Raw genomic sequence first — 141,523 nt, 5'->3', positions numbered from 1 at the left:
GGACAAAGGTCACCCGGGGCCTGGCGTTCATCGGGTCAGCAAATTTTTATTGAGCACCTACTATTTGCGAGGTACATTGGAGCCTCATGCAAGCCCACTTGGCACTGTGCCTGACGCACGGTGGCAGGCAGTTGGTGCGTTATTCCTGTGATGCTGCGGCCCGTGGTGGCTGCCCAATACACATGAGCGGTTCCCACCTCTCTGCACTGTTGAAGGATCCGTATGTAGCAGCTGCTCAGCCATATAGTGCAGAAGATAAGCACTCAAATTCAGGAGCTGTATGATGTCATGTCCTATGTCCTCCTCTTGCTCGAACTCTTGTGACTCTGGGAAAGTCCCTTAATCGCCTCGTGCCTCAGTTTCCTCATCTGTAAAATGGAAATAGTATGCTTACTTTCATAGGGTTACTATGAAGACAAAATGACATTGCTACGTAAAAGTGTCTTGTATACGTACTAAGCACCAAATTAATGGTAACTTTATTATTATTATTATTATAACATTTACTCCTATGCCTAATACCTAGTATGCACTCATAAAATAATCACTGTTATGATTATAATTGGCAGGGGTGGGAGGATGTGTGAGTCCATTCATTCATCTATATAAACCTATCCATCCAGTAAACTTTCTTCCATTAGTCAATTAGACCAGCCTTCCGTCTACCCATCTACCCATCCCCTCATTCATCCATCCATTCATCTACCTAACCTTCCAACCAGCCACCATCCATACATCCATCCAACATATTGAACATCCATCTATCAACCCAAGATCTATCCATTCAGCTGTCTATCCAACCAAACATCTATCCATCTACTCATCTATCTATCCAGCCATATATTCATTGCTCTACCCATCCTCCATCCATCCTTCCGTTCATCCTGCTTATCAGACCATCCATTCTTTCACCCATCCACCCATCCATCCAGCCATCCATTCATCCTATAAATATTTGCTGGTCATTAGGTTTTTTAAAAAAATTTTTAATGGTTATTTATTTTTGAGAGAGAGAGAGAGAGAGAGAGAGAGAGGGAGAGAGAGTGTGTGTGGGGGGGGGGAGGGGCAGCGAGAGAGGGAGACACAGATTTGGAAGTAGGCTCCAGGCTCCAAGCTGTCAGCACAGAGTCAGACACAGGGCTCAAACTCACAAACCGCAAGATCATGACCTGGTCCGGAGTCAGAAGCTTAACCAATTGATCCACCCAGGTGCCCCTATTTGCTGGTCATTATTGAAGGGCCCGTCTGGGCCCCAGCCCTGGGGATACTGAAGTTGAATAGGTGGCCATGGTGGGTCTGGCCCCCTTCCTGATTCTCATCTTGATTGCCCACACCCACAGGCATCGGCTATGCCTCCATCGTGATCGTGTCCCTCCTGAATATATACTACGTCATCATCCTGGCCTGGGCCACATACTATCTGTTCCAGTCCTTCCAGTCGGAGCTGCCCTGGGCACACTGTAACCACAGCTGGAACACGCCGCAGTGCATGGAAGACACTATGCGCAAGAACAAGAGCCTGTGGGCCACCCTCAACACCAACAACTTCACCTCGCCCGTCACCGAGTTCTGGGAGTAAGGCCAGCCTCACCGAAGGCAGGAGGGAGGAGGGCACGGGTTGGGGGCTGGACGACAGGCTACTCCCTCATCTTCTCCCCAGGGATGTGGCAGTCACTGTCTTGGGATGGATGGTGGGGGAAGGAGGGTGCAGATTTGGAGATCAATCCATGCCTTTGGTCTCAGACAGGCTTGGAACCGAATCCCAGTTCTGCCATTTTACTGGCTGTTTGACCTTCGGCAAGTCACTGCCCCTTTCTGAGCCTCAGTTTCTTTAACTGTCAAATGAGGGGAATGAATCATTCCTACACCCGTATGCAGGTATATGTACTTCTGTTGTCTGAAAATGATGTAGTTTTCTTAATGCATTTTCGGAAAAAATGTATAGTTAGCACATCAAACCTGTTATTGCGTAGAGAAAAATGCACGTATGAAGCTGAAGTAGTTACTCAAGCGGAAAGGTGAATAGATAGAGCAAGAAAATATGTATTGGCTAGCTTTTGCTGTGTAACAATCACCCCCAAACTTGGTAGCTTTAAACAACCACCATTTATTTGGCTCATGGTTCTGCTCATTGGCAGTTTGGGCTGAGCTTGGCTGGGCAGTTCTTCTGGTCTTTGCTGGGCTCCTTCATGGGTAGGTCAGCTGCAGGATCTCAGGATAGCTCTTCTGGGGATTAGCTGGCTATTGGCTGGGGTGCCAGGGGCAATGGGTCCATATGGGTCCATCATGCAGCCAGCTAGCCTGAGCCTGGGCCTGTTTACAGGAGGCTCAGTGTTTCCAAAACAACGAATGGGAAAGCCCCAGCACAGGACCTCTTTTCAAGCCTCTGCTCCATTTTCATTAATGTCCCATTGGCCAAAGAAAGCCACAGGCTAACCCAGATTCAAGAGGTAGGAGCTAGGCCCTTGTCTCTTCAGGAGAGGAGTGGAGAGCTGTGGGCGTTTTTATGGTTTACCACAATGTAGTCAGCACCTACAGGAATATAGACAGCGGACAGACAGCAGAAAGGCAGAATGTGGAAACCTGAAGTTTGGGCACCTCTTTGCTGATGTCCGAGGGAGTCCTGTGAACCCAGTGTTTGGAGGCCAATCAAAAATGGACTTGTGCGTCATTTTCCACTAAACTTGGGGTTTGGCACCTGGGTATGATCCTGATGGTCCTGAAAATGACTGAGATAAGTCCTCACCTGGAGGGTGAGAGCCAGGGGCAGGAGACATCAGTAAGGAAGGGGGTGGTCCCTCCTCGTCATGAGATGTTACTCCTCTTTGTGTGCAGCTTTGGGGTTTCCAAGGGTCTTCCCCGCCCTTAGAAGCTGGCCCAGGAACAGGCCCACAGAAGAGGGGGTTGCCTGCTGACCAGTCCCAGCCATGCGTTAGGGCTGGGGCCCGGAAATCATAGGCAAGATAGGGTCAGGTGGCCCACTCTCAGGTGGTCCATTCTCTGTCGTGACATGCGAGCCTTCGGTCTGTGCTCACAAGGCCCTAGGCCTGCTTGGACAAGGGCTCTCTGTGTGTACATATTTTCCACTTGTAGACAGAGAGGGCATTGCAAGCATATTCGTCACCCACTCCACGCCACCCCCACCAGACAGCTGAGTTTATAGACAAAGAAATGCAGGCACCATGAACTTCTCACTTGAGTGGGGCCCGAAACCACAGCCTTGTGTGCTCTCGGCTGTTCCTGGCACAGCCTGACCACACGCGGCCTGCCCCACCCAGGAAACTGGTGCCCAACCAGCCACTTGGATACCTGCTGGGACCTCATTGCCTCGGGCACGGATTGGCTGCCTGGGTTCGAACCCTCGATCTGCCGGTCCTAGCTTGGACAGGTGCTTTTTCCTCTCTGGGCCCCAGTGTTCTCCCCTGTGCTTGGGGAGATCATAGCACTGCCCTTCCAGGGATGTAGGGCTGCCCTTAACTGAGTGAGACTGTGCACAGCTCTGAGTCTCACTCAGAGACACAGACTGTGAGACTGTGCAGCTTCTCAGAGTGAGACTGAGCTCTGAGAAGCTGCTTGAGAAATGTGGGCCATTTTAATTTATTGAGTGCCCTTGTAGTGGATAAAACTGCCCTCTAGGGGCATTTGAAACTCAAGTGATCCGCCCTTCAGAGGGACTAAGAATGGCCCCTTCTCAAATTCCCGTATGCACCCCCCCTCCCCCCAAATTGCAAAGGGACTGTCCTCCTTCCCCCTCTCTGCTAGCGTAGACGTGAGGGCTCTTGGGAAGGACTCATAAGAGCAATGAGGTCCTCAGGGTGTCTGGTTTTTCCCATGCCTTCTCACGTGCCCGTCCCCCACACCCGGCCCTCCTGTGGGTTCTAAGGCTCCTGCCTTCCAGAATCCCCATCCTGAGTGCCCAAGCTGCCCTTCCTGGCCTGGAAGCCACGGAGACAGGATTTATCTTCAGAAATGTCCGGAGCCCGCAGGCGGCTTCCGAAGGCCCACGTGATGCGGATGGACTTGCTCAGCCCACAGAGCGCCGGCCACCTGCCCGGTGCTCACCTTCCACTCCAGCCTTTGGGTCTCAGCAGAGCTTTGTGAGCCCACCTGAATGTCTCCAAGTGGCTTACCCTCTTTTGGAACCCTGGGGAGGACTGGGGTCCACAGAACAGGAGCCTGGAATGCAGGCTTAGTCGAGAAGACCTGGCCAGCCACCTGCACGAGCAGAGGCTGGGGCCAGTGAGTGGGGCCGGGGGCTTCAGTGCAGTGTAGCCCTGGGCCAGGTGCTAAGGGTGAGAAGGGCCCGGCTCCCAGCCTTCTAGAGCCTCCCTTCTCCTGCACATGGCAGAGGGGGGAGGAAAGAGAACTAACGGCTCCAGTGAGCACTATGCCGGGGACTTGCCCCTCTCACTGCATTTCATCTTTGGAGAGGTGCTTCAAGGAGGGAAGTCGTAGGATTCATCCCAAACTCCTGCCCACCTCAAAGCTCCCATCCAGTTCGCAGGTGCTCTTGGCTCTCCCTTTCAAGTATATCCAGAGTCTGACCCCTCTCCCCACTTGCACTCCCCCCCCCCACCCTGCATGGGAGTCCCATCATCACTCTCCCAGACCCCAGCGCTGGACTCTCCTCTCCCTGCCTTACCCTTGTGTCTCTGCAGTCAACTGTGAATCCAAATGTGGCATTTCTCAGCCCAGAACCCTCTCCTGGCTTTTGCGATACTATGATCTCACTCAGCCCGGGGGGATTAAGTGAGAATGTTTCAACACAGTGAGTGCCCACCGAGTGCCGATTCTTCTCACTGATTGCTTGTCTGCATCCACTTGGCTTTGTAGCCCAGAGCAGCAAGGCAGCCACCCCTCTCTGGCCTAGTTTCCTCAACTGCAAGTGGAAAGGCCATATGAGCTGGGCTTTGAGGTGTGAATAGGAGCTCCCTAGGCTGGAAAGGAGAGAGAAAAGACGTTCTGGGTGGAAGGAACAGCCCATGAAGAGGCTTGCCATTCTGAACACACACAAGTGTTTGGGAGTAGTAAAGTCACCAGTTTGGCTGGAGTGTAGGACGCATGGGGCCAGGAGAAGGTTTGAGGCTCTGAATGTTAGCCCGGTAAGTTTGAGCTTTGTTCTCTAGGAGGGGGAGCCATAGAAGGTATACGAGAAGGGGAGCGACATGAGTGAATATGTTTTGGACACTGCTCAAGGAACACAGTAGTGGGAGAGAGACTAGGGCATATATGAAGCACCAACTATAGACAGGGCCTCACAGGGGTCAGGCATCAGTGGGTCTGGGTTCCCTTTGGGGTGACACATAGCTTCTGTGATTTCCCCTGAAAATAGCCACCAGCCCTACAGTGACCAGCTCTGCGGCTTCCATTAGGAGAGGCTTGCTGGGACATTATGGAGGTATCCATGACTGGTACCAGCTGACTCTCAAAAGGCTGGTCTCCATGTCCCTCGAGCCAAAGCCCGGCCCCAGCCATCGTTTCCCTCCACGTCTCTCACCTGCAGCAGACGCGTAGGTCTTCGAGGTGACCTTGCCTTCAGCAAACGATGCCTGATGAGAGCTGCCTAGGAATCAAGATAAGAAGGCACTGTGAAAGCTGAGACTTCCTTATGGGCCCTGGACAGGGAAGGAACTTGCCGAACATCGCTGCCAGCTGCCCCTCCCCCTCCAGTTTTACTAGAGGAGGTCGTCGGGAGCAGGGAGGCTGACTCTGGCCACCACGCATCCCAGCTGCAGCACCCCAGGGCAGAGACCTCACCTCTCTAAACCTTGGAGATAGCATGGTTTCAACACCTTCACAGTCTGGCTCTATTTAAAGAGCTAAGACAAGGGATATGCTAAGGACAGGGCCTCCAGTCACGGCTCCTCGGGGATGACACTGAGGACCAGAGAGGTTAAGTGATGCAGGGAGCTAGACAGGCAGCAGAGCTCCCAGACCTCACCTCTGCCACCAGACGCCACCTGCAGCGTCTGTGTCCCCACGAGCCGCAAGCCCATGGTCACAGGTAAAATTGTGCCGTATGTGTTTGCGTGACCCACTCTCAGGTTGCGTGGGGTCTTCTCTTGGCCTGGACCCCCCACGCCCACCCTGTCTGCAACGCCAAAGCACCACTGTCAGCAGGAGCTGGTGAGATGTGCCCTTGCAGACCCCTGTGACAGCCACCTGGGCCCCTGGGACATTCATTTCACACTGGCTGTGAATTATAATTGGACTCTGAGTTGCTCTGTGATGGAAAACAGAGCTTCTGCCCCCGCTTAACCTCATCCTGCGTGTCTCTGCTCTGGGGTCTTCTTCTGTCTGCCCCAAGGGTCCTGCTTCACCCCAGCCCTGGAAGCCAGGCGGGGCCAGATCTGGCCTAATGCCCTCCATCAGGCCGGAGCCATGCCTTCCTCCCTGGTTCCTCCCGAGCCCCCTGGGAGCTCAGCACGTATCATTAGGCTTTATTAGAATCAAAGAAATGAGTCATATTTGCAAACAAGCCGTGCTCAGCCAATCTTCCCCTGCAGCTGTCGGAAGGAGGAGGCGGTGGAGAGAGCCTTGTGTGGCCCCATGCTCGGGGAGGACGGGCTCTTTTATAATTGTTGCCTCCGCCAGTCTCCAGGGAAGAGCCATGGCCAATAAATGGCTGGCCGGCAGTCAAAAGGAAACGATTTGGCCCACTCGGAGGACGTATTTACATCTCTGAGTGCCGGCTGGACGGCAGCGGGGCGGCCGACTCAAAACAGACGTCCAGGCGATTCTTTTTTGGATCCCACCCTGGAATGAATCATTACTATTCTTGGACAAGAATGCAGCTCACCTCTGGGCCTCCTCCCTCTGTATGAGAGATGCAGGGAAGCCTGGGATGCTGGGGCTCTCGCGAAGGGCAGCGTAGGACCTGGTACACAGGGGGCTGGTCCCAGGGCAGCATCAGAAAAAGGGAACCAGGCCCAGGGTTGATTTTTAGCTGGGTAATTTCAGGTGAATTCCTGAACCTCTCTGAGCCTCAGTTTCCCCATCAACCAAATGGGTACGATTAATTTACTCAGTTAATGTCTGTTGGACACCCACTATGTGCCAGGCACTGCTCTGGGTCCAGCAGTGATCAGACACAGGCCCTGCCTCCATGGACGTGTCATTGCAGTAAGACAGCCAGACATTACACAGATAACACAAATATGATTGTAGTATAAAAGTGATGATCCATGATGAAAAATAAAGCCGGGGCGGGAGAAGGAGAGTGACCAGGGATGCTATTTTCATACGATGGACAGGAGAGGCTGCCCCAGTGAAGTAACATTTGAACAGAAACCTGAAGCAGGGAGGGCGTTGGCATGTCTTGTAACACGTGACTGGGAAAACAACCAGTTCAAAGGTCCTGAGGCAGGAATGTGCTCAATCTATTCAGAGAACACAGTGGCTGAAGGGGCCGTACTGAGGTTCGAGATGGGGCTACCATACATAAGCTTGTCCCGGACACGTCCCATTTACACCTGTGGTCCCACTGTCATTATTAATAGGTCTGAACGATAAGAGTATTTGGTCACCTTATTCAGGGAGGCAAAAAAGAGATAGGGGCAGCTTGGGAGGGCCTTGTTAGCCAGGTAGGTAGGAGCCAAGGGAGGATATGGAACAGAGGAGGGGTGTGACCTGACTTGGGTATGGACACATTCTTTCTTGATGAGAACAGACTTGGGGGCAGGGTGACAGTGGAGGCAGGAAGGCAAGTGGGAAGCCTGCTGAAATAGCTCTGGGGAGCAGTGGGGGCCCAGACAGGAGTGGTGGCAGTGCTGGGGACATGGCTAGATTTGGGGTAATGTGCAGTTTCCTGGGGTGGTTAGCAGGCACCGTCGAGGGGCAGTGCACCACAGCCGTGCCTCTGGGGTACAGCACTCTACAGTTTCCTGAGCCCTCCCATGCAGCACAGGCGGAAGGCCCAACAGATCCCTATCTGTTGCTTTGTGGCTGAGGCCACAGGAGTCCCACGGGGGGGGGGGGGGGGCTTGGGGAGGGTCCTTCACACTTGGGTCCCTTCAAAGAGGGGTTCGAACGGATGCACACACTCTCTGGCCTCCACGGCTACCCAAAGATATCTTTGGAAAGGATGTCGGTCACTTTGGCCCTGGGCCCACGTTGGGCTCTGTTTTGACAACCCCTGACGGATGAGACACACTCATTCCATTCCTAGAACGTCTGCATGGCCCATTACAAACATTTTCAAGAATTTTAAATAATTTTTATAAAGGTGCTATTAAAAACATGGAATCCTTCTTCTAACAACATCAGACATTCACCGAGAAAAACATTCAGACTGAAAACAGCCAAATAGAAAAAATGGTATTCAGTGCCAAGTGAGCGCCCCTCCCCCATGTCCCCACCGCCAGGTCCCCCTCCCCACAGGCAGCGACTGCAACCGCGTCTTGTGTGTCCTACCAGAAATAGTCTGTGCGTAGTCAAGCACAAATGTACATCCACCCCCTTCCCTTTTGAACACAATAGGGAGCATGCCACAGTGCTGTCCACCTTGCTTTGTTCACTTGTTTTATGTTCCTTATCTGCATCCAGGGAGCTTTCCCATTGTCTTAGGGGCCGTGGCGCATCCCACTGTGTGTCTTCCCTGCCCCTGCGGAGCCCCTGTTGAGGGCCATTTGGGTGGCGTCCAGGCGTCGGCCCTGCAGACGCTGCTGCGATGAATAGCTTGGGGTGGACCCCGTCGGTGGCCACACGTGCAAGAGTAATTACAGGAGAGAGTCTTAGGAACGGAGTATTGCCGGATCCAAGAGCACGTGCCTTCAACAGTGTCGCTGCAGGTGTCACCAGCTCCTTTAAGGAATTCGCTGCCAGCAGCGGAGACTCAGTTTCCTTGTTTGTTGTGGCTTCTGTAGCTGCTCAGCTAGCTGCCCAGAGCAAGCCTCCCGTCTGTCACGGGCACCAGGGGTTTACCCGGCACAGGAGGGGGAGAAGGTCGAAAGGGCGTCCATGAACCGGCTGGCCGTGGTGTGGTCAGATTCTGAGCTCTGGGGTTTCAGGCTCCTCGGTCGCCTTGCCCTTAGGAGAGCAGAAAAGGCCGGGCACCTCCTCAGCGTTAGCTGAGCACCTACTGTGTACCTGCCTGTGAGATCCTTGTCCTTGGGATGTTTGGAGCCTGGCAGGCAAGACAGACTTTTCACCTGTGGGTGACACTCTGTGCAGCCACATATAGAAGCCGCAAGACCGACAGGGACTCTGGTGGTCTGTGGGGCAGCAGGGAAGGCTTCTCTGGAAGCCCAAGGGCCGCGTGGCTGGCAATGCAGAGGGTGTGCAAAGGTGTGGAGGTGGAAAAGCACTCTCCCTGTGACGCTGCCCATTCACAAGGAAGCCTTGGGCCGCTGCCCAGCATGCCCCGGGCCTTCATTGAAGGCGCTGAGCTCTGGAGCCTGCGGGAAGGGCTTTTTATTCTCAGGCAGCTGCAGCCGCCAGATCCACGTGCTTGGCAGGGCCCCAGCCGGGATGCGTCTGGCAGACGGCCTGCCTCACGGGGATGCCCCCTGGCCTGAGGCTTCAGGTGACCCTGGCCCATAGCAGGGACTGGACAGATTCTTTTTAAAGTTTAGGCTCTATTCTCTCTTTGCCAGAGGAGCAGCATGGGGGAGTCCACAGAGTGCGGGCTTTTGGAGTCAGACAGGCTTGAGTACAGGGTGGTAACACTGTCGCCTGCTGGCTGTGTGTCTGTGGGCAATTGGGTCTTCCGTGCCTTGGTGTTCCCCATCTGTAAAATGGGGCCAGTGACCTTAGTCCTTGAATCAGATGAGATGAATTGAAAACGCCTTGTGGATGGTATGAGCACACCATTGTGGGTGACAGAGGGGAGGCCATTTGATGTCAGGGTTCTCATCAAGAAAAGGGTAGGAAAGCTGCCCCCCTTTAAGGTGCGTTAATGGTAATACTGCATGGATTGGTCCAGAGTGCCATGTGAACTTGCCAGCTGCCTCAGCTGAGTCCCTGGTTCGTTCACTCAACAGGTATTTATCGAGGCTGTACTATGTGCCACATGCTCTTGTAGGTGCTGGGACCATGGCAGTGACCCAAAGAAAGGCCTCGGTCGAATGCCAATTGAGAGGGGCATCTTGGATTTATTCAAGGTCCTCATGTTGACTCTGGAAAAAAGAAGGAAAAGCAATGACACATCTGGCCCAGTAGGCATTCTGAGACCCAGAGCCCTGACCACAGGGAACTTCCCACAGGCTGGCTGAGAGCTAGGGAATGGTCTGGAATGCTTTGCCAGGCAGCAGCATGGGGGCAGGAACTGTTACCTGCGTTTTACAGAAGAGAGCCTAGGGCACAAAGCACACTCCCTCTCTGCCCCTCTTGCTTGAGTGTGGCCTTGAAACCAGGAGCGAACTTTGGTTAGAACAGGAGCGAACCAGATTTTTCCCAGGGGAGCACGAGCTCCCTGGCTCCCATGGTCAGCAGCCCGGGGATTCAGCGGACAGGGACCCTGGAGGAGTGGCGGGTAGGGCTGACGTCCCTGGGCTCGGTGTGCCTGCCCTTGGTCACTGCTGCAGTATCAGGGCTCTGGGACAATGGGGACAGTTTCTTGGCATTACGATGTGTGGCTTCTGGCCATCAGCACCCCGTGCTGCCCCACCCTGACTTCAGACGGCATCTGCCCCGCAGAGATGTGTCTGTGAGTAGGTGTTTCTATGCATCTTCCACAGGTCAGTAAGTCTCTTGGACTCCCAAGGACCCAGCCTCTGCTGTGTGATGCCGGGCAGGGAGGGTGGGTGCTCTGAGCTGATTAGCCTTCAGACTGTCTACCTGTCCCCACCCCCCGAACCCCAAGACCTTCACAACCCTGCTGGGGGTTGGGAGGAGACCAGCATCGCTTAGGTACCAGGACCTATTCTGGGCGTCTCAAGGCCAGGACAGAAACAGGTTTACCCAGTGCTGGTTGCACCCAGACCCTGTAGTTAGTACTTCATGTGGGTTTTCTTTTATTTTTTTTTTATTTTTTTTTTTAACGTTTATTTATTTTTGAGACAGAGAGAGACAGAGCATGAATGGGGGAGGGTCAGAGAGAGGGAGACACAGAATCGGAAACAGGCTCCAGGCTCTGAGCCATCAGCCCAGAGCCCAACACGGGGCTCGAACCCACGGACCACGAGATCGTGACCTGAGCTGAAGTTTGCCGCTCAACCGACCAAACCACCCAGGTGCCCCGTGTGGGTTTTCTTTTAACACCAATCTCTATAAAGTGCTGTGCAGCCGCATGTAGAAGCCTCGTGAGGCTTACATTTTAGTGGAGATCTGGATAAGGAACAGGGGTGAATAGAATAAGAGGGATGGGACAGAGTGTTGGGGGAGGGTAGTCATTCCCATTTCACAAATGAGGAGACTCAGGTCCAGGAGTTTGGGTAACCAGCCCAGTGATTACACTGTAGAGCCAAGTTTGAACCCAGTGTTTGGCCCTTGGTGGGCACTGAAGCAGGGTCTACTAAGAATCGATCCACAGGAATTAGTACCCATTTTACAGATGAGGAAACTGAGGCTTGGAGGTTTACTTAACTTTCCTGAGGCCAGACTGGGTTGAACCCGGGTTCGCCTGACGTAGGAGTCCGAATCTATCTCCTTGTTGACTTCTCCACAGCCCTGTGGCCTGGGTGGGAGCTGCTTCAAAGACCCATGGCGATTCCAGGGCTTGGAGAGGCGAGAGGCCTTGTGGAAACATGGCGCCTGAGTCGGGGTTTCAACCCCAGCCTGTTGGCGCCTCGGCCTCAGCTCTCGCTGCCCCAGGGCCGGCCCGACTGACTTGCGGCTTTGTTTGCTCGAAGGCGCAATGTGCTGAGCTTGTCCTCTGGAATCGACGACCCCGGCTCCTTGAAGTGGGACCTTGCTCTCTGCCTTCTCCTCGTCTGGCTGGTCTGTTTCTTCTGCATCTGGAAGGGCGTCAAGTCCACGGGAAAAGTGAGTGGTGTTTCTGTCTCTCCCCTGCCTCAGCCCAGAGAATCTTCCGCCTACCCCCCTCCCAGGACCTCCCGCTTGGACGCAGAGCCCAGACCAAAGTGCTGGTGTGTGCGACAGAGCAGTCCCCTAAAAGAAAATAAGGCCCTGCTTTGTGGTATTTGCCCACTTCGTGGTGGAAATACTCCCACCATGTCTGACTTCAAGTTACCAAGGGCTTCACAACGAGCTGACACAATTCCTGAAAATCGGGCAGTGGGCTCTGTGGTGCCTGTACAAGCTCCCATAATCACTGGCTCCCACGGCCAAGCGTAGCTGTTAGCAGATATCCGACGTTAGCTTTGTAACTGTGAAGTTAGCTGCAAGCAAGGTGAGCTGGCAGCTTGATTGTCGATTCTCAGCCAGTCCCTAACAGCACGGACCCTGTCTCTGCAAAATGCGCCCTGATGGGCAGCATCTCCCGCAAACTTGCTGGCAATGCAGACCCATGGGCCCCCCCACCCCACACCTGCAGACCCATGGGCCCCCCCCCCACACCTGCAGAATCAGAACCCACATTTGAACAGCATCCCCGGATAATCCAAATGCTCACTGAGGGTTTGAAAAGCACTGACCGGGAGTTTTGCTGCTAAGTCCGATGCCCTGAATCATCTTACCAGTGACATTTCAGCTGGAAACTGAATTGTTAGTTATTAAGGAAAGCTTTCGCTAATAAGATTAAGTCATGTGCTCATAACCAAGATGTTAGTTGTTAACCAGAATGTTAGCCATCACTGAAATATTCGCCACTGATTTAATATGTTACACGATGACTAGACTGTTAGCTATTAACAGAGGTAGTAGCTGATCATTAAAATGTTAGCTTATAACTGAGGTTTTAGGTATGGGCTGGTGTATTGGCAATCATGAAAATGTCAGCCTATGATTAAAATGTTACCTGTTAAAATTAGAGCTAAACCATTACCTGATTAACCAAAACACTGGCCGGCATCATGGTCATTGCCATCTCAGGTCAGTGCAGAGGGCTCTGTCACGATCAGAGGTGTGAGCCCGTGCCTCGGCCAGGCTCTAGGCCATAGTGAAGGTGTTGGCTCATCTGCCTTTACATGTCCCCCATCTATCATTTCCCTCCTATCAGTTGCATCTCAATGGGAGAAAATCTCTTTAAGGTCTAAAAGCCCCCAAAGGTCAAGCGAGTATGTTAAGGTGGCATTTGAGGTACAGCAGTGGGCATTGGGTGGTAAAGTTGTCTGGAGAAGGGGCCTTTGCTGCACCGGAATTTAAATGAAAGACCCTGTTGTCTCTGGATGAAGAGCCCCCGAAGTGAAATCACGGGTCTGGATGGATCCCAGCATCTCCTTCAGGGCAAGATCCGGGCGCCCAGGATGGCAGAGGCAGAATGGGAAGGATTCTGGAGTGGGGGCCTGCCCAGCCCACACACCCTCTGCCTGTTTCTGTGCTCGGAGCCATCCTGCTTTCCTAAAACCCCGTCCAGAAAGGAAGCAGGCCAGGCTTCAGAAATGTCCACACGCAGCACCCCTGGCCAGCATTGCCCCACCGGGACAGGCAGGAAGAGGGCCCCTCGAGCAATCCACACAATGCCTCAGGGTGCGCGTTCACCCGTGACACCCCACCCCCTCCTCCGTCTTGTGTGCAAGCTGCTTCCTCACCGCCTTTCTTCAAACGTGAGGGAACTAAGCTGGGAGAGGTTAGGCGGCTTGTTCAAAGGTACTCCCTCACCTTGAAGCCCCAGTTTCCTCATCTACAGAACGGGAGGAAGCGAGGGTTCAAACAAGAAGTGTTACATAGCCAGCACGATGCTTGTCTCAGACGGTACAGTAAATACCAACCCTGTTTTCACTGGGCCTCCGTTTCCCCACATGGAGATGAGTTTTTCTCAGGAAGTTTCTATGGAGCAGTGTTCTTGAGCAGTGCTGGACACATGATCGTTTCCTTATGCATCTGTCCATTTTGTGCCTCTACTATTCGTCAGGTCCTATTGTAGGAATGGGGCCGGGGGACACGCAGGGGTCAGCAAGACAGACATCTCTGTGCTCCAGGAGCTGACACATTTGCTGGTTGTGACAAGGTGAATGTGTGAAATATATAGGAGTCAGGTGGTGACTAGAGTATGGTGGTTAAAGGACAGTGTGGTGAAGGAGAATAGGAAGTGTTGGGGTATACTTTTAAATAGGGTGGCCAGGCAGGCTCACCAAGAAGGTGACTTTGGGGCACAGGTCTGAAGGAAGTGAGAGGTAAGCCATGTGGATATCTGGAGGAAAAAAAATTCTAAAGAGAGAGAACAGCGAGTGCAAAGGCCCTGAGGTATATCTGATCCAGACCTATGGGGAGCCCCCAGTCTGATGGAGGAAGCTGATGTTTCGCAGGAACAGCGGGCAAGACAATAGAATCAAAGCGAAAAGCAGAGGGTACCAGGCTGCAACTGTGGCCAGTTGAAGACGTGACTTGACAGAGGTCCCCTACCCTTCCCCACCCCTGGAGACAACCTCCTCCTCACACAGCTCCAGGCCCCTGAGGGGCGGGCATGGCTCCCAGAACAATAGCAGGGCCTGGGCCAGCCCAAAGAAGCCAAGACAAACACAGTAAGGCTCTGTGGACTTCCTTGAGCTCTACAGCCTGCCTGCCTGCCCGCCCGCCGCCAGCCGCCAGCCATGGCTTTCAGCCCTGGCCACAGACCAGGTTCATGGCCGCTGTGGGGGCTGGGCCCATGGGCAGCAGGGCAGGCCTCATCCTGGCATGGCCCTGCTTCAGTGGCTGACACTGGTCCGCTAGGAAGAGGGTGGACGGACGGAGGGCCTGGGCAGCTCAGGACCCAAATTCAAGTCACTTTGCCTCTCTGAGCCTCAGTTCCCTTTTTTGTAAACTGTCGTCATTCCAAGGATCTGAGCCGTGGCCCAGGTATGTTGGGGCTTAATTCATTCAACAAACAGTGATAATGGCAGCAAATGCTGTGTAACACACATCACCAGGCACTGTTCTCAGTGCTGTTTATTAGCTCATTTAACCATCCTAATGTTCTGAGGTGTCTGGGACAAGCTGGGATTTGAACCCAGACAGCCCAGCTGCCAAGCTCGGCGCCCTGCATTCTTCCACCCCCTAACCATCACCTGCTGCCTGCCCTAACCTGTGCTAGCCTGATGGTGCAGTGGGGCATGAGGCAGGCATGTCCCTGCTCACAGAGCCTCAGGTCCAAGAAGGTGACGCAAGTCTAGACCCTCACACAGGAAGTACGGCGCCATGAACCCGAAGGGGAACACATTCGCGGGCAGACAGGAGCACAGACATGGTCTGAGGCCGCACCCTTCCATCGCCAGCTCTTCCGTCTGGCTCTTAGAAACAAAGGGGTGGCAGTCAGAGTCAGATGTGGTTTGGGATCTCAGTTTCGGTCCCACAGGCTGCGTGACTTTGGGCACGTCCTTCCGCTTATGTGAAATGAGTTCGTGATGCTGCCCTCACACACACAGGGGTGCTGTGAAAGCCTTCAGGGCCTGCCTAGGTGCTGGGCACAGACTCATGGCCCCACCTCTCGGACCTCCATCTCTGGGCTGAGGGACCCCAGCTCCCCAGGCCTTTCCCCCCAAGGGAAGTTCAGGGCAGTGTGAGACTAGCCTGTCTCCCTCCTGCCTTGCAGACCACCTTCTCTCCACCGTCCCTAGGGGAGTGAGGAAGAGTTGTCCTCTCAAGTTTCCAGGGCAGTTGGGCCACAGGGCTTTTGGATCAAGGGCTCAGAGGAACCATGAGCTTGCCAGCAAGAGTGGAAAAATACCACGTCCCGTGGCAAGGCCTGCTGGGCCACCACTAGAGGCCCACTGGCGGCGGCTGGCACCAGCCTCTCCCGTGAGGATCCCGGGGGAGTCACGGAAAAGTTGAGAGAATGGGCCTCAGGGGCTTGTCCTCAGAGCAGCGAGTTCTGCAAAACAAGGGTGGCTTTCCAAAAAGGCAGATGAAGTGGGGTGACTAGGTGGGGCTGTGATCAGGTGGGGCTGTCCTGGTCTGGACTGGGGGAGGGACAGGGATAACACGCACACACACCAAAGACACGGGACTCTGAGGTCAGCTGGCCTAGATCAAGTCCCACCTCTGCCACCTACCAGTTCTGTGACCCCAGGCACCTGACATCAACCTCTCTGGGCCAGTCTTCTCATCTAGAAAATGCAGGTGATACACGTACCGACCCCTTTAGGATTAAATGAGTAACACACATAAAGCTTAGTAGAGTGCCTGGCACACAGTAAGTGCTACTTAAGTGCTTGTTAAACAAATGTAATATGTGAAAACAAGGGAAGCCACCCCCATCCCTGGGTGGTTTCCTGTGTCCCTGACACAAAGCCCTCTGGCCAGAGCCTGGTTGCCCAGCCTGGTGGGGCCCAGCTGGCTTTGAAGTGGCCGCCCTCTGGGGACAGCGTGCTGTCAGCAGCTGTTGTTCACCAGGCCCAGGGTGTGGCCCACAGCAGGGCCCAGAGTTGGGAACTGGTTGGGGGCCTGTCTGCAGGAAGGGAGGAGCAGCCTGGAGGGGGGCATGCTGGGTTTCTTTCTTTCACCCCTTCTGTGGCTTCCTGGCCTGCCTTCGCCCTCTGCATCTGCCTTCTGGTCCTTGGAAAATTGGAAGGGTTTTCTGCTGGGAAAACTGAGGCCCTGATGGAGCAAAGGCATCCCGGGAAGGAGCTGCAGAGACAGGTGTAGGGCCCGCCCTTCACCTGGGGTCACCAGGATCACTGCCGAGGTTCCCTGAGGGTGGCAGGCGAGGTCAGCTCCCTTAATCCTCCCCATACAGATGGAAGCTGAGGCCAAACCACCCAGCTGGGAGGTGGCAGAGATGGGACGCAAACCCCAGCCTGGGTGACCCACACCACTCTACCCTTCCCCTTGGGGTGGCAGGGCTGGAGGGAACTTCAGAGCTCATCTGGCCTGAGCCTCCCACTTCGGCGAGCTTCAGCTTGTGGGGAAATGAAGCCCAGAGAGGGACAGTAGCTTGCTCAAGGTCTGACAGCAAGCCAGTCACTGAGCTTGAAGTTCAACCTGTGCCCTTGGGGAGTCCAGCCTTCCTCGGGTCTTTGGAAGGATTGAATAAACTGCCAGACTTGGAAGGACTTTTTTTTTTTTTTTTTGAGAGAGAGAGAGAGAGAGAGAGAGATGGCAAGTGTGAGCAGGGGAGGGGCAGAGGGAGAGGGAGAGAGAGAGAGAGAGAGAGAGAGAGAAAGAATCTTAAGCAGACTCCATGCTCAGCATGATGCCCGACTCAGGGCTCGATCTCACAACTGTGAGATCGTGACCCGAGCCGAAAACAGAAGAGTGGGACACTTAACCGACTGAGCCACCCAGGCGCCCCACAGAAGGGCTTTTTATTGCTCTGCCTCTTAAGTGCGGTGTGACCTGTGTGGGCAAGCAGTGGACTTGCCCAGGTCATCTACAGAGCACAGGACCTGCACCCAGGGCCCGTGGAGATTAACCACCTTGCTCTGAGCAAAGGCTTCAGTTCCTCACCTTCAAGATGAACACGGGGCACCTGGGTGGCTCAGCTGGTTGAGCATCCCAACTTCGGCTCAGGTCATGATCTCACAGCTCATGGGTTGGAACCCTGCATTGGACTCTGTCCTGACAGCTCAGAGCCTGGAACCTGCTTCGGATTCTGTGTCTCCCCCTCTCTCTCTGTGCCCCTCCCCTGCTCACTCTGTCTGTCTGTCTGTCTGTCTCTCTCTCTCTCTCAAAAATAAAATAAACATTAAAAAAAAAAGACGAAGATAGTACTGAAACCTACCTCAAAGGGCTAGGGTAGGGCAGGACCAACTAAGTATAGAAGTTACTGCACTTGGAATAGTACCAGGCTTACAGTAAGCGTTCAATAAATGCTGGTTGGCAGTACTGGCTGAGGGCAGCCGAGCCAGGCGGGTCCTGAGAGCTTTTTTCTTGCCCTTTTCCAGAGGCCCTTTCTAGTTATTTCTACTCAAAGGGATGTCGGCTATCCAAGAACTGTGCTCCAGTGAGGGTTCCTGTGCCAGATCGGTGGGGTTCAGGGTCTGTCACCCTCCATTGGCCTCTGTTACCCACCTGGGCACTTCTGGCTGCAGCAACCTAGCACCGCCCCCGCCCCCCAGCACCACAGACACATTCAGCCTGCTCTCTGGGTGTCTGTTTCCTCACCTGTAAAATGGGTGCATTGGCTACATAGTCGTTCCTTTCTGAGGTCCCGAGGGAGTCGGGCTCTGCGACCTAGTCTTAGCATGTGGTCAACATGACCTTTCTGTATGTGCTCCATCGGCAATGTGAAATACCTCTTGCCTTTGCTCAGAGCAAGGTGGTTAATCTCCACGGGCCCTGGGTGCAGGTCCTGTGCTCTTTAGATGACCTGGGCAAGTCTTCAAGCCCTGTTGAGCCTCGGTTCCTCCTCTGTCAGCACGGTGGCCAGCACAGCAGTTTAGGGGGGGTGTAGTGAGCACGAAGTGGGCTCGGGCCTGGGGAGTCCTCATTCAGCCAGTGTCCTGCTGGAAGTACCAGGAGTTCGCTGTCTGTTCAGAGCCGTGCACTTCTGAGCCCCTCCCAGGCATAAACCCTGCCTGGAAACTTCTCGGGTTGAAGGAAAAGATTGGGAAATCCATCTAAGAGGACTGAGGCCGCAGGGTGTTTGAAGACCAGTGCTCTCAGGACAGGGGAGGATATGGAGGGCAGGCCCTTGGCAATGGCACGGCACAGCCTCGGTCGTCTCTGGTCCCCACCTCCAATTGGCCTTAGGTTGCCTGGGATGTGCTGTGTGATCCAGGGAAGGCCGTGGGCCTCCCACGGCCCCAAGGGAGTGGAGGCTCTTCCCCATCTCCTGGCCAAGGGGCTTTAGACACTTCATCTCCTCCTAGAAGTTCTCGTGTCCTTCCTACAAAATCAGAGTCAACAACAGGCCCCATTTCTTGAGCACCGAAGTGCCAGGCACTCACCTCAGCTTTTGACAGAGGTCTTTTATTACTTTTGTCTCCATTTACACATGAGGGAACAGTCCCAGAAAGGTTAAGCAACATGCCCAAGGCCACCCAGCAAGAGAGGGGACAGAGCTGGGATTTGAGCCCACACTTAACTGATCCCGAACCGTAAGAGTCGTACTAAAAGTTGTAATGTTAGCTAATACGTACTGAGTGTCACATGCCAACCACTGGGGTCAGCCTTTTACACATACACTTGATAGTTCACACTCTTACTTTCCATTTTCCTTCTTTACTCACTAGAGTGTCTGTTCGTGAGGGCAGGGATTTGTTTTCTGCCTTGTCCACCGCTCTATTTCCAGGGCCTAGATATTCAGTAAATATTCATAGGATTGCTTTCATTGAATCTCAGTAAATCTGTGAGGTGAGTACTTGTGTGATACCCAGGTTACAGGTGAGGCAACTGAGGCCCCGAGAGGTTAAACGATATGTGTAAGGTCACACAGCAAGTGAAGCAGCAGGCTCAGCTCCAGACCCTCGGCTCCGGAGGGAATGCTGGAATTTGACAGCAGCAGGTGAGGCCACGGGCTCCCCTGAATCCCTCTCGTCCCTCACAGGTTGTCTACTTCACGGCCACCTTCCCCTTCGCCATGCTCCTGGTGCTGCTGGTCCGTGGACTGACACTGCCCGGTGCAGGCGCAGGCATCAAGTTTTATCTGTACCCCGACATCAGCCGCCTGGAGGACCCACAGGTACACCAGGAGGCAGCCTGTCCTCCCTCCCACCCGGGGCCAGGCAGGGCAGGGTGAGGGGGAAGCGAAGCTGGCGGCCCAGTTTCCACGGTTCTTGGGCACACGCATCTGGTCGGGCCGTCTGGCTCCGGTACTTTTCCGCTGGGCTGTGGCGGTTTGTTCACCATGCACATGGGCCCTTCCCGCTGTGGGCGTATCTTTTCATGTCGAGGCCTCCTGAGGCCAGCCAGTTATAGTCTTCTTCCGGCCCTGTGCCAGGTAAGGGGGGCTGGTCTCAGGAGCCAGCCTCCTCCTCGCCCCTGGCCTTTGCCCGCAGTGGCCGAGAGGGCTGCCTCGTGGGGATGGGAGAGTCGGCTCAGGAGTGCCGCTTCTGGCTTCCTTGGCCGTGGTCGGAATTCAGAGTTGGCGATGAGCTCTTGGAATGTCAGGGGGCAGATACTGAACGTCTGGCTCCTGGCAGTCAGCCATGTGACCACGGGAGGTTGGAGAACACCCTACAATGTTTTACTGGCCCATTTGAGGACCTTTTGTCCCCGGGATCCTCAACCTTCAAGTTGCCTTTAAGGTCCTGTGCTGCTCTGGGTCTCCTCCCCACTGCCCTCTCGCCCTCTCCTAGGTGAGAGGGGGCTTGGCCAACATCAGAGGACAGCTGGGAAGGCAGTTTTGTGGCCATCGGGAGCTCCTCAAGGAAAGTTCTGGAGAGCAGCTTTGCCTGCATAATCCGTTCGGGAATCCCCCCCGTTCCAACTCGGGGGTCCCCAGACAATAGCAGTTACGGTAACGATAGCGGCCTTGACTTCACGGTCTTACCCTGTGCCTGCACTGGGCTGAATCTATTTTCCGAAAATAGGCATGATAGTGCTGTGCGTCAGGGCAGTGGAGCCCATGGTACAGATGTGAAAACTGAGGCTCCAGGCGGGAGTCCTATTGCCCACAATCATTTCATAGTTGGAATTCAGATCTGTCTGCTTCAAAAGTCCATCCTCCTAATCCTGACGCTCAGTGACTGGGGGTTTCTTGGACTTCTGGGCTTCCTTGCAGCTCAGTATTGCCTTCAAAGACGCCTTGGATTCCAGCACAAATGCTCTCGTTGCACTCAAGAGTCTGCACATTTTGAGGTGCCCAGGGCCCGCACTGCCCCCTCCAGGAAGCTGGTCCTAACGGCCCCTTCTCTCTCTCCTTACCACTCCCACCCCAACCCCCATAGGTATGGATCGATGCCGGGACACAAATATTCTTCTCCTACGCCATCTGCCTGGGGGCCATGACCTCTCTGGGGAGCTACAACAAGTACAAGTACAACTCGTACAGGCAAGTGTCGCGCCAGCGGGCCTGGTAAACCTTAGAAATGATGATGTTTAAAGAAAAAAAGAGAAGAAGTAGGGAGCGTGGCTTCCTTGTGTTGTGAATTAACTTGCTCCCTGACATATGTGTAACTTAGGGACTGTATGCTGCTGGGATGCCTGAACAGTGGTACCAGTTTTGTGTCTGGCTTCGCAATTTTTTCCATCCTGGGCTTCATGGCACAAGAGCAAGGGGTGGACATTGCTGATGTGGCTGAGTCAGGTATGGTGGTATTGGTGGCAGTGGTGGTGGGCACTGCCACCTAGTGTGTAAGCCAAGTACTGCAGGCATGAAGCCAGACCCCAGGGGGCTTTGGGGGGGGACGAGCCTGGTTTCCGAAACGGACCCCCCCCACCAAGATGTCCCCCACGTATCAAAGAGTACAAAAGCTAAATTTTAAGCACTTTGCAATTTGGCCCAAGGGGCTAGCAGAAACATGGGGGTTGGTTAAGTTGGGGGAATACTTAGCTACTCTTGTGTGGTCTTCCCTCCCTCTCCTTCCCCAGCAAACTCCTGGTTTCAGCAACAGAAACCACTTTCCTAACTCAGGCCCAAGCCAGCCACCAGTCGGCATTCCATCACCACCTTCTCAGCTTTGGTTTCTGTATTTTGCACTTTGCTCCCAGCGCGCTCCCTCTAGCAAACCCATTCATTCATTCCACCGATGCTGTTGATTTATGGAGTCTGCCCTGTGTCAGCCACCACCGTAGGCAGTGGGGTGGGAGAGAGACGGTGGGCATGGCGGTCGCCCGCTGGGACCGTGACAGACCCAGTTTGGGGGTAGTTTATGGGGACACTGTCACCCCCTGGAGGCATGGGGCCCTGTTGGTGGGGTGCTCCTTCCGGAAGTAGAGGAAAGTCTTAGAATCATGAACTCTGCAAAGCCTGGGATCCTAGGCTGGGATCCTGGAGCTCCAGGAAGGTGGTTCTGGAACCTGAAAATGACAAAGCCTTCAGTTGCTAGAATCCTAGAGCCTCAGAACCACAGTATTCTAGGACTTGCTGCCGGAAGTGCTAAGTCCTGGAACTGCAGCCATAGAACTGCAGTGGCTTGGATATGGGAACAGGAACCACAGGCTCCCGAGTTCCCCAAGGGCTATCTTTGTGGCTTCTCTACCTCCCTCCTGTCCTGCCCATTCACCGGGTGGGTGCTCATCAGCTGCCTGGAAGGTTTGGTAACTTTGTACATGTCCTCTGCTGCACCCGACCTCTCGATTTCTCACGACCTCTCTGGGCCCACATGGAGAGAGGCGAGGGTCCTGGCTGAGGCCCCTCTCGGGTCCAGAGGACAGCCTAGTGTCCTAACTCCAGGGACCACCACAGACCAGAGTCAGGCATAGCTAGAGCCCTTGCCATGGCATTGCCCTGGCCCTTGTTGAAAACAGGGTAGCGTCCTGGCTTCTCAGCCACAGAACCCTACCGTTGGGGGTCAGGAGTACCTCAGCATTGTGCATTTAGACGTCTGTTCTGCAGATGAGGAGACCAGTGGCTTGAGAGCAAGGGCCTTGCTCGGGCTGATCAGGATCCGAGTTGGGGTCTCCTGGACAGGGCGCCCGCCACCTCCTGGACAGGCCCCTCTGCCACGAGGACGTCCTCTGCCTCCTGCCTTCCCACTCACCCTGGACACACGTGATAATTCTGGTCTTCCCTGTGTGAGAATGCATCTGAGCTCCTCTGACTTTCTCTGACCTCAGAGCCCATGGGCCCTGCTCTCATCCTTGCTTGGCAAAGACGTTCTCTGCCCCCTCTCCACCGCCCGCCCCGCAGTGTCGCAGGACAAGTGTGGCAAGCCCACGAATCTCTCCGCTGGCCCCCAGTCCCAGGTCGGACCATCAGACATAGCTTTCCTTCCCCAAGGGCCCCAAGAAGCAGGCCAGGGACTGAGGACACAGAAAGTTAATTCCAGAAAGATCCACACCCACTTGGGAGTTTGGCAGGTCCAGTGATGAGGGGGAGACCATTTGCAGCTTCTTTGCAGCGGCTTTTTTCAGTTGAGGGCTTGCAAAGCAGTTGTGATTGCCAGGAGCATGGAGTGAATTGGTGGTGGGATATATATATATATATATATATATATATATATATATATCTCGATATCTAAAATAGATCTTTCTCTGTGGACAACTAGGTACTTTTATATGTGTATATATCATCACCCTAAGTTGTTTTCTTCCTCCTGTCCACTTCAAAGACCTTGTTGTTTATTCCCCACGGTGATGTCTGAACAGCTGACAGATACCTCAAGGGTGATTATTTCTCTAATAAGCTTTTAACAAGCACCATATTGAGCGAAGTGCATTTGAACAAGATAATTATTTGGCCGAACGGAGTATACACGGCACGTGCAGCGGCGCGTTCTCTGCTCGCGGAGGGGCATGCATTGGTGCTCGGAGCGGCTGCGTGACTTCACATGGACTTCTCTCTCTATAGTTCCCCGTGCGCTTTTAGAGAAAGATGCTCAGACCCTCTCCCAGAGGCTGGCTTGAGAAAGGCAAAACTGAAATACAGAAACGAGCGTGTTGAGAACCTCCCCCAGGCCCCAGCGGGCGGCGGGAGGTGGGCGGCGGGTGGGGGTTGGGGGGCCCCATTTTACATCTGTCTCGCAGTCGGCTGGACTTGAATCCACACGCAGTGACGCTTACCAGTCGGGCCAGAGCTGACGTGTAGGGGGACCAGGGGGGCCCCAGCGAGGTGCACATGGGGCTTCCGTTGCAGCTTGGACTTTGGGGTTTTGGTAGGACCGCCCCTTCTACCACTTCTCGTGGGATTTGCTACCATCGACGCCTGAGGATACCCGAGTAGACTCTGGACAGTAGAAGGACTCGCCCTTGCCTGCCACATTTGTGGTTAACGCCCTACTGTGCGGTTTCTGGCTCCAATTTATTTTAAAGGTTTTTTGGGTTGGGTTTTTTTTTTTTTTTTTTGGTGGTTTTTTTTGTTGTTGTTGTGTTTTGTTTTGTTTTTTTCTCATTCTTAAGCTAGTCATTTGGTTTCTGATATCTGCTCTAAATATCCTGGCCTCTAGCCCTTTTTGTTTTCACATTTCTTGACCTTTTTTATTTATTTATTTATTTATTTATTTATTTATTTTATTTTTATTATTATTTTTTTTTAAGTTGTGGATCTTACTTTATTTTTTCAGCCCGGGCCCTTTCAGGCCTCCTTTCTTTTGCTGCTTGCTGCCGCCTCTTAGAACCACAGGTCTTAACCCCTGGCTTCTCCCCCCAGACGCGCCGGAGGCAGGAGGAGACATTTCTCTATGTCTCTGGAATGTTTCCAGGCAGAAAGATGCCCCCTGAGCTGGCGGGGCTCCCGTCTCCCACACCGGGCCTCCAGATTCTGTCCGAGTCCCCTCCTCAGAAACCAGAAGCCCTTTTCTAGGGAAGTGGGCTCAGCATCTGAGAATCTGAGCCCGAGAAGTCTCCTTGGGAGTCATTTCCTGGATCCTGCCCCTCCCTTCTCAGGTGGGGAAGCAGGTCCCTGCAGGGGTGCGTGGTGACATAAAGAGAAGGTGGAGTGAGACCTGAATGGAAGTCTCAGGTCTCCGGAGCCTGGGGTCTTGCCCCGCGCACACCTCCCTTTAGCTTTGGGCCTTGCCTCTGACATTGCTCAGTGGGGTGCACAGACGCACCCCTGAAGCGAGGTTTGCCCTGCAGGGCATGGTTCTGTATTCTTTCACAATGTTTTAGTCATTAACTCAGAAGTAGAAACCTTTTCTTTGCCAACGGGGGCTTCGGTAGTCCGATAACCAGATCTTTCCCTCTTTGCTTCCTTCCAGCAAACGTTGGCCTGGTTACTCTGGTTTGGGGAGCCCTCCTTTTCCAAGCCGGCAGACTGGGTCCCAGGCTCGGTCCCATCCCCCGCCCCCAAATGGCCAGGTCTGCCGGATTCTGGTGTGTGAGGCCACTTGTACTGCTGCATAGGAGACAGATGCTAAAACGGGGCCCCACCTGAGCCCCAGTGCACCCCATCCGAAAGGGAGGCAGGCCTGGGCTCTTCCCCCAGGCACAGATTCAGACCCGGCTCCTCCCTGCATTTGGGGTTTGGGACACCGCCTCAGTCCCGAGTGTCTTTGTGTGAGCTCCAGTGCCCCCGGTGGCCGGGTCACTGATGTGCCTCCCCCTCTGCCCCTCCCCATTTTCTCTTCCCTTTAGGTCCTGGCCTGGCCTTCATTGCCTACCCAAAAGCTGTGACAATGATGCCGCTGCCCACGTTTTGGTCCATTCTCTTTTTTATTATGCTTCTCTTGCTTGGACTGGATAGCCAGGTATGTCCAGATCGAGGGGATGCCATACAGAGGGAGTGCCCGGGGGAGTGTGGTTCTGGGAAGGTGCCCTTCACCGTGCCGTGTGTGACACGTTCCCTCCCTTCCCGCCCTCACATCAGACTTGCACCAGCTTCAGCCAGCAAGGGTTCCTCCAAGACCCCAGGGGTAGAAAAGGCCTCAGGGCAACAGGAGGAGGACGTCTGCCCCAAAGCTCGGGTCTTTGGCCCCAGCAAGGGGAAATGGATACCTGAGGCGTGTGGTTAAAATGAAACTAAAGACAGGAAATAGAAGGTCAAGGCCAAGTGGTGATGATGATGTGTTCCGTGGAGGGTCCACACGGGGGCCCAGGACATGGCAGGCAGTTCAGGGAAGGGGCGACAGTGCCTGCCCAAGCTGTCACTGATTGTCCTAAGTGCAGCCAGAGAAGCCCAAACCACACATGGTGTTCTGTGATTCCTGGCGCATGTGAGTAGCGTCCCACAGAGTGAAACCATGATCCTCCAGCGCTGGGGAGCCTCGCTCAGGCCCACCCTGTCCTCTGGCCAGCCCAGCTTCTGCCCTCCCAAGGCACGACTCCATCTATACCAACACTGTTTTCCTGCACTTCTGAACCCCTGTGTCCCGCCCCTCCAGGGCTCAGACCTCCATGGGGTGTGTCAGTGAGAGCCAACCAGGGGCTGAGACTGGCTTCGGAGTAACAGTTCCAAGCCCCCATGCTGTGTGGCATTGGGCACATTCCCTCCCCTCGCTGAGACTCCGTTTTCTCATCTGGTAAATGGGTGTGATTTTACCCACATTGCCTTGTATGAAGTACCAGGCACAGTGCCTGATACAGAGCAGCATGTGGTGCTTGGAAAACAGAGTTCCCTTGGGGATATGTGTATTTTCCTTGGGGTAGTCTCAAAATGACAGTTGAGAGGGCAGGCGTGATCCAGGAGTGGAGAGTTAGGATGCGCAGGGTGGGCTGGTGGTATGCTCAGACCAGAGCCCTGTACATGGTGCCACCACCCCGGGGCCATCATCTGAGGTCCATCGCTGAAAGGCAGACACTTTGCTGCCTTCTGTGTGGTCTGGGTATCTGGCTGCCTCATGGGAAATCTTAGGTCCAGAGACCTGCTGCCAGTTCAGGAGAGGGCTTCACCACCCACCCCATGGGCAGCAGCCTCAAAGTCGCTGCCCAGGGTGAGTCCCTGTGGACTCAGAACCAGATAGGAGGAACGTCTTAGAAGGTCAGGCAGAGGAGAGGAGGCAGTCTGCCAGCAAGGTCAAGAACAGAGTGAAGGATTTGGCAGGAAGGGGACCAGGATTAGCAGAGAAGACAGAGTGGAAACATTTGGGAGACTGAAAACAAAATACTTGTGTAGTTGTTGGAGTCCATTAATCATCCCTCGTTAATGAGTTTGGCCTTCGGAGGCCCCAAGCAAATGGCTTTTATAACTTCTTCCAAAGCTCTAAGTGAAAGCAAAAAACAAAAACAGAGAGTGGTTAATAAATGACAAAGCGTGACGTCTCCATGGGCCCAAAATGGGCCTCTTGGGCCAAGGAAGCTGCTTCCGGAGGGAGTGGAGGTGGTTTATATTAAGTTTTCTCCCTGGGAGGCAGGTGGGGCCTGGCTGGCGAGGCACACGTCTGAGCCAGGCCTCATGGCGGCCAACGGGCTCAGGGAATCTTGGTGAGCTCTCCAAGCCAGCCTCAGAGGGAGCTGGCACCCTTTCCACTCAGAACCTGGAACTCAGGGCTCAGAGCCCTTCAAATGACCTGCCTAATTGATATCCCACGAAGGGCATGAGTAGGATTTGAACCCAGGGAGCTAGGACATAATGTCTCAGGGGTCTGATGGCCTAGGTTGGAATCCCTCCTTTGCATCTAGTTGCCAAATGTGAGCTCGCAGATGGGGGGGGGGGGAAGGTTTTGCAGATGCTGGTGACCGTCTCACGCCCCACCAGCACCGTGATATAGTCAGAGCGCTGTCCTGCGAGGTGTTTCTGTGGGCAAGTCTTCATGTCGGGCTTTTTATGTACGTGTGTGGCAAAATACACAACATGAAATGGACCATCTGAACCACTTTTAAGCATGCAGTTCAGCGGTATGAAGTACATTCATGTTGTTGTGCGACCATCGCCGCCACCCGCCCCCGGAACCTTTGTGTCTTCCTAAAACGAAGCTCTGTCCCCATTAAATACAACTCCCCATTCCGGGGCCCTTTCCCTGTCCTGTTTTTATATATATATGTAAACTCTTTAATCTGTAGCGTCTCTACAGCTGGGTACAACTGTTGCCCTGTGGAGCCAAGAAAACTGAGGCTGAGCAAGAACAAGGGATCGGCCGAGGCCACGCACAGCTGGTTTCAGGAATGGGCTTGGTTCTGGGGCTACCCATTCCCTGACCTGCTAGTTCATCCCTCCTGGCCTTATCTTGGAGTTCCCCCCAAATAGCTTCCTCTCATGGAAGTGCAGAGATCCATAGCCAACCTCAGGCAGAGGCCTCTCACTGATGGAGTGTGCCCATCAAGGAAATGCCCCCCGCCTACCCCCCCCCACCCCAGGATGTCTGGCATCTGCAGGGAGCGCTCTTTGACTTAGGGACCACTGCGTATTTCTTGGTGAGATGGGGTGGGGGTGGCATGCACGTGGAGGCAGATGCTTGCACGAGATAACAAGCAGCACCGGTGGAGGAGAGAGCTGGCCCCCATCTCCCTGGAGCTCACTCATCCCCTGACGTGGGTTTGCAGCAATCACCCAATTACCACCTTACTCTTGTGATTTCACATCTTTGTCCCCCTCCCTGCCGAGCAGGCAAGACCTTCCCATTTTACAGGGGAGACAGACGGACATTTGGAGAAATCAGGGTCACATAGCTGTTAAGTGAGGGAGGTCTGAAGAGGCCGGTGGAGCAGGGCTGAGGGCTGGGGCTGGCGTTCTCCAGAAATGGAAGGGAGCTTGGAAATGAGGGGCGTGTGCTGGTGTTGACCCTGCCCCACAGTGACACTGGACCTTCCTGCCTTTAATTTCCCCATCTCAAAAAGGAAAGAACCTTTGTCTTTAACTCCTTTTGAAGCTTAATGTTTGGGCCGCAGGTTTGCTGTAATTCAGTGGTAATTTAGGTTGAAAACTCTGTGGCTGACACATCAGTCCGAGGTCAAAACATCAGCCCCTCCTCTTTGGGCCCCTTTCAAGAGCCTCTCGCTCCTCTTTTCCCTGAATTCCTGGCAACAAAGGATCATTTCTCCAGCCCCTCTCAGCCATGAAAGGGATTCGCTCCCGGTTTGTATCCCTTGATCCTCCTATGATGCATCCCAAAGGAATAAGTGGTGGGATCTCTCTCGTAGGAATGCTGGGGAAACATCCTTCCCAAATGCCTCTCTCGGATGAAAGAACAGAAGGGTCAAGGCTTTAGCTTTTCGACTTTTAAAGGAATCAGACAGACCGGCCTTGGAGGGTATGTTGGCTGGCAAAGCATTTTGGCAGTAGTCACCCAAATGTAAACTGCTTCTATGTGCCCTTCGGTCCTGAAGCTTCATTTCTAGATTGTGCTCCGGATGCTTCTGCCCCAAAGATAGAGGTAGAGGAGGAGTCTTTGCCCGGACCAGTAGCCGCAGAAGGGTGGAACCCGTCCATCGGGCACTGGTTACATCCATGACAATAAGTGTCCATAGGACAGCTTCCTGCTGCATTTTAACAGAGGCAGCTCTCCATGTAATGATCTGGCTCCGTCTCCAAGTTATATGTTAGAAAGATTTAGAAAGATTGAGAATCATCCTAGCACATTACCCAAGGAAGGGCCTCTTCAATGGGTTTCCTTACCTTTGGGAGCCCAGGGACGGGTTCCTGGGGTCACAGTTAGCATGTGGCTCACACACGTGGGCGCTTAGGTGTGCAGGATTTCCTCGTGGATCCACGTTCCCCACAGAGCTAAAGCCATTGTGTGAATCTGATGGGGAAATGGGGGTCCAGACTTGCCCTGAGTTACCCATTCATTCTTCATGTGTCCACTGAGCAACCACATGTCCCTAGCCCACCTGGGCACTCCAGGCCCAGAGACGAGGGGGCACTGCCCTTGGTGTCAGAAAGGACCAAGACCAAGATGGGGGGAGGTGTTTGTGCCAATACATATGTGCCAGCAAGTGTGAGAAGGTGAGGGTCAGCATGAGCTTCAGAGAAGTGGTCATTCTTGAGTGAAGTCTTAAATGACAAGGGAAAGGCATTCTGAACCAAAGACACAGACATGTGGGATATTTGGAGGACTGTGAGTGGCCCACCGTGGCAAGACCGGCTGGCGGGGCTCCCCAGGTAGAGTTCAGGAGACCACGTTCACACATTTGGTCTTGACCCCGCAGGCTACTCCGTGAGTGCCAGGAGTCTCCTCTCTGAGCGGAGGGGAGGCGCTGGGCATCTGGGACTCAACCACTCTCTTCTCCTCCGCAGTTTGTTGAAGTCGAAGGACAGATCACGTCCTTGGTCGATCTTTACCCATCCTTCCTAAGGAAGGGTTTCCGTCGGGAAATCTTCATCGCCTTCATATGTAGCATCAGCTACTTGCTGGGGCTGGCGATGGTGACGGAGGTAGGTGGCTTTCTCACCTGGCCCGAGGGACCTCCTCTTGCAGGGCTCTTGGTGACCTACACATGCTTCAAAGACCAGTCCAAGGCTGTACTGCCCCTCCTCCCACTGGTGGAGGCAGTGGCTAGGCTGCAGCACCGAGATGGGTTGTCTCCCGGCCCCACCCAGTTCAGGGATCCCACCCTGCCCAAGGGACCTGGCCTACATTTCGGGCAGCAGGAGACAGCTCAGGACCCAGCAGTTGACCCAGACTTCCCAACCCTTTCTCCTGTTACCATGGCAACACCTTGGCCACCCCCTGCCCTCCGTCTCTCCCTCGTCCCAGGATGCCTGGGAGAGAGGTGCTTCAGCCGAAATCCATTTTAATGGCAGCTCTTTTCACCCACGACTGTGCCACAGCCCTTCTCAGGCCCGGAGGGGAGGTGGAGACATTCAAAAAGATAAATGCAGACCTCCTGGTAGATACCACCGGCGGTGCTGGGCCTGTGCAGTCGGCAGGGAGTGTGCACTGTTCAGAGGGTGGGCGGGGCCCTGAGGAGGCTCCATCCAGAAGGAAAAAAAGATGCAGGAACAGTACAGTGTCTAAGGCAGAGGTGGGCCAGCTGTCTAAGAAGAGGCAGCAGAAAAGAAAGATTCTTGCGCTAACATAAACACGGAAGCCTGGCATAGGCCTGGGGCCTGCTGTCCTATGCTCCCCTCCCCACCTACCACCCCTCATTCTCCAGCAAATCACTGCATTTGCTCCCAAACTCCGTTCAGGTTTCACATCACCACTTTTTCCTACTGGAAATGCAAATGACTGTTTCTCTAGAAATGTCTTTAAGAAACACACACACACGCACACACACACACACGCACACACACGCATGCACCAAAGGCAGATCACAGCTCCACACTGAGCAGTTGGCTTTCACTGAAGTATCCTCTGTTGGCCCCGGTTAGTTTTCAGCACCTGCTTCCGGAAACCCATCATTTTTGCTGAGGAAAACATCTTTTGCTTTCATTTTCCTGTGTGTATTTGTGTGTGTTTTAAGATTTTATTTAGTTAAGTAATCTCTGCACCTAGCGTGGAGCTCGATCTCAAAACCCCAAGATCAAGAGTCGCACGCTCCACTGACTGAGCCAGCTGGGCGCCCCTGTGTGTCTGTGTTTTTTAATTAAATTTGTCAAACATGAAGTTGAGCATCTTTCTACACATGTATCTAGTCATCATAGTCTGTGCCCATTTTCCTCTTGGGTTTTCTATTTCTTATTGATCTGTCAAAGCTCTTTATATATTAAGGGAATTAGATACCAAATAACAAGTCAACCTTCTCTGGTTTTTTTCTTCATAGGGTGGCATGTATGTGTTTCAACTCTTTGACTACTATGCAGCTAGCGGTGTATGCCTTTTGTGGGTTGCATTCTTTGAATGTTTTGTTATTGCCTGGATATATGGTGAGTACAGACTTTGGCATATACTCTCTCAAGTCTCTTCTTTGGGTCTCTGTATTTAGAAGCTTCCAAAACAGAATTCTAAGGGGAATTCACTCTGAGTTGAACACAAAGGCTTTCCCTACTTGGCATTTCCCCTCAAGGCTTCCCCTTTTGTACAGAAATAATATCGTTGTGGCCACATGACATATTCTCCCCATGCTAAAGGTGCAGGGTGTGACTGTATGTTTTGAGAAACACAGAATTTGTCTGTTCAGGGGGTAAATCTATGATTTACTGCTCTGGGACCCGGACATGGTCTATTTTAATCCTCTTGAGACCTTGGATTGGCCACACCAGGATTTGGGGGCTGCCTAAGTTTGCCTCAAAAATATACGATGCCCAGTTACATTTGAGTTTCACATAATTTCAGATGAACATCTGCCACTCTTGGATCTATGTGGTGTTGAGCAGCAGGGACCTTGAGCAGACCCCCGAGTCCCCCTCGTGGCCCTTGAGCCCCTGCTGTGCAATTCCCAGGGAAGATGCTGGCATTGGACACAGTGTCACTCTCTGTCTCCCTCTGTCTCTCCTAGGCAGCGATAACCTTTATGACGGTATTGAGGACATGATTGGCTACCGGCCTGGACCCTGGATGAAGTACAGCTGGGCCGTGGTCACTCCAGTTCTCTGTGTTGTGAGTTCTGCCCTGCCTGGCTTGTGGGTGCTAGCCTTTTGTCCATGGGGCTTGACCTTATCACCTCCTGAACCATTTTTTGCTCAGCACCTGCCAAGCACTGGCCTGTAACAAGCCCAGTGACACCTCTGCCTGGGAGAGGTGAGGCAGTAGGCTGCTCCCAAAAGTTCCTTGAGATGAGTTTTGAAGAATAAGTAAGAGCTTGTCGGGAAGAGAAAATAGAAAGGGCATTCCTGGCAGAGGAACCAGCCTGGGCCGTGCAAAGGCAAGGCGTTGCGGAAGAGGAAGGTGTGTCGGGGCATGTCAAGAAATTCAGGGGGTCCACAACAAAGCACATAACCTTTCCCCAAGCCCTTCTGGAGCTTGTGAGCTCAGTTTGGGTCACTGATCCAATTGAGGGGCCTTTAGGGTGTCAAATGGAGAGAGGTCATAGACGCTGGAAGTGTGGTGTTTCCATGGCAGGGTGGGAGTTGTGTCCAGAAAGGGGAAATCCCAGCAAAGAGATGCTCTGGACTCTCCCAAGAACAAGGAAGCTTCGTACCCACCCAGGACCCAAGGGCAGTGATGTGCCACATTCCTCTCCCCCCGCCCCCCCACCCCCGCGCCAGGTTTCCCTTGCCCGCCATCTTGGAATGCAGGTTAGAGTATGCCCAGACACTCCATTTCAATCTTTTCCCCAGAGGTTCTGGCAGAAGGGAAGTCCTCTTCTTCCCTGTCATTATTTGAAACCACTTGTGAGCTTTGGAGCTAATTGCAGGGGAAGACATCTGCTAGGCCATTCTTGGCTCGTGCCATGAGGCGCACAAATGGCAGAAATGTTCCTTGCGTTTAGGAACCAGGTGCTGAGGGATGAACAGGCCCTCCCCTCAGTGACCCTGCTCTCAGGGCCAGAATAAATCAACACGGCCGTGAACTCGCAGTGTGCACCTCCCTTCTCTTGGGGCCCTGGTTTCCCCCGTTTGTAATGGCAAGGAGGCTCTGCAGTGAGAGGTGAGTGACAGGCAACAACCTTAGGTTTGCTGTCATTTAGTATGGCTGTGGCCTTCTCATCTGAGGTGCATGTTTTCCCCACAAAATGCAATAAGCTGTAGCAACCAGCAGCCACAACAACTGGCAAGTTTATCGTGGGAGATGAATTTAGTTGGGTTCAGAGCCCGTGTTCTTGTCCTCACTCGACAGTGGTTTGTGAGCACCTCCTGTCACCACTCTGTCCCTCCCTGAGATGAGGGAGGGGTAGATCAGAGGTAGGCTGTATCCCCAGGCAGTGGGATGAGGTCACCCTAGTGGAAAGAGGAATGTGAAGGGGCAGGTACTAAGCTTCCTCGTGCTGGGAGAGCCCAGAGTAGCGCTCTCCTGGGCCCCATCCCAACCTAAGCTACACCCCACCCTTAGGGATGGAAGCAACAACAGGGCCAGGCAAACGGTAGTTGCCCCCGGGAAAGTATCTGTAGCCTAATGCTCTCCCTTCCCCTGCCACCAATTCTGATTTATGTGGATTTGTCTTCCCGTCAAACCCCAGTTATTAGATAATGAAGATTTAAGTCCTTTTTACGTTGTGGATCCATCCAAGGCAATCCTGGGTCATATGTGAGATGCTATAATTTTGACCAGAAACAAGCCCTGGGCCCTCCCAACCAGCCTTATGTGCTCTTCTCAGGGAAATGTGGACTTTGCACAGGCTTTGGGGCTCAGAGCTCACCGCACCCCACTGTTCATGGATACTGATGGTCACTGGCCACTGGCTTGGGCTTGGGGCTGGACACACCCCCACAGGGCAAGACCCAGGTCTACACCCTGTCCTGGGGGTCAGGGATGGAGATGGGTGAGTGGGGGAAGGGAGGAAAGGCTTTCACCCAGGCAGCTAACATTTATTATGCACCTGCTGTGTACATCTGGAGCTGCACCAGGTGTTAGAGAAACAGGGGAGCAAAAGAGACGTCCTGCTTGCCCTCGCCGATTCAGTTAGGTCGGGGGAGCATGTGTGAAGAAGCAATTATAACCGTATGCTTTCTGGGAAGGAAAGGTATGGTCACCTGACAGAGTCCGGGCAGGGCCTGGACACGTAAGACGAAGACAGGACCATTCGAGCTAAATGAGGATGGAGGGTAAGGGCTCGAGTCAAGAGAACAGCCTGTTCTAAGGCCCCAGGGCATGCAGCTTAAGGAGCTGGAAGGATCTCAGGACAGCTGGAGTGCGGACATGGAGAGGGGGTGGCAGGCTGGTGAGGGGTGAAGGGGCACAGCTCTTGGCTAACGTTGCTGGCCGGACTGAGGGACTTGGACTGGATCCTGAAGGCACTGGGGGACCATGGAAGGGTGTTGAGCAGGGAAGCGACGTGGTCAGGTTTGCCCCAGAGGAGGTCCTCAGGCAGCCGAGTGAGGAAGGGCATAAGGCCCCTTGAGTGGGCCCTGCCCTGCTCCTAGAGCCCCCTGCTCCTGATGCCAGGGCCCCCCTGACTGCCCCATCTCTCTCCACAGGGATGTTTTATCTTCTCTCTCGTCAAGTACGTACCCCTGACTTACAACAAAGTCTACGTGTACCCCACCTGGGCCATCGGGCTGGGCTGGAGCCTGGCCCTGTCCTCCATGATGTGTGTCCCCTTGGTCATGGTCATCCGCCTCTGCCAGACGGAAGGGCCGTTCCTTGTGGTGAGCACGTGGGGCCAAGGCTGGATATGGGGGTGCGGGAGGGTGAGAAGGGAGAGGGTGAAAGCCAGCCACTGGCTGTCGGCTGTTCCATTTGCTGTGTGACCTTGGGCACGTTGCTTGCCCTCTCTGGGTCCTAAACCCGTTGCCTGCCCCCTGGAGGGGTTGAGGTTGTCAGCAGGCATGTGGGGAAACAGGAACAAAAACAGTTCACATGGACGAAGGCTCTGGTGACATTCAGAGCAGAACTGTGGCAGGGCGAGGAATTTGCCAAGCAGAGAATGAGAAGTGGAAGGGTGTGACGCTTGGTATGTTCACAGGGAAGGACAAGTGATAGCGTTTGGGCAGCAATGACATGTTCTGAGGGGGGCAGGTGAGTGATGAAGCTTGAGAGGTGACAGTAGCTTTGCATGTCAGGCTAAGAGGTAGGGCTTTATCCTGGGAGCAGTGGGGACCATGGTGCTGAAGCAATAAGACAGGAGACAAGGAGCTGGGAAGGAAGCCTGAGCTCTACCCAGAGGCCTTCTCTTACCCTGGAGCCATGTTCTGGATAAGCCCGGCCCATGCTGGTGTCCCCTTCCCCAGATCTGTGGCCCCATCTGCTGCCTGAGACAGGCCCTCAGTCCTCCAAGCTTCTGTGCCTGCCAGTCTCCCACCCCGAGGTCCCCTCCTTACCACCAGCCCCTCAGAAATTTCTCTAACAATACTGCAGATTCCAGGCTGTGGCAAAAACTGGGGCTCTTTCCAAGAAATCCTTTTCTTAGAATCTCTCTTAACCTTTGGGCTTGGGCCAGCTCCAAGACTACACTGTTTTGTTCTGGACTCTTTTTATTGTTATTCTCTTAAAAATCTGGAGCCAGGATGTCCTGGGGCCCTGGCTCCCCCTTGGGCTGGGCCGGTTTCCTTGTGGGCAGAGGAATGGCCTGGAGGTGGTGTTGGTGGGGGGAGAGGGGTGGCTGGGCAGAAGGCACCAGCCTTCCCTAGACAGAGGAAGCAGGCCAGGGTGTGCCCGGGAGGAAAACATGAAGCCACGAAGCCGGGGTCTGTCTGAGCTGGGATAGCCCTTGGGCCCTTGAGGTGTTCCTGCAGCATCAGACCCATTGTAATTTCTCAGAGGACACAGGGAAGGACCCCAGCACTCAGCCAGAATGCTGATAGGACCTGTCATTTGTGAAAATCCTGAAATAGGGGGTCTGGGGACAGATCTGTGATCGCTACGGTCCTGAGCCCTCCACATGTCCCTCCCTGCCCAACCCCCCCCCCCCCCCCGCCGTTACCTCTTGCAAACCCAGCCCCTCCCTGGGAATATCCAGAATGTCCCTACTGCCCAGAAACTAATGGGTTAATTGGGGCAGAGCAGACAGTCTTGGATGTTTGTTCCAATTGGTCTCTGCCCACAGCAGCCACATATTTCAACCCTGGGGGACACCTTACACTAACTTGTGTCCCTTCAAAGCCTAATTTTAAAATATTGTTCCATCCCAAGTTCAGAGGTTTGATGAGAATGGGTTTTGGTGGGGTGGGGGGGGCAGGGAGGGAAGGAGTGTGTGGAGGGGGGGAGGAGGAGGGTGTGGGTGAGGCCTCCTCCCAAACTTGCACCTCATGGTTGCCTCCAAGCCAGGTGGATAGCCAAAGCGCTGTCCTCTGAAGGCATTTGAGCCACCATCCATCTGTTTGTCACGTGCCCCTCGACCTCCCGTCTGCGCTCCCAGCCATGAGCTTCTCCCTGAGCCACATTTGTAAACTGAGAGCTCCGTCCCGGGGTGACTCCCCTTCTGTCCGCACCTCCCATATACGTGGAGTCCCGGGTGGCTGTCTGGCATTGCCTGCCTCTCGTCCCACCTTCTGGGCTCACAGCTGTATAGAGAGGCAGCATGACGGCAGGGAGCCGAGCCTGCTCTCCTGCTGGCCCTCCGTCCCTTACCCTTTCCCTGGGGCCTCCAGGCTGGTTCCCCCAGAACCAGGCGGGGAACCTGGGCAAGGGAAGGACTCACTCGGGGCCAGGAGGGACCTGGAGAAGGCGATCGAAAGTTGCAGCAGGCAGCCATGTGCTCAGCTCTGGCCTGTTGTTACTAGTTGCCAAATCTTGCAAGGTTTTAAGAGCAGATGGAAATTAAATTTGGATTTTTCAAGTGAAATATGGTAGCTCTTGGGGCACCTGAGTGGCTCAGTCAGTTAAGCGTCCGACTTCATCTCAGGTCATGATCTCGCGGTTTGTGAGTTCAATCCCTGCGTTGGGCTCTGTGCTGACAGCTCGGAGCCTGGAGCCTGCTTCCAATTCTGTGTCTACCTCTCTCTGCCCCTCCCCAGCTGGCACTCTGTCTCTGTTTCTCTCAAAAATAAATAAATGTTTAAAAACATTTTTTTAAAAAAGAAATGAGATATGGTAGCTTTTAATAAGCAGCTTAAAAATTGTAATATACTTAAGTTGAATGTAAATGTCTAAAGAGAGGATTTTTTATTCACAGCTGCTTCCTATTTAAGTCTTTGAGTAGACCCTTGGCACGCGAAAGCTGGGGGTCAGGAAACCTGAGTTCCAGTCCCAAATCCGCTGTGGGTCTTCTGGGTGTCCTGGGAAGGCTCTTTCCCTCGCTGATTCTATGATCAGGCAACCAGCCAGAAGGATGAAACTCGTCCTGTCCCAAAGTGATGGGACAACTCTCATGAAGTCCAATCTCAGGTCCCTCTCTGAGGACCTCAGACACGAGCAGTGTCTCTGAGCCCCCAGCAGGGAGAACTAGATACCTGCAGGAGAATGGGAGGGCTATGCAAGAAGGCAGGAAATGCAGTTTACAGGTGGCTGAGGAGTTGGGGGTTTCTCCTTGGGGAAGGTAGGAAGCCAGGGGAGGCTCATAACCGTCTTCCTACCTCGGGCTTACAAATTGCAGAAACTCAGCTGCTTTGCAAGTCAGAGAAATCTGGGGATGGGGATTACAAGGAGGCAGATTTCAGCCTCGTAGGAGAAAGAAGTCGGAGCCAGGCGGTATGAGTCCCCCTGTCCCTGAGGTGTGCAGGCAGGGGTTGGCCAAGGAAACTACTGACAGGAATTCTGCCCTCATTCAGGGCCCAGAGGGACCTTAGAAGAAGCACCTTAGTTCAGCTCCTTCATTTGCTAGTGGATGAAATGGGAGGTCCAGAGACGGGGGTAGTTTGCCAAAGGCCAAACAGCGCACTGGCCGGGCTCGGAGGGGATAGACGACTGTGGTGAAGAGGGGAACTAGGACGCCTGACTTTCCTCTCTGCTCCCATCCTCTTCCTTCTCCAGAGACTCAAATACCTGCTGACCCCGAGGGAACCCAACCGCTGGGCTGTGGAGCGCGAGGGAGCTATGCCCTACAGCTCCCGCCTGGCCGTGAACGGCGCTCTCATGAAACCAACCCACATCATAGTAGAGACCATGATGTGAGCTCTCGGGCGCTCGGGCGGACGGGCTGCTTCCCTGCTGTTTACTAACATTAGATTCTCATAGGACCAGGTTTACAGAGCTTTCTATTTGCACTAGGATTGTTTTTTTTAATTGTCACAGAAAATGTTACTCTGTGTGCGTGCGTGTGTGTGTGTGTGTGTGTGTGTGTGGTATCGTGTGTATGTGTTTTTTGTTTTGATTTGGGGATATTTTATACAAAAAAGAAAACCCACCGGCGGATGTCCGGGGCGAGGCAGAGTTTTCATATTGAATTAGATGTATTTTATGGGAACTTGGTAAATTTTTCTTTGTATTTTTTTTTTTTACATATAACTATATATACATTTAGAGATTGTCATACACTTTTACCACTTGAATCGATCTTGCCAGCAACAGATCTCGTTTTCAAAAGCAATTCTTCGGTGCTTGTATAGCTGGCAGAAAGTTCTGCCCCCAAAAACACAGGGTGGAATTTTCCTGGACGGGAGACCCATTTTAAAGGTGTAGTACCTTCTCAGCCTGGTTCAGATAGAAGCATACAGCAGAGGGGAGGCCCCACCAGCCGGCCTGACCCAGAGGGGCTAGAGAAAGGAGGGCCACAAGGAGAGGTTTCATTGCACTTGTCTTAGCCAAGAAGAGAGATGCCAAATAGTGAATCAGCGCCTCCAGTCAAGGGACTGACTTACAGCTGACAGGTGAGGCCTTACAGCCAAAGTCTGATTCTCTAGAAACCGTTGCACCAAGAGCAAAATCCCGCCTGTTATTTTGAGATGGAGGGTGGATAGTCAGAAGGACTGTCAGATCGATTGTTAGGACCGTTCATCGGAGCGGGGGCAGTAAGAGCTCCCAAGAGGGTGCTGGGGAGGATGGAACCCTGACATTCAGGAGGCCTCGGGAGACTGCAGTCCCACGACTTCCCAGCTAGAGTTCGGGGCCGGCGTTGCAGGAGCCGCCAGCGGTCTCAGGGCTCCGACCCTCACATGGATGGGTCTGTTGCGTTTTAATGGGGTTCTATCAGGTTCTGGCCGGCCCCCCGCTGACCTCTCTCGCAGCTGCGTGTAGGAGAGAAGCATGATGTATTTGGTGAGGGACGAGAGGTGAGCCAGTGGACCAAAGGGTGTGGGCCCAGGCATTGAGAGGCCTGGTGTCAGGGAGGGGTGCTTTTCTTTCCTCAGCAATCCACGCTCAGCTCTGTCCTCGTCTCCCAGGGGCTGGGAAACTCCCGACACGCTCCCGGCTCAGGGCTGCCCCCGTGGGAGTGCCAGGAGTGCTTTTGGAGCCTCCCTGGATCTTTGACTTGGGCGAAGTGCTCCCAAACCCTCCTCCCTGTTCAGGCACAAGAGCAGCCCTTGGTGGTGACTCGGGAGATGGTGAAACTCTTCACAACTCCTGCGGTAGCTGGTGTTAGATACACACTATGTGGGGACCGAGGAGAGGAGGTGAGAGGGCATTTTCTAGAAGGGTGGGATTGTTCAGGGGGCTGGCACCCCAGAACTGGCTTACCCAAGAGCCTGTCTTCTCTGAACCAAGAGAGAAGGTACTCCACCTTTAAAATCCCGAGACGGACACGTCTCCGCCCCAGCCCCCATTTGGACCTAAACTGTGCCATTTAAACTGTCACTTCCAAGTTCAGAGTCTAAATACGACACGTTGTCACGCACAAATTACAGTGACGGCCTCATGGGGCGTGGAGAGTGGTCCAGCTCGGGTTTTCAGAGCAGGGGCTCTCTGAATCCTGGAACCCTCTCCCCAGATTCGGGAGGGGAGGAGCCTCTGGGGTCTGAGGGGCAGAGGCAGTTCTGAACCTCTTCTCTTTGTCAAGCATCCACATTTCACTGTTTCCAAAGCATATACTCTGCCAAACAATACCCAGTCCTATTCCAAACTGTTAACAATTCTGTGTTCCTGTTTCTCTATGTATTTATGGTTGCCGCTGTGTCTGATTTGATTTTGTTGGGTTTTTTTTCCTAATTTTACCGAGTAGCAATGTGACCTGTTTTCCTTTGTCTCATGGAACTTAGTGAACTAACCACTGTCAACGATTGGGGACAGGTGACACGTGGGGTCGAGGGGGGCCTGGCGTGCAGTGGCTGCCTGGGCATTTTGTGGCCATTTCAGGCTACAATGTCTCCCCTCTGGTGAAAGGCTACAGTATTTTGGGTTGGTAGGCAAATTGCAACATTCTGGAAATGGCCTGGGAAAGGCCTCTCCTCTTACAAAATTCGCAGACCAAATTCTAGACCAAAGACACATGCAGACCAAGTCCCCAGGCCCCGCCTGGAAGGAAGGTCAGCCACTTTTCCCAAGCCCGCTCCTCAACAATCGTCCAGTGCACCTGTCTCCAATTGGACCCTCTTGTCTACTCCCCTCGCCCTTGTGTTTCCGCAGAACTTGGCTCTGTGAGTACAAGGTGTGATGGTGCGTGACTTTTCTATGTCTCCTCATAAAGGAAACCTGTCATTGGAGCTCATGACTCTGGTCCTCCTGTCTCTGGAGAACAGGCAGCCCGCCCACTCTCTGCCTTGGGATGGGTTAGAATTTCCAGTGCCCGCAGATAGCCCAGCAGGCCAGCTCTGGAAGGGAAGCGAGGGAGGTGGTTAAAGAACTTGTTTTAGGATGCAGAAATGGGTAAGGGCCTCAGGATAAATCTCACCCAGGGAGATGCTTCGCCGGGCCTGGCATGGGCCGTGTCAGTCCCCGCGGTGGGCAGTCTTGCGTGGTCAGTGCCTCCCCGGTCAGCGCCCTTATAAAATGGGGGAAATGAGACCTGCTGTGAGGAAGAAGCTGGGCACGGCAAGCAGGGACTGGAGCCGGGCTGTCTGGAGTCCGTCTGGCTGCAGGTTCCCCAAGGGGTGTGTGATGAGTGGCGCATGTAGCTCCCCAGTGTTCTCCCTGAAGACCAAAGACGAGCCTTTATGAAAAAGGAAGCGCTCTGTCCCCCCAGCGTTCAGGGACGAGGAGAGCAGCACCCCCCGTCCTCTCACCATCCTCGGGCCAACTGGACCTCAAGCTGTGGCTCCGTGGGACCGACGACTGCCCTTCCTCTGGTAGGAGAGGTGGCACCCATTCACCCTGGCCCTGCACCCAACAGCCCTCTGTGAGCTAGGAGCTGACCTCCCTATGGCACGTGAGGAAACTGAGGCCCAGTGAAGCCGGTTGGTGTGCAAGAGGCAGAATCCCTTAGGCAGGATTTAGCCTGAGGCCGCGAGGGACATTCCCAGGCAGAGAAGTGAGTGGCCTTGGATGATTTCTGGGTGACACGGCCCCCTCTCTGTACCTGTGCTCCCTCATTCTTACCCCAGATCCCAGCGCACCCCTAGAGAAGGTGGCAAAGTCCAAGGGGAGTGAGCCACCCTCAGCCTAGCACAGGGTGATCTTGTGTCACCCGGTGCCACTGCACAGTGGTCCGGGGCCCAGCCAGCATCTCCCCAGCACTGCCCCTCTGGACGGGGAAATGCTCTGGGCAGCCAGGGCTAAAGGCAGACACTGCCTCCCTTCCCCTCCAGCCTCAGACACTGGCCAGGAAGGGACCCAAGAGAAACCCTGAGGTGGCTAGAGGTCCCATCCAGCCCTGAGCCCCAATGTCAGGCAGCCCCAGGCTGGGCTGTCCACGTGAATGCTATAAATAGCCCGGTGCAAAAATCCAACAGGCACAAACCAAACAACATCCCAGATATCAAAACGCAGAGAGGGGTGTGGGCAACCTGGAAGCCAGAGAACAGCATTTCCCTCGCCCCCAACGCCCTGTTAATGCCTGGCCCTCAGACTGCTGTTTTAATCGGAAGCTATGTTTCATTGTTCTCTTGGTGGGTGTCACTACAGACGTGTTCTGACAGTTCCCTGAGGAATCTTGTTATATATTTGGCTTCCAATTGAGATGTTGGCTCCATTTCTTTCTCCCCCCCCCCACCCTTATTTTTTACCCACTTAATTTTCGAATCCCTAGCAACTGTGACTCTGTATTTAGCACAAGAGAAAGCTGAGAACGTGGGTCTTGCCTCCTTCCAGAAATATGTCTGGCTCATCAGGACTTTTTTTTAAAACTTCAAAATATTTTTAAGATATTTTAAACTTTTGTAAAAAAAAAAAAATCAACCAACGAGAGACTCTTCTGAGGAGGAATTTGTATTTGAATAAGATCCTTGGTGTGTAATTCAGTCTTGCAGTATACAAGCTTTTGTGTATAAATGTTTTATGATATGAATCCCTGTATTTTGCAGGGCTTTTCTTTTCCTCTTTTGCTTTTTAGATAAATATGTATATCGATATTTTAAATTCATCTTTGCTTTTTTTTAGAGGAGTTTGTAATCACCTTATAACATGAAAATAAACATTTCCTTTTTAAAATCCAACACGTGTTGGTTCTGTGTTTTTCTTTTTTAATTTTTCTTTTGAGAGTGTGCACATGTGCAAGCAAGTTGGGAGGGGGGCAGGAGCAGAGAGAGAGAGAGAGAATCCCAAGCAGGTTCCACACTCAGCGCAGAGCCTGACTCGGGGCTCAATCCCAGGACCCGAGGATCATGACCTGAGCCAAAGTCAAGAGTCAGACACTTAACTAACTGAGCTTCCCAGGTGCCCTTGGTTCTGTTTTGATGAGGCTGTTTTTCCTCATGTTTGACAAGCACCTTAACAGTTTACAAAGGGCTTTCAGTTCTGCCCTAGGATGCTCATCAAAGGTGGGTATTGTAGGGGCCCGAGGGTGGCTCAGTCGGTTAAGCGTCTGACTTCAGCTCAGGTCATGATCTCGAGGTTTGGGAGTTCGAGCCCCGTGTCAGGCTCTGTGCTGACAGCTCAGTGTCAGATTCTGTGTCTCCCTCTCTCTCTCTGCTCCTCTCCTGCTTGTGTTCTCTCTACCAAAAATAAACATTAAAAAAAAAAAAAAAAAGGTGGGGGGGGTGGTAATTGTCTATGGAGACACTGAGGGAGAGGCTCACAGAGGGGTACACTTAACTCGGGGGCACAGAGCGAGTCTTTGAAAGAATTGTCCTGGGTCTGCTCCGGGCTGGTTCCCCTGATGCTGGGGACTGAAGCCCACCTGGCATGCATCCCACCCCGCATGGCTGGGACACCACACATCAGTCTCCTGAGCCTCAGTTTCCCCACCTGGAATAAACTGCTGCCCCTTTCAAGGCTTCGGGCTGATTAGAGGTCATGCACAGGAGTAGTTACTGGCACCCAAACGGGCTTTCTGACCACCAGGCCTGAGTGGGGGAGGCTGCAGGGAGGAGCATAAGCCCTAGAGGGATGCAAATAGAAATCACACCACAGACTCTGGGGCCTCAGAAGGCAGAACACTCAGGACCTCAGAAAGTATTTGGTACAGGAAGTATTTGGTCCTCTGCGTTGGGAATCGTGTGCTCAACTCACTGTTATAGGTGGGGAAACTGAGGCCAGAAGAGGGGTTCAGCTTTGCTGGGATCATAGTGCAGGTCAATATTTTGGACAGATCAGTGTGTGGGCAAATTTAGGGAAGCCTCCTGGGTCCTTTTCTCCAATTCGCCAGACCAAACATCTCTCAATAACTCATTTTTTAAAAGTGTATTTTGAGAGAGCAAGTATGTATGAGCGGGGGAGGGGCAGACAGAGAGAGAACACCCCAGTGCGGGGCTCAATCCCATGGAGCTTGAGATCATGACCAGAGCCAAAACCAAGAGCCACTCAGCTAAACTGACCCACCCAGGTGCCCCTCAGTAATATAAACTCATTATTTATAGATGATGTTAGAATAAAATGCCACTCCCCCAGCTTTTTCTGGTTGTTGGCCTTTCTTTTTTGATATATATATTTTTTATTTTTGAGACAGAGACAGACAGAACGTGAGTGGGGGAGGGGCACAGAGAGGGGGAGACACAGAATCTGAAGTAGATTCCAGGCTCTGAGCTGTCAGCACAGAACCCGGTGTGGGCTCAGACCCACAAACTGTGAGATTTTGACCTGAGCCTAAGTCAGACGCCTCACCAACTGAGCCACCCAGGCGTCCCTTGTTGGCCTTTCTGATGGCCTCTGTCCACCTCCCTCCTCCCTGTGTGTTTTGGCCATAACTTGTATTCAAATCCTTGTATTCCATCCCTTACTATTTGTGTGACTTAGGGCAAGTTACTTAACCTCTCTGTACATTTCCTCACCTATGACACTGGGCTAACAGAACCACCTCTGAAGGCTGTAGGAGAATCCAGAGAATTCTTGAAAAGCACACAGAAGTGCCTGCACGAAGCCAGTCTGTAGCACAGGGGTACCTCTCTAGGTCTGGCGCTGTCCACACCCTCTTCCCTGTTTCAGAAGGGCCCAGAGTCTATCGCCTGGCACTAGGGAGAGCAGAGGTACCCTGTGCCCAATCTGGCCTTTGGCTTCCCTGGCCCAGCCACACTAACACATCTCCAAAGATGGGGGGCTCACTCCCTCATGCATAGCTGATGGGAAGAAGCTCTTCATCTGCCCCCACAGAGCTGTGGACCCCTAGTGAGGCCTGGCCGTGCCCTCTGGGCCCATCCTGCCCTGGATGCCCAGTGAAGACTCAGGACATCAGTGAGATCCCACCCAGGATAAAGTGGCTCCATGCAGCAGACCCACCACTTACGTGCCTCGGCGGCTTCCTCCTGCAGATAGGATAAAATCCAGTCCAGACCCAAGCCCTCACCATTGGGCCCTGCACCCTCCAACCTGGTCTCCCCACTCTGCTTTTGGGCCTCCTTTCTCTTCCTTGACCCACCAAGCTCATTCCCACCTCAGAGCCTTCGCACTTGCGCCCCCTGCCTGGGACACTGTGCTTCCCGGTCTCCACAGGGTTGGCTCCTGTCTTGAAGGTCTCCGCACAAATACCTCTTCAGAAAAGTCCTTCCCTGACCCCGGAGCTAAAGCTCTCACCCTCCACTGTGTCCCCATGACTGTTTTGTTTTTTCATTCTGAAATAATTCTTTACAATGTACTCCCTTGTTCATTGTCTGTTTTCCACTAGAATTATAAGCCCCATGCAGACAGGACCTCCTCCGCCTTGTTCATGTTGTTTTTCCAGGGGTGAAAACAATGCATAGTCCAAGCAGACTTTTTTTTTTTTTAACGTTTATTTATTTTTGAGACAGAGAAAGATAGAGCATGAACGGGGGAGGGTCAGAGAGAGAGGGAGACACAGAATCCGATACAGGCTCCAGGCTCTGAGCTGTCAGCACAGAGCCCGACGCGGAGCTCGAACTCACGGACCGTGAGATCATGACCTGAGCTGAAGTCGGACATCCAACCGACTGAGCCACCCAGGCGCCCCCCAAGCAGACTTTTTGGATGGATGAATGAATGAATGAAACAGGTTAAGATGTCCTAAGATCCAAACAGAAGCTACTGCCAGCCTATGATCAAAAAAAATAAATAAAAAACAAAAAAAGAAAGAAAAAGGCAGACACTCCAGTCCAGTTGCATTTAAATAACTTTATTTAAAAAATCATCCCAATGGCACCCCACCCCCAGCTCCCATGTCATTGCAATCCCTGGCAGAACGGATTTACGCGTGGGCCCCAAAGAGACCCCAATGGCCTTTGCAATGCAGCCCTTGGCATGTGCTTCCCGAGAGCTCTAAGAAAACCCCATGTAGAAAAATACTTTACAAGGAATATGCTCTAATCTCAGCCAGAGAAAAATACAGCTTTTGAGGGTGGGAGGGACATGTCACAGGAGCTGTACCCAAAATGCATAGGCAGGCAGGATGCTCACCGGGGACGGGTGTCGGGAAATGTCAAGTCTGGGATCTATGATCCCCATGAGAAGCCAGAAGAAATATTGCATATGAGAAGGCCGGCCATGGCCAGGGGCCACCTGCCGGGCCCGGTTGCATACGTCTGGGGGAAATGGCAGAGGCCTCCAGCCCGAGAAAACAGGGGAGCACTGGATGGGTCAGAACGCATCTTCCTTCACCTGCAGCCAGATGCAGCTTTCCCAAGCTGACAGGCCCTGGGAGTATGTCCTGTCTAGCCCTGTCACTTGACAGAGGCCCAGAGAGGCTGGGCAACTTGCCTAAGTTCACACAGCTGTGGCTGCCAGTGGCCATGTCTCTGCTGTGTCACCCCCCACACCCCCAAGCTGAGGGCTCTTGGCTTTTCCTCAGTGCCCCTGTGATGGGTGGGCAGTGCCCTTTCACCCTGGGGCGGATGTTCACACAGGAATCCAAGATAGCAGAGGCATTGGACAGTCCAGCCGTGGCATGAAGGGCTCTCCAGGGAAGACAGGAAAGGGCAGGCTCTGGGAAACTGGAGGGAGGAGAGGGAAAGCAGGCCCCCAGGGAGAGTGTGGGTGGGGTGCCCAGTGGGCCTGGTTCTGGCCATGACAGGGAGGCCCGTACCTGCTCAGAGACTGTCCACCCCTTGATTGTCCAGAGAGGGCCAGACCAGACCCGGAGGGGGTCACGGAGCAACCAAGCAGCAACCCAGGGTGAAAAGAACAGGCCTCTCGACTCCCCATCTTGTCCCTTGAGTGGAAGAGTGTTTCTGGGGGGCCTCCCTTGGAGGGAAGCATGGAGGATGCAGATGGGAATGGGTGCCCCGTTTTCCTGAGACCCCCATTAAAAGCAAAGCAAATCCCCAGACCTGACTGAATCCTCCCTGCCCGCCTCCATCCCTGGGGCCCCAGCCCAGACCACCAGGTGAAGGCCGCCCGTGCCCTTCTCAAAACCAAAAGGGTTTCTGGGTCTGTGGAAAATGAGGACAATGATTTTAAGGGATGCTGGTGCTTCCAGATTTCAAGTGGGAATAAATTTCCTTGAATGACCACCTTGGACACTGTCGCCTTTGGGCATGAGAGAAGACGGCCCATCTCTCTCCTGCCTGCCTCTCTATCTCTGTGCCTCCCTCTCCCTGTCTCTCCTCCTTCACTAATTTAGATATTGAAGAGGAGCTGTGTCATCTAACATGGCATATACTTCCATGGTTTTCCCATCTCCACTGAAATGGCAGATGAATGGAAACCCCTGGGTCGTCTGTTCCAAATGACTCCCTCCCGCAGTGTGGGACCTGGCCTGAGAGGGGTGTATTCATATGGATCTGTGCCTGTGCACCCTACAAAAGCAGCAGGAGGGGCTGAGAGCCCAAAGCCACAGTGAGCTTGCCCAAAGGGCCCAGCACTGTGGTCTCAAATCACAGAGGCTTCAGACCAGAGATGCCGAAGTAAGAAAACCACTCGCTTTCAGAGTCTGCGGGCTGACGCTTCCTGGGCTTCAGCCATCCCAGCTCAGAGTCTCTCCAGTGGGGATGCCAGTGAGACCCAAACACCAGAATGCTGGAGAAGAGAAGGGGCTAGGCTCCCACCCTGAGTGGCATCTTTCTTGGTGGGAGGCGGTCCAGAAAACAAGAAACACCCTAAATGCTCTCCCCCTGTTGGGAAACTAACTACCTGAGCATGTGTGGACCCACTGCCCGGATGCTTCATACCTCAGTCCATGACTGCACTGGGGGTATCCAGCTCCCACTTGCTCACCTCTTGGGATGGGGAGCTCACTCCTCCCTGGCAGCTCCATAGCTCTGCTAGGAGAAAGCACTCCCTACACGGAGCTGGGCTCCCCAGCCCCTCTTCTCCCAGCTGAGCAGCCTGTCTCAGCCCCTACTGAGTGGGGCTCCTCCGGGCATCTTGGAGCCCCAACGTGGAGAAAGACCTGGACGTCACTCCAGCTGGCACAGGGACATCACTGCCTGGGACTCCAGGCACCACAGAACCGGAGAATAGACACAGAGTCCGGTCCCCGGCTCAGAGCCTGCCAGACAGACAGATGGATAAGTGAGCGGCCACTTCTCCAGCCCAGCTACAGGTCTGGGGGTCAGGGTCTACTCGGGCAGCCCCTGGGGTGTCCAGACCGCACGCTGACTTCAGAGCATCCGGGGGCTGCTGGGGCCTGGTGCTCGCGGGGCTCGGCTGCTCTGCGCCAGAGGGTTGCGGCTGATGACCAGTGCCAGGACATCGCCTGCCTCGGCCAAGAGTGGCACCGCCAGGCAGCAGTCGAAGTCCCGCGTGCGAACGTGGTTGACCTGCACGGTATACAGCCAAGGGGACAGAACGGCATTAGCTGAGCCTGTTCTAAAGTAGGTGGGAATCGTGGGACTTCCTGAAGCATGGGCCCTGCCCCAGCCCAGGTACAGGGTAAATCTAGAACACTCCTAGAGAGGAAGTCCTCCTTCATTTAGTTCTCTTTCAATCTTTCTGGTTAGGTTTTATCAGAGAAACCCCAAAGGGGGTGCCAGTACCTCCTTCCCACTCCACGAACACCCACCTCTCTCCCTTTTTTTTTTTAACATAAAAGAGCAGACCACACACCCAGCTTCCTGCCTAGAATTTTGTGACATTGCTTTGTTTCTGTTTTATTTTTATTTTAGATTGATCTTTTATGTCAAGCAAAGGGGTGCTGGGTTTTCATTCCTAATTGACACGAAAAGCTTCCTTTCAAAATAAATTTCAGTTGAACTGAAAGGAAACATATTTAGTAAATGTAGCACTGATATAGCAGAAATCACATCATGGGAACAAAGGTAGCTGGGGCCTGGGAAAGGCGGTGCAGGGTGGCTGCGCCAGGCCTGTCCCAGAGCTTTCGATCTGCTCACCCACATTTCCCAGGCTCCCTTGCAGTTAGCAAGGTCACATCACTAGTTCCGGAAGGCCAATAGGCTGTGAAGGGGAGGAGCAGGTGTTCTGGGTGAAGGCAGGAAAAAACCCATGTGTGATGTTCCAGTCGCTTTTCCTAAGTCACGTCATCTAAGGTATTTACAAGAGGGTACAGCCCCATCAGCCTGGGTGGATTAAGCCTATGCCAGCCCACTGTGGACAGGTATACGTTCATGTACGTTAAGCTACTGAGATTCGGGGTTGTTACTGCAACACAACTGAACCTAACCTGACTAGAGGCCTGGTCCTGTCATTCCCTTTGCTCTATGAGAAAGCTGGGGCTCAGAGAGGGGAGGCGACCTTCCTGAGGCCTTTCAGCCAGGGTAGAAACAGGGTTCCTTCTCCACCATGAGGCAAGAAAAGGCCACGCTATCCATGGTGTCCCCGGCCCAGCATTACCTGAAGGACCCTGTCGAAGGGCCGGAGGCCCCCACGTTGGGCTGGCCCATCAGGGCGCACAGTGTGGACATAGACGCCCTTCTCCAGGAGGCCATCGGAGACGCTAAAACCGAAGTCATTCCGCAAAGGGTCCTTGTGCAGTGTCACCTGGGAGCGGAAGGAGGAGGAGGTCCCTGGAGCTTTGACCTTTGTCCCCCGCCCCCCACAGCAGCCCTTGGTGCGGGACACACACTTAGCCTGCCGCCTAGCTGTGCTCCCCACACTTCACTGCGTTTGTCCCACAGCGCCCCCTTGCGTTCTGCATGGCAGCACATCCTCCAGTTCCCAGCACCAGTCACAAAGGGGAAGTTAGATATAGGGCACCTTCTCAGTTCTTTTTCAATCCTCTCCCTTCCACCCAGAAGAAAGTCTCCGTGGGGTACCAACGGGTTTTCACCCTTCTAACACTTGCTCCTCTCCCAATTTACCAAGAGGCTCTGAGCCTTCTGAGGACTACCAGCTGAGAGGTTTCTTCTCTGTTTTTCTATATAGTAACCTACAGATGGCAAGGGAGGCTGGCTTCTCCTTTAAGGAAGTGATATATATAGATACACACATACAACTACATATACATGTATTCTATATAAATGCCTTTAGATCTTACACACACACTAACTTAAGTGGGAAAAAAGTGAGTCTACTTAAAGAAATGTATTAATAGCAGCCTGGTGTGTATCATTGGGGTTGGGGGTGTGTATCACCCAAATGATGAGAATTTTGGAAAACTCAGTCTAATACCAAATCGTGTTTGGTGGTGGAGAATGAAGCCCAGAGAGGGGTGCAGCCCCTCGGGAGCCCCTGGTGAGTCCTCGCGGCCCCGGGACACCCATCCAGGCTTCCCGTGCCCAGCCCCGGTGCCCACCTTGTGCATCTCTAAGGGTGTCGGCACAAGCAGCTCCTGTGTCTCTTCAGGGGACGCTCGTACCTCCTGGCTCCTCCGCCAGGGCCGGTGGCCAGGCCTGCCCTCAAGGGCCACGCTCTGCACCGTGCCCGTCATGATGGATGCCTGAGGACACACAGAGCTTCATTCAGATGCTTGTTGGCTCGCCGTCTGCAGTCAGCATCTATGGACACCTGCTATGTGCCAGCCTTCAAGGTCACAACAGTGAACAGCATAGTCATGGTCCCTGGCCTCCTGTGGCTCTCAGTCTGAGAGTGTGCAGGGGTGAGGTGGGGGAGGTCCTCGATCACACCAGCAATTAGCATACTAATTGTTGGCACTGAATGGCACTTACTCTGTGCCGAGCTCAAGTCTAAGGACTATTCCCACAAAATTCATTTTGCTCTCTACAATCCTATGAAACAAGCAAATACCATTCTACCATTCCTTTGGTCCATTTTATAGGTGAGGAAACAGAGGCTAAGAGAAATTAAGATCTGAACTCGGAGTCTGGCTTCAAAATCAAAGGTTTTAACCACTCTGCTACCCTGCTATTGGTAAAAATAAGTAAGATAAAATCACTCACAAAACCTAAAAGAGTTTACCGCCTCAAGATTCTCACTGAAAGATCTTAAAGGATGAACTGAGACGGGAAACATGGAATGCGAGAAACAATGGTGAGCAAAGAAATTACCAGTAACAGTAAATGAGTATTGACTAAAATCCCACAAAACTAATTTTGAGCAATTTTATAAACAAGTGGGGAGAGGAGTTGGTAGGGAAATGGAAGCATTCTGCAGGGCCTGTCTCATTCAGGAGGAGGACAAAGGCACTGATTAGACTTTGTTAAAAAAAAAAAAAGAAAAAAAATAAGGAAAGTGAAGATGGTAAAAAAATTCAAGGCAAAGTCCACCGGGCCTGGTCTTTTCAAAAAGTCAGCAACATGGTCTATCCATGGGACGGAATATTATGTGGCCATAAAAAGCATGAAGTATTGATACGTTCTACAACATTAAGCTAAATGAAAAAAGGCCACATAGTGCATGACTACATTTATAAGAACAGGCAAATCAGACTGCGGTTGAGAGATGTGGGACTCCTTTTTGGGATGTTAGAAATGTTCTGGTCATGTATGCACAACATTGTGAATACACTACAAAAGCCCTTGAATTACTAGTGATTATCCTTAATTCATTCTTTTTACTTCTAATATTTAATTTACATTTGAACGGTTTGTAAATTTTTTTTTTTTAATTTTTAATGTTTCTTTATTTTTGAGAGAGAGAGAGAGAGTGTGTGAGCAGGGGAGGGGCAGAGAAAGGAAGACACAGAATCCGAAACAGGCTCCAGGCTCTGAGCTGTGAGCACAGAGCCCGACGCAGGCGCAAACTCACAAACCACCAGATTATGACCTGAGCTGAAGTTGGACGCTTAACCAGCTGAGCCACCCAGGGGCTCCATAACATTATGTAAATCTTATGTTATGTGAATTTTATCTTGATAAACAAAAATTTTATGTCAGCATCGTTAAAAAGGCACTGGACTAAAATTAAGAGAGACTGAAAAGGCATAAAAACCAAGTGCCAAGCATGGATTAGGGACTAGTTTAGCCAGACCAGACCTAAAGGGAAATTTGGGGTCAACTGTGAAAACCTATGACCTTGCTATTAGAAGAGATGAAAATATATTAGAAGATTATTTCCATATACGGAAAAACAGAGTAGCTGACTGAAAAAGCATATAAAAGAGCATGTACATCATGGTTTTGTTATCCTAAAAATGCATACACACTCACTTAAGCAGTAACAGTGGTAATCTATGTGTGATGAGGCTGTTTTGTTCTTATGTTTTACTCTGCTTATTTCATTTTTTATTTTACTTTGTTTATCTAATTTTGCACCATCCACATGTGTGGCTTCTGTAATAATAAAAAAAATTAAATGTAAAAATTCAATATTAAAAGTAAAACAGGGGGATGCCTGGGTGGCTCAGTCGGTTAAGTGTCTGACTTTGGCTCAGGTCATGATCTCATGGTTCGTGGGTTCAAGTCCCGTGTCGGGCTCTGTGCTGACAGCTCAGCGCCTGGAGCCTGCTTCGGATTTTGTGCCTCCTTCTCTCTCTGCCCCTCCCCACTCACGCTCTGTCTCTCTCTCTCTCAAAAATCAATAAACGTTAAAAAAAAATAAAAATAAATAAAAAGTAAAACAGGGGCACCTAGGTGGCTCAGTAGGTTGAGCATCCGACTCTTGATCTTGTCATGATCCCAGGGTCATGGGATCAAGTCCCTCATCAGGATCTATGCTGAGCATGGAACCTGCTTAAGAGTCTCTCTCTCTCTCTCTCTCTCTCTCTCTCTCTCTCTGTCTCTCTCTCTCTCCCCCCTTCCTCTGCCCATCTCCCCTGCTCACACTTTCTCTCTAAAATAAAAAAAAAAAGGTAAAACGAATTAAGGATAATCACTAAAAGAATAAAAATTATAAAAAATATCCTTTTTCATGATGGAAAGAGTGCAGGAATAGGAGATTTATCAATACAAGAAAAGTTAAGATAGTAGATCAGAAGTATTGAGAAAGTGGGATACATAGAAAGTATAAATTCTTTGCTAGAAATAACTTTATATTAGTAATCACAAAAAGAATAAATGAACTAAACTTGCCTTAAAAGAAGACCCTTGGCTTGGGGGGACAATCAGCTATATATAGCATACAACAGATACACTTAAAATGAGAAATGTACAACTTAGTAACACAGTAAGTTTGAAAATAAAGAAATTGGAAAAAAGACAGGAAACATTACTAAAATAAAGCTGGTGGAGCCATATTATTATGGGAAAAATGGAATTTAAAGTGGAAAGCAGATAGGGATAGAGATACTGATTAATAACAAAAAGAAAAATTCACCAAGAAGTTATAGTCATCATGCGCTTAATGACAGACAAATTTTGACATAGACAAAAATTGACAGAATGTCAAGAATTTGCCAAATCTCTACTCACAATGGGATTTTATCATACTATTAACAACAACAAAAAACCACACAAAGATAAATAAAGCATATAACATTTCATCAGGATGCAGATTTGAACAAGTTTATGAACAATCTTGATCTGCAGAGAACCCTACACCCAAAAAAGGGAATTCACATTGTTTTGCAGGCATACACGAAACATTTACTAGAACTGATACTAGAAAGAAACCTCTCCACTTCTGTATATGTTAAGGGTCTAACTAAAATTGTACTAGACATTTTTTAAATATTTGGAACTGAATGATCAATTAAAGCACTACAAATCAAAACTTGTGGGATGCAGCCAAAGCAGTACTTATGGGTAAAATCATAGCTTAAGATGCACCACAGTAGAAAACAAGGGAAACTGAAAATTAAGGACCTAAGAAACCAGGAAAAGTATCATTACTGAAACACAAAGAAGTTAAACACAGAAATGAGTAAGATAGGAAACAATGAAACACAAGACAGAATTAGCAAAGCCAAAAACTAGTTCTCTGAGGAGCATAGTAAATAGCAAGGCTGGTGGAGAAAAAAAAAAGACCCTAGTCAACAATATTAGGGGCAAAAGCACAGGTAAAGCAGAGGTTTACATTATCGCTCTCAGAGTATGAAGGAGCTTCTGAAATGACCCAGCTGGATCTTTCCTAGACCTTCTGCACAGCCTGTTCTGTTGTGGGCAATGTTGACCTCACACAAAGCTGTAGTCACTTCTCAGCCCCCTGACCCCGATCCCCTGTGCTGTCACTGATGTTGACATCCACATGCTTCCACAGGGCATGCCCAAAACCGTGTCCACATACTGCACATGCACACACAGACACCAAAACTGTCCCTGTGCATATCCAACTGTGCACACTCAGACACACCTGCTCTGAAATGCCCACACGCATGCTCCCAATGCACACATGATACCAGACAGGTTCACATGTGCATACGCCTCAAACCGCCACACCACAGTGTTCTCAGTCACACTTGTGTATGTGTCCGCACATGTGGGCAGACACCTTTACATGGCAGGTGCTGGGTGAGTGCATGACACACATGACACGCAGGCAGGATCCCATCAACACGCTTGTCTCCTATGGCATGCCTGTCAGTGTGTCCATGCACAGGTGCCCCCAGGAAGGTCTGCGGGGTGGGTTGGCCCTACCTCCAGTTCCCTCAGCAGCTCTGACTGACCACACGACTCCAGGTCTTCAAGGGCTTCCCCGAACATGCGCCAGAAGCCCTCCTCACGGGCAGGGCCAGGGGCTGGGCTGTAACGTAGGAACCAGAGAGCGTCAACTCCTGGTGGACAGATGGGCAGGCAGGCGGGCTGGGGCCTGAGGAGTCTTCGGGGCCCCAGGGCCCGGCGTTGGGCTCAAGGGGCCAGAGGGTGGGCGGGCGGGCGGGCGGGCAGGCAGGCGGGCGTCCTCGGTGGCAGTGCTGGGGCCCCGGGGCAGTGGTTGGTGACACGGAATGGGGGGAAGACGCAGTTAGGGGCGACCAGGACTGTCGGTGGCCAGTTAGAACAGGGGCAGATGAGACGGGGTGGAGAGCGGTGACACAGGACGCCTGGGAAGAGAGACAGACGGACGGACAGACAGACAGATAGACAGAGAGGAGATCCATGGTGTAGCCCCAGAGGACGGCCCCTGGCCCCACCCAGACACATGGCATCATAGCACAGTGACAGGGACAGAGCTGGAGCCAGCAAGGACACAGATGGATGGAGATGGCGTGTCTGTGCTGGGGAAGGGTCCAGGCCACCCCACAGCTTCTGTCACAGGGTGTAGGAGCCCATCATCACTCTAAAATTGAGGCACGATAGAATAATACCAAGTCACACTTGCACGCTTCATAGTTCACAAAGCCACTTGCCGCCTACAAAGTCCTGGCCGCTTATAAAGTATGATTTGCAAAGCACTTTCTTATAAAGGCCCTCCAGCTTTTATCTCCTAGGGAGACTCAGGGAGGCTGATGCATGATAGTTGCCTCCTGCCCTTCCCATTTTAAAGATGAGAAGACTGAGGCTGAAGGACATTCTCTCCATTCAAATCATTTCTACAAATGTTTTGAGCCAGGGCTCCATCCACAGGGTTCGCGGCTACGGAGGTAAAGAAGGTGTCGCCCCTGTTCTTAAGGAGCTGGCGGTTCCTTCACAAAGTGTGCAGGAGTGCCTCCTGGGTGCCAGGCACTTAGCAGAAGGGACCACAGCCAGGGAACGCATCAGGTGGACACAAGGCGGCCAGTGCCATGAGGAGGCTCACATGCCTTCTGCCTGAAAAAGTCAGGGAAGCTTCCCGGAGGCAGGACCTGGGTTTTGAAGGCACAGTAGGCCTTGGTCAGGAGAGAGTAGGCAGAAGGAAGTGCCTGATTGAAAGCCCAGATGCGGGAGGGGTGGCTAGGGCTCAGTGAGGAACAGCCACAGGGCCTGTTCTCCGCAGGGGCCTCCTCCAGGGGTGACAACGTGCCCTTCAAAGCCAACACTACAAAACCCATCGCGTCCACAGCTCAGGGCTGGCACCTGTGACCCGAAGGCCCTTGTAGGGGGGCCATCAAGGAATCTGGGCTAAGTCAGGAGGGTTGAGTTCAAGTTCTGAGTCTGTTGCCTTTCTTCTGAGAATGCGAGATTAGCAGACTTCGGAAAGGCAAACACCTTCCACACATTTGCCACGGCAGCACCCTCTGCCCAGCACAGCCTCATTGCCATCTCAGCCAGGCCGAGGCAGCTCTGACGGACGTTTCCTCCTCTCTCCTGGGAAGAGACCCTCCTCGGGAGCCAGACAAGACTCCTCCGCTGCCCCCCTATGGTGGCACAGGGACCCTCACCCATCCTAGCCAGGAGACCGTGACTGCCTCCTCCCTCATGGCGTTGCCACCACAGACCTAGTTGGTGGCTCCCAGTCCTCCTCCTCCTCCTCCTCCTCCTCCTCCTCCTCGGGGAAGCTCTCGTCTGTGGGGGCTGGGGTGTAGCTTGTCCTCCGGGGCTCCGTGGGTGGGGGGCTGCTTCTCAGCCGGCTGGGCCGCCACTCCTGGGGGGTCACACTCCGAGCCGCCGCCTGTGGAGTGTAGGAGCCTGGCAGGTGGAGAGGGGGGTGTCTGAGAGGGTACAGCTCACCCTCCTTTCTGCCCCTTTTCCAGCTGTGCTGGGTGACCCTGGATAGGTCTTTCCCCTGTCTGGACCTGCATGACTACTCAGAGTCCCCTGAGGGCCCGGCCGCCACCCAGAACCCTCTGAATCACCCAGCAGAAGAGTTAATGCCCAGGGCTCCAGGACCCTGTCCCGCCTCCATCAAGCTTCGCCCAGCTGCCCCTGCACGGGAAGGAGTTTCACTATTTTGACCATTCCTCTCTGCCTGCCTTTGGGAGCTCTGAGGACCCCGCCCCGGGAGTAAGCTAAGAGATACTGATCAAGTACTTGAGATGGGGAAGCTGAGACCCCAGGGAAGGCAGATATACAGACAGTGAGGACAGGGGCTGGGAGCCACCTGAGGGCACTTAGAAGCTTCGCTCCACTAGTTCTCTGAGCTTGGCCTTGGGGAGCCCCTGTGGCTCTGTGTTGCAGAGGCCAGAAGGCCAGCTGCTGCAGTCAAATGCCCCCAACCCCCAAAGCTACCTATGGGTCTCAACACGCATGGGCAGGGGAGCTCGTGTCCTAAGAGGGTGGCCTGGAGGTGTCCACTTTAAGGCTGGATCTTGCGGGATGAGGTGGGAAGGGGTTTTTTGCCCAGGACTCCACGGATGCAATAAACATTGATTGGGCACCTGCTGTGTGCAGGGCACTGGGCTGGGAATGACAAAGACAGAAGTATGGCCAGCTTGGTCCCTAACCTAAGGTTGGGAACTCTGAATAGCCAGCTGAGGTGCTATGGATGCTAATCAAAAGATGTGTGAAGGCCTGGGGTCCATGCTCTGAGCAGTGAGGGGCCCTGGGAATGGCTGATGTGGCCCAGGCGGGTCTGCCTCCAGGAAGCGTCCCTGAAGGAGCTGGGAGAGGAGGAGGAAGGATTAAGCAGAGGGAGCAGCCCCTACAAAGGCCTGGCAGCTGGGGCGGCCCAGAGAGAGCATGTTGCTTATAGGCGATGAAGTGTTACCTGGGCCCCCAAACCCCCCCTCTGTGGCCGAGCTGTCCCAGGACTCCACGGCGCTGTCCACGCTAGGCACGGCAGGGGAGAACCGGGCTGCCAGCAAGCCTCCTTTGAGCGCCTCTGGAGTGTCCTCATCTGCATCGCTGGCCTCGCTGAGGCTGCCCGACTTGCGGTGTGGGAGGGGGCCTGGGATGGAAAGGGGGTGTCACTGCCACTGACCTCTGACCTCAGAGACAGAGATGCTCAGTGAGCCTCAGTTTCCCCACTTCAGTCTGGTTTGGGAACTCACAGGCACTAAGCACTCCCCCCGAGCCTGCTGCTGGGCCCCCTGATATGAGGGAGGTGGTGCACCAATGGGCAAACCCATTTCACAGACAGGAAAACGGAGGCTGAGTTCTCTGAGCTGGGCCTCGGGGAGCCCCTGTGGCGTTGTGTGTGCACAACATGCCCAAGGTCACAGGGTGAGCAACAGTGGGGCACGGGTCAGAAGGAAGACCCTGAAGGCTCCTTCCACGGCAGGCGGTGGCCTCGCTTGCCAAGGTACAGGGTACAAATCGGGGGAAACTGAGGAAAGGACAGGTACGGCCCGAAGGCATAACGAGCAGCTGTGAGAGGCAGGAGGCAATGAAGACAGTGGGTGGTTCAGGCCCAGACTCTGCCTCATACAAGCTGTGACCCTTCTGAGTCTAGTCTCCTCAGCTGTCCCAGGTGCCTTCCCGCCTCTGTGGGGTTTGGTGGGGATTCCACGAGGCTGGGCACAGAGGGGTTCCCACAAGGGCTGAGGGCCCCCAGGTGGTGGGGTGAGGCTCACGGTCTAGCTGCTTCTTGATCTTCAGTGTGACAGTCTCACCAGCCACCTGCAGGAGGTGGATGGCCTCACTCAGAGGCCGGCCCTTGAGGCTGACGCTGTTGATGGCCAGGATGCGATCCCCAACGTGGATAGCGCCAGTCCTGGGGAGGGGGCACAGGACAGAGAACGAGACACAGTCGAGGCTTCAGAGTGGGGGTCTGCCCTCAGGGAACTCAGGAACCCCAAGGCACAAGCCCGACGGACCTCAATCAAACCCAGCTGCAACAGAAGGCAAGTGTGATCTCTGGTGGTATGAACGGAGGTACAAAGTCTAGAATTTGGGAGGGGAGGGATCCTGCCTGACTGTAGGGGCAGGTTCTGGAAGCAGGGTCAAGCATGAGTTCTGAGCACAGTCTGAATCGCGCAGAGCAGCTGTCAACTACTACGTGATCTGGAGCCCGTAAATGAGAGTGATAAACTTACTTTACCTAATTCTAACTGAAAGATGGATGGATGGAAGGGATTCATGCTTCTCTCCATGGACAGCCTTTCCCTTTCCCTGGGCCTCAGCTTCCTCACCTAGAGAATGAGCACAGGGTGCCCAGGCGACCTCACAAGGGGATGCAAGGGGCTGGCAAGGCAAGGCAGCAGCATTGATCCGGTCCAGTGGGTTTCTGCCTGGACACCATTAGAATTACCTGAGGAGCTTTTCTAAACATGCACACGTCTGGCCCCCACGCCCGGCCAATTAAATGGTATCCCTGGGAATCGGGCTGGGGAAGGGGATCCTGAGGAACAGCCAGCACTGAGAGCAGGGAGAGCAGCTGCAGGTGGGCACCGCCCACCAAGCTCCCCAGGAGTCCAGGGGACTGAGTAAGTCAGGGCGGTGGCAGGCTGAGTGAGGGAGGGAGGTCTGTCCAGTTCGGCAGCCGCCTGTGGCTACTGGGCCCCATAGCGTGGCTGCCACAAACTGAGACGCCTTGACTTAGGCAAACTACGCACCAGATTCTGAAGACACAATTAAAAAAACAGTGTAAACTATCTCACTAATCATTTTTATATTGATTACGTGTTGAAATAAATACATACATAAGATTCATTTTATTTCTCTTTATTTTTCTAATATGGCTACCGGGAAGTTGATAATTAAATGTGTGGCTCGCATTACACTGCAGCTAGACAGCACTAAGCTAGATCAGCCCGGTGAGGGCACGGGGGACTGTCGTGCTCCCAGCGTCCAGAATGAGCCGCCACATAGTAGGTACCCAGTAAACGTGGGAGTAGATGAACATACTTGAGGTGGGAACCATCCACACTGGCCCCTGGAGTGGGCCAGCAGGGGGCGCTCCGGGAGCAAGGACACCAACAGGGAGCCACGGACCACACTCCTCAGGCCCCTCCGTCCCACTGCAGCACCCCGTCACCACGTGGCCCTTCCTGCTTTGTGTCCTCCCCCAGGGGCCCAGCCTGCCCCCTCCAGGCCTGCCCAGTCTCTCCCTTTACAGCCAGTTCCTCTCAGTGTCTGGAGAAAGCTGCATCTCGCCCAGACTGGGACCACCTCCCTGTGACCCCCATGGGGCCCTGTTCTACCTCTGGGCCCCAGATTCACCTGCTCCTCCCAGTCTGGCCAGCTTGGGGCACCCTCTTTCTCACACCTTCCCCAAAGGAGAGGACAGCAGGGGGGCCCATAATGCCTGCAGAAAAGCCCCATGCTGTGCCAGGATTGAAGGCACACAGCAGGTGCTCCAAAAAGGCTCACAATGCTGACTTTCCAGAAATCTCCAGGAATCTCCACGTTGGGAGAGAGAGGAGAGTTGGCATACATTTATCTGGCACTTACTGAAGCTGGAGAGGTCAGCCAGGGAGGGGCTGGTCTACCTCTGTGGAACTGAGGCTCAGAGAGGGAAGGGACAGTCCTGATGTCACCCAGAATGTCAACGTTGGAACCAAGGTCAGAATCCACTTCAGCTGTTCTCAAAGCACAACCCCTGCCCCATGAGGGTCCCTGGGCCCACCCCATGCATCCCCCCGCCCCAGAACCCTGGCTCACCTCTCAGCCAGACCACGCTTGGTGAGGCCTGAGATGACAATGGGGTCAAAAGGCTCCTCTGTGCCCGAAATGGTGATACCCAGGGGACCCCCGTAACGTTTCAGTTCCACTGTGTAGCTAATGGCACCTGTGGTCTCCTGTTCATCTGCAAAGGTGGCACCTATCAGGGTGGGGTGCAGTGGGGCAGGATCCAGGAGATGGACGCCCCCAGCCCCCAACACCTTGGTGTCCTTACTCCCACTCGCACTCACTCATTTGTTAATTCACCCACTCACTCCTGCCATGACTTTGGATGGCACAACCCGGGGACCCTGATGCCATCTTCTGCCTCCAGAAATGTTTTCTGGCACCCAAATACCATGAACCCAGCACTCTAAAATATAGATTTCATGCATGACACAAAATAATGATAATGAGAAGAAGAAACCAGATTTCCAGCTTTCTTTAAAAAAGAAAACTTAGAAGTTTTGCCCACAAGACAGCATCCTTCCCAGAGTAGGAGTTGCCTCTCTGAATAAGGGATTGGCTCTCCAGGGACCACAAGCCTCACCCCTCCTTACTGCCTCCCCAACCTGTATACATTTTTCTTACCTTCTGTCCAGTTCACTCACTTCTGTCACCTGTCTGGCCTCAGAGGTGTCACAGCTTTTACTTCTTCACTCACACACTGCCCTTGCAGGGTGCAGTCATTGAGGCATCCCTGCCCCGCCCACTCATCTGCTCCCTGCTGCCCCCTGGAGGTCCCCTCTGCTAGGCTTTGTGCTGGGTGCAGAGGATCCAGGCAGCCCCAGGGATGGTGAAACATCTGTGCTGGGGCTCCTCCCTGCATCTGTTCATTCAAGGAACCTGCACCAGCAGCCTGCCTCCCTCCCTCCTTGGCCAGAGGGAACCTCAAATTGCAAGCTGGGGACCCATCATCCGGGGGTGGACCGAGAGGCGGCAGGGCCGGGCAGGGGCCATACCGGAGTTGTCCTCGTCCTTCCGGATCTTCAGCTTCACCAGGTCCTCGCACTGCCGCAGGATTTGCACAGCGTCCTCCATGGGGCAGTTGTCCAGGCGGATATTGTCGATGGCCAGAAGCTTGTCTCCTGGCTCAAGGGTGCCGGTCCTGCATGAGCAGGGGTCGGGGACAGAAAGAGGCTGGCACACGCTACTCCCCCTGGATTACTCCCCCTGCCCTGTGCCCAGGGCCAGCCCTACCTGTGTGCCACGCTGCCCTTCTTGATGTCAGAGATGATGAGGGGCTCTCCTCGCTTCCTGCTGGTCGCTGGGGGGGGAGGGGGGAGAAGCATGAATCTGACCTTTGACCACCTCAGCCTCAGGGAGTTTGGAGGGGTCAGGAGTTAGAGCATGTCCTGCTCTCAGTGCTTCCTGTCTGGGTGACCGTGAGCAAATCAGCCCCCTTTCTGCCTCAGTTTCCCCTCTGTAAAATGGGGGGGGGGGATGTCACAGAACTCATGGAGATGTCATGAGATCAAACTAGACAAAGCAAAACCTAACACGGATCCCGGCACATAACAGGTGCTCAATCCACATCAGCGCTTTTCCCTTCTGCTCAGCCCATCCCCCAGCAAACTGCGAACTCCTTCAGGGGCTGTGTCAGGGACTCCCTCCCACCTGGCACAGGGCCAGGACCCAGGAACTGGGTGACCCTTCCACAATTGAGTTTTCCCTTCTCCCATCTGCAGGGAGTGCTAGCTGAATGGCCCACAGGGGGCTCCCTCTCTGGAAACTGCCTCTGACCAAGAGAACAGCCTCACCCAAGGTTATGCAACTCCTGGGTACAGCCTGGTCCAACAGAGGTGCAAAGGCCTGGCTCCCAGCCTCATTCAGGACAACTTCCAAAGCCTTCCTGGCCCTCGGGCTCTCCGTGGGATTGGCTGAGCCACCTGCTGTGGTCGCATCACAACCCAGCTCCTCCAACTGCCCGGCCCCACATCCTTCACCTCGCACAGGTGGTGATTCCAAGAGCCCTTCTCAGCAAACCCCCGGAACATAACTCTGTCTAAGAAGCTCTTTCTGGGGAAACGTGACCTAAGACAATGGGTGTTGCATGAATAGCTAAGTTTTCTTGCGGAAAGAATCCATCTGGGCGAATGGGTTTTCCCATTAGTGACCAGATGGTAGGAGCCTCTTCTAGCCCATGTGGCATCTTTGCAGATGAGACAAGGGCACCTCTTCCAACTGATGTAATAAAATTGTAAGTCTACCTCAAATGGGCATCCTTGTGTCATGTACAACTTGTGCAACTGTATCTGGCAGCCCTACCCAGAGGTTCCTGGGCTGGAAGCAGCTTCTCCCCTCCCAGAGTGCTTAAACTTCCACCTCCATTGACTGTGGAGTCTGGGGAAGGAAGGAGCTGCAGTCACCCTCTGTCAAGCCCAGGGTGGGGACTGAGGATCATTTCACACAAGGACTGCAATCCTGGTCTTCTGTTCTCTGGGGTTCCCTGAATCTCCCTGGGGAACGAGGTCCAAGCATCTGTTGCCTGACCTGGGGTCAGCCTACCAGTGTGTGTGCTGCCCTGGCCAGAGTGGACACCCACCAGGAGGTCACCTCAGCAGGGCAGTGGGGGTGGCAATGCTACAGCCAGCCGGGGGGTGTCTCCACCCCTTATCCCAACGTCTTTCCCTTCAGGATCCCCAGGGCACAGTTGAATCTCGACTATGTATGTGCAAGGGAGAGGGAGAGGGAACAAAACAAAGATCCCCACCCTCCTGGGGCTACCAGTCCGGCGGGGGACACAGATAATCAACAACATTTTCAAGCACAGCTGGCCTTTGAACTATGTGGGGGTTAGGGGTGCTGTCTCCCCATTCAGTTGAGTATTAACTTTTGACTCCCCCAAAACTTAACTACTAATAGCCTACGGTTGAATGGACACCTTACAAATAACACAATTGATTAACATGTACTTTGTATGTTATATGTATCACATACTGTGTTCTTAAAATAAAGTATGCTAGAAAAAAGAAAATGTTAAGAAAATCTTAAGGAAGAGAAAATACATTTACAGGACTTACTGTATTTATCGGAAAAAATCCACGTTTAAGTGGACCTGCACAGTTCAAACCCATGTTGTTCAAGGGCCAACTGTACATAGTTTGTCAACTGATAAAGCATGCTGTGGAGAAAAAGAAAGAATGGAAGGGGCCATGTGGAGGGTAGGGCAAGTGTAAATCGGGGTGGTAGAAAAGGACTTCCAAAGGTGCCATTTGAGCAAATGGTGGGGAAGAGGGCAGAGGGAACGGCCAGTGCAAAGGCCCTGAGGCTGGAAGGAACAGTATGTTCAAGGATCAACCAGGAGGCCAGCAGTGGCTGGTGGCGCATGATGGAGGGATGGCAGGAGATGAAGTCAGAGATCACTAGGACCAGATCACAAAGGCCTCATCAGCCATGAGGACTTCAGCTTTTACTCAGAGTAGGATGAAGCCATGGGAGGGTTCTGAAGGTCCCTATGCTTGTGCCTTCTACTCTTCTGTTTTCATCCTCCCACTACTGGGAATGTGAAGGTAAAAAACAACAACAAAAAACAAATAAAAAACCAATCTGGCCCACGTGTTTGGTGCCTAACAAGCCACTTAATCCCACTGGGAGAGCCAGATGGCCAGGAAACTCCCATCGTGCAGAATGGGAAACTGATGCTCCCAGCGGCTAGGGTGTCGCCCAAGGACACAGAGCTGAGCGTTGCAGGCAGAGGGAACCCAAGCCAGCCCTCCCACCACCTGGAGCACCCCCCTCTTCTAGGCTGGAGGTGTGTGCTTTCCCCCAGCAGGAGGCTCACTCGGCGTGGGGACTGGATGGCGGGCAGAGACTCACAGCCAATGGTGATGCCCAGCTCCACTCCACGCCTCTTGGGCAGCTTCACGTGGAAGGTACCGCTGCTCGGGATGACGGACTCTGCAGGCAAACACACGTGGACTCATGTGAGGCCTGAGGGAGAAGACTCAGGGAGTCCCAGTAGGCCAGCTGGGAGAGACTGCAAAAAGTCACCATCCCAACCCCATCCTGCGTCTTCCACCTGACAGATGAGAGAACTGAGGCATGGTGAGCTGGCATTTGCCCAAGACAACCCATCTGGTCAGAGCAGATTTGGGGCTGGTGCCCAGGCCCCATGACGGCCAGCCAACCCAGTTCAGACCCAGTAACAATCTACCAAACACCTACTACGTGCCGGGCCTTAGCTGGGTGTTTCCACACGATTTATCTCATCTAACCCAACAATATCCATTGTAGTAGGACTCTATTCACCAGTTCAAGTTGGGGAAGCTGAGGATGGGTGGTGGGAGGGAGTGTCCAAAGTCACAGAATGTCGAAATCACAAGACCAGAACGTCTAACTGAGCTTTTGTGTGGGGTTCTTTGCCTAAGCCCTGCAGAGGGGCAGGGAATGTTTTCAGCCCCCCTCTGCCCTCCCTCGGTCCTGTTTCGGCACAAAACTCCCTCATCAACGCTCCCACTGGTGTGCAGAATTCCTGCCTCCCCGGCCAGTGCCTTCCTGGTGCTGGTGCTCAGGCACACGCTGCAAACGCTCAGGCAGAAGGGTCGCTGCGCGGGGGGGTGGGGTGGGGGTGGAGGAGCACGTGCACCGGGCGAGAGCACAGGACAGGAGGGAGCACAGGGTCCCCAAGGGCGAGGGGGGAGGTAGGGACACTCACTCACCTGCCACATCAAACTCGACCTCCAGTGCGACCCTGTGGGCCAGTGCTGCGTCCCGCAGCAGCTGGTTAGCTTCCTCCATCGTCCCGTCCTCAGTGGCAATACCATTGATGGACAGGACCCGGTCTCCCACCTGCAGCAGCCCACACCTGAATCCCAGGCAGCCCCACGGAGAGAAGAAGTTCCATTACCAGCACGGCTACCCTCGGGGGACAGGAATGCCATGCAGGGGCAGGCTCAGGGTATGACTCCCAGCTTGGCCCTATACCAGCTGTACATCCTCAGGCCATTCAGCACGTGACTCTGGCTAAGGGAGTGAACTTGCTGGGCCTCGGCTTCTCTGTCTGCCCAAGGGGGGTGATGCGTGCCTTAGGAGATATGTATATACAGGACTCTGGCTTCAGGCAGACAGGGGTTCCAGTCCTGGGGCACTCACAAGCTGCGTGACCCTGGGCAATGCATCAGCTTCTCTGCACCTCAGTTTCCTCATCTGTAAAGTGGGGCTGATGACGGAGTTGATGGGATGGCGGAACGAGATACACTTGTGAAGCCAGGCTTGGCATGTGACTCAGTTTCCCTGGCTGTCTGTGAGCCCTGAGTTGGAGAGTGGCAGGCCCAGCAGGGCAGGGGAAGTTGGCTCACCTCTCTGCTGGGCTGTCGGGCTCGATGAAGCGCACGAGTGGAGGGGAAGAAAGGGTCTCGGTGGCAAAGATGCCACCCTGGAGCTGGAGGCCGAAGCCACTGAGGGGGTCTCCGCAAAGTATGACCTCCGTGGTCTCCGTGTGCACGATCTGTCCCCCTGGCCCCACAGTGCTGGAGGCCAGTGACACTGCAGGACAGGTGGGCATGGCTGTCAGGTGGGCAGTCCCAGAGAGCCCTTTGGGCCAGAACCAACCCATGCCTAGGCTCAAGAACCTGGAGTCAGACGGGCAAGTGAGTGGCCCAGGGAGTCACAGCCTGTTCTGGGCAGTGCTCTCCTCATCTGCACAGTGGGGGATTCCCACCCAGCAGGGCCGTGACAAGGATTAAGGGAGACAGCTCCTGGGATTGCCATGTTGTAAAACAGAGGACTGTGATGTGTGATGTGATGTTGTAAAATCCTCTGTAAAACAGAGGATTGTGATGTTACATTGGGTTAGTGTTGTTCTAATGCTAGTATAATACCATAATACGTAGTATGCTATTTTTGGTAACAGCTTTATTGAGATACAATTCACCTAACATAGCATTCACCAATTTAAAGTGTACAACTTAGTGTGTTATAGTATATTAACAACGTAGTACAACCATCAGCACAATCAAATGTAGAATCCTTTCATCATCTCAGAAAGAAACCCCATTCCTTTTAGCTAGTGTTCCAGATCCTTCCATCTCTCCTGGTCCTAAGCAACCTCTAATCTATTTTCTTCTCTATGGGTTTGCCTATTCTGGACATTCCCTGTAAATGCAATCCTATAATATGTGGTCTTTTGTGTCTGGCTTCTGTCACTAAGCGTAATATTTTCAAGGTTCTCCTTTATAAGGCTAAATAACATCCCACAGTATGAATATGCCACATTTTCTTTAACCATTCATCTCTCTCTCTCTCTCGCTCTCTCTCTCTCTCTCTTTTGAGAGACAGAGTGTGCATGAGAGCAGGACAGGGGCACAGGGAGAGGGAGAGAGAATCCTAAGCAGGCTCCATGCTCAGCGAGAAGTCCGATGCGGGGCTTGATCCCACAACCCCAGGATCACGACCTGAGCCGAAACCAAAAGTTGGATGCTCAACCAACTGACCCACCCAGGCGCCCTTATCCATTCAGCTCTTGATGGACATCTGGGTTGTTTCCACCTTTTGGCTAAAATGAATAATGTTGCTACGAGTATTCATGTATAAGTTTTTGGGTAGACATGACATATATTTTCATTTCTCTTGGGCATATATCAATGTGGAATTGCTGGGTCATATGAAAATTTTATATCTGTTTGATATATTATGTTACTTAATATATATTGTTTTATATTCCAGATATAAAAATATCTGTATTATTAATAGGGACACTGGATACCATTTATTAAATATAATTTATTATATTTAATTCTATTATGAATTCTATTATACTATTATGCCTTTATTACTATTTTGTTATACTTTATATTACATGTTACAATCTGTGTAATATATTGTATTGTTGCATATGTTGTATTGCTATAATTTTCATAGTTCCATCCCTAATAATAAGAATGGTGCCTGGTATATAGGAGGTGTTCAAAACGTTTAACTAATTAACTAATGGTTATCATCAATAATAATAATAATAATAATAATACTTTACTAGTCATCCATCTTAGGAAAGGGACAGGTAAAGGGGTCCCAAGAGCCCTTAGCCTCCACATGCCCCTGCCTATGAACAGCATTTCTGAATCTTTTTACCTACACACCTCCAGCTTTGGTGGTTGACAAAGGAGGTTGGTAAAGACGTATTTTAATCTCTCATCTGACTCTGAAATGTTTCCATTTTCACCTTGGCTTCCAGGAAGCTCATAACTGTATTTAGCTCCTTTCCAGGAGATTTGTGTTCCTCTTCTCCCTCACCTGGTTCAATTACAAACAGCCCAGTTAACCTTTCATCCTTCCTGGAGGCCTCTACAACTCACAGAGCAGAAGGCTGGATAAACTCTCTACATCAACAAAGGAAGGACTTTTCCCAGGAAAGACTTCAAAATTCTTGGCATTCTCGTGACTTTTGCTATTTCCACACGTCTCTTGCATTATCATTCACTACTATTTGTCTTTACATTCACTCACTTTTTAAAATACTTATACCTTCATTTCAAAAGGGAACTACATATACAGTGATTGCAAATAGAAATGCCTATAAACAAAAGGTAAGTAGAAATCTATACGTGTGTGTATATATGTGTGTATGTCTACACGTATATGTGTATGTATACATACAGACTGAATGTGAAAATTACCACATGCTGGATGGCTAGCCTCAGGCCTGCATGTCTTTGTCTTAGGGGAAATTAAAAAATGTCAGAGAATTGGTAAAGACGTAGCTGCACCACGCTCACACTTTCTCCTTGAATGGATCAGAACGAGTCCAGAACGAAAGAAAATGAAATGGAGTTCCTGCAAGACCTTTGTGCAAATCTGAAAGAGGAAAGCTCTTCAGATTCAGGTATCCTCTCCTCAAGAGAGGTGAGGTGCCTCTTTGATGGTGAGGTCCTATCACCTGCTGGGAATTTTCCATAATAAATGTACAAAGTAACTGGAACTCATCAGGTGCATCCTTGTACACTGCACAACCTACCCAACCATCCAAGGCAGTCTGGCATACCACTCATGCTATTTAATGACCCCACAAACATAGAACTGGGGCCCTGCCCCAAATGCCCCCATTCTTCGGCAAATCTCTCAGGATCAGGCATACACGTAGCTCAAAGCGGAGGGAAGAGCCCATGGCTTACTTACATGAGCTCTTGTGCTCCCTTCTTCGCTGCCTCCTCCGCCCCATTGTGGTCCGGGGGCTCATGGGGTGGGATCCACGGGGAAGGGTGCTGGGGTTGGTGCAGGGAAAGGCATGATTCATGGTCGGCGAGGAAAAGGGAGTCGAGGACAAGGCTGGGGAGATGAGAGCACAGCCCCGTGAATCCCAGAAGGGCCTGCCACCTTGCCACACAGTGGGTGCTAGGCAGCCACCCCAGCACAAGGCGACATGGGGACGCACTCCCCCTTTCACCTCAACCACTGGCTGTGTGACCTCAGGTAAGTCTCTCCCACTCTGGGCCTCAAAGACTGCAGGGTTTTCACAGACCTGGTGAAACCCAGCTGCCAGGCTCATGTCGCCACTAATGTGCTGGGTAATACCGGGCAGACCCCCTAACTTCTCTGCATCTTGGTTTCCTCCCCTATGAAACATGCACAAGCCATGGTGAGATGGGCACATTACATCGGCTCTGGTCCTGGCCGGCAGGTGTGGCCCAGGTGGGCGTCCTGCAGTGGCCGGGCCGCGGGCTGTGGCAGGAGAGCACGCAGGGGTCCCAGCGATGTGGCTGTTCGCTCCTCTGCACCTTCACTGTGACCCAAGGAAGAGGAGACAGAGGTGCAGGTGTTAGGAACTGAGCGAGTCTGGACTCACCACGCCCCCCTGGAGGCCAGGCTCCCATCTGCAAGATGAAGCGAGAAGAGCAGGACCAGACAGCCCCAGTTTCCCCAGAGCCAAGCCAGGCATTCATTCGGATGCCGCTCATGTGTCCCGAACCCCCCCACTACGTGCCAGGCACTGTGCTCAGCTCTCAGCCAGGCGGCAGCAAGGATGGGAGGGAAAGCAGGCCCAGCCTGAGAACTGGCCCATCAGCTTTGGGCAGTGCAGCTGGCAGACCCCACTGGGCCCCTGCGCCTTTAGGATCTACTGCAGTGCTGTGGCCTGGGCAGCCCTGGCCACGGGCTGAGCACATGGGGGCACTAGGGCCTGGCTGTTTCCACCCCATGCTGGGCTCTCGAGGCAACCTATGCTCCAGGGCCGAGGAGTTGGCCGAGGTCTGCTCACACCTGCAATGCAGTCTGAAGCTGCTCTGGCTTCCTGCCCCCTGCCCTCCAAACTTCTGCAGGCTTTACCCCCAGATGAATTCTTTGCACTCTCCTCCATCTGCTTCCCACGGGACTCCAGCGGTCCTGCCTCCCCCACCTGCCCCACCAGATCTTCTAAACCGGCTGCCATGCAACACCTCCTCCCAGACTGCCCCAGGTCCCGCCTTGGCTCTTCCTTCTGCTGTGGGGCTTTTGGGGGGGGCCAGCCTGATGCAACGTGTCCATGGACGGATGAGTGAGAACCCAGCTATCTCAGCCCAGTGACTCCACCCCCTGTGCAGCACCTCCATCCCACACAGGGAGGGCACGGCACACAAGCCAACTCAGGAGCCAGCTGCCAGGTCCTTGAGACAGGCCACTTGGCCCCTCTGTGCCTCACTGTCATTATCTGTATAATGGGGCTAAGATAGTGGCTGCCTCCCAGGATAACGGGGAGGATGTGAACGAGCTACCACATAGGACATGCTTAGAGCAGTGTCTGGCACCTAGCGGAGGCCCACAAGGGCCAGGAGGGCTGTCGGCAGCCGTGTGCCCTCATGAGGCACCTCAGGAGTGCCTCTCTGAGCCTCAGCTGCCTCAACCTCCTCTGGAAAGTGGAATAACAGCAATACTGACCTCACAGACTCGTCCCGAAGATGAAAGGAGGCGACCCATGGGAAGCCCCAGCCCACAGCAGGTGCTCCACATGTGACTCCAGCTCAAGCCCCAAAGCCTTCTGTGTCAGGCCCTGGCTGGGGCTTGATGGGGCCTTTTCAGACCCTGGCAGAGACCACAAAGATGGACCCTCCCCAACGCCTGTCTCCCCGCATTTTATTTGGGGGGTTTCTTTCTCTCCCAGATGATCAATCGGGCGTGCCAGGCTGGGATTCACACCCCTGGGCTGTGCTCTATCCTCTACCTCGGTTAACTTCTCCCAAGCCTGTGCATGTGGGGTCCTCACTCCCATTTACGGACGAGGCGATGGAGGCTGAGAGATGCAGAGGCTGTTCAGCTGGGGCAGCGCTGGCATTTGAACCCAAAGCCCAAGGTCTGGAATGTTAGAGGCACTTCCCTGCCCCAAGTTCAGCTCTGCCCTCTGGTCTCTTAGACCACCTGCTTCTTCTGCTCTTGGACTGCCTCGCACCCAGCTGTCTGCTCTGGTCTGGGAGCCCCCAACTCCTCAAAAGGCGGGGCTCTCGGTCCTCCTGACTGACTGGCTGCCCCCTCTGGTCCTGCTGAGGACCGTAAGCTGAGCCCCAGATCTAAGCTCTGAGTAGCACAGAGCACAGAAGGACTGTCCCCAACCTTGGTCTAGCCGTTGTATTTCTATTAATACAAAGAGTGACAGAAACAGCCTTGGGACACCCACCCCAGCAGACTGTCAACACTCAAACATTCAAGTTGTTTCTCTGCCCCACCGGCCCAGCCTCGGCTGCTACACTTGACAGTCTGAGCTTCCCCATGGGAGCGGACATTTGTTCCAGTAAATTTCAGCCTGCCCAGGGCTACAGTCCTAGGCCTCTGGGACCCTGTGCAATCCTCCCCATCTGCCCTCAGATTTGGAGGCTGAGACCCTCCAAGGGGACCCACCTGCCTCTGACGGTTTCAGGGGCCGCCGACTTTGGGGTGCTGGCAGGATCTCTAGCCGCACTTTCTCTGACACGTTGGCCAGGAGCTTGGTGGCCTCCAGAAGCGAGCAGTGTGCTGTGCTGGTGCCGTCGATGGACAGGATGTGGTCTCCAGCATGTAGGGCCCCACTCCTGGCCCGGCGGGAGAATGAAAGGGGAGGCTGGTCTGGCCAGAGAGAGCTCAAGGTGGCCTCTCCCCCGTCCATCCCTGGCCACTACGGGGACAGCACCCAGTGTGCCTCACCTGTCCACCACACTGGCCGGCTTGATGCGGTCGATAGTGATGACTGACTTGTTCCGGTGGGAGCCGGTGGTGAGCGAGATCCCCAGGGCGGACCCAGGCGTCTTGGTTATCTCCACTATCAAGGGCCCCGAAGCATTGGCCACTGTGTCTGGCACATGGAAGGAGACAAGAGTTCGAAATGCAAACATTGAACGCTTGCCTCCCCAGCCTCAGTCGGCTATCTCAATTTAACCCCCACTGCTGGGGAGGGATTACTGTACCCATTTTACAGACGGGTAAACTGAGATGTATGGACGTAAAGGCCTTGTCCAAGTTCACACAAACACTCAGCAGCAGAGGAGGGTCAGGAACTCAGCTCTGAGGGGCTCTGACCCCACAGCTCTGCTAGACAACACTAAGGTGCTCCCACTTATGGAGAGCCTGCCATTTGTCTACAACCTTTTCCCATCTCAGGAAATGGCACCCCCATTAACCCACCCAGTGGTTTAAATACGAAACCTAGCTCCTTGTGCTCTCGACGCTCCTGCCCAACCCCCGCCACTGTGTCCAAACGTCAGCAAATCAAACCAAATCGACTTTCATCATATTTCCTGAATAAAACCTATCTATGCTTCTCAGGCAACCAGCCTGGTCCAGCCACCATCACCTTTCTCTCCCCTAGCCTTTCCCATCTCTCCCTGATGTTTTGTTTTTTTTTTTTTTAGAATGCCACTTATTGCTATCTGACACCTTCCATACTTGATTTATTCTGTTTACTGTCCACCTCTCCCCACTAGAAGGTGAGCTCCCTGAGAACAGAGGCCTCGTCTGTATTGCTCTCACCTGGATCTCCAGTACCTCAAACAATGCCTGACACATAGTGTTTATTGCCCAGAGAGGCTCAGAGAGGCTAGGTGCTGGTCCAAGGTCACAGAGCCTTTGCAGTGGTGAGGATTTGGGTCTGCTACCCCCGGCCCCAAGCCCTGGGCCTCTTTCTGCCCCAACCCTAGTCCTCAGACCCCCAACTCACCTGGGATGGCCACATCATACTCCACCTGGAAGAGCGCCTCGTGGCTGCACTGTTGCAGCGTGGCCATGGCAGTGGCATGGCTGGCCCCGTGCAGCGGGATCCCATCAACGCTGAGCAGCCTGTCGCCCACCTTCAAGGAACCTTCCCTGCAGGGAAGGGCCTGGTCAGCCAGCCCGGCCTCAATGAGCACTGTGCACAGCCCTCCCGAGAGGGTGCTGGGAAAGGTTGGGGCACGGGGGACAGAGAGGGGCCGGCAGTGGGTGAAGGAGAAAGGGACGGAATGATGAGTGAGGGAACGTAGGAGGGAGTCCATGGGTAAGCGGCTGAATAAATGAAGCAGGCAGGTAAGGATAGCTGGGACCAGCGACCAGCTCTGACAGCTCCCCCCTTTCTTGGTGCTTAATAAATTCATAGCCCCAGCTCAACCCTAGAACGTCTGAGTGGGAACGCCCCAGGGATACAAGAGAATGCCAGTGCCCAGAAAGGACACCAGCCCTGTCAGGGCCACACAGCATCAGGGGCGGGGTGGTCTGGAGGCTTCATGCTTCCCGTCATGGGGTCCACTCTCACTGCCCCCACTCTGGCTCCTCAGCAGTGATTCTGGCCTGGTGACAAATGCACCTGGGAACAAATTCAGCAGGGGCCCCGGGAGAGGGGCCTGAGTGGGGGTTCACCTCGGTTTGGGTCAAATCTCCACCCTGGAGTGCTTGCCCCAACAGATGGCCAAAGCTATTCTGGGAGGTTCTATGAATAGCTCATCACAGCCTCTGTCCCAAGAATGGGTTTAGATTTCTGACAAGGCCGTTCCAGGCTTCTCTTAAAATGGCCAAGACTCTCCCACTGGGGAGGTCAGGGGTCAGGTGCTGGGAACTGGACATGTTCGTCTCCCACATTCTCATCTCCTGGCCCTGCCTGCCTGGTCCTTCTGGGCTATGCCCAGGCAGAGCCAGGCAGGGTGGCACAGCCAGGACTCCAGAGGCTGCGTTATAGAGGCCATAGCGGCACTGCTAACAGGGCCCCCAAATCTCTCACAGCAACTCCTAGGGGCTGTAGTATCCGCCCCATGCCACAGATGGGGAAAACTAAAGCCAGGGAAGGGAAGAACAACATAATGCCAAGGCTTGCTTCCCTCCCCACCCCTGAGACAGTAGGTTGTTGGGGAGGAAAGATCTTGGGGTCTCTCACGTTTGGCATTGAGTCCTGCTCCACCAACAAGTCCAAGTGACTCTGAACAAGGTGTGTCCTCTCTTTGAGCCTCAGTTTGCTCATCTAGAGAACAGTGGTTTCTGGTCTGCCTTCTTCACAGAGGAGCTGGGGGCAGTCAGGGCAGGGAAAGGCTGTATGGCTTCTTCTGGTTCAGGCTCACCTGTCTGCAGGGCCGCCAGGCCGGACACAGGTCAGGACGAGCGGGCGGGTCTTATGTACGTCTTCATGGGCACCCCCTGGACAGAACTCAACAAGAGGAATCAGTCATCTACCCACTCTTTCCCTGATGCCTAGAGGCCCCAACTCAGCCCCTAACCAGGCTCCCTTAACTAAATCTGTTTTAGGACCTGTCCCTTCTATTCACGGGCCCTCTTGTAAGATACCAACCGTAAATCCCCAGAGCTGGAACAAAAAGTAGGGAACGTGACCGAAATCCTTTCTTAAATGGCTTGCTTCCCTTCCTATGATCTCATCCTACTTCCCTTTTTGCCCTGGTTGCTAGGCAGCTCCAAACTTTGTTCTCAATCTCACTCCCAGCAATCATGCACCCTTCATTGCTTGGCAAATGTTTCCATTTAACATTTGACTTAATGGCCCTGGGTTCTTTAGAATCAGAAGCAAGAAGCGATCCTATCTATCCATATACCTATCCCTACAACCCATTAAAGCAAAACATGTGTTCACACATGGAATTAGCGGTAGCCTCCTTCCCACCTCTTGGCCCCAAGTATGACTCTTACACTGACCTCTGAGGACAAAGCCAAAGCTATTGCCCTCCTTGTACAGGGAGACGTCCACTGTCTTTGTGACGATCCCTGGGCTGTTCTCAGGGGCTGGGGAGAAATAGAGGGCTCCTTTGAGTACCTCAGTCACATCACCAAGCCACAGACATCCCCAAAGCTCATTCTGGGAGAATTGGGTGACCAGACAGAGATTACAGGGAGGGTAAACTTCCCCCCACCCCAGTTTACAGGTAGGACAAGCAAGACTTCAAGGGACCCTTCACCTTAACACCCACTTAGAGAGAGGCCTGCCCAGGCTCACACAGAGACCACGACAGAACTCAGATGTGAGTCCATGGCTATGGGCTCAGGCCAGGGTTGAATTCCAGTCATTCAAATCTTAAGACTTTAGACCAGCTTTGAAAATTCAGAGCTAGGCTAAACCCTTGCCCACTGTACTCTGTGCAAGCCGGCGGGGTGAAGACACCAGTAGGGCTGGGAATAACTGTTTCAGCCCCCATTCCCCAAACCATCCCCCCACCCCCCCACCCCCCCCCCCGCCATGAGGAAGAAATCTGGATGCTACACGTAAAAAACGACAACGGGTTATAAACAGGGCCCTGCCACCTCCTGGTGACACCACACTGCAGTTGCAGCCGAAGTCCCTAGGTGTGACATAGGCCGGTCTTCAGGTCCCACCCACCCAGCTGCTCCCCACCACCCAGGTGCTGGCAGGGAGGCAGCTGTGTCTACCCATGACTAAGGCAGTGGAGAAAGTTCCCCGTCCAAGGGCACCCACCGGGCGGGGGCAGCTCATACTCCACCTCCAGCACCACGCGCTCGCCCACATTCTTGAGCAGGGTGATGATCTCATCATGGCGGAGCCTGGTCAGGTGGATCCCGTTCACTGACCGAATATAGTCGCCCACATTCAACAGGTCACTCCTGGGAGCAAGGAGGCCAGAGCACATGCACGGTGAAGGTGCCAGCATTCACACCCACTCTTCTGTTGAATCCTTATGATCTCCGAATCCCCATGTCACAGATGGGGAAGCAGTGGCTCAGAGAGGTCAGACATCGTCCAGGGTCACACAGCGGGTCAGTAAGAGAGCGCAGATTCTAACCTACACCTGTCTGACACCCAGGCCTGGCATTTCCCCCGATGCCGGCCTGCCTGCTTTTCCTCCTGCTGGGGTGTTGCCCTCATAGTTAAGGCTCCGACCAGCCTCAGAGGAGCCTACAGAGTGGCTGGATCATCTCCTTATTTGCTGTTTCCTAGAGCTCACCCTGGCTTCTAACCACTAATCTTCTGTTCTATTCAACTGGACGCTACCGGTGCCTGCCCTGTGTGAGGCCCAGAGAGGTGGCAACAGAGAGGCTAACCCCCAAGTCTCATGGAACTCCTGATCCAAGGGACCCGCATAGGTCAGATGACAGGAAAATCCAGAGCGATGTGTGCAGAATTGGCACGCAGGGCCATGCGAGCAGAGCAGAGGAGCCGCCTGGGCCTGGGGTACGGGGGGCCTCCCAGAGGCAGTGTGGATGGATGAATAGGAGGCTGCCAGCAGGGAACCTTCTGGCAAGTTAACTGCATGTGCAAAAGCTTGGAGGGCCTGGCAAGAGTGGGATGCTGTGGTCGAGCCAGCCCCTTGAGTAAAGGGGAAGAGAAGAAGCTGGGGCCTAGAATTACAGCCACCACCGGAGGCCTCCCTCCAAGGAGCACTTGGGCGCTCCCGGAAACAACTGACTGATGGCTTTACCGACAGCCCTGGTACCTTTTCCACTGGCCCCTGCCCACCTCCTCCTGCCCCACGGAGCCCACTCCTCACCTGGCTGCGAGCCCCCCTGGTCTCAGGTTGGAGACCCTGGGCTTCCCATCCTTGTCGGTGCCACCTGAGATGGTTAGGCCCAGCGTGCTGCCTTCCTTCTTGGTCAGCTCCACCACGGTGACCCCGCGGAACTCCTCTGTCAACAGATGGGGGGGTGAGCGGGCAGTATGGCACAATTCCAGGCCCCCAGCTCCAATACAAATGAGACCCACACTTGGTAAACAGAGCACCTGGCTGCAATATGCTGGGTAAGATCATCTCCTTTTTACACAAAGAGGATCAGAGAAGTTAAGTGACCGGTCTAAGGTCACAGAGTGAGTTATCGGCAGAGCCACTGACGTCTGACCACCGCCCCCCCCGCCCCCCGCTCTGAGCCACCTGTGCCTCCAGGACAGAGAAAGGGGAAGGGGAAGAGGCTCATCACCTGGAATGCTCTGTCTGCGGCATGCCAGGGCCACGTCGGTCCCTCCTGCATCCTTGCCCCCTTTGGAGTAAGGTCCATCGTCTGCAAGCAAGAAAGAGAAAAGGCCCTGAGTTCCACTTTTATTTCCATGCAGGTGAAACCTTTCTGCCTTGGGACTCTTCTGCTTCATGGATGTGACCTGTAAAAGGGGTTCCTTCCTGCCACCGGCTCCGACTGAATCTGCTGGGCGGCAGCAGGGGGGGGGTTCCTCATGGCTTCTCCTCCCAAAGGAGGCTCCATCTCTGCCCTTGAGTGGAATAACCTTCTTCTGAACACCACCACATACTGGGGCTTCACAGCCATCCTGTGGTTAAGTGTCATTCCACTGTATAGATAGAGAAGCGGAGGCCCCAAGCCGGACAACTCAGGCCCACAGTCACACAGCTGGGGAGTCGCGCCATCTGGATTAGAGCACAGGTCTTGGGGCCCCACCACCCGGGAGCTGTGCCTGCACAACTGCCGGGACTGGCAACTCTCTCCCATGCAGGCACCACGGCACAGGTGAGACGGGGCTGACCGTGCGCAAACTCAGTCGAATGGACCCACTCAGCGCTCCTTCATGAGGACTGCACTTGATAGTTTACAGTTCACATTCTCAGATGTTCTGGCAGCCTGCGAGAAGTGTGTCTCCTTTAGCTTTAATTCTAGAAAACGCTCGCTTTAAGAAGTTTTCACAGATTTCAAACATAATGAAAACAGAATAGTACAATGCGGAGGTTCTCAAAGCATGGCTCCTAGACCGGCAGCACCAGCAACCCCTGGGAGCTGGTCAGAAACGCAGATTCTCGGGTCCCACCTAGGATGTAGTACATTAGAAACTCTGAGGATGGGGGTCCAGCAATCTGCATGTGTACATGTTTTAGTAGATTACCCTAACTTAACATTTTCATCTATTTTTTTAATTTTATAGACATTAAAATTCTTTGTCGTGTGCTCTTCTCTGGGTTTTGGGAAATGTGTCCTGACCACCACAACCAAGATTTAGAATAATTCCATCACCCCCCAAATTTTCCCTTGCTGCCCCCTTTGTAACCAACCAGTCCCTGCCCAACCCTCAGCCCCCAACTACCACTGATCTGTTTTCTCTATATATACTCTTGGCTTCCCTAGAATGCCATATAAATAGAATCATGTAAGTATGTGGGCTGTTAAGTCTACTTTCTTTTATTTAGCATAATCATTTGGGATTCACTCCTGTTTTGCATGGATCAGTAGTTTGGTCCTCTTTTTTTATTTAAAAAAGTTTTTTTATGTTTATTTTTGAGAGAGAGAGAGAGAGAGAGAGAGCAAGCAGGGAAGGGGCAGAGGGAGAAGGAGACACAGAATTCAAAGCAGGCTCCAGGCTCCAAGCTGTCAGCACAGAGCCCAATGAGGAGCTCGAACTCATGAACCGTGAGATCATGACCCAAGCCGAAGTCGGATGCTTAACCAACTGAGCCACCCAGGAGCCCCAGTTTGTTCCTCTTTATTGCTGACAGATGTTCCACTGCAGGGATGCATCTGTTTGCTTAGCCATTCACCTACTGAAACACATTTCCACTCTTCCCAGTTTGGTGCAGTTTCACAGGGGGCATAATAAATATTTGCATACAGATTTTTGTTTGAGCATAACTTTCTGTTCCATTTGGGTAAATACCCAGGGATGGGATTCTGGGTCACATGGTAAGGATGAGGTTAACTTTGTGTGAAACTGCCAACCTGCTTTTCAGGATGGCTGCACTATTTGTGGGTCCACCAGTAATGTAGGAGGGGTCTGGTTACTTCACATTCTCACCAGTATTTGGCAATCTCAGCTAGGATTGTTTTTTTTTTGTTTTGTTGTTGTTGTTTTAATTTTAGTCGTCCTAACAGATATGTAGAGGCTTCTTACTGTGTTTTTTTTAAAGACTTTATTTTTAAGTAAACTGCACACCCAGCGGGGGCTCAAACTTACAATCCTGAGATCAAGAGTCACATGCTCTCCCTGCCTGAGCCAGCCAGGTGCCCTTCTTACTGTGGTTTAACGCACACTTGCCTAATGACTATGATGTGGGACGCTTTTCCTCATTTGCCACCCATATATATCTTCATTGGTGCAATATCTATCCAAACCTTTTGCTCATTTTTAAATTGGGTTGTTTGTTTTCTTGTTATCAAATCTTTATATATTCCAGATTCCTCTATGTAGATGTAATAATTTTGTGTTTTGCAAAGGCAACTCTGTGTCACACTGAAGTTTGAGAACCACTGGTATAATGAATCATCTTTACCCAACATCTAGTTTTAACAATTATTAACACTTTGTCATATTTATCCCATGTATTTTTATGTTGAGATACTTTAAAACAAACCCCAGATATGATGAAATTACACTCTAAATATTTCAGTATGTATTAAAAAAAGTGGGAACACGTTTCTTAAATAGCAAAAATATCACTATCACACCTTACAAAAAATGATTCCTGGGGCGTCTGGGTGGCTCAGTTGGTTGAGTGTCTGACTTCAGCTCAGGTCCTAATCTTGCGGTTCATGAGTTCGAGCCCCACATCAGGCTCACTGCTGTCAGCCTGTCAGCACAGAGTCTGCTTCGATTCTCTGTCTCCCTCTCTCTACCCCTCCCTCACTTGTGCTCTGCCCAAAATAAATTAATTTTTTTTAATTTTTTTAAATCTTTATTTATTTTTGAGAGAGAGACAGCGTGTGAACCAGGGAGGAGCACAGAGAGAGGGAGACACAGAATCTGAAGGAGGCTCCAGGCTCCGAGCTGTCAGCACAGAGCCCGACGCGGGGCTCGAACTCACGAACCGTGAGATCATGACCTGAGCTGAAGTCAGATGCTCAACAACGTCTGAGCCACCCAGGTGCCCCAAAATAAATAAATATTTTTTTAAAAAATTCCTTAATTATTAAATTACTAATTAAAATCCACTCCATATTCAAATTTTCCCAATTTCAATAAGTTTCTAATTTCAACGAGTACAATTTTGGTTTTGGAAAGTTGTGTTTGGTTCTTTTGCTTATATCCTTGTCATATATTGTTCTTTCCTTATCTAGTGCACCTTACAGGTCTCTAATAATTTTAAATCTTTGCAATGTTCATCTATTACTCACTTTTCTATTATCTCAGACTCTTGAGAGGTGTTTCTGCTGTCTGGGATGTCTGATGACTCTCCCTCGTGGTGAACTACTTCCTTGTATGTTTGGTAATTGTTGGATTGTGAGTTCATCTCTAGTAGGGCTTCATCTGTGGGAATCTTATTCAGCCTGGTTGAAGGCAGGTCCCTCCGGGGTCCAGAGAGAATTTGTAATTCCTTTCCCTCAGTGCCTGCCAAGGCATTATTTATAGAAATATTGTCTCAGGGGTTCTGGAACCAGGGGAGTAGTGTGAATCACAACCTTCAACAGATACCAGGGGCACATCTCGGAAACCCAACTCTCAAGACCTAGCTGAGACAGACATTCTCTCTCTTTGGTAGATGGGTGGGTATTTTCCAAGTCCCCACTTGCGCTGAGGGTATGTCCTTTTAAAGGTCCTGGCTTTATGCTGGGGTGTGAGTTCCAACTAGGGAAGGTATAGGGACATCATCTCCTGTATCCTTAAGCTATTAAAACCTAAGCCTTTGGTTGTCAGACCAGCAAACACCTTCATTCCTGCTGCCACCCCAGTAAGGAAGCTTATCAGCCTACATGCATCCTGCTGGTTTTCAGCTTTCTCTTCATTTTTTGATTAGAAATGTACTAAATTTACAGACCAATTTGTGGACAGTTGACATCTTTACAATATCAGGTCTTCCAATCAATGAGCATGATCTACTCTTTCATTTATTTTTGTCTTCTTTAATCTCTGCCAAGAATATTGTATACTTCCATGGGCAAAGACCATGTACATCTTTCATTAAATATATTCCTAGATATTTGAAGCGTCTTAATGCTATTGTAAATTGGATTGTTGTTCAAATTTAATTTTCTAATCATTTGTTGCTGATATATAATAACAGAGTCGATTTTGTATACTGACCTTTAAAACTCCCGTATTAATTCTAATAGTTTATCTGTAGGTTCTCTGGGCTTTTCTGTTGTCTGTGAAAAATGACAGGTTTTTTTTCTTACTTTCTAAATGTCATACTTTTTATTTCTTTTACCTGCCTTTTTGCACTGGCCAGACTTCCAGTGCAAAACTGACAGAAGTGGTTATGAAGGCCACCCTTATCTCCTCTCCAATGCACCCTCTTCATTTCCTATGAGTTTATCTGTGCATCTCAAAAGAGTTTGAGGCTGGAAGGTTTCAGGTTACCTGCTCTGTGATAATGCCTGAGCCCTTGCCTCTCCTCAGCACTTGTTTGTCTTAGACACTGTGCATACTCTGGATTCTCCTCTATGCCCTGGCAGCAGGGGGGAAGGGGGGCTCACACATCATGCACCAACCATCCACACTATCCCCTATATCTCATTTACTTCTAACAGTAACCCTGGGAGGAGGGAGATGTTACCAACACTTCCACTTGACAGATGAGAAAACCTGAGACTCATAGGGGCAAAGTTCTTGGCCAAGGAAGCTTCTGCCAAGAGCCAGGACCTGACCCCAGGCCCCTTTGCCCCTGTCACCCCACATTCCCGGCCCCCTTAACCAGGTTATTTTTTTCACACTCCTTCTCCAGGTTCTTCCTCAGCACCAGACTGAGATGGGCAAAGACAACTGGCAAACCATCAGGCTGGCAGGCTCTCCCGTGCTGACTCGGGGGCCACCCCTCCCAGCACCAGACATGTCCCATGGGTCTCCAAGGCTTCCTCAGGCCTCATGTGAGCCTGCACACACCCCCACCCACCAATGAAGAAGAGCCCTCCTGCTGCCCTCATTCAGGCAGCTCCAGCCCGGCCCAGTGTTAAGGGGATGCGCTCAGGGTTCAACCCATCCTGAGTGCAGACTCCGGCTCAGCTATTCACCAGCTGTGGGAAAGCCACTCCTCTCCCCAAGCCTCTGGCCATGGCAAGACCTAACTCACAGCACCCATCTTCCCTTCTGACTCCTCTGCGGAGGCACATGGAAGCAGAGTTGATGAGGAATTAGCCCCTGCAAGGGGCAGAAGGCACAAATCCCATCCCAGCCAGGTCCTTTTCAGATTAGGGTTCAGCGGGGGGTGGAGTCAGGCTGGGCCAAGGTCAGGGCTCAGCTAGAATCAGTCAAACTGGGGGAGCCTGGGTGGCTCAGTCAGCTGGGCGTCTGACTTTGGCTCAGGTCATGATCTCATGGTTCGTGAGTTTGAGCCCCGCGTTGGGCTCTGTGCTGACAGCTTGGAGCCTGGAGCCCACTTCGGATTCTGTGTCTCCCTCTCTCTCTGCCCCTCCCCGACTCACATTCTGTCTCCCTCTCTCTCTCAAAAACAAATAAACATTAAAAATAAAAGAATCAGTCAAACTACAGCAGGTTTCTCAACCTCTGTACTATTGATGTTTTTTTTGCTAGATAATTCCACATGGTGGGGGGGGCTCTGTTCTGCACTGTACGATGTTTAGCAGCATCCCTGCCCTCTAACCACTAGATGCCAGTAGCACCCCACCCCTACTCACGACAACAAAAATGACTCCAGACATTGCCAGATGTCCCCTAAGGGGGCAATAGTGCCCCCACCCAACCCCCTCCCCCTGAAAATCACTGCTCTAGAGTCAAAGTGGGGCTCAGGCTGGGGCTGGGTCAGGTTCAGCAGGAGGTCGGGGTCACAGCACAGCCAGAACCTCAGGAAGGTGAGCCCCTTCACCACCTGCAGCTCTAGCCACTGAGAAACTACCCAGCTCCCCCATCGCTCTGCTTTTCCAGACCAAGGCTAGGCTCCCTTTGCTTGCCAGAAGGTGGCAAATAACAAATCAGATAGCAGGTGAGCCCCAAACCATTTCCAGGGCCCCTGCAGTTGGGCCCCCAGCAGCTTTGCTTACTAGCTGCCCCCACCTCATCCCCCAGGCCCTTGTTCATACAAGCCACCACCAATTGAGGCAACACACCATTAAGTATAATGCCTCCCGTAACGGTTCCCTAATTTGCACTTCATTTAGATTCAACAAGATGTTTCTGAGCTAATAAAATGAAAAAGACTGGTTTCTATCAACTCTGTGACAGTGAACATCTCTGGTATTTCATTGTGGGAAATTCCAGAATTAAAATTGGTCTCATCTCCTGCAAATGAGATTCTTGTCACTGGAAAATCCCTCTCTCCTGGGCTGTCCTGGGAGGACCCGAGATAAGCTTGCCGGCTCCAGGTTTGATTCCAGGGAGGCGGTTGCGGGGAGGGGAGAGATTATCTCTTAAGGAAAGGACCGGGAAAGCAGAGGGTCAAGTTCACCAAATTCAGTGCAGCAGGATCCCCAAGATGGGAGTATGAAACAACAGTCGGTTTAAGGTGGTGTTCTGGGCCCTGATATCAAAAACAAAGTACCTAGAAACCTAGAGTGAGGAACGGTGGGATCCCCAAATGCTGGGTTCCGAAGCAGAGGCTGCAGGATGTTGGCTCTGAAAGAGAAAACCCATGTCCTGGGGTGTCTCCACGTGTGGCTTCCACGTGGCCTCTCCTCCCTTTGTACACCCCAATGTTCAGATTTTGCTCCGCTGAACCATACGGGGCCACATCGGCCCACAATGACCCCCTTGGGACAGAGGTGTCAGGACCACCTGTCTCAACCCTGAGTGACCCCTATTCCCTCCCTTCTACAATTCTTTTGCTGGCTTTGGGCTCAGGCTGTGAGCCATCTCTTTTCCGGCTGGCAGGTGTGCTGCGAACTGACATTCATACGACTGTGTGCAAAGAGTCAGTGGGCAATAAACTGGGACTTGAGAGACTCTTCTCTAGAAAAGGCATGTGCATTTTAGTGTGTGGCCTTGATGACCTCTCTTGGAGACTGAGGCCACTCAAGGCAGCCAGTTGCTGGGTAAGAGGCTCCTGGATAGCCAAGACCCCGTACCATATTCAGGAAGGCACCCATGAGAAATGCGACAACATTTGCTGATGCCTGTTCAGCAACAGTGCCCCACTTTCATGAGCATCCAGGGTGGGGGGAAACCGAGGCAACCTTCAAACCAAGAATCAAGGCAAGGCCAGAATTTTCAGTTGGCTGCGTGACTTGAGTCTCTATTTCTCCATCCATAAAATGGGGGTGTATCCCCCCACTGCTGGCTTTAGCCAAGCCAGTCTTGAGAATTTGAGGGAATTATTTATAGAAAATTCTATGGGGGTTCAGACCCTTGTCCTCCTCCCTAGCACAACGTGCTCACTCTCTCCCGCTCTGTCTTTTTTTTTTTTTTTTTTTTTTGTTCTGGGACTTGGTAATTATATGCCTAGAGATGAAGGCTTTTCAAAAACATCTTTCCCACCAATTTTCAGCTGGAAACGTGCATAAAAACAGAGATATTTTTATCCGCGTGTTTCTTTTTTCCTGTCTCCTCCTTCCAGCAATGGGCAATTATGAGCTTTTGCCTTCAGTCAATCCGTCCTGTAAGAACTCGCTTCAGAGGGAAATGCATTTCCGCAGCGAAGCCAGCCTGTCCCGGCAGATGCGGGCTGGCCCCGTCAGGGAGCAGAAGGGAGCGAGGACACGCAGTGCCCAGTGCAGGGTATACACCTGGTCCCAGGCCCCACGCTGCAGCCAGGGGCGGGTGGGTGGGCTTCTTTTTTATTTTATTTCTCTTGAAAGCTTTGTTAACTTGCCTTCATTATCCCTGTCTCTCTGGGGCCCCAGGGAGCTATTGAGCTCTGACAAAGGGCAAAGGAAGTCTGCCCCTGGCCAGGCTGCCTGTGCCAGGATCCCGCCTAAGCAAGAAAGGGGCGCGGGAGGGCGGGGCGGCAGACTCAGCCTACTGAGCTTGGTTCTGTGGGTCTCCAGGAGGGAGCATTCGGCCTCTGAGGGGGGGCCACTGAGAAAACACATGTTCCGAGGCTCAATCTGGGGGGAACAGGAAATGACTGCGTGACACCCAGCCACCAACGGGGCCAGCCCAGCCCCGCACTGATAAGAAGGGGGGCCCCACTTTCCTCTGGGCCCAACGTTGACTGCATTCAACTACAGTACTCAGGGGCCCGTTGCTGACCCTGGGGCAGCAGCCGCTCACTGCTCCCACAGGCCACCTGGGATCTACCAGCCCCAGCTCCGCTGTTCCCACCTCTGCAGGCATGGCTGGTCCGATGGAAAAAGGAAGGACGGACTTTGGAGTTAGGCCAACTTCAGAGTCTGATTCTAAACCTTGCTGCCCACTGGCTAGGGATCTAGGACCAGCCGCTTCTCCTCTCTGAGCCTCAGGCTTCTACTCTGCACAGTGGGGGGCAAGGGCCCGCCTCATGGGTTGGTATGAGGAATCTAGTTAACATTATAGGGTACACACAAGCCATGAAACACGGGAGTTCTCTCCCTGTCCCCGCTACTGACCTCGTTAGAAAAGTTTTCATAGATTAATAATGGTAGCAACTCCTTTTGATGAAGTGCTGGGTGTTGTGCTATGCACGTTATAAGCATCGTCTCATTTAATCCTCACTACCCTCTGAGATGGTATGATCGTTATTCCCAATTTACAGAGGGGGAAACCGAGGCACAGAGAAGTTACCTGACTTCCAATGGTAAGAAGCAGGGTCAAGATTTGAACCCAAGCCGTGTTCTATGAACTTTAAAATTATTACCACTTTAAGGGCGCCTGGGTGGGGCCCAGTCGGTTAAGCATCCTACTCTTGGTTTTCAACTCAGATTATGATCTCACAGTTTGTGAGTTCGAGCCCCGCATGGGACTCTGTGCTGCTTGGGATTCTCTCCCTCTCTCTCTCTGCCCCTCCCCTGCTTGCTCTCTCTCTGTCTCTCAAAATAACAAATAAACTTTTAAAAATTAGTACCGCTTTATCCTCACAATAATCCTACGTGGTGGGTGCCATTATCATCCTCATGTTCTAGATGAGGAAAACGCGGCACAGAGAGGTTAAGGGACTTACCCAGGGTTACACAGCTCCTAAGCTCCTAGTCATGGGCCCCCTCCAGCCTCCTACCTCCTCCTACCCTATGACAGTCTTGGGGAGTCACCAATGAAACCATTTTATTTCCTGGCGGTGGCTGCCTAGAGCAGTATAAAACTCATTTCACTCCGTGAAGAGTAAAAGCAAAAGTTCCTGCCACAAATGACAGTCCCTCGGCCTCCCTGACTTTGCCAGATGATACGCGTCCCTCCGCCAGCTCCCTCCACTCCAGGTCCCGGGTCTTCTCGCTGTTCCACACACCAGACTTGTGCCCACCCCACGGCCTTTGCACCGACTGTTCCCTCTGCCCAGAATGCACTTCCCCAGACATCCACAAAACTCCCTCCCTCACCTCCTTCAGCAACTTGTGGAAATGTCATCCTCTCAGGAAGATCTTCCCCAATCAGCCTGTTTGAACTTACCCTGCACCCCACCACCACCTCCCACACCTCCATTACTCTGTATCTTTCTTCATGCACTCAACACCATCTAACAGATCTCACTTTTGTAAAAACTTAGTGATCTCATTTACTATCTTCCTCTGCCCACTAGGATGTCAGCTCCAGAGGGCTGGCGTTTGGTTGCTGTGTCCGGGAAGGAAAGCATGGCATATGGTAAGTGTTCAGTAAATAATCTGGAATTCAATTCCCACTTACAGAGTAGGAGAATGGGGATCAAAGAGGTGGCATGAGATTTTTAAAGTCATAGAATCGGAAGAGGCAGAGCGAGGATGCCAGTCCAGGCCTCCCTGGATCCATACTGTGGCCTCTGTGGTGGAGGGCCTGGGGTTGCCCCATGGCCATAGCCCCTGCCATGCAGTAGGAGGTGAGGCCTGACAGAGGATCCAGGCAGTGATGGTGAGAGCCCCTCAGAGGAGTGGGCAGCCCAGGCCACAGCAGAAGGACTACCCTTCCCAATCTCTACAACACACATGCATACCCTGCCTGAGCCTTCCCAGGCCCAAGCGATACTCACTGAGGCCCAGAGGCCCTGGGAACAAAGACCACTTTGTGGCCAGGAGTCAGAGGGGAGTGAAACTGGGAGGGCTGGGGGTGGGGCTTCCTGCCAAAATCCGCATTCAGGCCTCCAGTGCACCCAACCCTGGTCACATCCCTTTCCGCAAGGGCTTAGGGTTAGTGGGTGGTGAACGAGGCTCCCAGGGCATGTGCAGGCAGGAGTCCATCAGGGGCAGAGAAAGGGCACTGGGTAGTGCATTCCACAGACCCCAACCCCAAGCCAGGCTCTCACTGAGGAGCTCTGCAAGTGGCCTGACTTCTTACAGCCCAGCCTTCCCTGCAAAATGTGCAGGGTGTATGGAGTGGCCACCTGTTGGCTACCCTTGTCTCCCCTGCTCCTGGGGAGGCCACTCGACCAGGCCTGGCCAGCCAATCAGAGGCCTAGTGATTGTTCAAGGGTGAGCATGTGATCCAAGCTGGGCCAACAAGAGCTGGCCCTGGGATGTTTGCTGGAACTACTGGAAACAGGTTCTCTTTCCTTAGAGACGACTGTCCTGGTTGACCTTAAGCTCAAAGGTTATGGGGCCCTCTGGGCACCTCAAGGAAAGGAAAGAGTCTGCCTGGAAATGAAGATTGCCTAAACCAAAGCAGAGACCCAGAGTCCTAATGATGTAAACTGAGCACCTGGATCCCACTGTACCCAAGCTCCACCTTTGGACTTTTCTAAAAAAAAAAAAAAAAAAAAAAGCCTTAGTGCTGAACATCAAATGTGGCAGGTGTACTCAAGAGGCTCTGTGGCCTGGGAAGGAGTCTAGGGTGGGGGCTGCTGTGGTGAGGATGGGGGTCCAATAAGTCAACAGAGAGAGAAAAAGCCAGGGAGATGCCAAGATAAGCCTTGAATGCCAAGATAAGGAGCTGTGATCAGATTTGAGTTTTAGAAAGTTCCCTTCTAGGGCAGGATGGGAAAGTGGGGTGGAGGCTAGAAGGCCAAGAAAGAGACTGGGGCAAAGGTCCAGGCAGGCAATGCTGAGACCTGAGCCTAGGTGGAGGCCACAGGCCCATGAGGCCCATGAGGCCCATGAGGTGAGGGAAGACAACCTCCCTGGCAGTGCTCCAGGGGGGGTCTCCAGGGTGCTGTTGCACTTGTGGCTCTGATCACTGGAGGACAAGGTCACCCCACTCACCTGGGCCTTAGGTCAAGAGGACAGATATACCCAGGCCAGGGGAGCAATGCCTCCATTTACAGTGTAGTCACCAGGAGGAAGCCGGGGCAGACCACATGGGGAACATCCCAGCTTTGCTACTTCTGGCTGTGTAGCCTTGGACAAGTCACTTAACACCTCCATGCCTCAGTTTTCCCAGCTGGAAAATGGAGAGAAAAATAGTACCAAACTCACAGTATTGTGCAAATTAAATGAGAAAATGCACAGAAAGAGCTTAGAACGGAGCCTGGCACAGAGTAAGATCTCAACAGCTATTAGCTACATTATTCATGTTATTATCTGGGGGCCAGGGGGTGACCCTGTCCCTGCCCCTTGCCATGGGGGGTGGGGTGGGAGCCTAAGTTCACCGGGCCCTCTGAAGCAAGATGGAGGTAGCTGTGCCATAAAAATCATCTGGGGCTAGTCCTGCTTGGACACTGCACTGTAGCTGTGGGGCCTTGGGTGCACCACCACCCCTCTCTGAGCCTGTTTCCATCGGTCCACTAGGACCACAGCCCTTACCCTCGGAACTGTTTCAAGGAGGTACCATTAAGAGTATGTTGAGTGTGGGAAGGGATTGACAGGGGTAGTCCCAGGGCACTGAGTGAAGGATGACCGGTTCCCGGCTCTTGATAAGCCCGGGCTGGGGTCAGGGGGTAGGGCAGGAGCAGGGTTAGGAAGGCAGCCCGGCAGGAGAAGGCTGGAAAGACAGGCGGCCAGACGGACAGATGGAGCAACCATGTCTGCTCCAGAGCCCCTCCCACAGCGCCCATCCTGGGCCCACTTAGGAATGTGGCAGCTGTGTGATACCTGCCCCACTGCATTCCCAGGGCCCCGGGGCTCCCCAGCCAGACCCCGAGCCGGGCCGGGGCTTCTGCCTCCTGCCAGGAGGTGCAGCCTCCCGCCTGCTGTAGGAGCTCCCTCTACACCACCCTGAGCTCAGCCTCTGCTCTCACATCTCTGGGCCGGGAGCTCACTCCCACCAGCTGATGCCCATGCAGAGAGGGGACGCACCTCCCTGAGGCACCTCTAAGGGGCTGAGGGCTGCCCTCTGGAACTCCAGATCTGCCTGCTGCCCCTGCTGTGCGGGACAGGGGACAGCCCGGGGGACTCAGTCTCTGGCTGCAGGACAGCAGCCCTCTCATGGGCCCACCGGGGGCTGGGTGTCCCAGCCCTGCACTCTCTCGGGGCTCTGGGTCTCCAGGGAGTGGCCATCCTTGTCTCTTCTCTGGGCAGCAGTTCCGGAGGGTTCAGTCCCATCACTCTGCCTACAGGTTCCCATTACTCACCCGCCTCTCCAGGGGTCTCCCGGCTGAGCCCACACAGCATGTCTGCTATTGTCTCCTCGGCTGCCCACCAACTCCCTCGGGAGCCACGCTGCTCAGCCCTCCCTCACCCTCCCCGGGGAGGGGCTGTGGGAGGGAAGCTCACGGCTCCCACTGGCTGGGCACCGAGTCCACCCACTGCAGCGGGCGGCTCTCTGCTTAAAGGGGACACGGCCACTGTATGACTGGCTCCTGGATGTGGTTCTACACCCCCCGGGGCCCACGGTCGGAGTCTAGGTGAGGATCTCTGAAGATGGCATGTCTGGGTCCTCCCGCTGGGTCCCCAAGCAGATGGACCCCTGGAGCCAGTTCTGTTCCTAACTTGCTCTAGGACTTTGGTAAGTGACTGCTCTCCCCAGGCCTCAGTTTTTCCATCTAGAAAAGAGGAACAGTGCCTTCCAAACTTTTTTTTTTTTTTAAGTAGCAGATTCCAACAGAATCTCGTACAGAATCCCAGGACACAAGCCAGATAAAGTGCAGCCATATGCCAAAGAGCATTTGCAGGACTCAGCGTTAGAAATCCCTGAGCTCAGAGCCCCCTGGGGCTCTTCCACTGACATTCCAACTACCTCCTCCAGGCCTCAGTTTCCTTTTCTGTAAGGGAGGGCCTGGGGAGGATGAGCCCAGCAGCCTGCCCCACGGAGCACTCCCCCAGCCTTTGGGGAAGACAGACTAAGATGGGCAAAGGATCCGCCTGCCTTGGGCTTGATGGGCAGGGGCAGCTGGTCAGAATTCCAGCCCCGGCTGGGCCTCAGCCCTGCACACTCCTACATTCCTCCACGCTAGCTCAGGACTGACTCTGCCAACCCTGATGGACGCACAAGGCCCCTCCTCCCAGCTGCTTCTGCGCTCCATCCCACCAGTGTGTGTGGGCACCTACTGAGGGCCAGACCCCGCACAGGTGCTGGGAAGAAAGGTGGGTGATAGGGACACAGGGTGTCAAGAGCCTGTATGCCTAACTCCTGCTGAATGCAGAAGAGAGCAACACAGATGAGGTCCCAGCTCCCATGGAGAGTTTCCTGGATACACAGAAACAAATGGAGCTCCAGTTTGTTCTGTGTCCTGCAGTAAATGAAAATGTACAGTACCGTGGTTGGGGACTGGAGGCTTCTTCTAGGTTCCTTCCCGTTGCCCACTTCCCAAGGCTGCCTTCTTCTTAGGGTGACTCCACATGTACCCCAGGGGGCAGGGTCCGGGTTCCAGGTCAAGCTCACTGGGCCAGAAGTGAGGCCAAGGTCTCAGCCATTGAAGGGGTAGTGAGCATTGGGTCAGAGAGGGGGGTCTGAATTGGGAGGAATTTGCTGGGAGAATCAAGCCAGGCAGGGAAGGGGGGGGTGCAGGCTCTCAGGTTGGTCCATGGTACCCAGCAATAGTCAGGACAAGGCTCTCAATGACCATGAGCAGGACGCTAAGGGCCACCTTGGGGTAGTCCCAGCTCCATACCAGGCAGGGACGTGGCCCTTCTCAGCATGTGAACTGCCCTTAACAGACTCTCACCCTCTTCCCCTCACCCCTTATTTACAGCTCCCTGAGGGGCCAACTGCATGGTGCACAAGCCTTTAGAGCTACATCCGTCCCTTCTTGTAAGAAAATATTTGCTCGCCACACAGATGCATTTAAATGAGCGATGAAGATTGGCGATCTCTCTTCCTGCTCCTTTGGTATTTACTTTTGTGGATGAGAAGCTCCTGGAAAGGTCACGCCGTGGGTTATGAGAGAGCTTCCGTGTGGTGTTTTTCTGAATGCCCGCTGTGCCAGGTGCTGGGGACCGAGACACCAGGAGACAGGTGGGAAACAGTGTCTTCCCTCTGCCCTCTGTCCCTGCCATCCCACTGAGCACATTTTCCACTTGATTTTATCCAAGAGTGAGTTTGGAAGCAAGTGCTGGTCCATTTTAGAACAAGGCAGGGTTTAAATAAATATCTGGCACAAAGGTTAAGTCACCTGCCCTAGATCTCCCAGCTATGAGGGTGGAGCCAGGTTCACACCTAAGAGTCCTCGAACTCTTGGTTTCGGCTCAGGTCATTATCTCACGGTTTCGTGAGATCGAGCCCTGCTTGAGTTCGAGAAAAGCCTTGCTTTTCTCTCTCCCTCTCTGTGCCCCCGACTTGTGCTCTCTCTTAAAATAAGTAAATAAACTTTAAAATTTTTTTAAAAAAGAATGAAAGTCACTGCTGTGTGCCTCTCGGGATTTCAGGGGCTAGTAAAGGGTTCCAGAAGTGCAGATGAGGAGCAGTTGGCTCTGTTGGGGTTCCACCAAGGAAGCGTTTTGAGTCTGACTTTGAAAGATGAGAGGGAATGTGCCCAAGAAGGGAAAAGCCATTGCAGGTGTGTGTCGGGGAATGCAATCCTGGGTTTGAGAAGAGAGGGGACCAGACAGGAAGTGCACGTGGAGCGCGTGAAGGGTCTACTAAGGCCTCCCAGGGGAGCTCCTCAGCCATGCAGACTCTCAGGCCCCACCCTGGCCCACTGAATCAGAATCTGCATTTGAACAAACTCCCCGGGGGACACATAGAAGTTTGAGAAGTGCTCTGTTAGGAGTTTGGCTTTCATCCTGTAGGCAACGGGAGCCAAGGATGGTTATAGAGCAAGGGAGTGAGAAGGCTCTGTAAGGACCTCAGACCTGCGGCACCACCTGAGGGACAAGGGAGGGGGGCCTGGCAGTGAGCAGCAAGGGTCCCTTCTGGGAGCTGAGAGCAGGCGAAGCTGCTGTCGGTCCTGCTCCAAAGACGACCCCTCTCATCCAATGAGCGCTGCCAAACTTCAGGGAAGCAGAGGAAAAAGGGGACAGATTGCTGGGTGTGTAAGGTGGCTAGAAGCCAGGCCTGCTAGGGATCCGGGCCGGCAGCAGCTCCCAGTCATGTTTCCAGCACTGTGAATGGGCAGACAGGAAGACTGGACAACCTAGGGGAGGTGGCAGGGCCACTGAGCCGGTGGGCAGACCCTCCACGGTCAGCGGAGGCCCTGACACCCGCACGTCCTTAGGTTTTGTAAGACAACTGGAGGATGGATTGCGGTGTGACCTGGGGCATGCGTCCAAGCCTCTCTGGACTTCAGCTTCCTCGCCATATAGCACCCACCCCCTAGGGTAGGGAGACCACATGTTAATAAGTCAGAAAGCACTTATCCGTCCACTTTCCCACCAAGACTCTCATATACCAACGTTGTGAAACAGACCAGAGAGGAAAAACTTGGAGGTGGCTGAGCACACAGGTCAGGTGCGCCCAGGTTCGAGTTCCGGCTCTGCCACCCTTGAAGGATGTGACTCCGGGCCAGTCACTTCTGTGAAGAGACTTGGAAGGGCTGAGCAGACTGTGACTGTCCAGCACACACGACCTCTTCCCTACACGAAGCCAGGCCTGCGGGGCCCTTCTTAGTGTCTCTTAACAGGGTGCCACTGGCATGATGCTCTCTGGCGTGTCAGGTTGTCCCTGCAGGACACCCTTCGGGACTCCTGGCACCCCTGGACCCCGCCCACCCAGGAGCGGTGACTGCCACAACTGGGACGGAAAACCGAGACCCAGATGGGGCCGTGTCTGGGGACCCCCACCAGCACAGAGTGGGAGCCTGGACCCCAGCCTCCACCTTTCCTCTCAGACCCCAGGGCTGAGTCCACCATAACCACAGGGGAGCTGTACCAAGCCCGCCAGCACCACCACCCTCCCCGACGGACAGCCGGAAATGAAGTCTGGGTGGGAACGAGGCAGAGACGGCGATTTGAAGACAAGACAGATAAACCCTTTATTGCTGTTCTGTTGCTTCTTCCTCCCCCTCTCCTCAAACCACCCCAGAGGCCAGGCCAGGACAATCGCGGCCCCCTGCCTGGTTGGTAAACATTTCCATGAGGTGGGTCCCCATTTTACAGCTGGGGAAACTGAGACCCAGCCTGCCCTTCCAGCAGCCACGGGTGAGGCACGAGTGACCCCCGTCTTAGGAGGTGCTGTTTGGCCGCAGCCCCCACTCCGGCCACGCTGTTCCACACACACCCCCACTGTCCCTCAGCTACTCCAGGGCGGGCTAGGGAGAGCTTCGGGGGGTAGTGCCACGTCGGTGGGCGGCTCCCAGGCTGTGGCCCCAGACACCTGCCGGTTGCCAGCACCCTTCACCACAGCCTTCCTCCAGCCGTGGAGGGCACAGCGGCATGCCAGCCAAGGGGACCCAGGCGACAGGCCGTGTGCTCAGACTAGGGAAGGGGGAGGCTCTGGGATGTGAGAGGAACCACAGAACCAGGTGGTGCAGAGACTTTGTGTGCCGGGCCTGACTTTCAACGCTGTATACATCTTTCCTCACTTCATCCACAACACCTGCACTTCAGCGATGAAAAGCAGGGGCCCAGAGAAGGGAAGCCCCTTGCTCTTACTCACACAGAAGGGGAAGGAAGAACTGGGATCTGAACCCAGGTACTCCTGATGCCATCTGCACCAACACCCCAACCCCAAGCCCCCTGAGAAAGGCACACTCAGAAGCCCTCTCCCCAGCCCAGAGAGATACAGGAAGGACAAAGGACTGTGGGGGAAGGGGGAGGGCCACGCTGCTGCCCCTGGGGAGTCTCTGGGAATCTCCTAACTGGAGAGGGTCAAGAGGCACCAGCCCAGGCCTGGCTGTGAGTAGGGCATCTCCCTAAGGCTCCCTCTTGCCCTCTGTATTTCCCGACACCTGCAATGGCTTCCCTCCTGGAAAACATGACATGAGGCCACAACCGTGCGGAGGGCCTCCCTGAGCCTCAGGTTCCTCCTCTAAAGTATTGATGAGATTGTCCATTCAAAGGATTCTTGTGAGAAACTCGGTGAATAAACAAAACACCTAGAAAACTGTCAAGTACGGGGCCCACAGAGGTAGCTAGGGTGATCACAGCCTTGCCCTGTCTCTCTGGCCACTCACGCATTCAACGAGTATTTATCATGCACCCACTACCTGCTAGAATCTAAGCTTGGCCTAAGCTTTCTGCAGTGAACAAAATATGAGTAGAGCCTACCTCTCTGGCTGCCAGTTCAGGGAAGGGGCAGAGGTCAAAGGAGAAAAACACACAAGTATAGATACATAATGAGATGGTGCTGAGGGGAGCCGGGACAGCACAAGGCAGGGGGGGGTCAGGGAGCCTCTCAGGGCAGGTATTGTTCAGGCAGAGGTGAAGGATGGGAAGGGGAAGGGGAGCCATCGGGGGCCAGTGCAGCTGAGGCTGGTGGGTAGACGAGGAGTCAAGATTCTGCTTTGGGCATGAGGAGAGCTGCTGAAGGGTTTTTAGCAAGGTCTTTTGTGATCTTATTCCAAATGGTGGCCAGATGGAATGGGCTGCAGGGTCAGGATGGCATGGGGCAGAGGTGGGGACAAGAGGGGAGGAAAGCAGAAAGGCACCTTAGAGGCAGGAAGCCTGGAACCCCAGCGTCTCTCCTGAGGACACTGGGGAGCCATTGAAGAGTTTAGAGGGAGAAAGGGATAACTGTCTTAGAAAACTAACTTGACTGGGTGCTAAGAGGATGGCTGGCTGCATAGGATGAAGGCCTCCGCTGACCTCAGTCCCACCCCCCGTCATGCTCCTCCCCACAGAGTCCGCTGTGACTCTGCCCACCTGCCCTCTCACTGCCTTTCAAGCAAAGGGAGCAAAACGTGGGGCACCTGGGTGACGCAGTCGGTTAAGCGTCTGACTCTTGGTTTCAGCTCAGGTCATGATCTCACGGTTTGTGGGCCTGAGCCCCGAAGTGAGCTCTGTGCTGACAGCACAGGGTCTGCTTGGGATTCTCTCTCCCTCTCTCTCTCTGCCTTTCTCTGTCTCTCTCTCAAAATAAATAAATAAACTTTAAAAAAAAGCTTTAAAAAAAGCAAAACATAAAAATAAATGGGCAAGTTGTCAGGGCTTAGCCCTGGGAAAGAGCAGTGTTATGCATTCCAACCTCAGGAGGTCAATGCCACCCTGGCAACGGCTCCTCCCTGTCCTGCCCCGGGGAGAACCCTGGGCTGGGTGTCAAAAGACCAGGTTCAAGGCCCAGCAACTGCTCACGCAGGGCCTACTCCATGCCAAGAACGTCACATGTGATGTCAGAACATCAGCATCTCTTGCAGAAGGAACTATACCCAAAGAGGATCTGCTATAGGCCCAAACATAGCAAAGGGGGCCAAAGAGGAGGAGTCAGGGAAAGCTGCCTGGTAGAGGTGGTGTCTGAGCCAAGCCTTGAGGGACAAAGGAACCAGACACTCAAAGATGAGGCAGGAACGACATTCGAGACAGAGGGGACAGCCTAGGCAAAGGGCGGGAGATAGAAAGGTGCACAGTATATGTAGGGAAAGGCACCAACCAGCATGGCTGGGGTCAGAGGACCCCAAAGAGCAGGTGGGCTGGGCCGGCAAGTGGGGCTGGGTCCCAACGACACAGAGACCTGCTTTGGAGGAGGGAATGCACTGAATGGGGCATTCCTGGCACTGTGGCCACCACATGCATGACACTTAGGGAAGAATGGTCTCAAGCTGTCAGGAGCAGAGGATGGAGCCTGATTACAGCGACACCCCCTGTATTTGATGAGGATGTGGGAGGGGAAGGCACCGCCCTCAAGCTGTGCCCTCGAGTGACAGAGTGGAGTGGGAGACTGAACTGGGGCTCAGCCTTGTGGCGAGCACTATGCCTGGAATCCCACCTTCCACGTTCTAGGTCAAGCATTACCCTTGTCCAAATGCATATGCCCCAGAGGAAAAAAAAGGTCTAACATGGACAAAGCACCTACTGGATACCAAGCACTTGATGTTTTAGTGTGCTGCAGAATCTTTCAAAAGCCCTGCTGCTCCCATTTGAGGAGAAACTGAGGTCCAGAGAGAAGGGAGGGACTGGGCCAAGGACTCTAGCTAGTACAGGCCAAGGGACAGATTGGCAGAATCAGGTACTCCCTCCTCGGGGCCTTTCCCTCCTTCTGGAAGTCTCTCCCCACATCTAAAGATGAAAATCCGTACAGCCCAACCTAAATGCTGCCTCCACCAAGAAGCCCACACTGACCATACCAGGTGAGTCCCCTTCACCTCCTCCCAGTCTTTCCACCGATGCGTTTGCTCACCTGTTCTTTTCCACCAAACAGGGGCCCCTGGCTATCTTGCTTATTGATTTCAAACCTATATCCAGGGCTAAGCTCAGCACACAGTAAGTGCTAGGATAAATCAATGAAAAACAAATGGTGATTAGGCATAATCTCTAGATTGCTATGTTGGAAAAGAAAGCAATAATTCATCCCCTCTAACACATCAACACAGAAACGTTTTCTGTTGTTTGATATAGTTAGTATACCCCCACGAATGGAAAGCTCACCACCTCCTAAGCAGCCACCCAACTCCTGAAGAGTCAAAGGATGAGTCGCTCCATTATCCTGAGCTGGAGCCTGCCTCCCTGTGGCTTCCTGTGGCTCCCTGGGGCACCCAGACCCCCTGCCCCAGGACTGCCCTGCATAGAGTCAGGGGCCCTGTCTGGACCCGGGCCATGGCCTCTGAGCCCTGGCAAGAGAGGGAGGCCACCGCTCAGGATCTGGATGTGGCTTCCACCGCATGGTCCCACGAGCAACCACCCCATCCCGAGGGCCTCCCCTGGGTGTGTGGCTGGAATGAGTGGGCAGCCACACATCCCAGCGTTCTGGGGCCATGCTCACACGTGCATCTTCAATCCCTATGGATTTCGGCAAGCCTTTACCTCCAGTGTGTCTGCACCAGGCCCACAAGGCTGGGATAATCACCTCTTTCCACAGATAAGGAAACTAGAGTCCAGAGGGGCAAGAGACTGAGGAATGCAGGTGTCTGGCTCCAAAGCCTTAATCACAGTTCGGGAGCCACACGTTCTCAAAAGGGCTTTGTGTGAGAGCCTCATTTTATCTCATGGCCTCCTGGTGGACCTGAACACTGAAAGAGAACCCTGGAGGCAGGGGCTGATGGGGCGCCTCAGGCAGGGTGATGATCTGGAAAGGCCCACCCAAGAGTCCCACACAGCTCATGAATATCCCAGGAGATCCGGGCAGCAGCTCTCCCACTGGGGAGTTGTGGGGTGGGGGGGCCCTGCAGGGTTGGGGGTGGGCCACTTGTTTGAGGACAAGGCTTGACACTGAGATTCCTGGGCCAGTGCCTGCTGCCTGCCAGCTGAGGCCTCCCATGGCTCACGGCCCCTCAGTGCTGTTTAGGAAGAACCACTGGGAGGTTGCCAAACCGTGTCCAGAACTGGCTGCCTACCTCTCCAGCATCGCCCACCCCATCCCCAGCATCACACACCCTGAGCCCTTTCCACCTCCCAGCCTTCACACTCATGGTCCCTCAGGAACGCCCCCTCCCTCATCCCTTGCCTGCCTGGCCAAATGCTGCAAGTCCCCCAGGCTGCCCACTGTCCCTTCCTCCAGGAAGCCTTCCCTGATCCTCCAGCTGTTGATGCCTCATCTGGGTTCCCAATGCCCTCGGGCACCTCTAGGTCCCACTTCTGTCCACTCACCAGATGTCCCACCCTCTTTGCCCATCTATCCCCAGATGAGCCTGACACCAAAGTGGTGAGGAACATTCCAGACTGCCCGCCCAGCCTGTTAGCATCGCCTCCTCCAGCAGTAGTGCCATGGGAGCCTTAGCAGAGCCCTGGGTCCAAGTCCTGACTCTACCTCTGACTGGTTGGGTGACCTTCAGCAAAAGTGGCCTCAACCCACTCATGTGTAAAATAGGGGTGCACGTATGGGCTGGAGCCGGGGTTGGACCTGTGGTCTCTGGGTGCTATTTCAGCTCTGACCTCAGCTAACCTGGGACCCCCTCACCCCAGTCTCTGTCTGAGACTCAAGGATCCCCAACCTTTTCCAAATCTCAAACAAACCTTCCTCAACAGACTCATTCTGCAAACGGGGCACCAAGACTCAGCAAGTGGCAAGGACCTTCCCCAAGGTCACCCACAGGGACCCACTGCCCCAGTTGTGCGGCTGTGAGAGGTTGCTGAGTGTGTGGCCTCCCTTGGCCCGCCTACCTGCCCACACATCTGCTTATGAGTCACCATCACCTCGGCCAAGACGGCGAAATGTGGGGGCTGGAGACAGAAGGTCAGCCCAAGGAGAGCAAATGGGTGGATGGGGGGAAGGCAGTGAGGGGGCTTCCAGCCACTGGAGAGCACAGCAGGGGGCACAGAAGGGAAACTGAAGCCAGGAAGAGCAAGCACCCGCTGAAGGACCCCAGAAAGTAGAGTCAGCCTCAGTCTCCTGTCTAATGGATGTTCTTTCTGCTCCATCAGGCCATTTCCCCAGGAAGGGAGACAGGGCCCGCAGCTTTCACAATTATCCGGGCAATTAAGACAGGCAGATGGTCCCACTGGACCGAACATTCAAGCTGACAAATGGAGACAATGCTGGGACATTAACTGACAAGATTGGCACTAGTTCTGGTGGGTGACATGGGCAAGGTGAATGTGCCATCAAGACGGTTCACTGCCCGGAATCAGGAAAGGGCCCAGCTATTCTGCCTCTGCTCAGACTTCCCCACACCCTGCCTGGGCTCAACTCTGGGCTCTGCCCTGCAAGAGGGACACACACAGGCTGGGACATGGACAGAGATGGTGACCAGGTGGGGAGGGGTGAGAGACTCTGAGAAATGGGGCCACTTAGCCTGGAAGGGCAATCTTGGGGAGGCACCAATGCTGTCTCCACAGGGCTGTCTTGGGGCAGGGGGAGCAGAGGGAGGGCGGAGAACCTTGAGGGAGCCTGGGGAAGACAGACCAGCAGCCACATGCTGGGAATGCAACAGAGAGGTCCCTTCTTGCTGGCAGGGCAGCCAGATAACTGACCACTGAGAAATGCCCCTGTGGTGAGACATTTGGGCTTGGAAGTCAGACTGCCTGGGGGGTAGGGGCATGGCACAGATTCCACCATCTCCTTCCTAGCTGTGTGACCTCGGAAAGTCACGTCTTCTTTGGACCTTAGTTTCCCTACCTGCAAAATGGGGCAATTTATACCATAACTCACAGGGTTGTTGTGAAAATAAGAAAGTACATGTGAAGTACTCAGCATAGCACTTGACATACAGTAAGTGCTCAGTAAATGGTTGGGGAACAAAGAACAGGACCAGAGGTTTGCACTTTATCTCTGCCTTGTTGATAAAAAAAGAAATCCGTGGTCTCTGAGACACTGAAGTTGATCTAAACTTCTGGTGCCCTCCCCAGTCTGGGCATGGAGGAGGGCAGAGGCCTAGGAGCCGGGAGCTGTTCAGGCGCTGGAGGGAGGGGCTGGCTTCCCCATTGGGAATCAGATGTGAGACCCCAATGCAGCTACTGCACTGTGAGAAATGCCAGGAGCCGGATGTGGAGGCGAGATAGAGAGCCTCATTATAGAGGGGAAGGAAGGAGTAAATAATTCATCACAGATGTGCACCATGGAGGGGGTGCAGGCAGAGAAAGCTCGGGAGGGTGAGGCACAGTCCCTCCCTGTGCCCAGGAGGTGCCATGTAGCCAGCAACAGGGATTCCTGTCCTTAACCTTGGGATAACCTTGTTATCCCTAAAATTGCCCACTGCTCCTCTAATACATCCCCTCTCCTCACCCGGGCCTGGGAGGCCAGATAATAACGCCCTTGCTCAGAACCTCTTTGAGCCCATACCCTCTGTCCTTTTTCAGCCCCTCTGCTCTACCCTTGCCAGCCTGGGAACAACCAACATGTTCATACCTCAGGACCTTTGCACTGGCTGTGGCCTCTGCCACATCCTCCCCTGGATAGCCATGTGGCCTCCCTCACCTCCATAAAGGCTTTGCTCTCATGTCACCTTCTAGGTGTGGCCCTCTCTGAAGACACCACTTAAAACCGCACATACTACCCACATACCCCATCCCCTCTTTCTGCTTTATTTTTCTGCACACACGTATCACCGCCATACATTTTCCTCGCTTTCCCGCTGCTAGAATGTCAGCTCCACAAGGGCCCGGATTTAGGTCGATCTAGTTCCCTACCGTATGTCCCCCTGGGGCCTAGAACAGTAGTTCTAACACACAACAGGTGCTAACAGATACCTGTTGAAATCGTGAATGGCAAAGCATAGTCTACTGCCTCAGCATCCATCAACTCCACCTACCCTAGAGCCCTAGCTCCCTACCTCTCACCTGGACCCCACCCTAGTCCCCTCCCTGCATCCTCACCTGTAGTCTGCACTGTAGCCAGAGCCTATGTTAACACAAAAAGCTGTTCTCCCCTCTCTCCTGCTCAGGGACCTTCCACGGCTCCCACGGATCTCTGGACAGAGTCCAAACTCCATAACCTCCTGCCTCCTCCACCCTGGCTCCCTTCTCTCTTTACACTCTTCACAAAGTTCTCAGCTCCCTGAGGCAGATCTTTGAAGCTTCAGATATTTGTGCTGGCTAGTCCCTTTGCCTGGCAAATTCCTATACATCCTTAAAAACTCCGTTCAGGGGGGATTTCCTTGACCTCGCTCAAGCAAAAGCATTTCTCTCTTCTCCAGGTACCAAGTGGACCCATCCACCCCCGCCCCCACCCCATCCCACTGAAGTGCCAACATCATCTACATATCATTTCCTCCTCCCCCAAGCCCTCTGGGTCAGGAACTGCAAGTGATCTCCTTCGGGGGCCCTGACACCTAGCACTCTGAAAATTTCACCTCAGTTGTCCTTGCAGCCTACCCAAGGAGGAAGGGTCTAATATTAACTCTATTTTACAGACAGGAAAACTGAGGCCTACTAGGCCCAGTTGCACAGCTGGGATAAATCCCTGGCCGTTGGCTCCAGAGCCTGTGCTCTGTATATCTTTCCTCCCTCACATCCACACACAGCAAACAAAATCCCTCACTCTTTGAATCAAACGTGACCATTTTATGCCCACAAAGGCCCAAGCATAGCCCCATAGGAAACCTTGATCTGATAGCCCAGAATCCTCTGGGGTGATGCCATCATTATGCCCAGGCTAGGAAAGAAGGCACAGTGGCCTGGGAATGTCTGCGTCCTCTGCAGACACTGGGGTCCAGGACATGCATGTTAGAGTCAGGCCAGCGCCACAGGCCCCTCCCCACCCCCGAGCGCTCCGTTTCCTCACTGTCCAGATGCGGACATCCAGACACTTTCAGGGCTGTCTGAGATGGAGCAGGGCCGTGTTTCCATCTGTGCATGCACGTTAGGTGCTTCCCCTCACCTCGGACCCCTGACCAAAATTGGGGAAGCTGAGTCGGGACTGAACACCTCCTGTCTCCAGTCCCGGCCTGGGCAGGGAGTACAGCTCACAAATGTGAGCAAAGCCTCAAATCCCAGTCTGAGGGACACAGGAGGGCTCTCATCTGGCCGCAAGGCCCAGAGACCCCCACCCTTAAACAATCACAGAGTAAAGAACTTAAGGGTCTTACCCAGAAAAGATGGGGAACAGGAAGGCCTACTAGAAAATACTGGCTAGAAGTGGGAAGATGTGTCCTTAGGCATTAAAAAAAATGCTTTGGAAACATAAACTGAAGAAACACCTCCCCTTCCTCCGATCTTCCCCCCTTGAATCCTTCTCCCTTGAGCTTTTACATTTTCACAAATGTATGAAAACAAGTTCTCTGTGCCTCTGACAGAGCCCCCGGCAAAGAAGTGGAGAGATGTCAGACAGGAGCCTGGCACATGCCAGCACACCATGTGCCCCCAATTGGGGTGCGCTCCCCCCTCTGTTTTGTTACAGGTCTGCTGGTCCCAGACACCACCCTGGGGTCAGTGGTGTGCATATGGCTGGGGTGGGAGTAGGAAGCGAGTGGCTACATGAAATTCAAAATTACCAGGTGTCTACTGTGTGCCAGGTTCTGCGCTAGTCTTTCCCAATCATCACTGCAATCTCAGAAGGGTGGCCTTTCCTGGGTCCATCGTCTAGAAGAGGAAACTGAGGTTCTGAGTGGGCTGCACAGGAAGGAAGAACGGGGATAGCATTTGAATCCAGGTGGGCTATGGATAATGCAAGTACTTTCTCCACTTCCAAGGGGGCAGAGCCTGATCCATAGTATTTAGTTGGCTGTTCTCCAAAACCCGAGGACAGCCCGGGATGTATCTGTCTATCCCTCCAGCCTAGGAGGATCCCACCCGGTTCTCAGGGTCTGTGGACCTGAAGAGGAGGACAACAGCCTTGACGGGGCAGGGGACTTCTCCCTTGGAGGCGGTCCCAACACAGGAGTCCCTGGAAAGCCCCAAAGGAAACTCTGTTCCTGATACTCTCCAAGTTTTTCCTGCTCTGTTGTACGGAAGGGACTGACAAAGGCCTCTAGATGTCAGACCAGCAGCAGCCTGCGGGCAAGTACAGAGCCTAGAGTCCCTCTGACACCCCCAAAGACCCTACTACCTTACCCTTTGACCACTCCTGAGGCAGCCCCTCTGTTTGTAGGCTCCTCCGAGTCCAGAAAATGTTCATGGCAGTTAGGAGAGCTGGCTTGAGAGAGCCTCTGAGTGTTGCCTGTGTAGCCTAGAGCAAGCCACTTACCCTTTCTGTGCCTGTTTCCCCGTCTACACAATCGGGATAAGGACGGGACCAACCTTGCAGAGCTGTTGTGAGGAATTACTAAGTGAATGTATTGCCTGGCACACAGTGGCACTGAATTAATGTCACTGACTGTTTCTCTTATTAACAGCATGATTATTCTTAGTTCTGAGGCCGGCAACATAAAAACTGTGCATCCACCGTCTCCCACCTCCCCTCCATGTTGTCGACGGACAGATGGCAACACAGGGAAGCCACAGATGAAACCTAGGGTCACACAGCTTGGGCAGCTTGACTCCCAGCTGGACACTACTCTGACCCCGACTCACCCTCAGCCTTTCCCCCCTCCCGGGCCCCCTCCTGGAGCCGCCTGTGCAGGATGGGGCTTTGCACACAGTGGGGCTCAGCACACACTCCATGTCACCCAGGGTCAAGTCTTGCCTCCACCCACGGCCCCCCCGGCCCTGAATGCCCACACACAGCCCTTGGCCCCCACCCCCCGCCTCCCCACACACACAGCAACCCTGCCGGCCCAGCTCGACCAAGACAACCTCATGCCCCAAACAGAAGGGAAAATAAAGGCCATCAGCGACATGCCATGTGAGGGGGACAATGAAAGGGACTGTGACACAGGAAAGCAGAGTGGAAGAGAGACAGACGCAGACAGGGACCATGAGAGAGACACAGAGAGAGAGAAAGAGAGAAAGAGAGAGAAGAACAAGACAGAAGGGGAGAGAAAGACAAGGAAAAAACAGGTTGGGGCAGAGAGAAACAAAGATGAGAGAGAACCAGACAAAGAGAGAGACAGTAAGAGGCAGAGAACAGAAAGAGACAGAGGCAGAGAGAAAGATGGAGAGACAGAGGACAACAATCTGAAAACAATATGGTCCATGAGACTAGATTAACAATTAAAAAAAAAAAAAGATGGACAGAGAGACAGAGAGACTCAGCCAGACAAAGAGATGGGGGGTGGGGACGGTGCAGGGACAAACCGTCGAGAGATGGAGAGGTGCAGAAGGCAACAGAGCCGGCTGGGCAGAGAGAAACCAGACACACACACAGATTGAGAAAGAAACCCGGAACGGAAGCAAAGCCCAAACAGTGCCAGAAGAGATGGGGTGGAGGCAGAGATGGGGCAGGGAAGGAGGCCCCAGGTCCCCAGGAGCCCTCAGCCTCTGCCTTCCAACCGGATCAGGTCCAGCCGCCCAGCCCCTGGGCAGGCAGCCGGGCTGCCCCCTGCCCATCTCCCCACTCAGTACCTTTGGGTCGCCGCCTCACCACGCCCAGCCTCCACTTGAGCGACACAGCCAGCATCAGCCCCTCAGGGCCCTTGGGGCCCAGGGCCAGGGACACGACCTGCCCAAGCCTCCCTGCGCTCCTGGAGCCAGGCGCTCCTCTGTGCGCTCCGCTCCGGAGCCGCCTGTGCTAACTGGCAGAGGCTGGGCGCTCCCAGCCTCCACCCTCCCGAGTTGCTAAAATAGATAATCCTCCCCAGAGCCAGCAGCGGTGGCATCGGCAGTGGCATCTGTGGCAGCAAGTCCCTTCCTCCACCGCAGCCCCAGCTAGGGAGTGAAGCACCAGGGCGTTCCAAACCCTGGGGCAAACCTTCATGGGGCACCCGGCCCGAAACCGCAGTCTTCTTTCTCCCAAAGCGCTCACCTTGCCTACCCCTTCTTTTGCCAAAATCTGCAGATCCCCCTCCTTCTGCCTTCCCCAGGCGGTGCTACTTGAAGCCCCCAGGCCTTTGCACTTGCAGGGCCCTCCACCTCAAATGCCTGTCCTGTCTGGCATGGCACCATTGAACTTCTCTGCCTGGGAAGGTCTGCTCAGACTTCAGAGACCCCTGATGGCTGGAAATCCTTGCTATCGGGTCTCAATAATGCTTTCTGTTCATACTAGGTTAAAGCTGACTATCCACCCCTGAAACCAGGAGCTCCCCAAAACAAGGATAAGGTCCACCTGTCCCGTGTCCCCTACACTCAGCACAGGCATTCGATGGGGTCGCTGGTGCATAATGATGAGACCTAGGCCCTGCCTCTTCACTCCTTATCCTGACAATGACTCTTGTCTGTAACAGAGAGAATCCACCCGGCTGGCTGACTGAGTGGAGTGGATGGGAGTAACGAGGAGTGCTCCGGATATTCAGCAAGAACTCAATAAATGCATCTGGTATCCCTTCCTCTTGCTGAACAGAAAAGCTCTGACCTAGCAAACAGTGAGGGGAGGAGTCAGAGATCACAAGTCTCTGGAGACCTGAGTTCGAATCCTGGCTCAGTGTGCCCCACTAAGCCTGTTTTCTCATCTGACTGATGGGGCTAACAGTTCCTATCTCTCATACAGTGGGGCCTGTATGAGCCTGTGCACAGAGCACTTAGTTGAGTCCTGGCACACAGTAGGGGCTTGATAAATAATAAATCACAACTATTCATATTATGGTTATTCTACATGCAGCCCAACACCTGTGTGTGAGTGGAGACAGGAAATCCATCAAAGTGACGGCCCGGCTAAGGTCAGACAAGAAAGTCAAGAATCCAGTGCTTTCCATGCACATCTTAGTTAAGCCTTCCAGTGCACCCGGGTGGTCCTAGGATCATCCTCACTTCCCAGATGAGGAAACTGAGGCTCAGAGAGGTACAAGACAGCCTCAGGCTCACACAGCATGTAACTGGCAGAGTCTGATACCAGCTGCCAGACTATGCCACCACCGCAGCCAGGCCGTTAGGGAGCTCTTGTTAAACCCGTACTGTGTGCCAGGCTCTGTACTGAGCACCCTGCCGGCTTTGCCCTGCCCAGAGCCACGTATACTGTTAAGCAGCAGAGCCAGGACAGGAGCCCAGCCAGTCCGAGTCCAGAGCAAGAACTCTGGCCAAGAACGAGGCTGCCCCCACCTCCGTCGCTGCCTTTGGTGAGAAGATAAATGGCCCCAGTGGTTTCGGGCACACGTGGAAAGTACAATAAATAAGGATGCACAGAGAGGGCATTGAGGCAGCGGGGGCGGGGGGGGGGGGGCGAGATCCAGCAGCCTGGCCTAGGGGGGTTTCCTGTCACCAGTATACCCTGGAGGATGCCCTGCAAGTGTCCCAGGCCCCACAGGTGAAGACGTCCCCCGGGCCAGAGCCACACATGGATAGAGAGGTGGGTCGGCCCAGCCGGAGCGTTGACACTGGGGTCACACACACACACCTGGGGATAGAACCCAGCTTGGAAACTCCCTGCCCGTGTGGCCTTAGGTAAGTTTCCCTTGGTTTCCTCAGCTGCAAAATGGACACAGTGACCGAACCTCACCTGCCTCCAGGACTGTCACGGGTCAGATGAAGAAAGGAAGCTCTCAGGGCAGGGTGGGACAGGGAGCCTGAGGATGTTAAATGGCCTGGAGAGCAATCACAGGAGTGTGTCAAGATCTTATATGTTGTGAGGAGGAAATAAGATAGGGTGAACATAAGGGCGCCTGGGTGGCTCAGTCAGTTAAGCATCCGACTTCAGCTCAGGTTATGATCTCGCGGTTTGTGGGTTCGAGCCCTGCGTCGGGCTCTGTGCTGACAGCTCGGAGCCTGGAGCCTGCTTTGGATTCTGTGTCTCCCTCTCTCTCTGCCCCTCGCCCATTCTCTCTCTCTCTCAAAAATAAATAAACATTAAAAAAAAAATAGGGTAAACATAAAGCTCCCAAAACAACCCCTGGCACACAGTAAGTGCTCAATAAATACTACACGTAAGGATTCTCATTAAGAGCTGTTGGTAGGTGTAGCAGAGGCCCAACTTCAGTTTAAGTGGAGTTCAGGTTTAAGAGAGGACCTCGGTGCCTCAGGCAAATGAGCAGGGCAGGTGAGCCACCACGGAGGCCCCGGGAAAGAATTTATCCTAAAGAAAAGGAGCCAGGAGAGGTGAACACAAGACAAGAGTCCCTATGAGTGGGCCTGTGTGCATTGTGGTGAGCCCCGGAGGGAGGACTGCGGGAAGGAGTAAGTTTATTTCCCCATCTCTTCCCAAGTTCAAGGCCTCATCTCGAAGACAGGATACACCCAGAAGTCACTCCAGCCCAGCCGCTCGGAGCTGATTTGGGAGGTGGCTCCTTGGGTCCCAGAAGACCCAGGTCCCCCTGAGAAGCTTGCTGGCTCTGTGCTCGATGCTACACCAAAAGCAGAGCTGAGGAGGACACGATCCCTGCACACTAAGGGCTCCCAGACTGTAGGTGCTGCCTCTCTGAGTCTCTTTCCCATCTGAACCCAGGGGACAGGAATGTGCACCTCCTGGGGCTCCAGAGAGGAAACAATGACTCCACGTATCAGAACACATGTATGCAGTAGGTGCTCAATAAACATCTTTCCCCAGGCGCAGGCCAGCTTCTCCAGGTGGTGAGCTCTCCGACAGCTGGCATCTGCGGGGGCCCCCGCTGTTCTGCCTCCTGCTCCTCTTCTTCCAGCAGTATCACCCATTTTCCCCGGGGAGCCCCTCCGCTCCCCGCACTCAGTGTGGGGAAAGCTGGCGCCACCGCCCATCCCCCCAAGGAGAGCACTTGACCCAGAGCTTGGCGATGGCACACTCCCACCCCACCCCTGGTGGCTGGCTCAGGAATGAGCACATGGCCCAAGTAGATCCAATGAGAGATTATTCTGGGACTTAGGATGAAACTACTCAGAAAGGGAAATTCCTTCCCCCCTGAGGGGGCCGGGGGTACAGAAAACAGCGTCAGTCTGGAGCTGCTGGTGGCAGAGAGAAAGGGGAGGGAGGACTGAGGCTGATCATACCCTGATGATGTGGTCCTCTCAGCACCTGGAACCCACCACACCTTAAGTTGGCAATATCCCTTTCCAGTTACTTTAGCCAATAAATTCCTTTCTCTGCTTAAGCCTGTTTGGGTTGGGTTTTTCGTAACTTGGACCCAAAAGAGTCCTGGCCGATCCAGTGCCTCCCTCCTCTAAGAGTCCCAGATTCCAGCACAGACCGGGGACTCAGCAAATGCACAATGAGGGAATGATGAACAGAACATGGAGTGATATGTTCATATCTCCAAGCTGCCTTCAGGGCCAGTCAGGGAGGCAATGGAAGGAGGCCTCAGCTGCATGATGGGTTCCTAGCCTCCAGCGAGCAGTTGGCCTGGCAGACAGCAGAGTCCGCAGTCAGGAATGGAGATCTAGGGTTCTGGTTTCCAGGCGCTTAACGCTTGTCTGTTATCTCAGACACACCTGCCAGGCGCCTCCCTTCTGTGGCCCCCAGATTTTCACAGGGCTCCTTTTGCAGAAATGGCAGCCACAGGGACAGTGTGGGAGAGCACAGGACCTCTCAGAGGAGAGGAAACCAGGGGTGAACACCAGATCAGCCCAGAGGGAGGGTCAGGAGGCCTGAGCTCAGGTCCAAGCTGGCCGTGGACATCTGACCCTCTCAAAAATGAGCGGACAGAACTCAAAGATGGGCTAAGAGAAGGACACCAATCACAGAGGGATGCAGACCAGCCTCTACCCCTCAGATTCTGCCTTTTCCATTCCTTCTCAGCCTCACAAAGCCCCAGAGGCAGGGGCTGTTGCCACACCCGCCTGCTACCAGGAACAAATTAGCATCTCATCAGACATGCCTTTAATCTTCTTGGGGCTGGCCCTTTCTTTCCCAAGGGCCAAGTGGTGACATTTCTGCCTCCCAGCTCTACTCATCTAAGTAAGACAGAGGCCCTGAGGCTCTGCAGGCAGAGGAGGGGTGGGGGTGGGGCAGACCCCTCTTCATCACTTCTCCAGGCTTGGGGAGGGGGAGGACAAGGGCCATCTATCCATCCATTCACTCATTCAACAAACATTTATTAAGCACCTTCTGTGTGCCAGGCCCAGAGGTATACAGCCATGGGCAAAATCAAGCCTTCATGGATATTCTGGTGGGGGGGGGGGGGCGGGCAGAGAAGAAATGGCAAATGTAATAATTAAGTAAATTTGCAGTATGCTAGAGCTGAAACATGCTAGAAGTAAATAGAGTGGGGTGAGGGGTATCGGGGCACAGAGGGAAAGTAGTAAGGGGGTAGTATCCCCAGAACCCAGACTACCGTCTCTAAACATCTTTTCCCACTAAAAGGGCCCCCAAGGGCCTCCGGAGAAGTGGTTGATTCCAGGACTGGGGAGGAGAAAGTACAAGATGAGCCTCGAACATATTCTGGCACCAGAAAGTAAGCAAACGCTCCAAGTCTGATGGGGACAGGCCGACGGGACACAGAAGCCAGCTTCAGGGGGCTCCCACCGGCTTAATCTGGGTCACTTTGAGCATCAGAAAGAATAATGACTGCAAAGTGTACAAATTCATGTGCTTGTGATTCTCAGAAGAAAAAAAAAAACAATCTCACTGATCCCTTTGGAGGTAGTTAAGGCACCAGTTCATTATTCTATAAACAGATATTGAAGGTAAAAAATGAAGCATTTATCCTGTCTTCTCGTGTGAATGGTATTTGGAGGGGACCTAATAAGGGAAAGTCATTCTTAGCAGAAAAACCACAGCAAATAAGTGCAGAGGAAATAACAGAATTGGAAAACCACTTTTCTGCAGTCCTAATGAAATAAAGGATGCAACATTGACCATCCGTGGAAGGCTGAAAGAGACCCTATGACAGAGAGACAAGCAGATAGCATTTGGCCCCCTGGACCAATCTTAGCATCACCCAAAGTGGAACACTCTGGAATTGTGTACCTCCTGATAGGATGTGGAAGGAAGCCCACAGCACCACCCATGACATATTCCTGCCTACAAAATTAGACCTGAACCAAATCCAGCTTTAGACTCGAATACAAGTTGACAGCGAGTACAGGGGACAAAAGAATGTATGAAATGACACCATGAGGCATTTCCACAAGACAAACAACCTGGTTATCCCAAGAAATAATTAGAGTGAAAAAAACCAGGGTGGGGGGAGGTGGTTGCTACAGATTAAGAGAGAATTGAGACCCATCAACCAAATACAATCTGGGGACCTTAGATTTGCATAAACTGAGTGTGACAAGACACTGGGAGCCAACAGGGGTAACTGCACAAGGATTGAGTATCAGCTGATGTGGAGAGATTCTGCTTAATTCAGTTGGGTTAATGCTGTTCTTATAATTACACTTAGGCAAAAGTCTATTGAAGATACACATGTAACAAAAAAAGTCTGAGATTTTGCCTTTAAAATGCCCCAGGGATATTCCTGTGTTATATGTGCCATGTAGAAGTAAATAAAAATTTCAGGGGCACCTGGGTGGCTCAATCGGTTAAATGTACAACTTTGGCTCAGGTCATGACCTCACAGTTTGTGAGTTCGAGCCCTGCATCGAGTTCTGTGCTGACAGCACAGAGCCTGGAGCCTGCTTCGGATTCTGTGTCTCCTTCTCTCTCTCTGCCCCTCCCCTGCTCACAGTCTGTCTCTCTCTCTCTCTCTCTCTCTCTCTCTCTCTCAAAAATAAACATTAAATTTTTTTTAAAAAAAGAAGTAAATAAAAATTTCAAAAAAAAAAATAATAAATGGAGGAGGGGTCATAAAGGGCCCCACTAAGAAGGTAACATTTGAAGAAAGGCTGAAAAGAGGGAGGCAGCCATGAGGTGGGGGGGGGGGGGGCTGCTCCAGGATGGAGGGGGCAGTAGGAAGGGGGTATGCAAGGGGAGGGGAAGGGGGCATAATGCAGGGCCTCCTAAGGACTCTGGCTTTCCTGAGGGAGGTGGGAGCCATTGCAGCATTTGGAGCAGAGGAAGGGCATGGTCTGGCCATGATTTAGCACCATCCTATGGCTGCTGGGGGGGCAGGGAGGGTGGAGGCAGGGAGGAGGCACTACTGGAGGCCAGGGATCACCAATGGCCACCGGACTGGGGTGGGGACACAAGCAGTGATAACATGGGTGGAATCTGGTTGCTTCTGAAGGTCCAGCCACCTTCTTCTGGTCTTCTGCCAGGGTTAAACATTGGCAGAATGGCAGACAGTCCTTTGTTTGGGTCAGGAGCAAGAGCTCTGGGGTGGAGAAAGCCTGGGCTAGTTAAGATGGAGCCCCCACTCTCGTGTGGTCCCTTCCCCACTCTGGGCCTCAGTTTCCCCACTGGTAAAATGAAGACGGTGACCAAGAGCTCAGACAATCATTAGGCTGCTTTACGGAGACAAGAGAGGTGAGAATGTCCTATAAACTGGAAGGGCTGGGCTTGTGTCACAAGGAAACAGCCTTTACCGGGCACCTACTACATGCCAGGCACAGAGCTCAGGGCTCCGCAGGTATCAAGCCTCATCCCATCACTGGTGATTATCACCTGGGGAGCTTAAAACAACTCAGGCTGAATCAGAAACTTTCTGGGTACTAGGGTGGAGAATCACTGCCTCCTTGCTGGCCTGTAACACAGATGGGGCACTGACATTCAGAGAGGGAAAGTGACTGCTCTGGCATCACACAGCTTCCAAGTGGCAGAGCGGGGATTACCTTTTCTGGACCCCTTCACTTTCACCAGACCCCCCCTAGCCTGCTCCAAGGCCAAGAGCCAGAATGCAACCCCATGGGAGACTTAGACCCAGACAGGGGAAGCAGCCCATCTGTGTGACGGTTCCGAGACACTTCTGAGCCAAGAAATAAAATGCCACCAAGCATTTTCGGCATGGGCCAGGGCGGCTGTCTGACAGGTGCACCAACAGGGCCACCTGCCAGGAAACAGGTGGCACGCCTGTTAATGTTCCTGGCTCTGCCCTCACAGCGCAATAATTGGGAGCAAATGCTTGGGCAGGCACCATTAACGAGTATGCAGATTAAATTGTGGGGCCCTTGGGCAGAGGTGACAGAAATGCCGCAATTATGGCCCTACAGGGGCTCCACGTGCCAGGCCCAGCCAGCGCCCTTTCCCACCCTGACTCCTGGGCCTCGCCCCCCATACCTGCCTACCGAGTCCTAGGTAGAGGACAGCCTGGTGGGGAGGTGTAGAGGCCAACAGTGCTGGATTCAAATCCTGTGCTGCCTGGCCCAGGACTTTTCTATGTCCATAAAGGGGGCACAACATCACCCAGGCACCAGGTGGTTGTGACAGCTTCATGAAATGATGCAGGTCTGAGGCCTCTAAGGGCTCCCAGAGCAAGACCTGTCTCCTAATTACGCGCCAGGCATTGGCTTTCAGATTGCCGTTTCCGGTCTGAAAAAATGGGGATAAAAATAACCAACGTGTATTAAGTCTTACTCTGCAGCAGACACTGTTCCGGCTTTTGCACACAATAACCTTCTCTGTCACCCCACGAGGTGGGGACTATGATTAGCTTTGTGTTATGAACGTGAAGACCAAGGCACATGGAGCAAGGAAAAGGGCCAAGGTCACACGGCTCCGAGCCTGAACCCAGGAGGGCTGGTCCCAAGCCCACCCTCATACCCGCTCTGCTGTTCTTTCTCAACACAGACGCCTCTGTTATGGTCTCCATGCGAACGTGTGGGTGGGTGTGATTAAATACAGCAAACGTGGCAAAGTGAGCACTGGGGCACACGCAGCCCACGGTCGGGCTCCGGTGCACTTCTGGCAACGCTGGTCTGTGCGCCCTCCTACCTTGTTTCCCACCACGTGGCCGTCCCTGCAGGCCAGACGGCCAAGGTGCCTGGACCGAGAGGCAAATGGGGTGGGACCCCTCCCTGACCCTGGGCTCCTCTCCCCATCCACGCTGTGGGGCATCCACCTGACACACAGGTACGTATGCTGGTATCCTGTCCGCCCTCTCCCTTGGCAATAGCCAGTGAGACCCACATCTCAGAAACTGAGGCAAGAATCAAAGGGAGGAGGCAAAGACTGGATCCGTCCTTGGAGAGGCGTGGTACCACATGAGGGGCTTTTGTCTCCACTTTGCAGGTGGGGAGATTGAGGCCCAGAGAGGGGAAGAAACAACTTCAAGGTCACAGAGACCCCAGACAGCAGTCAGAACTGCAACCCAAGGTGCTGGGCTCCCAGTAGGGTTGCCATTCCCACTAAACAGATGTGCCCATCAGGACTGGTGACTCAAGTGGGGCTTGGATTCCTTACTGACTAGGGGCTTCTCAGAAGGTCCTTACTTATGGGCCACCCGGGTGGCTCAGTCGGCTAAGTGTCTGACTCCTGGTTTCGGCTCAGGTCATGATGTTATAGTTGGTGAGACCTAGCCCCACAGCGGGCTCTGTGCTGACAGTAGAGAGCTTGCTTGGGATTCTCTCTTTCTCCCTCTCTCTCTGCCCCTCCCCCTGCTTGCAAACACACACACTCTCACTCTCTCAATAAATACATAAACTAAAAAAAAAAAAGTCCTCATTTAGACAGGAAATGCCTCTGCCTTGGGGAGACAGGGCTGGGACTAGAACCAGGGACCTTTGGTTTCAAGTACCCTCCTGATCTGTTCTGGGACACTGAAAAATATTTACAGGGAAGAAGAGAGCAAGCTTCCAAGGGGAATCCTGGCCACAAGTCAATCAAAGTCCTTGCCACCACATGGGTTCCAGTTGAGTGAGGCTGACCATCCATCATGGCTAGATTTAATGAGGCTATTAAGTGCCACAGCCTTCCCTGGGGACACTGCATGCCTCTGGGCTACTGTGTCACGTAGCATCCAGGGACTCAGGAGACAGCAAGAGTTTCAGGCTGATACCACTTCAGAGACAAGGAAAACCTGGGGTCAGACTGGAGTCACCACTCTTATCAGGGAAGGGGGATCTTCTTGTCCCCAAACCAGGGCCTGCCTGGGGCTTGGGCAGCAGAGGCACTGAGAGAAAGATAATAATGGTTACAGTCATGACAATCTGGTACCATTTATTCCCAGACCCCACGCATTCAATTGTACCCCATCATTCATTCACTCCCCCACCTAAGAGTTGCTGAGCAGCTCTTATGCTCCAGCAGAGAATAAATCATGTAACATTTACATTCTACTAGGGGAGGCAGACAGTAAACAGAATATGCAACAGAATATAGTTGAAATGAGCACACTGAAGAAAAATAAAGTAGGCTGAGAGAACTGTCTGTTGGGGCAGAGACTTCTCTGAGCAAATCTTTACACAAATGGAGGAACTGGGGGACCCAGCCCTGCAGACCTCCAAACGAGGCAAAGGATACAGCCAGTGCAAAGGCCCTGAGGCAGGACTGTGCCTGGAATGTTTGAGGACCATCAAGGAAGCCAGTGTGGCTAGAGCTGAATGAGTAGATGTCTCAAAGGACATCAAGGGGTCACAGGGACAGATGATAGATGGCCAGGTTGGGTCAGTGAGGACAGATGAGTAAGAGAGGAGGTAGCCAGGGGAATATTTCCAGAAGCACCCTTCAAACACCTGCCAAGGGGAGGCAGTGGGGAGCAGGGTACAATAGATGACCTGGGTTCCCATCCCACTCTGCCCTCACTAGCTGTGTGACCTTCAGCCTATCACTTAGCCTCTCTGTGCCTCAGCTCCTCACCTACTAAATGGTACTGTTGTGGGGGTAAATATATGGAAAGTGCTGGACAGGCAGCAGCGGGGCCATCAGGATCCCAGGCAGGGGACACAGCAAGAGCCTCCTCACTCCATCCTGGCTGTCCCCACTGTCCCCACCTTCGGAGCTTTGCCTCACACCTTTTTCTATCATTTACAGTGAACTCCAGGCCTCCTCTCTGCCACAAATTCATGAGTGACAGCCATGACTGAGTCGTGCCTGCTTGCCTGGGATTATGACTTCAGGAGAAGAAAAAGACGAATACCCCTGAAACCAGGAGATAGACTGAATGACATAGTTGATGAAGGTTGATTTCTTGTAATCATACTGTGCCAGAGAGAGCTTCTGGTCCAAAATGCAGCCCACCCATTTTACAGATGGGAGACTGAGGCCTAGGAGGGAGGGAATGTTTTCTGAGCCACCAGACTCCCAGAGGCACAGGGAATCCAGGCAGGGTGATGGTGTTGGCCAGTCAGGATGGCCAGGGCCCTGCTGGGCGAGGCATTAACCATCTGGTTGCTGGATCACGGGAGATCCAGGGGTCTTGGGGGAGAGGCCTGGAGACACTTGAGGGAGGAGGACTTGGGAAGCAGTTATTCCCCAACCAATGTGGAAGTATGCCATCATTTTCACACCTGGCGACACTCTGGTGGCACCAGAAGCCTTCCTCTTTCCCCTCCTCCTCCTGTATGTGTGGGGCTCTTGCCTAGGATCTGGCTCCAAGATGCAACCTTTATATGCACCTTCCTTCCGGATCCTCACATCCACCCTGTGAGGGTGGAGGGGAAATGGGGGGTTAATGAAATGACCATTGCTCACTGAGGAGAAGTGACTTGTCCCAGGTCCCACAACTGGTAAGCAGCAGAGCCAGGGGCTGCGCCCAGGACTGGCTAGGAGCAAAGCCTGACCTGTTGCCACTCTAGCCTTTACCTTAGGGCCTCGCTCTCTGGAGCACTGCCTCCCAGGGGTCTCTGCCTCCAGTTTGCCCCACCAGGCACTGTTCGCCAAGCTCTGCCTCCACACGTTACGGGGACAGAATCAACCCTGACTGACAGTTGGCCCCGGATCTCCCCTCAGGGAGGAGATGTATCTGGCATAAGATATCTAGCAGAGAGCATGTGATATCAGTGGGTCTGGGAGCCAAGACAGCAGGGGAGGTGGCTACCTAAGAAAGTCAGAGGGAGTGGGGGGCCGCACGGAGTACAAAGAAATTCTGGAAGGTGTTGGAGCTGTTTGGGGCCTGGATTAGGGAGTCTGAGGCAATCACAGCCTCAGCCGTATTAAGAGCAGAGCTCCACAAAGTGCCATCTGTGAACCGGGGCCTTTCTTGAACTATTTCTTAATGGACAGCAACAGGTAAGTTAGAAACAGAGAACAGAGACTGTTACAGCAATCTGACATTGCCACAACATCCCAGCGTCTGATCAGTGGCTTGGATTTTTCATGTCTTTGTTGTTTTGTTTCATTTTCCAATAGTTCATTGCTGGTGTATTTTTCACATTTATCAGTCTCTAATAGATTGAAACTAAAAAGGAAATACTGGCCTTTCACCAGGCAGTCTAAGAAGCACGGCTTTAGAGGAACTAGCCAGTGACAAGAAGCTGGTACCTGGCCCAACATGTAATTCAACATAAGATAAAGCTGTGAAACAAAAGTTTAGCTTTCGAAATGGCACAAAATTTTTAGGCATGCTGAAATGGAAGTAACCTTTTTTAGATCAGGGTTTCTCAGCTTCTAGAACTACTGACATTCTGAACGGTATGGTACTTTGTTGTAGGGGGATATTTAGCAGCATCCCTGGAATTCTACCACTAGATGCCAGTACATCCCCTCCCCAGTTGTGACAACCAAAAATGTCCCCATTTGCCCCTAGGGGACAAAACCCCCAGTTGAGAACAGCTGGCATTGATGTTCTGACTGTGTGTGTGTGTGTGTGTGTGTGTGTGTGTGTGTGTGTGTGTGTGTTATCCCTGGCCAGGCACTTGTAGTTTGTAATCTCTGGTGTCACCCATTACTCTTAAGGGGTGCCTGTTGGGTCTCCCCTCCCTAAAGCTGGCCCACAGAAGAGGCAAAGCGATCACTGAGGATGGGTCTAAGAAGGTTGCCATGGGAACCAGGGCTCTTAGAGCTGCAGTGCCTCCTACCCCCACCTCAATCTCCCAGAGGTCCCTGTATACCATGGACAGTAGACAATCAGCAGCTGGACAGAAACCGTGGCCTCCAGCCAGAAGGAAGGGGCCCAGTGCCTGAAGCACAACAGACGGAGATTGAGAGTAGTCTCTGAAACCTCAAGTCAGCAAGGCTGGCAGGGAGGCTAGTGCAGCAGGAGCTCCTAGTAGGGGACCATCAGGGAGCACACGGTTTGTTCAAGCTGCATGGGTCTGTCCCCAACCCTGGGAGGACACTGATTCAGAATGACCCAGCAGGGCCTCAGGGTCTGTATTTTTAAAGCTCATCAGACAATTCTGATGTCCAGCAAGAGTTGAGACCTCCCTCTGAGTGGATGAGAATCTCCTAGGAAGCTGGATACAAATATAGATTCACAGAAAAAAAAAGTTTTTTAAAGGTCTGACAAACATCAAGTATGAGGATGTGGAGAGACTGGAACTCTCACACACTGTTGCTGAAAATGTAAAATGGTACAACTACTTTGGAAAGGAGTTTGGCCATATCTATTGAAATTTTTAAATATGCATACTTGAAAATGTGCCTCAATAAAGCTGTTAAAAACATGAATATGCTATGGTCCAGCAACTGCACTTGAAGGGGGGGGGGTACCCAATAGGAATGTGTCACCTGACTGCCCGAATGGCACATTCAAGAATATTCAGGCGCCTGGGTGACTCAGTCGGTTAAACATCCGACTTCGGCTCAGGTTCTGATCTCACAGTTCATAAGTTTGAGCCCCATGTCAGGCTCTGTGCCGACAGTGTGGAGCCTGGAGCCTGCATCGGATTCTGTGTCTCCCTTTCTTTCTGTCCCTCCCCTCCTCATGCTCTGTCTCTATCTCTCAAAAACAAATAAACTTCAAAAAAATTAAAAAGAACATTCATAGCAGCATTTTCCATAAGAGTCAAAAATTGGTAACAACCTTGAAGTCCATCAGTAAAACAGATGAGTAAAAACTGGCATATTTATGAAACGGAAGGAAATATAGCCGCTACACCAGCACAATGCATGGGTCTCAAAAACTTGACAGTGAGTGACAAAAGCTGGACAGAGAAAGATACACACTAAGATTTCATTTTTTTTTTTTTTTTGTTTATTTTTGAGAGAGCGTGCATGAGCACAAGTAGGAGAGGGGCAGAGAGAAAGGGAGACGGAAGATCTGAAGCAGGCTCTGTGCTAACAGCAGAGAGCCTGATGCAGGGCTCAAGTTCATGAGCCATGAGCTCATGACCTGAGCCAAAGTTGGACACTTAACTAACTGGGCCACTCAGGTACCCCAACACTAAGATTTCATTTATATCAAGTTTAAGAACAGGTGAAAATAAGCCCTACTGTGTAGTCACATATACAAGGTAGCAACACCATCAAGAAAGCCAAGAGAATAATCAAAAAGTCAAGATGGTGGCTACCTTAGGGTGGAGGAGGGAGGAAGATACAATTTGAGATGAACCCGAGGGGAACGTTCAAGAGGCTGGCGATATTCTATTTCTTAACCAGGGTGGTTAAAGGGTGTGGTTGCTTTTCATCATTCATTACACTACACTTCCATCTTATACCCACATGTATGTTTAACGATTTTCAATGAAAGGCGGAAAAAGTGTGTCTAGTCACGCCCAGCAGAGCTGACTCCTCAGTCCAGGTTGGGGCCTTGGGATGAGCATTTTAAACATGCCTCCACCTCCACTCCTGGGAGATCCTGATTTCCAAGGTTCTGGGGCCACATCTGCTGAGGCATGTTGGGGTGAGAAGCCCAGAGAGCCAGCCCCCAACTGGCAGGCCCTGCCTCTCAAAGCGAGCTGGGCCTTTGCAGCTCCTGAGTGGTGAGGAGCATCTGCGTTAAGACCCCAGTGGGTCACCAGCACAGGGGCCGGTCCACAGTGGGTCCTCAGCCAAAGCTGGTGCCCTAAAGAAAGGCCCTGTGAGCTGTTTGCTGTATCAGGAGTGGTTGTGGGCTCCTGGGGGTGCCTGGGTGACTCAGTTAAGAGTCAGACTTCGGCTCAGGTGATGATGTCACGGATGGTGAGTTCGAGCCCCGCGTCGGGCTCTGTGCAGACAGCTCAGAGCCTGGAGCCTGCTTCAGATTCGGTGTCTCCCTCTCTCTCTGCCCCTCCCCCACTCCCCCACCCTCAAAAATAAAATAAAAACATTAAAAAAATTTTTTACAGATGCTACCCCGGATGCAGGGGAAACTGGGAGGGAGGGTGGGTCGGAGTTCATCAGTCACTGAGATGCCACTGCAGGGGAACTGGCAGTGTTGTGTGCCCACCCCGGACCCCAGGCCAGGCTGACAGCCCCTTAAAGGAAAACAAAAAGGATGGGAGGAAGCAATTAAGGGGCTGCCATCAGGGAGGCAGCTGGCATCTGCTCAGGCATCTGCCAAGACTGTTCTGTCTCCCCAGAGCCCAGGCTGGGGGACCAGACCGGGGAACCTTCAGGCTCACCCTGTGTGTGAGGAGCCACAGAACACAGGTAGACGTGTGGATGTCATGTCTCCTTTTCAGCCAGGACAGGCTGGTGTCGACAAGTCTCCAACCCACCAGCCATCGTGGTGGGAGTGGGCTACCCTCCCCCACGGCCCCTGATTTGTAGATCACCTGCTAAGTGCCAAGCCCCAGGGCAGAGCTGGGGACAGAAGACGGCAGGTCCCGGCCCATGGCCCTGAGGCTCAGGCACTGCAGCGGACAAGCTCAGATCAGCACAGCTCAGCACTGAGAGAGGGCATAACGGAATTCTGAGAGGCTTTCCTGGAGGAAAGATGCTTGGGGTGAGGTCTGCCGGATTAGTGGGAGTGAACCAGTGAAGGCCCCTTCTTCCCCCTAGGCAGACAGAGCAGCGTGGGCAAGGGTCCTGAGGTGGGAATAAGAGTGAACATCCCTGAGCACTCCCACAGGGCAGGCTTTCCTGCACTAACTCAGTTCATCCTCATGATGACACTCTGATATAGGTACTATTATTCCCATTTTACAGATGGAAGAAACCTGGCCTCAGAGAGAATAAGAAGCCTGCACAAGGTCACACAGCTCATAAGTAGCAGAGACTGAATTTGAATCCGCTGAGCAACACTACCTCTCATTCAGCTCGTTTTCCCCAAGGAAGCAAAGGAGGCCAGTGTGGCTGGAGCCCAGAGGGCATGGGAAGAGAGCTGTGAGGGATGGGGCTGGAGGGCCAGCAGCACCGGGCCACCGGGGAGGATGCTGAACTTGGTCCTAGCAGCAGTGGGGGGCTGCTGAAGGTCGGAGGAAGTGATATATTTTAGAGATGATGTCCGGCCAGGGTACAGTCAAAGAGTCGAGCAACACAGGACTATCAAAAGCACCCCACTAGTTGTTCAGCATTTACTGAGCACCTCAAGGCACCACAATATTCTCTCCAGATGGTGTGGTCCACTTTGGCTCCCCGTTAGACAGCAAAGACATCTCAAATACAAACACACTAACTTTACTGACTTTGGTGAACATGAGGAAGTGCTTTCTGGCATAAGCCCCGAAGACCCCGTTTAAACCTTTGATTAATTCCCTACAAAGTGTAGTTAAGCCACTGCCACATTGTTCTATTGCCATTTTCTGCTTTATTGAGGTCGATTTCATTGAGATCAAGTCTTTTCCTAACTAAGATTTGTGATGAAGATTTCACTCATCACTTCCTTTGTGAATAGCACATATTACAGCCTGTGGGCCACTGTCACCAGGGATTTCCCATTCTGGCCGTGACTCCTCTCAACCCAGATTCTCTCAGGTCAGATTTTTGCAGATCTTAGTGTTGGCATGGGGATTGATTCTTCTGTCAATTTTTAGGTCAATAACTATTCTTACTGTGCACAATTTTAGCCGATGTCAGTTTTATTTTGTGTTGATTATTTCTACCAGTGATGTTCATGACGGATTAGATCAGAGGCAAATGGTCTGTGTTTTTCTTAGGAGATCCGTGAAAAATTGAAACATGTTTGTAACCAAAAAAAAAAAAAAAAAAGACGACTAAAGAGAGACAGAGAGATCCAGAGACAGACAGGCTGACAGCGACAGACAGACACAGAGACAGGGATGCCTGGGTGGCTCAGTTGGTTGAGCGTCTGACTCTTGATTTTGGCTCAGGTCATGGTTTCCCAGTTTGTGAGTTCAAGCCCTGCATGGGGTTCTGTGCTGGCAGTGCAAAGCCTGCTGGGGATGCTCTCTTTCTCCCTCTCTCTCTCTCTGTCCCTCCCTGCCTCTCTCTCTCTCAAAATAAATAAATAAACTTAAAAAAAAAAAGAGACAAAGACAGAGAGATCTGGACAAGGAGAGAGACCCATGAACTCCCAACCACTCAGCAGAGTCAAAAATGTCAATATCCAGACTGGTAGGCCCTGTCTCCTCTCCAGTCAAAGTCTGGACATTCTCACCTCTGGGCTGTTGTTCTGGCCCAGAAGGCCCTTTCCTTCTTGACATTCACCTCAGGGCTTGTCCATTCCATTACTCAGGAAAGCTTTATCAAAATAAGACAAAAAGTCATTCGGAATACATCTCAGCAGACAGGACGTCTGGACAGATACTGACCAGTTAACAACACCCCAGGCCCAAGTAAAACCAGTCCCAGCCCTTAGGCCGGAGCCAGAGAAATCCCAGCAAAAGGAGAACAGCCAATGTGGCAGAGGGGGTGTGGGCACTGGGGCAGGCTGGGTTCAAATTCTGACTATCTCTTGTCAGTTTCTCCACCTCAGGTCTCAGCTGCCGCCTCTGAGAACTGGTGATAAAAACCCAGCTTGCAAGGGTGCATGTGAGGCTGGGGCTCCAAGCGGGATGCACCTAATGGGTCCCTCTGCCCCTCTGTCCCTCGGTCCCTCAAAGGCCCCCATGCTGCTGGGCTGGCTAAGGATGAGGCAGTTGCTCTCAGCTCTGACTACTTGCCACAGAGCAATGGCCCCATCCTCACCCTGGGGCCTGTGGGGTGAAGACAGTCTGAGCTTGGAGTCCCTCGTGGCTCAGGCTTCAGGCTGGTGAGCAGCCCTTCTAGAAGGCAGGGCTGGACCCTGAGCTGGTTTGGATTGTTCTCTTGCTTGCTGTCTCCAATCCATCATGAGTGGTTGTATGAGGTCAGGTGTTAAAAAAAAAAAAAGTCTCTGAGGCTGAGTCAGCAGGAAAGAGCATGGCCATCCATTAGCAATATCCACCATGGCCTTGGGCTGGAGAGCATGTCTTTTGTTTTCTGCATCTTTAACTAGTGCCGACAGGACCTGGAGCACAGAGGACTGGGTTGGAGATTCAGCTACACCACTCCACACTGGTATCCTCGGACAAATCATGTTACCTCCCTGAGCCTCAGTCTTTCACCTGGGAAATGGGGACAATATTATGATTTATTTCACAGAATTGTTGTCAGGATTAAGTGAAATGGTGTATATGTAGGTATCAGTAAAAGTTTATGAATTAATGCAGGGTTTTCTTCTTTCTTCTTTCTTAGCTGTGTCTCTAGCAAGGTAAAAGAGCTTTGAGCTGGACTGGTTTTGTGTACTAAGTGACCCAGGTCAGCTGCTTTCTCTGACCCTCGATTTCCTTATCCATAAAATGGGCCTATTTCTTGTAAAATGTTGAACATATACTCAACAACCCAGTATCCCACACTTAGTGAATGAGCCCAGAGAAATGAAAACACGTTCACACAATCACTTGTACATGGGTCACAGCAGCCCCAAACTAGAATCCACCCAAACGCCCACACACAAGAGACTGGATAAAGACACGGGGGTATACCCACTCCCTGGATACACTCAGCAAAAAAAAGAACAAGGTACAGACACATACAACAGCCTGGATGGATCTTAAAATACGATGAATGCACTGAACACATCAGAGACAAAAACTGTATATGATTCCATTTATACAAAACTTCAAAAAAAGGACAAATCTAAGCTACAGTGACAAAAAGCAGATCCTGCCTGGGTCTGGCAGGAACAGAGGGTGACAGGAACTATTTGAGAAGGGCACAAGAAAACTCTGGGGGGTGATGGGAATGCTCTAATTATACCTGTGTAATTATCTATGTGTACAATTGTGTTTAATTGTGGTGGTGGTTACACAGGTACATACCTCTGTCAAAACGTATCAAACCATACACAGAAAATGCATGTATTTTACTGTGTGTAAGTTATCCTTGATAAAGTTACTATTTTTTTTTTAATGTTCCTGAGACAATATTCTTGAAAACTTCCCAGAGCTGGTCTGTGATGAGTTATCACATACCAATGGGCATGCAGGAACTCTGTCAGACTGGAGACTACTTTACAGGTGGAAAGGACTGTGGTTATTTCTATGGGTGGTACAGAAAACAAGATCCCAGCAGTACAGGTTCTGTTGGGATTCCTCTCCCTGCCCCCCATGAAAGTACGAATACCACAGCTCTGGCATGGCTGACCTGGGCTGGAACCCAGCCTCCTACCCTCACCAACCCCGCTGTCCAACCTGGGGCAAAGCAGTACTTTCCCTCCTGGAGTCTCAGTTTCCGGAACAGTCCTCTGTTCAAAGTCAGCAAAACTCTTCGCTCTGGGCTGAACACCACCAGGCATGCCATCGGCCCTCATCAAATATGACTTCTCCAGGATCCCACTGACTGGGAGACCAGTGCCAAGAAGGGAGCAGCTCCCAGGGACTCACGGCTGTGGAATGGCAGAGGCGTCCGGAACCCCAAGATCTTCCACCCATTCCTCTGGGTTGTGGTCTGTGCCAGCCTGGGAAGCAGAGGGCTCGTCCATGTGTATGTAACAGTTTCCTCTGTCGTTAATTATGGTGATTCTCTCATCAGTGACTGGCATGCCCCTCCTTTCAGCACAGTGGCTGATGGCCAAATCACCTCATGTCAGGGCACTTGGAGAGCTTCTGACCCCACCACGAAACCTCATGCTGGATGCAGGAACTGCCTCCCCACCAGCCTGGGGATCTTCTAGCGAGGACTGTCTCCCTACCAGCCCAGAGGACCCAGGGGGAGGACTGCCTCCCCACTAGCCTGGGGATGCTGCAGGACAGAGGCTTGGTCTGGCCACCCCTGCAGTCCAGCACCTAGAGCAGATGGCTGAGCCAACATTATATGATAGGGACTGAAAACCACACCCAAGGTCCTGGTGGCCCCAGAAGGTTCCCCTCCCCTATCCCTGTGCTGAGGCCATGTAGCCTCTCCTGTCCTTCCCTGAATGGTTCTCCTAGCCTTAGGTGGGAAGGGGACAAACACACTTTTACATTACCATATAATACTAACTTAAATAAACAACTTTGTTGCTCTGTGACAACTTGGCTAGGCTATCGTGCCCAGTTGTTTGGTCAAACGCCAGGCTAGAAGTTGCTACGAAGGTATTTTGTAGATACGAATACCACTCACAATCAGTTGACTCTGACTGAAGCAGATTACTCTCCATACTGTGGGTGGGCCTCACCCAATCGGTTGAAGGCCTTAAGAGCAAAGACAGAGGTTCTCCCAAGAAAAAAACAGAATTCTGCCTCAAGATTGCAGAACAGAAACCCTTCTTGAGTTTCCAGCCTACCCGAGCTGCACCACAGATTTATACAAGCCAGCTCCACAATCATTAAAAAATCTTAATGATTTAAATTCTTAAAAAATCTTTCAATAGATAGATAAATGGATAGATGGATAGATAGACAGATAGATCTCCTATTGGGTCTGTTTTTCTGGAGACACCTGACTGATAAATTCTGAGCCCACTCTCCTCATACAAGTGAACTGAGGCCCCCATAGTGGACATTGGTTGTTTCTACCCATTCAACATCCAGACCTCCTTCTTCTGGTAACAACACTCTGATTTTGTTCTGGGGAGACCCCCTCCTCCACTGTCCATGTACTTCACGGGGCTGACCTTGCTTCCAAGGTGGGCAGAGCCAGGTTTAGCCAATCAGAGCAGTCCACTCTCTAGGCTACAGTGACTGACTAAGGAACACACATGTGACCCAATACTGTCCAATGGGACACAGCCCCAGGACTTTTGCTGGAGCCATCTGTACATTCTTTCCCCACCAGAATGTAGAATGATATGAGCCTGGAGCAAAGCCAGCAGAACAGAGAAAAGACAGGAAAGGAATGGAAAGATCAAGCTGTGACATCATCCTTTGAGCCCCTGGATTTAGCCCATCCTGAAGCTGATGTGAGCATTTAAGGTTTCTTCCTGGCTTAGGCTAGTGGGGGTTGGGTTTCCGTACTTTGTAACCTGGTAACACCTCCTGCAGCAGGCTTGAGAGAGCCTGGCTTCTGTTTTGGACATTGGTGTCCGAGCCTGGAAGCAAAGCTGATGAGCAGGGCAACACAGGAAAGGCTGTGAAGGGGAAGGAGAAGGAGTGGGAGAAGGGACCCAGCACTGGGGCTTCCAGGGAGACAGGCTGGAAGAGAGAGAGGATGGCCGGGTGAATGTGACTCCATGTTACTCTTTGGGGTGTGATATAAGCTGGTCCCCATCCCTCCAGGGAATCTTTAGTAAAGTGACATTTACACTCCCACTCTCAGTGCACGAAAGTCCTGCTGTTCCTCCTCCACGCAAACACTCAGTATTGTCAGCCTTTTTAATGTCAACCCTTCTGCTGGGTATCTCCCTGTGGCTTTAATTTCCATTTCCCTCTGTGAGATGATATTGAACACCTTTTCATATGTTTACAGGTCATTTGGATCTTCTTCATGAAGCACTTACTCAAGTCTCTTGTCCAATTTGCTACTGGGTTGTCTGGGGTTTTTTTCTTGTTGATTTATAAGAGCTCTTTATATATTCAAGATATGAGCTCTTTGTTGACTGTATATGCTAAATATGGCTGCAAGTTGGGCACAGAGACCACAGGCTACTCATGGGACTTAGGCTTATTTGGAATGGGTCTTTGGACAAGTCATGAAACCCTTCCATACTGGATGTTTTAGGAACCTAACCCTCCCATCTGGATTACATGGAGTATTCGAGCAGTCCAGGGAGAGCAAGAAAGCAGGAGGGTGGCGGGAAGGAGGAAGACAGAGCCAAGAATTTGCCCTGTGCCAAGACCTGTGCCAGACGTGTCACCCACCTGCTTCATCTCATTGTGCCTGCAGCCCCGGCCTTCCCCGAACATGCCAGACTTGTGTGCACCTCAGGGCCATTGCATGTGCCATTCCCTCTGCCTGTGCAGTTCTTTGCAGAGCTGGCTCCTTCTCCTCGTTCAAGTATATGCTCAAACGTCACCTCCCCAGAGAGGCCCTCCCTGAGTACTGCGACTGAGAGAGCTTCTCCACCATCTCTGTGCCCTGACTCTACTTCATTGGTTTTCATTCTACAACCTGCTGTTAGGGTGCACATCTACTTGCCAACATGGTGCTTGGCTGGTGCGCACACTGGAACGTCCATTAGGACAAGGTACTAGTCTGTCTTATTCCTCACGGTATCCCCAAGGGCCGAAGGCAGTGCCTGGCACATAGCAGCTGCTCAGTAAACATTTTGTCAAGCGAATGAAAGAACAAGCCTCACAATAACCTTGTCAGGTAAATACCAACGCTGTGCCCATTTCACAGATGAAGACAAAAGACTCAGAGAAGTGAGACAACTTGTCTAAGGTCTCTGAAAAAATGGCAGAGCAGGGATGGAACCTGGTCCTTCTGACTCCATGGGCTGCCCCTGCTCTCCTGCCCTACTCATGGAGTCACAGTCACCCAGCCACTCTCTCTTCTCTTCTTTCAGTTCTGGGGGTGGCAGTTCCATGCATTGTTACTCTGTCTTATTACTGGGTTTCCTGGACCCCAGATGAGCTGGGTCAGGGGCGCAGGGGAGGACGGACTGTAGCAGGGATGATGTGGAGGCTGGGACCCGTGCCAAGGCACCAGTGCATGAACTGGAAAAAAGTAGGCCCTCCAAAGTGGTCAAGGCATCTCCAGAGAGGTCCTGAGCGTCCCCTGGTCCAACTCCTACACAGAACAGGAACCAGTCTGGTGGCATCCTTGATGGAGAGCTGGCTATCTCCTGGGACAGTCCAGTCCAGTCCTGCCCTGCTCCAGGGAAGCAAAAGGTGTTGGCTGGGAGGTCTGGAGGAGAAGGCCAGCACCTCCAAAATGAGGAACTCTGGGTGCTGCTGGATATGGGACAGAAAATTAGGTTAAAGAAGGAATAATCAGCTCATTAACCCCCTTGCCAGACTCCACACACACACCCACAGAGCCTGCTTCAGAGCCACACGGCCGACTGTCTCTGCCTGCCTGGATCCGGGTGGGGCACTACGAGTGAAATATTTTATTTATGTGTCGTGCATATTTCTTAGAAAGAGGTAAATAAATTAGCTGCCTGCCATCTGCAACCACCAGCCTACAATAAGTTTCTTCCCTCCTCTGCTGCCTCGGGAGGGGCCCGACCAGCAAAGCCCTGGGACTATAAAAGAAAGGGTTCCTTTTTTTGGTATGATTTTCTCCAGGGCTTGAGCAGCTCTAGAACTATAATCTTCTCGAGAAAATGGGATGCTGGGGACTGTTATAGGCCACTTACCAGTAGCAGGTTCCCTCCACCTAGCAAGCCTGGGAGATGGGCATATTACCATGCTCATTTTGTAGATGAAGATATGGAGGCTCAGACATATTAGGTCGCTTGCCTAGGGTCACACAGCAAGTGAATGGAGAGGTTGAGCTAAACCCGGAGGAGCCCCAAAGACTTCGACAGTGTGCGGGGAGAAAGGCCAGACCAGGAGGTAACTACATTCCCAGCTCTGGTGCCAGTTGCCCTGGGGTCCACACTGGTCCCTTAACTTTCCTGACGCCTCTCTGCTAAATGGGAAAGTAAAACACAACAGGTCAGGCTCCACATGGGGCTGTGTGGCTACTCCATCCTGAGTAGCCTTCCAGCCCACCATGGAAGCTCCTGAGTCCACTGCTAAAAGGGCCAGACAGACTTCACCCCTGCCCCAGTCACTGTGTGACTCTGGGAACACCAGAGAACCTCTCAGAGCCTCAGTTTTCTCTTCCGTAAAATGGAAAAACAACTGGGCAGGGGAGGGCGCAGGCTATGAGAAAGAGGATTTCCCAAGTGTGGAAAGGCTTGTAAAATGCAGGTCTGGTGGGATATGGGCAGGAGGGTAGGGTCCAGGATCTTGGAGGAGGAGGGAACCCAGAATGGCAAATGGTGCTGCATAGCCCAGAGAGGGGCCATGACTTGCCCAGGGTCACACGGCAATCATCGCCACCAGGAACCTCAGACCATCTGCCGCCCAGGCTGCGAAGACAGAGCCCAGAGCACTGAGCCCAGCACCGCCCAAGCTCAGCCTAGATCTGAATCTTTTATGAAGCATCATAAATCTCCCTGGAATCGCTCCTGTCCAAGCCCGCAAGCCTTCCCTAACTGCCTCACTGCCTCTGCCTCCCTGCAGTGCCTTTTCATTAAATTAAGTGCAGAATCCGATGCAATTGCTCTTGATTTTCCCATAGGGGCCACCGGCCACCTCCCTCCAGGGAGCTTGAAGGGCCAGAGCCGCTGCAGAGGGCTCACCCACCCACTTCATACAAACTTTATAGAGATTTCTAGATAAAATATTATTTTTTAAGATGTTGAATTTAGTATCCTTGGAGCTGACCTTAATAAGCCCCCACAAGGTGCCAGCAAAACCTCCCAATAGCCCCAGGAGGCAGAATCTGCCCATTTCACACAGATGGATAGTTCAGAGCAAACACAGGCCCACCAGACCCCCACTTCTGGGGCCAAGTGAGGCGTGGGACTATGATGTGCAGAAGGAACAGGTGTGAGCTGCAGCAAGGGGACAGGTCAGACTTGAAGGAGGCCAGGCAGCAGCCCCGGTGCACTCTGGGACAAGCAAGTCTTACGACTTGACTTCCTTCATGAAGAGGGAACAACAATAAGAGCAGCTAACCCAACCAGGCACCTACTGTGTGCCAGGCACTGCGGAGGTTTCCCATGACTCTCAGAGGAGACCCGAACACCTTCCTTCCACCAGCCGGGCCTGCCGGCCTCCCCCCACTCGTGCTCCCCCCATGACACTGCAGCCACACTGGCCTCCGTTCCTCAAACATTCAGAATGTGCCCAGGGCCTCTGCCCCTGCTGTTCCTTCCACCTGGAGTCCTCCTCTCCCAGGCATTCCCTTGGCTGGTCCCAGAACAAATGTCACCTCCTCCAGGAGGTCCTCCCTGACCACCTATCACCCTCTTTCATCTCATCCCCTTTTCCTGTCTTCTTATCCCCTTTTCTTGTCTTGTCTCCACCTGTTTACGACTTATCTCCCCTGTTCCATAAAGACAAAGACTCTGTCTCATTTACTACTGTATCTCAGCACTTAGAACAGTGGCTAGCACATGGTAGGTCATAGTTAAACAACCACAGAATGAAAGGAGAAAGGAAGGCATCAGCCAACACAGGGTCTGAGTGTCAGGACGGGGACACAGGCAGGAGGGAGACAGCAAATGTCTGGGATGTGGGCAAGATGACAGCCCTCCCCTCCCCACTGGAGGTTGGGTCCCTGCATTGAAGGTGCTGGGCAGGGGGAGCGGGGGTGGGGGGAGGATTTGGGGAAGGGGCTGGCTTCCCAGAGGGAGTGGGGAAGCCTGGTGGGATATGGAGAAGGCGAAATGGCCTAGAACATAAGGAATAGCAACACTCCAGGAGATTACCTGGCCATTAAAAATGACAAGTGTAAGAAATAACATCTGCAGGGGGAGAAAGCCCGTGCAGAATCACATCAAGGCTGATGACAACCCCAGGAAAGCGGACTCTTACAGCAACCTTACTTGTAACAGCAAAATGCTGGAAACAACCTTATTATCCAACCATGGGGGAGCAGGTAAATAAAATCTGCCTGGTACAGACACCCCATGTGGTATTCTGCAGCTGATCCTACAAAACTAAGCAAAGAAAAAAAAACATAAAATGGTATATGTCATATGATCTCAATGACAGTAGACAGTGGGAAAAAAGACTGGAAGGAAATGCAGGAAAGTTGTCTCTGGATGGTGGGTTGATGGAGGGTGATTTTAGTTTTCTTCCTGGTTTTTTATCTTTCCAAAATGGTCTATATTTAACAATAATTGCATACTTCATCAGAGAGAAAGTAACTTAGTATAAAAGGATACTCTTTTTTTAATGTTTATTTTTGAGAGAGAGAGAGAGAGAGAGAGAGAGTGTGTGTGTGTGTGTGTGTGTGTAGGCAGGGGAGGGCAGAGAGAGGGGGTGACAGAGAATCTGAAGCAGGCTCCAGGCTCCGAGCTGTCAGCACAGAGCCCGACCAACGCAGAGCTGGAACTCATTGACCGTGAATCATGACCTGAGCCGAAGTTGGATGTTCAACCGACTGAGCCACGCGGGTGCCCTAAGGATACTTTTTTTTCATGACAGCAAGAGGCCAGAAAAGTATGTACATGACATGTTAGTGCTGTAGTATGGAGAAAGGGGGACATTGCAATGTGTTTTTTTTAACTGATATTGCTGTGTTTAATTATTTAAAATGGTTTAAATACCCAATGAACATTCTATACGTCTTATTTTTTTTTAATGGGAGACAGAAAAAGGAAGAACCGTGAAAATGGTCAATAGGAGGACTGAGAAAAGAATCCCAGCTCAGGCACGAAATGGGGCAAATCCGTTCTCTTCTCTGGGCCTCAGTCTCCTGGTCTGTAAAATGATGTTCGCCACCCTTGTCTCCCACTGTTGTTGTGGAGTCCAGGCCTTGACAGAAAAGGGTGCACCTGTGCCCAGCACTTAGTAGGTGCTCAGTACATATTGCCCTCGGCCCTGCAAGCAAGGGAGACCCCAGCCCAGGATCCCAGGGTCCTTCCAACAACTATAGTCTAGCACGTGGGCAGGGCGTGGTCCCCAAATCCTTCTGGTCTTGCACCCCTTTGTGTAAAAATGTCTGTGCATTCCTCTGCAATAACACACATGTATTATTTATGACTTACCCACGTGTTACCATATCTGTATATCACTCACATTATAAACACAGACAAAAGCAGAGAAAACGAAAATGTGATAGAAAACAAACGTAAGCTAAAGGTCTTCATATTTTTTCCCAGCCTCTTCCTCAAGAGGCTGTCCTGGGTGTGGCACCCACACCCAACTCTGGAGACCACCAGCGGAGTCTCTGAGCTCCTAGACGGCAGGGACCACTGAGGTCTTGGTCAGCACAGACTGCCAGCAAGTGGCCAACACTCAGTCAGAGGGAGGTCTGTGGTTTGGGCTGGTTTATCTTTGAAAGAAGCAGAACAGCAGAAAGCAAACCACTCACACCAGAGTCTGACCCCGCGGGTCTGGGGAAACCCTGGCCTCTCGTGGGACCTGGGCTTTCTGTCTCTCTGGACACAGTCTCCCCACCTAGAACCTGGGAAGCTGGACAAAGTGGCCTCTGAAGGAGGGTCCTCTCTGCTGTCCTCAGACAAGCTTGAGCTCCTTCCCACCCACCCATGTGAGGCAGGTGGCCTCTCCTGGGAGGCCACAGTGATTTATACCCTCCTGGGTCCCAGCCTCACCATAAAATACAGCTGTCCCCCTGCCTGTCCCCCAGGACTCCTGCCAACCAGAGCCAGCCGCCCATAAACCCCCAGACATAAATCTTGAGGCCCAGTTCCATCAGCACAGAAGGCAAGCAGTAAATTTGAGGCTCCTGGGTCTCTGGCAGCGAAGCTTCCTGGGAGAATCCATTTTTCTCCCTAGGATAAATTACCCTCACTGGACTACAGAAGGGAAGCATTTGTTCATACAGTTGAAAAATGGTTGCTCAAAGGGCACCCCTCTATGGGGTTCCCCAGCTGGGCTGCCAGCTCCCAGGGCCATCCATCTGGGGGCCTCCAGGACAGGGGCCTCTTGGCAGATCTCTCACACTCAGCCCCCTAAAATCCACCCCTGCATGCCCCTCCCCCCTCAGCTCAGTGAAAGGCACTAGCATAACCCCCCAGGCCAGGAGGAATCCCTGAGTGTCATCCAGGCCCGGCCCTCCACATCTGTCCACTGCCACATCTGGCCCATTCTGTTGCCTACGTCCCCCTGCTCTGGGCTTACAACCTCATTCCTGTGAAGCAGACAGGCCACAGGCCAAACCAAAGCCACCGTCCAGCCCTGGGACCTTGAACCAGCAAACCCACCTCAAATCCTTTTCTCTTCTGTAAAATTACATGAATCCCAAAGGGGAGTATAAATCCGAACAGACATTCTGGAGAGCCGTGTGGCACTGGGTGCTGGGAGCAATCTGTTTCTCAACCTGGGGTCTATTGCTGCTCTTTGAAAAACACAAATGTTTTAACACTCCTCGTTATGTACAACGTATTTCATGATAAAAGAGAGAGTTGCAGACAGTATGCTGTTATTTGTGTAAAAAGAAGGGAAAGAATGTGTATGCGTAGAGCTACCAACAGGTAACGGTAGGTACCTTCAGCCGAAGGTGGAGGCGGGGCTTGGCAAATGGGAGCAGAGGTTAGAGAGAGACCACTGAGGTGGTTGGAGGTTTGACATCTGAACCACCCCAGTGAACGTCTGTGTCCATGTTGCCTTATGCATCTGTGCTAGACTCTTCCCTAGACTAGAAAATACTTGCAATACTTAGAAAAGGAATGGCTGGGTCAAAGGGTGTAAGCATTTTCCATATTGACAGATAACCCGTCAGACTGCCCTCCTATATGCTTCCCCTTCCTGCATATGTCAGCTTCTGCTTCCCCCGGGATCTCACCAACACTAGATGCTATGAATTTTTTAACTTCCCCTTCAAATTGATATTGTGCTGTTATTTCTGTGAGCATTTTCCTCATGCTAATACAATAATCCCCTAAAATGCTGAGGTTGGCCTTCTTTTCATTCACTCTCTGGCTATTTGTGTATCTTCTAGTAACTTCCTGCTTGAATTCATGACGTTCCTCCTAGACTGTGTATCTTTGATTTGCAGGAGATCCTGATATACATTGGCTCTTAGTCTTCAGCTGTGATGTATGTTGTAAATACCTTCCCTCCTGGGCTGTGGCTTGTCTTGGAACCTGGTCAATCGTGCCTTTCATCCTACATCACTTCTACATTTTTATGTAGCCCAATTTTTCAATCCTTTCTTTCATGGCATCTGCTTTTGTAGCTTCTATTTCCTCATCTGATAAGGCTGATCACCTGACCATGCACGGTTATCAGGAGAAGCAAAACAGTGTGAATAAGTGCCAAGCAAGTGCTCCTAACGTGGTCATTTTGGGGGTCTCTCTGCCTCACCTTGCCTCCCATACCCCAGCAGTCAGCAGGTGCTTCCTGAACATGCCACCGTCCTGCTTTAAAACCCTTCAGCTGGGGGTACCCGGGTGACTCGGTCAGTTAAGCGTCCAACTTCGGCTAAAGTCACTATCTCACGTTCATGAGTTCAAGCCTTGTGTTGGGCTCTCTGCTGTCAGCAAAGAGCCCACTTTAGATCTGTCCTCCTCTCTCTGCCCCTCCCCTGCTCTCGCTCTCTCTCTCTCTCTCTCAGAATAAATAAACTTTAAAAAATAAAGCTGCCTTCAGCAGCTTCAGCTGCCTGAAGATGATGAAGTTCAAACTCCTTTCCTGGGTGAGTTCAAGGTCTCAAACACAAACACCTCTAAGGCTGAGCAAGTAAGTGAATGCATCAGCGGCCAGATGGGGAGTACGGCAGGCACACTCCCAGTCCACAAGGCACAGCAGAAATGTAAGACCGAGGTTACCAGATCCTCTGAAGAAAGCTGCAGATATCTTTCTTTTTTTAATGTCAAATTTCCCCCCCCCCCACACACACACACACTCAAAATTTAATGACAACCAATTGTGTGTGTGTGTGTGTGTGTGTGTGTGTGTGTGCGCACCACTGTCAGGGTCAAGCAAGACCCATTTGTGACCAGGGTGTAGCCATCTCTACCCTCACCATCTGTCTCCAGCCAGAATCGTGCCACCCTCCCCCCACACACAGCACATGCAGCCACCCTGCACAACTATGGTCACACCAGGTTTTTCTCAACTCTGTACTTTTGCACACACCAATCTCTTGGCCTTACGTACCCTACCCTGCGGCTTTCCTACCTGGCCACTCACACTTGCTCTTTAAAGCCCAGGTCAGAGGTCAGCACCAATGCCCCCACCCCAGGCAGAATTCCATGCCCCTTCTCTAAGTGCCTCATTGCTTGTGACTCCTGGAAACAAAATTCCAAAGAAAGCAGTCTGGGGGCAGAGAAAGAGCCCTGGCTTGGGACAAAGACATTCCTGGGGTAAAAATCCTGCTTTGTCACTTCCTAGCAGTGCATCCTTGGGCAAGTGACTTAACTTCTCTGTGCCTCAGGTTCCCAAATGTTGAGATGGCCATAACAAGACCTAAAGGCGGTCAGCTTTCTGGGAATAGGAAGTAAAATGGTAAAAGAGAGGTAGCTGGCATGGAGTAGGGGCTTAACGATGAAATCACAGAATGAGGGGCACCTGGGTGGCTCAGTCTGTTAAGGGGCTGACTCCTGATTTCAGCTCAGGTCGGAATATCATGGTTTGTGAGATCAAGCCTCACGTTAGGCTCTGTGCTGACAGTGTGGAACCTGCTCTGGATTCTCTCTCCCTCTCTCTGCCCCTCTCCTACTTGTTCTCTCTCAATAAATAAACACTTACCAAAAAGAAATTGCAGAATGAAAAGATGTATGAAAAGAAGAATAAGTATTTCCTTAGACTCCTCGAACACACAGGTGAGGCACAGTCATGCCCAGGAAGTAACTGGCCATTGCCTTCACTGTGCCAGTCACCGCCACATGAGTGCGCCCCTTTCCATAGCTGGCAGAGCCCTCCCCCATCTGTCATCTCTGGATCCCCATGACAGCTCTCCCAGAGGCTGTTAATGCTCCCACTTTACAGAGAAGAAAAGCAAAACTCAGGCAAAGTCCCAGAGGCTGCTTTAGAGAATGGAACAAGGCAAGGACTGCACACCAGGCAGGGAAAAGCTATTCAGCTCAACAGGGGGCCCCGAGTTCAACATCCTCGTCACCAGGCCATTGAGAGTGAAGGATGCAAACACAGTCAGCCCAGGGCCTAGTTCACATGAGGTGCACAGAAAGGCTAGTGCCTCCCCCTTCCTTTCTCTATTTCATTTTCCCACTCACTTAGTGGGCTCCTACTGTATGCCGGCCCCTGAGCTGGGTGCTGCACACCCACAGATGGACTGGACAGGGCTCCTGCCCCGGGACCTCTGTGTCTAGCAGAGGAGACTGATGAGTAAGCATAGTTATGCTCCCACAGGAAAGGGGCTAGGACAGAAACATGGTGGGAGAGACGAATTCTGCCATGTCAGGAGGAGGGGGATAGCAGGAAGCTGCTCCTTGGTCTGGCCTGAGGTTGGAGCCAGAGGAAGCGGTACTTTGCTGGGTGAAGAAGTTGGCAGAGAGGCACTCCAGGCATAGAGGCAGCCTAAGCAAAGGTTCAGACATGGGGCAGAACAAGGTCTGTGCATGACTAAGGAGGGAAGAAAGGTTACCACAGCCAAATGGCAAAGAGCCTTGAATATGAGAGGCCTCTAACTCCAAAGGGAGGTCCTGCTTGACCCTCAGAGTCTGTCTGAATTGGTGTTTAACATTTTTAAATTGGTAGGTGGCATGTACAACTCTGAGTTTTTAGCTTCCCTAGAAAAATCAGGTCTGGCTTGCTGAGCCCAAGCTCCTATAAACTCTACACTCTCTGTCCCCCAGACCCAATTCACTCCCTTCATCTGCAAATATTTACTGAGCAATTGCCAGGCAAGGTACTGGTTCCTGGGGATAAAATGAAGAACAAGATAGACACAGCCACAGCCCTCATGGCACTTGCATACTAGTGGGAGAGAAGACATAACAAGGATATAATATAAGGTGAGGCAGCACAAAATGCTGGAAAGAAAAAGGAAGTTATGGGGATAAAAAGCAGCTATTTTAGATGGGATGGTCAGGGAAGGCCTCTCTGAGGAGGAGACAATTGCATAGATCTAAATGAAGTGAGTGAATTGTGTATATGCCAAAAGATCAATCCAGGAGACAGATTAGCAAGTGCAAAGGCCCTGGAGCCTTCTTCACTCATCTTTTGGGTTACTTGTCTTGCCCCTTTAGGCATTTAAGGGTGAGGCCCCTCCTGTAAGTAACAGAGCATATGAATAATGTGTAAACAGATAGAAAACATCCCCAGATGTATGTTTCAGATAAAACACTTCTGACCCATGGTGAGGGAGACATGAGAAATAGACATGAATGAAAGGCCTGGTATGATTTGTTTCCAATAGGAAACAGGATGGCATTTTGTCTCAAGGACAAACAGGCAGAGGAGGCTCCTCATACATGGAACGTTAAAACTTGAGCACAGTATGGAGAAACCAAGGGAGCGGGGAGGAGGGAAATCCTCATTTCCTCTTCACTACCTGTATCATCTGCCAAACCCTGTAAGGTGGGAGGCAGGAGTGGGGGAAGAGAGACTAAGAATGCTAAGTCTTCTGCAGCCTCGGAGCTCGTTGTTATTATTGTTCCTGTTGCTGTTTTTCTGTTTTATTTTGTTTTCCCAAGCCTATCTGGGCTGCTGTTTGAGGAAGTCAGGTGCAAAGGAAACACTTTGGTGGGTTTCATTTGTTTGTTTCCCAATCCCCTTCCTAAGCAAAATTAAAGTGTGGATTCCTTGTCCTTTTACCTACAAAGTAGAAGAAAAAGATATTATTGTTCTAAAGAAGGAGAGAGGAGGAAAAAAAAAAACAGACCTACAATCTAATACCAACCTTTTCAGCTGGGGTGGGGGAGGCGATTCTGCAAACTGACATCACAGTCCATGTCACGGGACATAACTTCCGCCACTCAAAGCTCTATTTGCATTTTTAGCGATACAGGGAAATGTTGAAAATCAGCTCCAGGGTTGACACTGCAGTTATTAAAACCAAACAAAAGATCCTCTCCCAAGTCTAGCTGATTCTTCTTAAATTTATCTGGGCCCCCACTACCTGATTTAAGGCAATGAACAGATGTTTCCCAGCAGGAAGTGCATTAGCCCCAGATGCTGTCGCTTTGTTCAAGAGCTGCACACACATTCACTGGCAACCACACACACACACACACACACACACAGAACTCGGGGCAACAAACATTCACAGCTCCCCTTCCGGCACTTGGCACGCCCGCATGGACCATTTGTAACCTCTGCCTGCAGTTCTGACAGAGAGATGAGCAGCGGGAGTCAGTAGCCAATCAGATCCCACCCTATCGTCTTCCTGTTGTCTCCTAGGTAACCGGCACAGGGACACATCAGCTAGCTGGGTACCACGGACACATACACACACACACACACACACACACACACACACACACACACACACAAAGTCCACAATTGCAGAGATACCGGATGCGCCTGTCAGAACCCTAGACAGCTCCCCAGAGCGGCATTCAATGCCTCTGGTTCCTGCCTGTCTGGCAGCCTCAGCCCCTACAGCTTTCCCACCTCCGCTCCTTTACTCATGCCATTCCTCTGCCTGGCATGCCTCTCCCCACTGCCATCTCTATCACTCAAAACCTTGCTCATCCTCGGAGCCAGCCCAAGTCCTTGGTCAAGGCTTCCAATGGCTCCCAACACAGAATAAAACCCACACTCCTTCCTCTACAGTGATCTGGCCTTTCGTGATCTGGCTACTCCAAGTCTCATCTCTTATCACTCCCCTCTCTCTCGCTCCTTTCTCTTCCTCCAACAGGTCAAATTGGTCCTCTCCACACTATGCCCTGCAGATCAGGCCTCTTCTTGGTACCGGTTGTTCCCGTGGCTACTAGGTCTGCCTTCTGTTCTTGGCATGCCTGAGCCCTCCTGATCTTTAGTCTTAGCTCAAAAGCCACCTTTCAGAGAGCCTTTCCCTGACCACCCTTGGCTGCCCTATCTGAAGACATCCCCTCCCCTGGGACTCCCCATGGCATCGCCTACTCTGCTCTTGTGTTCTCTTCATCTCACTAATGACTCTCTAGTTATGTTTCCTTGTCCTCTGTCTCCCCCCCCTAGAATGTGAAGTCCCTTACAGCAGGGTCTTTCTCTTGTTCATGGCCATAGCCGCAGCCCCCAGAACAGGGCCCAATAAATACTTGTCGAATGAATAAAAAGTCATTTCCTCCTCACTGCTTCTGTATTTCCCCATCTCTCTAATAAGACGAGATGACTTCTATTAACCCTCCTGGCTCACATTCCAAGAGTCCATTAGAAAGCAGAAAGGACTGGCATAAGGAGGAAAATTAATCAGGCCACACCACGGGAAGGATCTGCCAGTGGAAGGCTGACCTCCACCGGGTTGCAGAGCCCCCTCCTCTGAGCAGCCTGCCCACTCAGAATTGCTGCTTTCAACTTCATGTTCCCCAAGCACTGGGCACCTTGAACTTTTGTTATCTGACGGACTGGGGGCAACTTGAAGCTGAGGACTGGCTTTCATGTTTTTGATCCCACACAGAGCCTGGGGGTGGTGGAGGGGAGGTGGGGGGGGGGGCGGGGGCTCTGGAAGCATTTACTGCAGTGAATAGAAGAAAATGTGTCACTGTCTACAGGACCACAAGCATCAAGGTGGAATTTCATTAGAACACAAGTCACACACGTGCACATGCACAAACACACACACACACACACACACAAACTCAGAAGCTTCATGAAGCTGGAATCAGAGTTCCCCAATCCCAGTGGCTGCCCGGGTCTTTCCTCAACAGACATGACTACTACTTTAGGTTCCAAAAACTGCAGAGTGGTCTGGACGCATGTGCTGTGCAAGCATGGGGGGCGCATAACCACGCTTTTGGCCAACCTCCTTAGGTAAGGCCAGATGGTGGATTCAAGTAGCCACACGTGGCAGACACAACCTGATCGGATCCCCCAAACCCTAGGCGTGGAGAGCCTCAAGGCTCATAATCCAGAAATCTACACAGAGTCCTGAGTTCTCCACTGACTCATGCACCAGATTATTTCCCCAAATATGAAGTTAAAGTAGATGTAAAGATCAAAAAAGACGAAGAACAGGATTAGCATTTCTTGAGCACCTACTGTATGCATGTTTTATACTAGGATACATTAACATTGATTCCTCAAGACCACCCTGCAAGATCACCCTTCCCACTTTATGGATTGGAAACAACGACCACGACTGAAACCCAGAAGGAGTAAATAGTATGCCTAAGGTCACAAAGTTGGCAAGTGGAGAGGGCCTAAGTCTGGGACACGAGTCCGGTCTCCAAGTCCACACTTCTTCCTCCAGGGCCTTAAATTATACCACAGAATAAGCAGGTAAGCCGGATTTATTCAAAATGTCCCTCCCGCTGGCTCTTCTCTGAGGATGACAGCCCTGTCTCTGCATATCTCTCTCTGTCACTCTTGGGCTTGACTGACCTTTCGCCATGAGCCTCTTATCAAGCTGGAACCATGTATCAAAGTCTCTCATTTGAGACCCAGCCCACAGGAACCAATGTTCCCGTGACCCAGAGAAAGCCAGGGATTTTGTCTTTTTAAAACAGTAATTTCCTGCCAGCACCGGTAGATGCATCAGCCACACTCTGATTTAGTGCTGAGCTCAAGGATCAATCTCAAGTAAGATTCTCCAAGGAAAACTCAAATGGTGGGTACCTCCTGGCATTGAGGAAAGAAGTGGCTTCCTCTCAATGGATGTGGCCAGTGGCAGGCAAAATGACTGTAGGGACCACAAGACCCACGTGCCTCATACATGTCACACGCGAGCCTCATTGACACCCACATGCATCTCAAACATGACACCCATATGCCTCATGCACACCTCACACACACACCACTCACGTGCCTTACCCATACCCCCACCCCACCCCACCCCACACACACATACACACACAGCGTGGGGAGTGCAGATCAGGAGCAAGGGAGCAACATCCTTTCTTCAGGACATCAAAGCCCCCACTTCCTCGCCTGCCCTGGGCTATGTGCTACGCCAGGACTGAGACCTCATTTTATCCCCTTAGGAATCCCGTAGGATGAGCGTTAGGCCCTCCCCTTACAGATACAGAAAGTGAGCCTCAGAACAGGGGGAATGACTTGTCCAAGATCACAGAACACGCCTGGGGTTTAGCTGCCCTGTTTCCTGAAAGGCCAAGCTCACACTGAAGGGTGGTCATGGACACTGGCTCTGCAAGATTTCCTTCTTTCTTTTTTTTTTTAATGTTTATTTATTTTCAGAGAGAGCGCGTGAGCAGGAGAGAGGCAAGAGAGAGAGACAGAGACAGAGAGAAAGAGAGAATACCAAGCTGGCTGCACACTCCAACTCACTAACCATGAGATCATGACCTGAGCCGAAATTGAGAGTCAGACACTCAACGGACTGAACCACCCAGGTGCTCCAAGATTTCCTCCTTAATCTCCTCTGTTCCTTGGGGGCAGCTCCATTGAATAGGGGCACTCCTCCAAGATGTCCTCCTTGTTGGTAGCCTTATCCAATCTTCCTCCTCCCAGGGAAGGAAACCTGGGCACCGGCTATGCCAACTCAGGTTGGATTAAGAGTGGAAGGTCTGCCCAATCCACTGGACGGAGCTATGGGCCTGCCTGGGTCTTGCCCACACCGGCTAAGGCCTGATGAGGGTCTAAACGAGACTCCACAGACTCTGCTCCCAGGCCCTCAGAACCTAGGGCCACAGTGGGGTAGAGGTTACAGATCTGACTTAACCCTGGGGACAGGGCAGGAGGAGCAGGGATGAGCTGTCACCCTCCTCTTCCCCTCCCCCACGCCCCACACAGGGTTTCTGGCCAGGGCTGGAAATGGATCCTTTTCTATGAACTGAACCAGGCCCAACTTGCAGAGGGACGTAAGGGAGGCCTGGCCCACCAAAATCTTGCCGGCCATAGAGACTTAAGTTCACATCCCAGCTTTATCACCTACAGGCTGTGTGACCTTGGGCAGGTTTCCTCTCTCGGAGGCTCAGTGTCCTCACCTGTAAAGTGGAAGGAATAACAGCGCCCTCCAGAGGGGGTGGCTGTGAAGGTTAAACACAGAAGCAGATGTTAGGCTCCAGGGCGCATAGTACGCGGTACCAGTAAGTCCGCCATTAGGCCCCCGCTAAGTGAGCAGAGGGTGGGCGACTGCCATTCCCACCTCACTCTGCCCCTGACTCAGAGTTCTATCAATTCTTGATTAGCACTGAATCCGAACTTTCCTCAGCAGAGGCAGAGCCTGGGCGCGGGTCCTTCTTCCTCTTCCCACCGCCAGGACGGTACAGACAACAGGTACAGGGGTGGAGCAGCCCTGGAGGCGCCCCGGCGGAGGGGGCTGCGCCGCAGCGCTGCGGCAGGGCCAAGCCCGGGTCGGGGGCAGTGCGGCCGAATCTCTCCGCTACCCCGCACCCCTTCCCATCTCCAGCCTCCCCGCAACTTTGACCAACTGCAGACTGTGGGGTCGGCGCGGGGGTGCTGCCGGGCGTGCGAAGGAAAGTTGGGTCCCGGCGACTGCAGCGTTTGGAACCGAAGTCCCCCGCGGTGAGCACCGGCACCTTCTGACCCCCGACAAACTCCCTGGGAGCCGGGAGGCACGTGGTCGCGCGCCGGCCAAGGCTCGCTCCGGGAACCGGACTCGCGAGCGGGTCGGGGGCTGCGCCCTCGAGGGTTCAGAGCCTGCGCTCCAGCCTTACGCGGCCGCCCTGCCCCGGGTCCCACCTCCACGCGCCCTGCCGAGCGCCCCCGCAGGTCTGCCCGGCAGGGCTCCGCTCCGCACCGCGTGTCCTGCGGTGACCCTGCAAGCTCCGCGCCTCGGACGCGGCCGCCCGCCCTTCGCCTCCCGCGGACACTCTCCGCGAGCGCCCCCGGCCAGCTCTGCGCTGGGTCCGCCCTCCGCGCCCCGCGCCGGTGCTCACCGGCCTGGGCAGCGGCCGCGTCCTACCTTCGTCCGGCAGCCGCTGCAGGCAGAGCGCGAGGTTCCTCCGCCAGCCCCGCATCCCGGCGGCCGCCCTGCGGCCCGGCGCCTCGCCAGCCCGACCCCGGCCCCGGCCCCGCCCCCGCCGGGCCGGGCGGCGCAGCGCAGCGCTGGGGAGGGCCGCGGGCCCGGGGCGCGGCGGGCATGGGCGGCCGCCGAGGATCGGGGGTGTCCCGGCGGCCGCCAGGCGCTCAGCTCGGCTCGCGAGCCCGCGGCTGAGCAGCGACGCTCCCCGAGAGCGCGCGCTTTCCCCGGCGCTGGGGGCGGGGCGGGGCGGCGGGCGGGGGCGGGCGCGGCGAGCTAGGCTGGAGGAGGACCCCGCGGGGCCCGCTCGCTCTCGCCCCCGCCGCCCACTTGCCACGGCCCCCTCCGCCCCCGTTTCCCACCTCCCCACCTCGGGGCTCTCCGGGCCACATTCTGATAACGATAATCACCACGAATTAGTCAATGAGTGAATGCGTGAAACAATGAACGCGTAAACAAATGGGTGAAGAAGTGAGTGGATGAGTGAATAAACGGGTGTATAGAGAAGTGAGAAAATGAGTGAGCGAATGAATGAATGAGTTAGTGAATTGATGAATGAGAAAATTAATCAGTGAATAAATGGGTGAAGGAATATGTAAATAAGTGAAGGAAGAAATGTATGAACCAGTGAATCTGCGTGAGTGAGTGCACCCTGGCCTTGGGCCTGTAAGAGGCCTAGGACCCTCCGCAGAAGTCCTCACGCCTGACCTGGAAGGGAGGCCTCTGGGTGGCATCTTGCAGAGGAGACATGCGAGGCCCAGAGAGGGCGGGCCTGTCTGCGAACACACAGCACGCTGGAGGCCAGTAGGGAAAAGGTGGTCTTGGTGTAGGCCTTGTCAACTGCACCTTAACCACAGTTGTCCTCCATCTGCCTGGTAGCCGTCGAGCTCACCAGGTCTCAGAGATTCTGGGAAGAATAGCCAGGGGAAGGAGCACAGGAGGGTCCCATCCTCAGAAGTCAGTTTGCTTTCTCTATGGGAGTGGGGTAGGGGGGTAAAGGGGAGGGGGGTGTACAATCCAGTCAAAGGAGTACTGCACTGCCCTAAAAAAGGAGGAGGACATTCTTTGGAAAAGGGTGAAATGAAGAACAGTGTTTATAATATGTTCAGTAAGTAGAAGGGAAGCCTCTGCATTCGTATTTGCTCAAGTATGTGGAAAATTATCTCCAA

General features: G+C 52.8%; 2 protein-coding genes across 6 annotated transcripts in view; one reads left to right on the top strand and one right to left on the bottom strand.

Moving 5' to 3' along the window:
- SLC6A6 (solute carrier family 6 member 6) overlaps positions 1-41,802 on the top strand; it is an 87,919-nt gene extending 46,117 nt beyond the window's left edge. For 2 of the 3 annotated variants that reach the window (XM_042979586.1, XM_042979587.1), the window contains 11 exons: positions 1,341-1,575; positions 11,790-11,922; positions 19,466-19,600; positions 20,808-20,911; positions 21,042-21,166; positions 25,096-25,208; positions 29,633-29,770; positions 31,102-31,204; positions 31,777-31,877; positions 34,355-34,525; positions 37,788-41,802. In XM_042979586.1, the coding sequence (XP_042835520.1) occupies positions 1,341-1,575; positions 11,790-11,922; positions 19,466-19,600; positions 20,808-20,911; positions 21,042-21,166; positions 25,096-25,208; positions 29,633-29,770; positions 31,102-31,204; positions 31,777-31,877; positions 34,355-34,525; positions 37,788-37,928 (1,499 nt within the window). In that variant the 3' untranslated portion in view covers positions 37,929-41,802. Of the gene's footprint in view, positions 1-1,340; positions 1,580-11,789; positions 11,923-19,465; positions 19,601-20,807; positions 20,912-21,041; positions 21,167-25,095; positions 25,209-29,632; positions 29,771-31,101; positions 31,205-31,776; positions 31,878-34,354; positions 34,526-37,787 lie in introns of those variants that run through there. The other variant, XM_042979588.1, reaches the window with a different exon arrangement.
- A 3,361-nt stretch (positions 41,803-45,163) lies between these two features.
- GRIP2 (glutamate receptor interacting protein 2) lies at positions 45,164-140,370 on the bottom strand. 3 transcript variants are annotated; one of them, XM_042979585.1, is made up of 24 exons: positions 140,298-140,370; positions 76,073-76,153; positions 75,649-75,784; positions 74,619-74,764; positions 73,844-73,930; positions 73,258-73,333; positions 71,892-72,037; positions 70,883-71,030; positions 70,601-70,770; positions 68,391-68,516; positions 67,913-68,062; positions 65,098-65,284; positions 64,459-64,604; positions 63,617-63,697; positions 60,998-61,064; positions 60,760-60,905; positions 59,798-59,942; positions 57,769-57,908; positions 56,964-57,143; positions 55,756-55,945; positions 54,038-54,143; positions 49,861-50,004; positions 48,960-49,106; positions 45,164-47,929 (listed from the first exon to the last, which is right to left on the bottom strand). In XM_042979585.1, the coding sequence occupies exons 1-24, from the start codon at positions 140,350-140,352 to the stop codon at positions 47,771-47,773; spliced, it is 3,159 nt and encodes a 1,052-aa protein (XP_042835519.1). In that variant the 5' UTR covers positions 140,353-140,370; the 3' UTR covers positions 45,164-47,770. The 3 variants fall into 3 exon arrangements, with proteins under 3 accessions (XP_042835519.1, XP_042835517.1, XP_042835518.1); XM_042979583.1 differs by lacking the exons at positions 45,164-47,929; positions 48,960-49,106; positions 49,861-50,004; positions 54,038-54,143 and adding an exon at positions 54,282-54,441; XM_042979584.1 differs by lacking the exons at positions 45,164-47,929; positions 48,960-49,106; positions 49,861-50,004; positions 54,038-54,143; positions 140,298-140,370 and adding exons at positions 54,282-54,441; positions 88,519-88,642.
- Positions 140,371-141,523: the final 1,153 nt, after the last annotated feature.

This window comes from Panthera tigris, chromosome A2 (assembly GCF_018350195.1).
Source record: "Panthera tigris isolate Pti1 chromosome A2, P.tigris_Pti1_mat1.1, whole genome shotgun sequence".
Classification (NCBI taxonomy): domain Eukaryota; kingdom Metazoa; phylum Chordata; class Mammalia; order Carnivora; family Felidae; genus Panthera; species Panthera tigris.
This window is presented reverse-complemented; position numbering and strand designations above follow the sequence as displayed.

Coding starts and splice junctions, on each gene's coding strand:
- GRIP2 (XM_042979585.1), bottom strand. CDS start 140,352: ATGCGGGGCTGGCGGAGGAACCTCGCGCTCTGCCTGCAGCGGCTGCCG. Junction 68,063..68,390: donor CGGCCAGGACCAGAGCCGAT/GTAATGTGCCCA, acceptor TCATCTCCCCAG/CCTTGTCCTCGACTCCCTTT. Junction 57,909..59,797: donor AAGCGTGGTCTGGCTGAGAG/GTGAGCCAGGGT, acceptor CCCCCTCCCCAG/GACTGGCGCTATCCACGTTG.